Genomic DNA, 144179 nt, shown 5'->3' with positions numbered 1-144179 from the left:
ATTCGCAAACGAAGTTGAAGATAGGAAAATCAGAACAAGATTTAATCAAGTAGCCAACTGTTCTATATTGAGTTCGCTAAAAAGGCAAATGGAGAGGAGATCTTTTCAACACGGAGGAGAGGAGGTATTCATCATATTCTATTGTTAAAGGACAAGAGTCCTCCTTTCATTTGTGGTAGTGTTCGAGTAGGAAGAACAAATTGAAATACGTGCGTGTGTGTGTGTGTGTGTTTGTGTGGTTGCATAAAACAGACACGAGAGACTCTGGCGGTGGAAATTTGAATGTATGTCTCACATCAGGGACAGTCAGTCACGTGTGACGACTTTGATTTGATGCCACTGACAAGAAAAGCCACAAAAACACAGAGGGTATCTATGGCCACGGTACCTGAGTGGGTGTTTTAAGAGAATCACTTCTCAGCAAACAGAAGAAGAAGTGATTTCACACGCGGCAATCATTGCAAACAGCATCACATGCCTAAGTAACAATATATGGTACAATGAATGCGCCACGGTGATAATGAGTTTTTTTTTTGTGGCGCTTGATGTAAATGTGTACTCAGACTCTGTTGTAATTCTTCCTTCAGCCTGTGTCAGCTAGACTGCATGGTTTTTGAGGACACGTGTCACACAGTGTCAGCAGCTGATGCCATTCTTACAGTATGTGATATAAACAACATCTTGTGACGCTTACTTGCTATCAGACAATGGTAAATGCTGAGAATATCACCTCAGTTGGGCATCTCTCCCCATCATCTCATCTCAGTGTTTAATTAAAAATCTGTAAATATTATTCTGCCCCTCCCCCAGGTTAATATGACAGACCTGAAGAAAATGACAGTTTTTTTTTAATTATTATTATCTTATTTTTAACAAAAATAGAGCTAGTGTGAATGAAAACACAAAGGGAGCAATTAACATATGTTTATTACATTCACCCATTCAGGAAACTTGGGAATTTGACTGTATGCACCCGGCACCTCTTTCACATTCAGGCCCCTCCCTCCCAGTCACCTCCAAGAGAAGCAGTGTGTTAAGTGTTCAAGTGTTTCTCACCCCAAGCAGAATAGAAAGCAGCAAAATAATGGTTCCAGACAGCCTCTGTGAAAGGGCCAGCTACCATCAGTGAGGGAAAATGCTAGATGAAAAGGTCAATAAGCAACACGGGAAACTTAATATGAAGTAGACATATGAATTCCATCACATGGATTAGTGCCCCTGGCAAAGTGCAGGACTGACTGACACTGCTGAATCAATTCATAAATATCCAATGTCTGGCGTGTAAGACACTGAAGAGCTAAGAGGACCTTTCATTAAATGTCACTTGGACTTTTAACCAGTTTTATTCACCTATTTTGTCTCCTGTTAATTGTAAAATTGTTCACTTTTGGTGTTTCTGGTCAAATTGGATACAGTCTCTGAGGTTCTTGAAATGTAGTGCTTTGTCAGGGTTTCTTCCTTAGATGTACCAGGGGGATGATAGCAGTCACATATAACGCATATGTTAGTAAAAAAAATGCATATGTTGATTAAATATTAAAGCAAAGACCACGTTGAACGTCGATATTATTGCTTTTAATTTGTAAATTTGTGGGTGTGATGGAAATATATTTATTTATTTAGTGTTAACAAGTATAAAATGCTTGGATCAGTCAATTTTGAGAGGCAGTACTCAAGTGATTTCATTGTTAGACTTTGTTAAGCTGCCACTGAGGCCATCACAGAGAGGATGTACTGGATGAAAGAGAAGACAGATGCCTAAATGGCTGTGCGATAACAACAGGATGTGATTTGGACAGAATGTCAGAGGGGAACAGGAAGGTCAATATTCCAGTAACAGAATATGACCTTGGGGACAAACGTCTTACTATTGAAGCTGCTCTCCTTTGGCAGAGCTGCACCATTGATCCCTTGCTCTAATATCAATTAGCTATGCCGTCATTAACTGAGTTTTACCACAATGTCATTTTGACAGTGTTCTTTGGGATATTTCCTGAGCTACTGCAGTTTTGTATAATTTTTATTTATACATAATTTGAAAAGTGCAATATTTGTGAAATCAAGGCTAAACGCAGAGTTAGAAATCTTTGCATAATATAATCTCCTATTAAAATTCTTCTAGGGGAAGAGTCATTATCCAGTGTAAGGTCGGTGCAACCCAATAAACAGAACATGTACAGTGTGGAGTTCCATTTCACATATATGAGTACGCATGAAGAAATGTGAAAACACACACACACACACACACAGACAGACTTGCACCCCCCTCACCCCTTCACCAATTACTTTTTGCTGCATGATAAATCTCATGATAGGGAAAATAAATTAGTGTGGCAGATAATTAAATTTACCTTAATAGCTTGCGCACTTTATCTGCCATATTGACTCTCTTTGTTAAAATAAGAACATAAATGACATTTCCAAGCAATTATGTGATTCAGTGCCGGGAGTTCTGTCTGTTTGATGTTTCTCATCATCAGCACTCAGACTGTCCTCAGTCCTTAGAGTGGTTGTGTCCAACATGGTGGAAAAATACATATCACAAACATAAGCAGAGATCCCTAGATTATCTAACAAATTATCTACTTTGCTACTTTGAAAAACAACAAGCATATGCTGTACAGTCTCAGTAAACTATAATATTTTTGTCACTGTCCAAATATAAAACCCATGTATTTTCAAATTTGGTTAATTTAGAATCTTTCAGAAAAACTTTACCACTGGGCATTTCTTCTATTCTCCGAGATCTTATGCTACATAAACCTTTTAAAACTTAGCTCACAGAAGCTCTAGGTATTGAAGAGGAGGTTTCAACAGGACAGAACCATCGTGTTTAAGGTGAAAGTTGACATTTTCTGTTGTTGTTATTGTTGTTGTTAACTGTGGTGAAGTTATGCCGGCTCACCAGCGTGTTTTTGCATGGAGATGCTTCCACCAGGATAATACTTCACTTTGATGGCTGAAGACGTAGACTTTGACCTTGAGAGTCAATTGGGCACAGCGAAAATCTGTGAGACATTTGTCTGCTGGCATCTTTTCAAAGACTCAGTCTTGGCCGAACTACAGGCTTTTGTATGGTATACTATGTACAACAACGGAAGCTGGCAACTTTTAGTCGGATCAAAGCCTTGTGCCTCTGCCTTCCTCCCTTTGTTTTCAAAGTTTATGTATCTCCAGTATGAACACAGGGACGTCGGCCCCTCTCTGAACTCAGAGGCACGGCTGGCAAAGGCAATTAAAGCCTCTGACAGCATGCCTGCATATGATTAGACCATCCTTTAGAGCTTTGAACCCCCACCCCCACCCCTAACTATTCCCCAAACTTATACATCGAAACAGTAGCGAAAAATGAATGCGCGGTCCGCATCAATGAGGAGTGAGGAATGGAACGATCAAATAGGAATCAGCAAGGGAAAAACAAACAAAGAGTTGCTAAATAAGCTGAGCGACAGACAGAGGCCTTTTCCTCGGCTAATGGCTAGTGCAAATAGAATGGGCCTTGAGGGATTTAAAGGCTGCGGCTGACAGTTAAAGCAGTCTAAAGCTGATCCACAACAAAGTGAGAATGTGATGCATCCGCACAGCACCAACCTAGACAGGATAAGAGGGTGTAAATAACAGGCAGTCCCCAGAGATGTGTGCCACATAACACAAAGACTCCCTGGTTTGGGTGTTTGATTTGTTTGAATGCTATCTGACATTTACTTAACCAGCTGCAGGGAAATTATCTTTAAGGATTCTCATTTTGGCTCAACAATGCCTCTGTCGGTCTTTCTCCATTTGGGGGGCCAGCACACAAATCTGTACTACATATATTAAATTAGAATGAGCAGCACATATATTTTGCTTGTGTTGTGTATGGGATAGTAATGCAACTTTATAGAAGGAGGTGGCGTTACACTGATGCGCTGCTACAAGATGAGCATTTGGATTCAGAGTGAAATCATGCTAGCCTGAGGTTATCCAGGAAAAAACAGCGTTCCATTTCCATTTATGTCTCTTTCTGTTCTTATCTGATCCAACATCCCTGCCATCACATCTCCGTTACCTTAATGGAAAACATAAGAGATGCCTTTCTAATGTTTCCCCGTCAGTTATACTGCTCTTTTTCTGCCTCCCTTTGTCTCCCTCTTCCTCCAGACCACCCAGAGTATCACAGCGAGTGACGTGAGTGTGTGTGTGTGTGTGTGTGTGTGTGTGTGTGTGTGTGTGTGTGTGTGTGTGTGTGTGTGTGTGTGTGTGTGTGTGTGTGTGAGTGAGTGAGTGAGTGAGTGTGTGCGTGTTGTGCATCTGGGCTAGTGTTACAGCTCAGATCACAGCCCAGTGAACATCTGAACACACTGTTTTCAAGTGTCAGTTGAGTGGCAGAAGGACAGTGACAGTGCTGCCTCAGATCTGCTGTTCATGTGACACAATGTGCCTGACACTAGATTATAATAAAGTGTCACGCTACGCATCAAAGGACATGAACTCGCCAAATGAGTCAAGTCAAATGACTTATTTTGTTTCTGAAAATCATGTGTAGGTGTTAATTGATTTATTTATCCATTTATTGATTAACTGGCTCCTCAACAGATCAAGCTATTGATAAAATAATTGATAAGCACTGGGAATATGACTTCTCTTTGTAGTAGAAGAGATGAAAGAGAGTAGCATAAAATTGCTACTCTGCTGCAAAGTTCTAAGGGAGAAGCTTTGGTTGGATGGTTAGGATGAACCAGTGTGTGGGTGTGTTCTTATACTTTCTCCTAACAATAGTTAGTGTTGGTTTCTCTAATGACATGATCTGTTCCACATGCCAATTATCCTTCCATAACCAAGTAGCTTTACATCTTAGCCATAGATGTGGCAGATCAAAGAAGATATTCATCTGAGTCATTTTATAACAGTCACATTGGTTATTTTTGGAAGGCACTGACAAACGACTGCTAATTTGATGTTAAGGTGTGAGGATTTGAAACCTCAGTATCATGCTTTAGTTGCTTAAAAAGATATGAAAGAAACACATTATGTTAAAATACATGATCAGGACAAGACTGGTGGAACAACAGCTAACCTAAAGCAGAGACAGATGACATTAGGTCATCCCTTTTGTGAGAGAAACTCACAATCTTAAAACTGTTTAGCCTATGGTAAATAATGGACAATGTGACATACTACTAAATATCCATAGACAAGTTTTGCGGTGCAACAAACCAATGATCAAATGTCATAAGATAGAGGTGAAGAAATAAAATGAAATAAGAATGCATAATGCATGTTTTGCACTGTTTTGTCCATTTCATCACCTGCAAAGTCATTTTTACATGCAAAAAGTCTTTGCAGGGCCAGATGGTTCAGCTCCTGACGTACATGAACCGTTAAATTTCAAAAGGTTGAGATGGTGCCACGGGTGGCAAAGCTGCATCTGGCATGGTACTGTGAGGCCTGTGTGGTATCTAGACCACATCCACTCCTGATGGCATCGTCCAGGATCACTGTGGCACAAGCCGATGCCCGATGATGACTGGCAGGGTCATAAGAGGAGCCCAGAGTCTACAAAATGTCGAGCAGAGAATAAAGTGACTCCTTATTCATAAATGCAAAATATGCCAAGAAATGTATTTAATAAATTCAATTTGGCTCAGTTTTACGTTTAAATGTTCAAGCACTTGGTAAAATAAAAGTGTTTATGTCATATGTGTTAATGAATTTCCATTTATGAAAAATATGTACATATGAAGCAAAACACATATGTAGATGAAAGTAAAAAACATATATATGAACCCACATTTAGAACTATTAGAACATTTTCATATATTGACATAAATGTCTAGCCTATACCAATATGTATGTTTATGTATGTATGCTTATATTGTAGACATATGTGACATACATATAAAGCCATCCCAAAGCCTGTCCATATACAGTATGTTGATGTTATATATGTAAATATATATAGACAAGTAATATAATCGATATGCATGTTTAAAATTAATTTAAAAAAGATATATAAGCACACAGAATTTTATATGTATATAGGTTTAATAAACCTATACAGTATATAATACATATAATACCATATAAGAATTCATTGTATAAATATTTGTAATACATGACCATATACAAATTTTATTATGGGTATTTCATATATGTTATAAATGTAATATTCAGAGGATGTGCATATGTGATGATAATATATTACCTTATAATTAATATATATTGCGAAATCATTCTTGATATAGAGGCATACATGTCATTTAGTACATTAAATTACAATTGTGTTTGTACAGCTCTTTGGACTGACTTCAATGAAATCCTGCCATACATTACTTATCGAAATAGTCAGCATCAACTGATTGCTATATGTTTACATTCATGTCAAAATGTATGCAAATCACCACTGGATAACTCACTGCAAAATGATGAAAAAAAAATCTTCATAAAATATATGGAAAAGAAGAAGTCATTTTAAAGGGTGCAAGGAAAAAAAGATCAACTTGACATATTTGGTCTCTCCAGTATTCAACTAATCTAAATGTGTTGACCTAAATTCAGTATGAAGTGTGCGTTGGATCAAGAGGCCTGTGATGTCATTACTCCCTCTGTTATAGCCCAGATCACAATCACATGTTCCATGGCAGTTGGTCATGAGATAAGAAAATAGATTCTTTTTTTTTTGGCCTAGAAATATTGTAATCACTAAATTCATTTAGTGATAAGCTTTTAAGAGTAAGAATAATCTAGAAGACGTTTAACGTGATATTATTGTGGTTAAAACACTCACAAAGCAATGACAAATTACATTTGAAAAATTCCAAAGAAATGTCAGACACAATCTCTGTGGCTTGCACTGCTTGGAAAAGGATGCAGTTGTTTAATTTTCATAATTTGACTCTCAATGGTTTGAGCACAGCAGAATTCCATTCACCTCCATTGTATTGAGATGGCAGCATAGCTCTCACTGGCAAGAGATCGCAAAACCTTGGCAAATACAACCAAAACTATCTGCATGGCTAACTCCTGGAAAAAAAGTGGGAAAATATGTTTATTTGTGATTTGGGTGAACTGACATGAGTTGCTTTTACTGTGCACCTGTAGTCCAATGAATCAATTGTTTAGCGCATTAAACTGAGTGTAGCGTTCTGCCAATGTGTGTGGAAAACAAGACTTCCCCTTAGAGAGCCGACAGCACTCAACAGACGACTGCTTGTTGTCACACATAGGTTATGTAGGCCAGGATATGTAGACTGGCGAGTACAAAGGAGAGCACTCAGCACCACCCCTCTAAAACTTGTTCATAAATACTGCAGGGTGACGCTTTGTCTTTCTGCTGCACTGAACCTACCCTCGCTTACAAGACAGCTGTGCTTTGGCAATGTGCTTCACAGCCATACACAGCATACACCCTGACAGGCCCCATATATTCTGATGTATTGTAGTTAATGTTTAAATGCTTTTACTGCCATGCCAATAAAAAAAACCCTAGTAATGTACTTCCTCACAAGCAGGAGATGGAGAAATGGAAAAAATAGGGAGCGTGAAGCTTATTTGTAGATATAAGTTGGAAAATATTTTGACCAGACTGCACAGACCTGCAAATCTGACGTCTCTCTGACGTGGAACTGCAGCATTTACTAACATCATTTATCTAGTTTGCACACCTGACAGCGTGAAGCTTTGCATGTACAGTAAGGCTCTGCTGTCGAGGCGATGATGTTGTGCTAAGCTCTTTAAGGTCACAGTAGTTTCAAATAGCAGAGCAGGTGAATCACACACCTGATTAAAAACTTAAACCTCTCCGCAGGAGATGTTGCTTCGTTAGAAAAGGTGTAATTTGGAAAAAAAAGTCTGCTTTTGACAGGTGAATGTTGGGGAGGTTTGCATTTCAGCATGAAGTCTGACACTTGTTTACACAGTAAGTTCAAAGCTGTCCAGCTTACAACCTGATATAGCTGCTTATTTGGATGAAAAGTAAGACCCTGTAAAAACCTTTATTTGCATAAAACCTTTGATTTAACACAGATGAGTGCGCAGGAGAAAGCAACGGCCGCTTTGTCGAGATTAGAAGAGTTTATTTGTCACATTAGTCAGATTTACTTGGTGTTGGTGTCGGCTGTGTGGAACAGGAGCAGAGAGGGGGGCATGGGGAGAGGAAAGGTCGTAGCGAATCACAGCAAGGGAGAAACACTATAGCGTAGGTACAAGGAAAAAGAAGAGAGAAGAAAGAGAAGCATTCACTCTGTACCTCCTTGCCTCATAAGGCATCCCTCACCTCCTCCCACTGATAATAACTAGCTTTGCACATTGTGAGCCACGGGAGAGAGGAAAAGCTCCCTTTGCTCCTGCTTCCTTCATCCTAGGGGGGCTTGATGTGTTGTAGAGGAACCGAGCAACTCCGCCGGACTGAACCTCTTCTCCCCTCAGTGTGGTGGCTGGAAGGATGTCTGCTATGACAGCTGGAGGTCTGTTTTGATGAAGGAGGGCTGTGGAGTTAGATAAACTGCCAACTGATGTCTGCTTTATAGGGGACTGGGATCTGTGATACAAACAAAAAGACCGACCTAGACAGAGAGAGAGAGAGAGAGAGAGAGAGAGGGGCAAAGAAAGAGATGAAAGGGGAGAAATGTATGGCAGGGATCATGATGACCATATGTCTCCTTGCCTTCTGGTGTAACCTCTGCTTGTCCCCTTTGATTAGCTGGCTTATATCTCACTGGTCCAAAATCATAGAGGTCACGTCGTCATAAATCCACCATGTAAACAAAACAGAGAGGGGAGGTGGACAAAGAGGGCAGATAATCAACCAGTCTTCCTCACAAGTCCTAATGTTTGTTTCTCTCTTTGGCATTTTGTTCATGAACAGATGCTAGAGCAGATGAATAACATGACATTGAAAAGGCCATGGCTAACTACCATTTTAGTGATTATACTGTAAATTATGTTCCTATCTGTGGACTGGATGTTTTTTTTTGTTGTTGTTGTCTTTTTGTGTCTCTGAGAAGAAGGAAAAACAGAAAAAAAAATCTACTTGAATGTGTACTTGCACCAAATCAGGCTCCCCTTTGTGCTGCTAAAGTCCAATTTTCCCTACCTGGTACTTACTGCTATGCCAGTTATCATTTCTCAGTTCTTACAGACAAAACCTTTTCCCTCACCTGGTTTTGTTTACGCCTCCTTTTTCATCAGGGTCAGTTAGGTAGCCGATGCTCTGCGGGGATACCATGAGAGTTTCATGAGTGTTCTGTGCTCCTGTTTTTGCTGGACATATTTTTGTTTGCCTCCGTCTAGATCTCTGCCTGCTGTTGCATAAAATGAGGCTTGTACTACAATAGCTAATAAAGTTATGCACCATGCTGCTGATGCTCCAAGCTCCATGCTATATTTCCTTCTCCCTATTTTAGCTTGGCTTTTGATTTTTTTTTTTTTTTGTCTCCCTCTCCTCTAGACTTCACAGTCTTTTGCTAACTTCTCACTCTCCTTTCTCGTTTCCTTTCCCCTCCCTCTCCCTTTACATCTCTTCTCTTCTCTTCACACGACTCTATAACCATGTCTCGCCACGCTTTGTGGATTGTGCTGTTTTCCTGAAATTAGAGTCACATTCTGCCTCTTATCCAAATATAAGTATGTGGGGGGCCTTCGCGTTTAGTTGTCAGTCACAACTACAAGCCGCCACTCATCACAGTGTCATAGGTGTTGATGAGAAAAAGACTGTAACCTCTATTCTCATGCGCGCATTCGGGAGCAGCTCAACGGCCCCATCAATCCTGCCTCCATCAGCTTGACAGAGTCGTAATAACACAAATTGCTGTGACTTTCAAATGCAAAATGAAGGTAAATCAGTAGTCAGCTCACATCTTCTGCTGTTCTCACAATGATACAAAAAAAAAAATGAGGCGAGGTGATGTTATGAATAATAAAATTTACTTTCATGGTTACAGTAAATTTTTTCCGAGACAGATTTCCAAGAAGAGCTCAGTTTTGTATCTTGTTTTTTTTTTTGTTTTTTTTAATACAACTGATTTTCTAATGTTGACTTAACAAGATGAGTTGATGTAAAAGATATTTTTACTTACATCAACAGCTACAGCAGGCACTTGAAAGCTGGAGAGTTTGACACCCACTCGGGGTGTTACACTCACACTTGCCCAGCGCTATTATGTTTTTGTTTTTTTTTTCTCTGCTGGCAACTGTGCAGCTCCCCTGGATCAACTGATGGTTCAGTGCCTTGCTCAACTGTACATTGATGGTAGTGGTTGAGGATAAGAGTGGTACCCAGTCAGTTGTTTGTAGTGAGTCCAGAACTGGAAAAATATCAGTAAGAATGCTGTTTCTCTAACCTCCAGGCTACTACTGGAGCCAAGTGTGCGTGATCCTAGAAAAGTATCGACGCTTGTTGTGTAAATGTTTCACTAAGATAAGAGTGATGCCAGATTAGGTTACCCACAAGGCTGGTGCTACATACCCCTGACAATATAAACCTGATAGTTTGCATTGTGTTGTTGTTTTATTGGATCTAATCAGACTCTCTTTTCTTTTTGATCTTTTTTTTGCTTTTATTCCTGTCTCATTTTTTCCACCACTGCAACATCCTTTCAGTTTTGATGAAGGGCTATTTAAATCCCTGAACTTGAACAAGCTTCACCCATCAGTAATTTTCGAAATGGTTTCCTCATCATTCTAGTGCGGTGACAGAAGAACCGAATGTCCCCTCCCCCACAATCCACCACCTCAATGTGCCATTCAGCTGTTTACTGACACCACTGGGGGAGAAATGGACCAGACTAATGTATACCGTTTCATGACAATAGTTGTCACAAATCTTTCTTAAATTCAGGGCCTGTCCTGTCAACTTACAACTCCTGTGATTTTGTGCTTGCCTGTCTTTCCATGTGCTGAAAGTCTCTCTCCTGCATCTTGCTGCACTGTGCCTGGCTGAAGAAGTATTAGGATTATTCCTTTGAACTGACAGTAAACATATCCCATGTGCAGTGTAGAGGAAAAATATCTAAAAATCACTTCAGTAGTAATGTTCAAAATATTTACCATTAACTGACAATGACACTCTCCAGTGACAATGCAGAATCCTTTATTTTCCTGCCCCAACTCCTCATTATCCCACATGCTGACCAAGGTGATTAGTGGGACACCTCACTGATTTGAGATGATAAATCACAGTGTAAGTGGCTCGTTTCCTTGCTGCTGTTACCTCTTAACACTGAGGAAGAAAACTGATGAAATCATTTTCTAATGTGCAAGTTTAGTTTCCACACATGCATGTGTAAAATTATCCGTGCAATGTCATAAAACTGAGGACAACTTGGCCATAGCCAGTCACCTGTCAAACATCCCAGAATTATCCACAATGCCCATGCGCAAATGGGCAAAAAATTATGGTCCCCCCTCTGCTTGATAAGCCCCACCCTTTGACAACGGGATATGGACACAACCACGAAAATGACAGAAATTATAGCCATTGATAGTTAAGCTAGCTTCCAGAGACAATAGCCTACTGAAACCACAAGAAGGCATTGGATTACAATATGAATGCCAACAGGCAATATCAGATTCCTTATGGGACAGAATGCTGTTCTGAAATGTAAGGAGAGTGTCATGATCTGCTCTTATTTTTCTGAGTTTGGACAGTTTCTTTGGACTTTGACTTTTGAATTTTTATTTAGTTCCTGTTTTACCTTGAAATTATCTACCTTGTACATCTTACTTCCTGTCTTTGTTCCATTTCCCTCGTTAGTGATTGTCTGCCCCACCCTAATGTGTTTCACCTGTGTTCCATTACCCTTGCTTCCCTTGTGTGTTTAAGTCCCTGTCTTCCACTCTGTCATTGTCAGTCTGTCTGTTGTAATCCACTTTGCTCTTGTGAAGTTTTGAATTTAATTTCTCAGATGTCCTTGTGTGTCAGTTTGGTTTCCTAGTGCTTTTTGTTCTCTTACTCCCCGTGTCACCCTACTGGACTTTGTTGAGTTGAGATTTTTGTTCGTGGACTTTGTTTTGCTTCGCCATCTTGGATTTCTTTCACCTGTTCCGTAAGTCTCTCAGGTTGTATTTAACTAAATGACTAGTTGTCTGCATTTGGGTTCCAGTGAACTTCATATCCTGACAGAGAGAAAACGGTATTGCTTCCACTTTGGTATCATATTGGTATCATTTTTAATCAATGTCTATTTTTAGCTTTAACTGGTCAAGCACTGCTCGCTTTGTTTGCCCTGACGGCACGCCACTGTTCTAGATATAGACTATGAGCATATGCTGGACAGATCCTGCACAGGGGCTGTCCTTGGGTTATTTTATCAGCAGCGGCTTTCATAAGACCACTCTGTCACTGTGCTAGAAGCAGCAACAGGCCCTTTGTGGTTTGTAATGTTTCACCAGCACTGCCCATTACTAATGCTGTGCTGCAGTGTCTCTAAGCACTTGTGACCTTGTTAATATTGACCACATATAATATGATCTATTGGAAGTGCTAAATTCTATGAAATGCTAGCAGTCATCAGACAGAGGGATGTCCACAGAAATCAGCGTAAATTATCTTTTTAATGGTTTGCCAGTTTGCTTTTTTTTTTTTTTTTTTTCTCTACCATGATTTCATATTCCTACTTGAGATCTTGTTTCACAATAACCACAGCATGCACAACATGGGGTCCTCACAAGGCGAGGACAGCTTACTATACTTTATGTAATAGACAGTTAAAATATAAGGGAAAGAGGTGCTTTGGGCTTCAGGTAAAATGCTTGTTTTTGTTTTTTTAATTGATTCATTTATTTTGAATAAACTTGATGTTAAATTATTTCCCTGTTTATTTTATTCAAAGTGGGTATAATAAATCCTGACTTATTTTAAAATATATATATATATATATATATTCTTTCTCTGTATTTGCTCATTTGTTTTTGTAGAGGAAAAAGGTGGGGTTCCCTAATAGTAAGCCATTGTTTACGAGTTAACAATGGGACATGACACTCTAAAGTGACTGCGTGGATATGGAGAGTCCACTGCAATCACTGTCAGGCTGGTGCATTCCTTAACTGCAGTAATGAATCTCATTTTTTATATATATTTTTTTTTAATAGCATGATGATGTCATATCCAAAAGGCTACAGCTTGTCTGGAATGGTCCCCACAAACATAACAAATTCGCCATACCGCTGCCTTCCCTGCCAGCTGATCACATTAAATAAGCAGCAGGCGAGTTTAAGCAGGGACAGCACCCTTCAACTTGAAGGCCTAGTATCAGGATCCTGTGACTGCAAGCATCCAACTTGTTTAAAGGTCTTTGAGCAAGATAGCACACCAGTAGTCCATGCTGACTCCAGAGGAGCTGCTCAATAACTGGACCTCTCTGACCTCCCTGTGAAGTCAGGATAACTGGAGGGGGGATTCTTCTTTTGAGATGTGTAAAATATCACAAAAACTGAGATGCGACTAGAGATGGGGGGGGTTCACAACATTTAACTCTGATATAACATGAACAAAAGCATAGGAGTGACCAAAACCTTGCATGACTGTAATATTTTCATCACCTTTTACCATCTACACAGCAGTTAACCAAGCCTGTGTCGAGGGCAAAACAAGGTTGAAGTCAGTATTTATTGAAAAATAAATAAATAAAAAATCCTCTATTTTTGTACCTTGTGAATACATTACACATGTTGCATCATAAAACATCTGCCGGTAGTGCTAAGATAATCACTGATGCTAAATATAGATAGACCTGTGCTGCCATTATCTACCAGCAGAGAGCTATCGGGTCGGTGGGGGTGGGGGGAGAGGTGTTTAAGGGAAGCTTGCCAAATGCGATTTCAGACAGAAATTCCCCAGGCCAACGGTTTGGGTTTAAAGTGCACAAAAGGCAGCTGCAGATGAATCAAGCTGGAATGGCTAAATGGAAACACTGAACTGCCCTCCGTTTTGCAATATTTTCCTTCATTTGACATCTTGTGTTTTTAAATCTATTATTAATACACTGTACCTCCTGTGTGCCACAGTGTCTTTGTTTGGAGAGGAAGTACAAAAATAACAGGACTGTTTCCCCCTTTCTCCATGCATGAAATGAGGAACGCAAAACAAATTAGCCATGTCAACAAGGGCAGTTGTATAGAAATTATACAAAGGAGGATACACATTTTGGAGGTTTCTCATTTGGGGATGAAATAGTGTGACCTTCTTTTCCTATTTTTTTGTTAAAAAGCAGTTTGTGGATTTATGGCCCAGTGACATAAAATTTACAGCATAGTTTAGAAGGGTTACTTTATGGTAAACATGTGAAACGTCTAAATCTTTACCATTTCAGCAACCTTGGTTTATTTTTCTATTGTGGCGAATTGAATTTGCTTTGCTTTTCTTACAACCAACCTATCCTCTGCAAATCTGTATTTTTTTTCCCCTTTGTTGTTGACTTATTCCCAGTGTTCCCATGTTCTACTTTCAGAATGAATGTACAAAGTTGTACTAACAGTTTTTTTTTGTTTGTTTGTTTTTTTTTTTAAAACAATAAGGACAATGTTGCACATCACTGTGGGAAAAACACTGCAAGTGGCATAGTTATGCAGAGTAAAACCAAATTGTGCTGAAATATGTGAAAACCTTGGTATGATGATGGGAAACGACTTGTTTTCTCAATCCAAACGCTCGTCTTTAAAATGTTATGACAAGTAGCTGAGACAAGTGTTCAATAGTTCACTGTTTTCAATCTAAATACATGTGTTATTAAGACTGTAAGAGTTGAGTTACAAATTAAATTTTTGTTCTTAAGTTAGTAACTTTGATAGATTTGTTGCATGGATTTAGTTTCCAGATCTGAAATTATTGCTGGCAGTTGATTCCAGGCTGATGAACAGAAATGTTCCTAGCCCATACGCAATATAATATATGTACATATATTGGTACCACTTTACAATAAGACTACCTTTTTATAAGGGTTTATAGTTAGGTTATTAATTTGGTTGTTAAGTATGTCTAGTTCACACAAATATGTATGTTTATATATGTATGCTTATATCATGGACAGTACATACATTTATATCCATCCCAAAAGTCTATCAATAGGCTATATGTTGACATTATATACAGTAGAGTCCAAACCTCTGAACCCACTTTCCCAGAATGGGAAGATAGACATGTTTCAAATCAATGAGAAATGAATAAGAAACATATATAAGCATGTTTTGTATGTTGTTTATAAACTTGAATATATAAATTAGATATATATCATGAACATTATATGGTCGCAACAGTTTATACCAAATAAAAATTAATCGTATTGATATTTTTTGATATATGTACACATACAAATGTTATTATCAGTATTTCGTATATGTTAAACTTGTATTTTCATATATCCAGAGGATGTGTGGGACCTATATGTATAATAATAATTCCCCTTAAGGTGACGTATATCACAATATCATGATATAGGGACATATGTTTCATATATTACATTTGTGTATGAGCTCAACAGTGACTGCAAATCAAATTTTTTTTTTGTGGTTTGAAGATTTTGCATGTACAACGATGATGATAGTTCACTTTGTGAAGGTTGCAGGTCTTTCAGATAAAGAAATCTTCCTTTATTCTGTTGGCAAAGCAGATAAGCAGCTGATAGAAACATTGCCCAATTTTGGGAAGTCATTCTTTGGCTTCGCTATCACCCCTCTGGCTTTAGACAGTGTGTTGATGTTGACAGGGTGCATTTGCCAAACTGCTTACAGCAAGAACCGCTGTAAGCAGTTTCAAAGTAATAGTTTTTTGGCTATAGATGGACACAGGAGCATATGGTGCAGGTGTTGCATGTTTTAAAGTGAATTCCTCTCATATTTGCAGACAAATGCTACAACAAGACGATGCCAAATTATGGGTGTTAAAATCCCAAACCAGATTTAGACTGTAGTTTATGAAAAAGATAATCCACAGCGCAGTTGTGAATATTAACTTAATAAGCATAAAAAAACTATTCATTTTTGTTCTTTAAAATAAATCTTCATACTACCATTGGGTATTTGCTTCCCACTTTTATCCACTTTGAATGCATTTCACTTCTTCTGCACTTTATGTATGGTATGGTAACTGAAGCAGAGCTAAACTATCATCAGGAGCATAATCGCACCCATGTATATTAAATAACTAGTTTTTATTGTGCAGAAAATTAAACTCCTGTAAATTAACTGTATCCGAGACATTTATAGTTTTAGCTCTAGAATCAGTGAATCCATGTGACCACTATAGCAGCTGGAATCCCACAATAAAGAGGCAGGAGACAAAGGTAATATGCTGTCTACCACTTGTGGCTTTTGTTTTTTTAATAATCGCATACCACCCCAGTGTAAACGCCAACACCTTCCTCAACTGAGAGCATCCAGCAGCTGTTCAAAGATCCCTGATGCACATAATTGGCTGGAAAATATCTACCCCTGGCTCTTTTAACATAAAGGGGGAAAAAAATGGAAAACAATGTTTACATAAATTCAACATGAAGAATAAATGTAATACAAGATAATAATTACATTAATTTAAAAAAAAAACAACAAAAAAAAAACATGTACATAATTTGACTACATCCCCTGCCTTCCTTTTAATATAGAGATGATCTGCAAATACTATTCATGCGAAGTATTTATTTGTACCTGTGGTGCTTCTTCCATACCATGCAATCAATACTGAGTGCAGAGTAACGTGCAGTATATGGATCAGTGGCTGATGAAGGAGCCTTTGCTTTCTGTTACACTATAAACATTCAATTTGCCGACGCATTACAAAATGTGAGCACAGTAAGTGGGTAGACAACAAGCATTCAGAAATACACGGCAGAGAATCCTCCCTATTTGAAAAAGGCAACATATGTCAGGTTTAACCTCACCCCACCCTCGCCTAACTGTAGCCAAACACGTCACACTCATGCTTCATCCGTCCAAACCATCTTATTCTGGTCCAGCTCAGTTTTCTAATGTACCAGCATGTTCTAATATAAGCATCAAGCCAATTCCCATGGTCACCTGAGGAGATCATTACTTCGGTATAAATTTTAAGTGTGAAATATTTAGTAATAATCGCTGCATCTGTTTTCTATAAACAGTTTAGGCATTGCAGCACTTGACAAGCTCCCCCCCCCCCACATCAACCATCCTCTATATGCCAACAGGCTGCATTCACTGTACAGTAGAGGGCTTAAAATCAACAGGCCATCTGTGAATAGATGGAAGTAAGGGGCGGCAATAATTCTCCATTCCAGATGTGACCCTGCGCCAAGCTTGGCAGGACGAGGCCAGAGATCGGGGGGGTGTGTGGGGGTGTGGATGGAGGGAAGGAGGGAAGGTTATGGGGGTTAGGAGGGCGACTGGGTTTGTGTTGAGTGGAGATTGGCAGATTTGTTATGTGCACATGACAATGAGGAGGAGGAGGACATGCAATGATACAACGGCTGGTTTTTGGGGGCGATGTGGCAACACAATAAGGACTCGGTGGCGGCCAATCGCTGGTTGAAAAAACAAACTTTGGGGACTGAGGTGGGAAGGCAGATGGGGCAGGAGCCAGGGCCAGGCGAGGACAGCCATATGTGAGAGGCAGCTGATGTGTGAAGTATTATGCCCAGCAGTCACCCTCTCTACACACTGCTGTGTGTGAGGGCACCTTGGCCCCCTCAGAGCCGCATAGATAAACACTATCCAAGCCTCCTCATTTATAGCTTCTCATTAGTTAGAGTGGGGAGGAGGAGGGGAAGGATTGTGAGCCTGCCCGTAACCCTGGCACTCCCACTGGAATGAATTAGAAAGTTTCATATTGTGTTGTGTTTTAAAGGTAATGTTATACTTTAGAGCTTCCTTGACCTCTAGACTTTCATGGACAGATGCAGAGGTTTTCAGACTGCCTTTTTAATGTCCATCAATCAGCCTTATTGTAATTCATACTGAACATTATTGAGGAACATTCAGTGTTTTTGTCCTTTTGTAAAACGTCCTTGGGACTCCTCTCTTTTGAAAACTGCATCTTTGAGGCAAGGTGGGCAAACTTTCATTTTGTTGCTCTCCATTTTAGTTCTATATTTAATAGCCTTTAAAAGAACACTTAAGAAAATTGTTTAGTTCTGCTTTGTGGGACCATATGTCAGGAATGGGCACTCATCATTTTAAGGAAGTCCTCTTATGACTTGTTAAAGATTATCCCTAAAAACAAAACATCAACCTGTGATTTTTACACAATCAGAGGGAACATGGCTCCAGAGAGATCTGATTCTTGTTCTTATGTTGGAACAGATTTTATGGTTTTATTCTTGGGGTTTATAAACTCACTCTTTGTCAGAAACACACCTTCAAAGAAATGTATAGCCTGCAAGAGTAATAGAATTAGCAAGCTGTTGTTGTTTTGTAATCAGTAGCCTAGTAACTTAATTTAATGATATGTTGGAGAGTAATATCCCAGATTTAAGTTAGTTAAGAACAATTATGTATTGTCAAGACAGAGAGCTGATGTCATTTTCAACCTTAGTGAAAAAAACAGTAGGTAGTAGGATTGTTGATCATTTTGTTAAGGTAATCTGTTCCTGTTATAAGAGGTGTATTCAGCTTATCCTTGAATTATGAACCTAACACCAGTACATTTATTGTTTTTATTATTCCAGCAGTATAAGCATCTCATTTTAATTCTGCCCTCGCTCTCTGTTTGAATTTGCCTTCAGAATACTGATGTACAATTTAGTTTGGAATGTTTCTTTATTGCTTTTCATTCATAACCAAAATCCCCAGTAGATAAAACAGAAATCATTTGGCTTGTTTGGCATCAAGGATGTTGCTGATATGCTTACGGAGAGACTGAATAAAAATAAGACAATACTAATATCCACGGCAATTCTCAGGATTTTGAAGTGTGTGTGTGTGTGTGTGTGTGTGTGTGTGTGTGTGTGTGTGTGTGTGTGTGTGTGTGTGTGTGTGTGTGTGTGTGTGTGTGTGAGAAGTGCATTATTTTTATTTTTTTTTGCTATGAATTAGCCCAATCATCTTTTAGGATGAGACCAATTATAATCATGACTATAGTCACAATTATTCACTCAACATGATGCATTTTACATGATATATCTGAGAGCCCTCCAGGAAGATAGTGTTCCTTTTAATTTATTAATAATGTGAGGTGTTACATGAGAGCCATTATGGTCACAGCCTTTTAAATTTTATTTATTTATTTTTGTTTTATATATTTGTTTTTTTTTTTTTTATCTCTTTGAGAGATTGATACAGAAGTCTTGAATCTAATCCTAACCTCACTGACTGAATCATGTTCTGTTCCTGTGATCAACATGTCTCACCAGACACTGTTAACCACTGACAGTTTAATATTTATGGTTTATAAAAAAAAAAAAAATCTTATGTTTTATTGTCAGAAAAGTGAATTCTTTATGATGTCCCATTGCACATAGACCATCATTAAAATATTGTGTGGTGCACCTATGGCGGTTTGGCGTTTTTCGGTACCTTACCATGAATTTGACTGTGGTTTAGTGTACGTAGCACCGAGTGTGTGCAGGGTCTGTGTGTCAGGGTATGTCTACATGTGTTAAGAAAAACGTCTGTAAAGGAGCCGCTTCGCTGAATGCACTGCTTTTTATTGGCAAGGAAAACGGGTAAATTAATAGGTCAAGCCTGATGTCAGCTCGTCCCACGCCCACTGATTATATATTCCTCCTAATCTCACCCAGTGTCACACTTTGCCTCTGGATGTGGAACTAGCACAAACACAGTCTGTGTGCTTGTGCCTGCACAATTTTATTCAGAGCAACAGAGCCCTGAGATATTGGGTTGCCAGGTCGGATGCACATTCAAACCAGCCTATCCCTTATTTCACTTGCTAACCCTGAGTTCAGCTCTGAAATATCTCAGGTCCGCTGAAGGATGTTCTGTTGCAACCTGTACTGAAATTAATGAGTGCCCATTACCTCATTATGGGTGTGTGGGTGATGATGTCTCTTTTCGATGATGTCTTTTTGTTCTGGGAGTTCAGCCTTTCAGACCTGGATCTATTTTAAAATTAGAAGAGTTCTCTCTCTGCAAATAAAGGCTCACTTGGCCATGTCAAGAGATTTGGGGTAATTTCACGAGCAGATCCACGGGCAGAGCAGAACAGAGGTGCAACAGCACAGTTTTAAAAGGGGTTGGATTTAGAGACATAAATTGTCTTTGGGTGTGGTAGGGGCTGTCATCAATCAAGGCCAATTAAATCAGCTCCTATCCTTCCATTTTAATGAAGAGGAGAGTCCGGACAGGCTTCTCCTTGAGAGAAACTTAGGAAAGAAACTAAAAGTATTAAGTGTACAACTGCAATCTGTAATACTGTGGCAACCCAAATTCACTAGCAACGATGAATTAATGTCTGTGTCACTGTGTTTTTATGTAGAATAATGTGCAGTCACAGTGTGGAAGATGCTAATTCTTATGCATGTGAAAATGCATGTGCACTTTCAAATCACCATAAAGGTTCACTGATATTCAGAACATTTAAGAGTGGAGTTACTCCAAGAAAAGACAAAGGCACATCTTCTGTGTCAAGCGTGCAGTTTTACTTTAATCTCATTGCTACATCCAATGAATATCAGGTGTGCTTGCTGATCACTTAGATGATGCTATGAGATAGAACATCGGTACACTTCAAAATTCAATGAGCGCAACATTTTGGAAAATATGATCAATCTCTAAACCTTTTAACAGTAAGAGCTGTGGCGCCTAAAATATGGTTTTATCTACCACTCAGTGGAAAAGCTGGAGAACAAATCTGAAAGAGATCTTCATCTAGGAGAATCCAGCTCACCTGGACTGACTGGTTGATGACCCTGTATAAGTTTAGGGTCTTCCCTCTCGCTTGCATTTGGATAGCTGTAATTCATATTTGTTTAGTTATGTTAGATAAACCTATTCTAACTTGTATTTTTTCAAGTAACTACTTGTAGCTCCTTAAGTTACAGCTATCTAATCAGTATTCTTTATTTTGCTGAATGCCTGTAATTATTACATTCAATATTTCAGTTTGGATGGGCAGAGAAATTATTATTTTTCTATTATAGGCATACAAAAATGACTTTTTTTTAAACTGAGAAAACTGCAATCAGGATTTCAAAATGCTTTTTAAAATGATTCATCTTTACAAGTGTTCACATAGACGCACACAAAACATGGTGTGCACTAGTAAAATATTTAAGTCCAAAGCAATTACTGAGCAGTTGTTGAAGTTGTTGTAGAGTAATTTTAGCACTGCTATATTTTTCCCTCATATTTTTTACCTTATCTATTAAATTACTGAAAAACAACAGGAAACACAGGAAGAGGAAAAGCATGCAATAGAATTATATTTGCACCTAGGAAGTTGTGATTACATTTTATTTGGCTTTGACACTCTATCTGAAATGCTGACTTTGGCAGCTTTCTGCTATTAATTATAACTATACACAAATCTGGAATGCAAGGAATGACTGTATAGGAATATTTTATAATACTCTCAAGGTAAAAGTGATTTAACTTTCAAATTGCATAAAGTTTATCACGTAGTCAGTCAATTCCATGTTACCATTGAGAATAAAAAGTAGGCCAGTAGTATCTGTGGTGAAACGTGAAATGGATTCATATATCACTGTTGCAACGTTGCACGATATACCTCAGCTATATACACTGGATCATCTCTCGTCGTCCCCACCATCACCATCACAGCAGCACACTGGATATGGCCTCCATGTTGTTCCCTGCTTCAGTTTTGTATCCATCATTTTTAAGTATATTGCTCATTCATGCAGCTCATGTACTGTATGAATTGCTGGCGACCCCGAATGAAACGTCTGATTGGTTCAACTTTATAATTCCGCTTTTATCAATTGATTTTGTGTCAGGTGCATATGACATAAACAGCTTCGTGGGAGGTCACTTCATTGATTAGCTCAAGACTCATGCAGTGTGCTTTTACCACAACGACAGGCTACCGGCAGAAAAACCATGCCTTCCTGTTGGTAATTAAATGTGTGGCTTGTGAAAATGGACCTTGTCATAATCATAAAATTACAAGAATTTAAATGCAGCACAATAAAACAGCTTGTGCAGTACTTGTGGCAAATCACGTTATTCCCGCGAGTCTCGACTGATGCATCTATTGCTGAAGCGATCTACATATTTACCCCCTGACACTTATGGACAATATGTCCACAAATGATGAATAATCTCTGCATCACATTAAATGCCAGATGTTGCTTTAAATGTCACCACAGGATTTTGAAGAGTATCATGGGAAATGCTACATGTTCAAATGATGGTTGCATACCATATCTACATGAGTGGATTGTGTTCATGTGTACCTGCTTGTGTCCTTACATAAACAGTCCACATAGACCTCCACCTTTGACAACACACTCACACTAACATGCATGATTGTATTTCTATACTTGTAAGTACACCCACTGAAATGCATTATTTAACTTCTAACCTTAATACAAAGCCGTGTAATTCTAACTTTAGCATTAAAACTAAGTCTGCTTTCACACCAACTGTAGCCTGTTTGGTTCAATCCAGTTGAACTCTGGTGCGTTTGCTCACTTGGCTGGAGTCATTTAGGGTGCTGTGAGAGCAAATCAGGGGAAAACTGTACAACTGGCCTGAGACCACCTGAGAATGTACAGTAGGTCTCTATCAGCCTTCAAGTGAACTCCAGTGGCCTGAAAGTAAAATGGACCAACTACAGGATTTTGTTTCTTGGTCAGGTTTTTGTGACACGAGAGAACATAAATAATCACATTAGTTCAGTAAAAGCTGCATGACTTGCTGTAACTTTCTGGAACTTGATTTCAGTGCATGGGTCAGTGATGCGTTGATGAATGGCAGAATGGCAATCGCCAAAAGTGTCCAATGAACAGTCCATAGCAATGGATATTTACTCCTCATGGTCCATTTGTAACAACAGGTCCTCCAACCTGAACAACCATATAGGTTGTTTTTTTTTTTTCAATCCTCTGATACGACCCATAGGAGTGTCTCCTGAAATAGCCTCCCTATGGCAGCAGGTGTACTGGACCTCAGTTGTCATGGTTACAATAATAAACACGCAGGCTGCACAGATAGAGGTGTACCTACGATCACTGCCATGGTTACTTTAATAACAGTCATGGCTTGGTAAGGTTTAGGCACTAAAGTTACTTGGTTTGGCTTAAAATAAGTACTTCCTCATGATTAGACGATATTTGTTGTCATAGTTACAATATAAACTGTTCGTTTCACATGGGAATCAAACACAACTTTCCTGCGTCATATTCCTGTTGACCCATTCATCCACCCAACCTCCTCCTGACGTGGACTTTGTAATTAAATGCTAGATGTTGCCTAACGACAAAACATAACTATGAGTCCTAATAACTTGCTGCTCAAACGATTAATGGGCTTGTTTCTTTTACAGGACAGTCTCATTTGCATAAAATGGACAGGAACAATGGACAAGAACATAAAGGAAACAACTTTTATTTTGTCTTTTCTTTTTCTGTGGTCCAGTCCAGATGAAACTGCAGGTGTGAATGTGTCGATTTTTACAGAGCTCATCTAAGTATGTACAAATGTATGTATGTACTTAGTCTGTGATTTCAGTCCTCTCAAAGACATAAATGCAAAAACGCACACACACACACACACACACACACACACACACACACACACACACACACGGACTGTATGTATGTATGTATGTATGTATGTATGTATGTATTCATTCACATGCAGACTGCAATGTCAGAGTCGTCCTTCTGGAACTGTACCCACATATTCTCCTTGTTACAACAGTATTCCCAGAACTATACGCTGCTGATTGCAGCACGCAGACAGCTGGATCTAGATGTACGTGCAGATGCATTTTAAACAGAGCCAATAAATCTATATCTATATCACCTGCTGCCTGGAGCTCTCAAGTGTGTCTTAAAAACATATATGCATCTTCTCTTGTCAGAGCCTTGAGTAATCTGCTTTGGTCCAGTCGGGAAATGGAGTGCAACATGTCCGTCATGTCACTGATAGTGCACTGCTTGGTTAATTTTCCTGTGAATGGACCTGGGACTTTTTTTTTTTTTCATGCTCATACATCTGTTTGTAGACTTAAGCTAATTCCCAAAACATGTCTTTAGCTCAGTGTAAGAATAATTTTACATTCATGTAAAGTAAACAATTATTTGCATGCAGCAGGTCTGTTCAATATAAAAGGGTGCAGATCTTTTTGGATTATATAAAGGCTGGTGGGCTGAAATTTTTAAGAAAAATTCTGAAAATTATCGCATCGAATTGTGCTTCTTAAGTAAGTCATTCATTTGCATTTGCAAGGGATCTTAACTTAAATACTGCTGCCTGGTTTGTACCACAGACACAATGTCATTTCTTTTTCTTCTTCAACAATACTGATGAGATGACCACAGGAGATCACTTGTTATTATTTGAGGTTTCTGACCAATTATCAGTACTATTATGAAGTAAGGACAGACAATTAGGTATTTTACTGTTGACAGTGAGCAAATTTCCCGATGTTCTTCCGCATTTGTTCTGACACACAATGGAAAGCGGACGGCTGCATCATTTACTCTTACTTCGTCTTGTTGTTTCACCTCGGTAGAGATTTTGTGGAGCTCATGAACGTTTCCACCGGTTTGATTTGCTATTTCTCACCTCCTGTCAGTCAAGCTTTGCTCCTAAATGATTAATCTTAGATCATTCACACCTGCAAATAATCACGGCCAAAATCATTAACCTGGTTGACCCCCTGTTCCCAGTCCAGCTCATTTTTCTCTGCTGCTGAGCCTGTTCTTCTGCCATTCATCACTCCATCCTGACACCATCTCCAAACACCACGAGAGGAGAACAGGATGTTTTATTGATCTCCTGTCAATTCCTGATATTGAACAAGAAGAAAGTGATATAATGCTCTCAGTTTGGTATTTTAAGTGTAAAAAGGAACAGGCAGACAGATCTGTTACTGGATGTTTGTTTATCTTTACCTTGAGAAAGCATTTAGATCATCTTTGTTGCTTGAAATACCTAATGGCCCATTTAGTCAGTGCAGGGAGTCTATGTCTATGGAGTATATGAAAGCATATGCCTCTTCATCTTCTTCCACCATTTGCAGCAGTGTCATTCTGCAGCAACATTTTAATTGCAAAAAAAGCAATGCAAACATGCTATTTTACTTTATTTTAGTTGTTGCCTCACTGCACATACATCACTGACACCTAAAAATTGAACATAGAAATTCTGCTACCAGCTAGGGAGTGAGTGTGTTTCCTGTTGAATTCAGTTTGAAAGAGGACCTCACCTGTACTGGCAGAATGAGCAGAGTTTTAACTTTGTGTCACATTTGCTTAGTTTTCTTTCAAACCACGCCGCCCAAGACTCGTCTTCCTGTCCACTGGAAAACTGTCTGCTGCTTTTAAAGTGAAGAAAAGACCAGCTGCTGTGATGGGTCATTACTGAACTTATCAAACTCTGTGTGCTGATAATGTATTTCTAATCTTATAGTGTGTTCTTTCTGGTTCAGCCTTTTTCTCCACTCGTACCACTCTGTACCCAGTTGCAGTTCAGTTGCACCCAAATGACAAAATCTGACCAAACCCGCAGACACTTGTAAATGACCAACTAGGCTGTGTTCGGGGTGCTCCAACCTAAACGACCTCAGTGATTCACTATTGCCTCTTGAAGTACAAAGAGGTATTATGAGACAGGACGAGCAGGGGCCAGCTGGTTGGCATGCTAAATTAAGTATGTCTGCAACTCAGAAAACAATAATCTTCACATTCTGTTGACAATCTTAGTTAGTTTGAATATTTCAAACTAAAATACTTTCATATTGCCACCACAAAAAGACAACAAGGAATGTATTTGTTTAACTGTCAACTTAATCTACCTCCTTTTATTAAAGCAGAAAGTGTGCATTTAGCCCATTAGCTATTTTTTCTTTTTTTTTCACATCTAAGATATGAGTATAGAGCTTAAATTTATCACTGTATAAATGTTTATTTCTCTTTTACTCACAAGAGCTTGTCTCAAAACTCCAGACAGAACTTGCGTGGGAGCGTCTGTTTCATACTGGGGACTGAAGATCTTGTCATGAAGACATCAGACTGGGTAGCGAGCACTGCTGCCAGACATCAGTATCTTGGGCTTAAACTGAATGGAGCCATGGATTTGGTGGTGGAGCCATTGCGTGGCACTGTTATATCAATTACTTACTCCTTACAGCCATCTGCACTCATGGCACCCTTTTGTAATCCTGCTCTGAATACCGCATGTCGGTATGAGATTCTATACCACATTAGGGTTTCTTCTTTAGTTGCAGGCACTGAATGTCCTTAGACGATCTAGGGATGACATCCAGTGCATACACCTTTGTTAATGTTCTTTCACACACATAATGTAGTATCCCAAACCTTGGTGGAAAATGAGGAGGATCGCATGCACTGACAGGAATACGAGAGCATATATGAATTTCTTCGTAAGTAAGTAAGTGAAGTCTGTTTCTAAGGCGCATATGCTCTACAAAGGATATTATAAATACAAAATAAAAACACAAAAAGAAACACGCCAAGGACAATAATAAACAACCAGGTACAAATACAGATTTTTTTTTATGTCATTACAACAAATAAAAGATTAGTGGGCCAAAAAGGCCATTGAATGAAAATGTGTCTGTAGCCTAGATGTAAAAACAGAGATGGTAGGGGCACATCTAATTTTTAACGGTAACTGGTTCCACAATCATGTTTCAGCCGTGACCGTTGGACATTCCTATTTCCATATTTATGTTCCTAGAGTTTGTCTGGATGTCTTAGAGATTACCCTTTGTCTGAGGTGATGAATGCATAATTCACTTGCCTCTCTCTCTCTCTCTCTCTCTCTCTCTCTCTCTCTCTGTCTCTCTGTCTCTCTCTCCCTCTCTGTTTCTCAGTCTGTTTGCATTTTGACTTTCTTTGAGCTGACCACCTTCTGGGTCTTTCATGTGCCAGATGTCAGCCAGATGAGCTGTTCTGGTATTCGCACACATTTTCACAGAAAATTACAAAATAGAATAGGCACAAAACAAATCATGACCCAAACCACAGGGTCCAAATGTTATGTGCATGTAGACAAGGCTTGGCTTAAAATAAGAATTAGAACATATGCACATACAGAACATGCAAGAGCAGTTAAAAAGTGTAAAGGCATGTGAGTGTGAAAGAGTTAGGAGGGGTCTGTATATTTCTACATGACAGAAGAGATAGGGAATGTTGTCCCACAAATGAAGAAAAAAAAGAGCACACACACATGCATGGCCAATTTATCAACATGTAGGTCAGACAGCCTTCATCACGAGTGTTAGCCCAGCCCAGGTGCGAGGTAATTTCACTAATGGAGTGTTGTTGCCTTACATGATCAATTAGATTATCTGTAATTACCATTTAGAACTTTTTTTCTGAATTCATTATAATGAGGATTTTAATAGACTAAGAGACTGAAGTGGTGGAACGGAATGGAAAAAAAAAAATATATATATATATATATATATATATGTTTTTAAAAAAAAAGCAAGATATTGAATTTTTTCGCCTTGCTGAACAAGCAAGCAGGGACCACATGCTCAGTGGTTAAAGTCTTTAGACAGAATATCTTAAGAATGTTTCTGTGGCAATTTTCTGCAATTTTGGAAAGCATGTGCTTCATTGTCAGGCACTGGTCAAGGAAATTTGTTATTTTCCTGCCTTTTGGTTAAAGTAAAACATTTTTTTTTTTTTTAAGTAACAGAAAGATGTGAATGTCCTCCTCCTCTCATGAGATGATACTAGAAGGTTTCATAATTCATCTGTTATTTAAGGCGGAAAGTTTCTCTGTGCTCACTTTCAATCTAAGTTGAAGACAAGTATGTTTGAGCATGATTTTGTGACATCACAATAAGCCAATCAGGATCAATCATGATTAATTGATTAATTAATCAGTTATATTCATATATTCCAGATTTTTCAATGAGGAGCATTGAAAAATCGTACACTAAATAGGAACAAGGTACTGCATTTTGTAACTGGTGTTTCCTCTGCTCAAGCTTTTTTACTATAAGATTTGCTAATGACAAAACAGAAATTAAATATTTTGTTTTTTTTATTCAGAAAAAGACAAAAGAAAGAGCACAGATGTTCAGAGAGAAACAGAAGAATAAAAGTTAAGTCATCACTTTTAGTTCAATCAGTGTTTTTCCTGTGTCATTTATCCAGCTAAATGAAACTTTGCTGGACCTGACTCCCTTCATGGGTCCATACTGAGGTCAAAAGCTTTAATCTCTGCAAGGTTCCCATATGGATTACCACCAGTCTCTACGGAAACGGTTACAATTACTTTGAGTTTTATTACGAGCCTCAGCCACATTGTCCTGGCCTGCATCTGAGCACAGTGTCTCCCCTGGCACACTTAAAATAATTACATCAATTCTGGTAGTGGAATTGTAACCATCCAACCCAGCAGATGTAACACATTGTCCCCCACTAAAGCAAAATAAGTTGATGAGGGTCCTTTATACTCAAGGGCATCCAACAAAATTAATTCAAATACATAAATAAATACACACAAAGGTATAAGAAGAAACTGTTAGTTCCCTCCTGTTAATCAATAGACCAACACTTTCCAGATGAGTATTTAGGAGAATGTGTTTAATCTGAAGCCTTTACTTTCCAAAACATTAACCCTACCAATATGTGGTTGTAGTGGATTAACTGAATTATACCACAGAGGCTGTAACTAAAGTAGCTTAAACGATATTTGTGGATTTTTCGATTTCAAACTAAACAGTGATCCATTACACATGGAAATCCAAATGGCCAGACCTTTAATATCTCCTCAACCTTAAATTCAGCTTCAAAAGGCACACCGAATGACTTTGGCTGCATTGCTGTTGTATTGTATATATTTGAGTTTTGTAATATTAGCCACAGGAGTGGTATGACTCTAAGAATGGTAATGTCTGACTGTTGGCCTGTGGATTCAGATTGCAATATATCAACTATTGGATGAATTGCAATGAAGTTTTGAAAGAATTGTAATAACTTTGGTGATCCCTTAGCTATCTGTATGTCACTATGTCCACTATTGTGGTAATCATATCATAACTTGCACTATTGTTTTTCATTCTTATTGCCGAATGTTAGCATGCTAGCTCGCTAAACTGAGATGGTGGCAGTGATAAATATTCTAGCATGCTAAAGATCAGGGTGTTACCATTGTCTTAATACAGCCTCACAGAGCTGCTTAGCTGCAAATGTTCACACTTGTCATCATGCATCTCATGTTAAAGCTGAGTAATGTGAATAGCTATGAGGACAACAACTGAAACACTGCATCTTGTTTCGCTAAAGGTACCAGATGCATTTGGATACAACCTTCATAAAGTGCATGAAATCACATAATTTTATTGAAAGGAAGGATTTTGTGGCAGAATGTATGGAACTTCCTTTTTCTGGGTCATTGAAAGAGACTAGTTGTTGTGGATTTCTTCCTTCTTCTGATGGAGTGGGTGGTAAGAATAAAGTTGTTATTGCTGTTGTGATTGCACGATGACTGTGCTTTGCCTTGCGTGTCTCAGAAGTCAGAGGGTTGAGGGATTACAGCCATGAGGAATTGAGTTCACCGTTCAAAAGGTCCCAGTGTTTATTGAATCAAAGTACAAGTCTCCAATTTAGATTATGCATGACTGTTATAAATTTTAACATGGGAAATCAATTGTGGTCAGTGTTTTGAACCGGATTCACATCTGCATCACGAAAGGAAAGGTAGCGGAGGGAGAGGGAGTTAAGAAAGAGCCTGTGAGTCCATTCTGTTTGCCCAGCTCCATGCATAAAATGTCCATTATCCTGAGAGCAGCTCAGATCTTTGTCATGCTGGCAGAGGTCACTCTTGGCTGCCTTTGGTGTGTCCAGGAGTGACGGAAGCACACACAGGCTGCGTAAACAGGCCTACACGGTTCACAAACAGTTCACCAGGGCTTTCGGTCAGCGACCCCTATTATTCAACAAACACGCCTGGTTGTCTGCACATTGCGATACAGGGATATGAAATCGTATTACATGTAATACATGAGACAATATTTTCTGGGCCTCTTGTGCCTGAATGCCTGTAAGTGAGGGATTTTACTAAGATTTTCACTCTCCTACCCCTAAAGTAACCGAAATCACTGATATAAAACTGAACACAGCCGTTAAGGATTATAAAATGTATCTGTTAATTTGATGTTATAGTAAAGTTACTGTGATTAGGAAATCAAGTTTCTGTGTAATTCTAACTTACTATACTATTAACATTACTTTAGAATTGTCTAATGTTGTTATAGTTGCAAACTGAACTGTGCGAATCTGTTCTTTCAGGATCTAATGTCCCCAACAAACAACTCAGTGTTTACCAGTGCTGGCTGGCAACAAACCACTGCCAAGCACGCAGCATACTGTGAAAAATTAGTGTGAACATTTTGCATCATTAACAATAATATGTTGAATAACTGTGATCCGGTGACTGTATTTTTATAAAGCCAAGAGTAACATTTTTTTTTATTTGGGCTGTTTTAGGACTGTAGTTGCCAACTCACTAAATTGGAGGTAGATGTTGAGTCAATATCCCAAACTGCAGGTCTTTTACTATGTGAGTTTTCATATCAGATAACAGGAAGATGTACATAAAATACTGTGTATTGTCACTGATTTGATGTAAACCTGAAAAATGTGATATCATTTCACGTAACTTATCCCCACCACTGCCACACATCGCATTAGTTATAGCTGTACAATTAATTCTTATAGCGCTTGTTACGCTGTGCCAGCACTTCCTCCAAAGGATTTGTTTTTTTGAAAGTTTGATTCCCTGACAGTTTGATGAATGCTACCCTACATTTTCGCTGAACTACTTCTTGCATCTGCAGATTAAAATAAGTCAAATCGGCTGGTGATGCGCCATGATGTTTGGTAGCTTTTAATCTAACATACAATCATGCAGATCGCTGTCTGAGGATCATATCAGCATAACTCTTTTGGCACCAGATTGTCTGCACATTCAGACAAAATGACTTTTCTTCCACAATAGTAAGCATTCCATCCGGGGGAATAATTCTCATGCTTGTGATGGTTCCTACAGCGGAACAATTTCCCAGCATGCTATTATTAATCATGCTAATTCACTGGTGGGCTTCATGTTGAGTCTGTTTTCTTATTTTGAAGCAACAGGATATGTGCATTCAGTAAGAATAAAAATTTTGTTAGAATTAATTTAATGTTAATTGACACGAATCCGTGGGAATGTGTTCGTCAGATTTCACAACCCATATTCTATACACATGCCACTTAATGTTTAGTGATTTAATAAGATGTCCATCTCTATGTCTATGTCTATGTAGTAATTCTAATTAGGATGTAGGGAAAGCACTTTTAAATCTATTATTGAAACTAGTGATATTGAGTGCACAGGGGTCAGGCTAAAATGATAATTGGATGACAAAATTGATTCCCACTTCTGTTTTATTTGCTTCAGGCCTAGCTTGTCCTATTTCTATTTCTTTTTCTATCCATCCAATTTCCTTCCATCTGTATTAGAAGCTGGCCACCATGAGAGTGTGGAGGAGGTTATTCGACAATGGTGCACCATCTCAGACGTGAGGGAATAAGCGGGGCGGAACTCAGAGCTATTTTGGTTGAACTCCTCAGTATCTAGGTCTAAGTGATTAAGATGGTATCCCATGCCCATATTATTCTCAATGAAGGTGTATTTATATTGTTGTTTGATATTCTCTGCCTCCTACCAAAATGAGACTGAGAATTTTCACTTTTTGATTTTTTCGACATGTTGTCTTTCTTTCTTTATCACTTTGTTTAACCCTCAATGAAGCTTTTATAAGCAGTTTATAAACACTTCATAAAAAGTTTTTTAACACATTTTAACAAGCAGAAAATTATTAGGTGTTTATGTCTACTCTATTTTTGAATACTTTTAACAACCTCAACAAGACATCCATAACTGGACAGTTAACAAAAGAATGAACAAGTCCAGTTTTCAGCAGTTTCTAAATGTATTTAAAACTTATTGAGACATATACTTATCTATATATCTACTCGCTGTAACACTGAGAAATTACTGTTTGTGCTACAGTTTGCCGTCTTCTCTTTTATCAGCAGGTACCCAGTGCATGGTGCAAATGCCACATTGACTCTCATGGGCCTCCACATCTAACCCAAATCCTTCTTTTAACTTGAAAAATGGCTCGCCGTGCTAACCACAAGGGACTGAGAAGAGGAATGCCTCCTCTACCCACCACTGCTGTATTAGGTTACTTATTGACTGTAGCATCTCTCTTCATTGTGCCTTACTTCATTTTCCCTGTCTCACTCCCTTAGCCCTCACTCCTCACCCACCCTTTCCATTTCAACCACCTTACAGCCCCTGAGGCCAGAGCGCCATACAGACTGGCCGGCCTCAGCTCCATGCCCCTTTTGCTTTCCACAGTCAACACAGTGAAGAGGTTTGTTATAGAGGCCCAGTTAAGGCAACAAGCAGTGGAGCAAAGCCTAGTGGGGCTGGGCTGAATGGATGAGCTGTCAGGCAGCCAGTTTTGTGATGAGAGACCCAGACTTCATGCAGGCTCAGATGGGGATGATATCGGTTCCTGTCAACCCCACAACAAAAGAGGCTCCTATGTCAGAAGTACCCCAAGGATGGGTGTGAAAGTAGTAGGGACAAGAGCCTGGGGAAGCAGCGAGGGGTTGTTTGGGGAATATGGACTTCATCTTTGATTTATCAACTCTATCTGTGGAACACATATTTTAAATACACAGAGATGCACACAGAGACACACACAAGCATATACAATACACACATTCTCCATTACGCTAAGTTTTAATTATAAGAATATTGGAGGCACATCCCCTCTACATGCTGCTGAAGCGCTTCATTGTCAATGCAATATTCTAGATCCTCCAGTGTCTACATTCGTTTTAACTCGGCCCATGTTACGTCGCTTTCTCTGGGTTGTTTGTTCCGAGAGTACCACTGGGAGTGCAGGAAGTGACAGGAGACTCCTGGGGAAGAAAGAGAAAGAAGGAGGGGAGGGGAGGAGAGGAGAGGAGGATGTAGAGGGAATAAGGAGACAAACAGGGTTCCCAAGAGAGTACGAACAGATGAGACAAGGATAGCAGGACGTGGAGTGACAACACAGAGAAGAATTAGTAGAAAGAGAAATGGGGAAGAGGACAGAAGTTAAAAATAAGGAGAGAAACTGATGGTTAGGACTAAAGAGAGCCTGCAATTTCTGTCCCTCTCTGTGAAGGTGAAGGTTCATCACTGCACATGTGATGAATATAATTTATGGATTCATTATGTTCTGCTGCTTTTAGCTTCATAATGACTGTAAGTCTGCTTCAAATATTTTGCTGATTTAAAGCATAATCCATCATTTGAAACCAATCCTTTCTCAAGAGAAACAATTTTTCTTCATCTTCTCTTTTGTTGATAATACAATTTTTTTCACTTGAAGCTGGCGATAGTTTGGATGTGGCTGTAAGAACTGTGGATTTTTTAAAGAATAACGAGAGCTGAATCCTTGCGGAAAAATGCGTCAAGCGTTTTAAATATTCAAGATTTACCTTTCCCATGCAGCACCTGCTGCAAGGTCTAAGCATTACATTATTGGTTACTTCATTTATCAGTACAGCAAGTGAGATTGTTAACTAGCTGTATTAAAGGATGGAACATGGATGACCAGAAAGCTGTGGTACATCTTGTGCTAAATTCTATGGAGTTTATACACAAGAGCCCATTAATAAATCAAATAAAAGATCCAGAATCTATAGGGAAAATTAATCCTTCAAGGATGACAAGTTGGGGAGGGTAGTGACAATGTATAGCAATGAGTACTGTATAATAAATAGTAAATAGCCAGATGTTACTGGGCAGATCCGAGGGTGACACTGACAACTTATTAGGTGTAAAGTGGTTAAATTAGTAAGAGTTTGGTCATAGCAATAGTAAGATAAGCTGCAGGATAGTAAGAAAAGATACACACACACACAGACATATGCACACACGCACAAGTAGAGAACGTCTAAAAAGAGTGCACATAAATTCAGCGAGAGGATAGGAAAAAGAAGTACAAAAGCACTAGACATATTGAGAAAGCGACTACGCCGTGGTTGAAGACAGGCGGGAGAGAAAAGTAGAACTGGCAGAGTTGAGAGGAGCGAGAGCAGGAAAACATCAGTGGAGAACTCATCACAATGCAGTGCAGCACAGCAGCTCCCGGCCTGCACCACAGGAATCCCATCTTCAGGGCTCAGAGCAGGTAATAGGAATGCTCCAGCCATTAATGCTGGGAGAAGAAGAACAGGAAAAACCCTGTGTTCTCTGTCGAAGCCTTAACCTTTCTATTGCCCACCTGATTCAGCGTCAATCCACACCAGCACACCTAAAAGAAATGGATTAAAAGCAGTTCACAACTTGTATTGTAACCAACTTACATACATAGCTCTGTGAAAAAGAGCCTGAACAGAAGAAAGCAAAGCTGTGAAAATGGGAGGCATTGTTCCTTGTTTCCTTCAATTACAAAGCCGCACATGGGAGCTCTGTTTACTTAGAGTTCTGCAAAATCCATTCGTTTTTAATGCAAATTGTTTAAGTTGGAACTACAGATAGAGAAGGATATTTTACATTAACTCTCATTATAATACATACAGGTTGCTTTCATAATAGTGTTTTAAGAAAGTAACACACATCATTATACTCTCTCTGCTTTTCAGCAGTCTATTCCTCAACGGCATTGCCACCAAACAATATCATAAAGCTACATTTCCAGATCAGTTACATTTAAGAAGCTGTGGAAACAGAATCTCCTCTCAGTACTCTGTAGCACAGGAAACTAAGCAATTTTCTTTTTCAGAAAGTCACTCGTGGGTGAACTGTAGCAGGTGTGTGAAGCATTTTATGATGAAAAATACATTTAATGGGTTTGCTTGTTGTCTTAATCTAGTGCCAATCTGTAATGTAAGTGATGAGGAGATAAGGAAAGCTGAAAATATTCTCTGTAGCAGATTTAGTTTCTCCTCAAAGGAAGGTCTGCTTACAATGGTGAGTACCATCCAGCACTGCCCAAAAGATATTTCTTTATGTATGTATTACTAAATTGAGCTCTTTCATACTTGATTTTTTTCTTTAATGTCTTCTTGTATGACAAAGGCTCCTGAATTTATAATTCATAATTACACCTATTCATAACACAAAAAAATGCTTATGTTTTCACCCGAGAAATGACCCAGTATTTCTCTGCACATTGAAGTGAGTTACACTAAGACAAAAAACTGTTCATGGCAGCCCAGTGGACCCAGTTTAATCCTGAAATGGATATCCTAGGTCTTTAGGGACCCAGCACCATATTAAAACTTGTCTAATTCCCTCATTTTATTCAGTTAAGCCTCAAGTTTTGTCTTCTACACTATAAGGGTAATAGCAGGTGATGCATTTTCCTGTTTGACCTCTTCTCGTGTCAGTGATTCCTCAAATTAATACACATACAAGGATGAAGAAGTTTCATTAGGTCAGAACTTTCTGTAATATTATTTTGAATGACAGTAAACTCAAGAATATAAGCATAAAGCAGCTGATGATACATTCAAAAAAGTTTACAAGCACTGTTATTTTAATTTGTAGCTCAGTGTGGGTTATACAAGTACAGTAAGTGACAAATTGAGATTCAGTTACATTTTGACTTGTTATTTCAGAATAAAACCCCCACTAAACCCCCAGGCACGTAAGCCAAACCATTAAAATAAGCAGCTTATGTCAACATAATAGCTCTATCTACTTGCATGTCCAGCAAATAAGTCAGTTGTTCATTAAAAGGCAGGGCCTCTTCCTCCATTGCTATTAGTGCTGCTTGTCTCTCTTCCTGCAAACACAATCAGCAGCATAATCAGCTCAATCTGTTTCATGCTCTCTTCCTACCGGTAGTTGTGAAGCCAGGCTTGCAAGCTTTTCTAGATGGCACTCGCTATCACATTGTATCCAGATCAATTGGTATTCACCCAGCATCTCTCATTGCCGTCCTGCATTTGTCATACCCTGGCGTGGATTCAGGTTACACATGTGTGGCAGCAGGGGCCCAGCAACCAATGGCCAGGCAGCACCTTAAAAAAAACAGATTTGAGAAATTTCAACTAAAACCCGACACCAGGAAAAACAGGATCTTTAAAATCAGGGAAGCAAAGTAAAAAACCAGACGGAAATCTAAAACTCACATCAAACCAGATTTATTACAGTTCAGTGATAAAAACGGATGGTACCGCCCAAACAAAACAGGGTTAAAAGTCTTAAATAACATTACTAATAAAACTAAAAATGAATTAAACTAGGGCATAAGCACTGCTAAAAACACTGAAAGAGTAAAAAGCTACAGCAAGGGTAAAAGTTTGTCCAAACTGAAACACACACCTCCATTCAATATTAAAAGCAACCCAAGTGATTAAGAATAAAAAGATAAATATGATAAAACACGACAACCCAAGGTAAAAACACATCACACAAGCATACAAAGTAAATCAGAAACATGCATAAAGGAATTTCTAACCCTGTCACACATGCCTCTGCATTTGTTCACCATCTAAGTCCAAGATCTAAAATCAGAGTTTTAATATCTGTCTGATTCGTTAAAAAAAGGCCCAGTGAAAAGGTTAATATTTCCTTCTATCTCCAAAACATTTCTGTCCTCTTGTTTTTGTTAACTTTAACTATAAATGTGCAGCCCCGATCCTGACACCATCTGTTCGTCTCCCCTCTCTGCTTTGCTTCCTCTACTCACAGCAGCAATATTCAACAACCGTGTCCCTCCCAATGAAGGGCAATCATAGCATGACTAAACAAGATTTCACAGAGACAATAGTTATTTGGCCACAACACCAGCTAAAAAATCAACAGCAACTACCAGCTTCTTCTCTCCGGCAAATGCTGCAATCTGCTGCACTGTCCATAACAACCTTTGAGTCATGGATAGATATTCATCTGGAGCTTCCCAAAGATTAGGAAGCCAAGTGCTTTGCTATGTCTTATGGTAATGAAGGGTTGTTTTTAATAAGCTGCCTGTTCTCTCTCACAGGAATGAGAGACTAATATCTCAGCCTAAGTAGGAGGGTCACTCGGGTCAAATCCAGATGAAATTGCTGCTCACTTTTAATTCTGAAATCTTCAGTATCTATTGAAACATAAAAGAAAAAAAAAAGATTTAAATATTAAGATCTAGTCTGTGGTATTACAGTGCCAGGATAATGGCTATATTATGAAACACACTCTTTGTTAAGCTTATACTTACATTTTGTTTGAATATTTGCTTTTACCACTATGTAAAGAAATGTTGATCTTTTTAAAAGCGATTAAGCAGCAGACCATGCAAACATGAAAAGTGGCAGAGGAAACACAATCACAGACTGTGGGTCAAATGTTACTTGAATAATAGCACTATCAGATTAGATGTGGGATCAGTCCACCCTCTACCTGAGAAATGAGAGCTCATCAAACACTACTTTAATTATCAGATGTGACTTATCAAATATGGCTTTGAGATTATTAAAACATATCTTGATGAGAAGTTTTATTTCACACATGGTTAGTTTGAGGTGAACATTGAGAGATGTTCTCAGCATAGAGGAGAGCAGTCACATCTGCCCCAGAGTTTCCCTCCTCACCCTTCAGAGGACCATCCCCTCCATTTCCAGAATTAAGCAAGTATGCGAGAGGGACCCCAGATCGATGAACACTCATCAGCCTCGCCATCTGGCCCCAGTTTGTTTTCTTAGCAAATGAAGCTGATTATTGAGCAGGGTGGCTAATGGCACTGTAATCTACTGGGCTGCTCCTGGTTTGCTTGGCCATCTGAATTTTTGGTGAGAAATTTGTATAATATCAGGTTATATCAGTATAGCCTCATATGCAACACATTCAATGTACTAGTGTGCTAACATAACAGCCGATAATGTATGCAGGTGTTCTCACTCAGCTTTTAATGGCTTTGACATCACTGATTGGGGAGTGGCCAGAAGTACAAGATGCTTGAAAACATCAGCCCACAGAGAGCAGTGCAGCTGCAGTTCTCTGCTGTTTTCTGGTTCTAAATGATCATCTCTTATCACTGGGAGCAGGATAGTGACTTCCATGCATGCTGCTAAAATCAGGACTGGCCTTTCCTACTTATCCTATCCCTGTGTATCCTATCCAAAATGGCAATTCATAGCTTCAAAATACAGAACAACCAAATGTTTATACTGATCTATTAGTGTGTTAACAAGAAAAGAAAAAAAACTTAAGTTTACCGTGAATACATCCTTCATTGAATGAGACAGAATGCTCATAGTGTGTGTATCTGCTGTAATTTTTAATGTGTGTTTTTAAGGAATGCGTATGTAACTCAAACCACATTTAAAACAGCCAAATTCTGTTTATCAGATTGCTAGCCAACTTGCTTGGTAGTGTGAGAAAATCCTACATGACACAAATAACTTAAAAATATATCTTGTGCGTAGGTAACCCTGACTAGAACCATGACAGGAAAAGAATGAATGAATCAAAATACATGTTTGGTATACAATACTAATATAGCAAATGTCACTGACACTGTAAGAGAAAAGCCCCCCAGAATAGTAGTCAGACTCACTTGAGCTCAAATTTATTCATTGTTATCTTTTGTTCTTCCTACCCGTATGGTGTAAATTAGGCCATGGACCTTTCTCCTCTCCATGGCTTTGTTAGAAAACAGGCTTTACATATCGTAACTATAATTCAGTTATTTGCAAAGATTTAATTGGCAATATGCCCTTGAGTCATTAGGGGGATGTATAAAAATATCTTTGATGAGTGAACTTATTCCACATTTTTAAATACCTTTTGCAACAGACTGTTACAAAATATCATATGACTCAGTATGTTACACAGTTTCCATATTTGGGTCGGTCAATAGCACACAGTGAACACCATTTACACAATTCACTTATCAAATTTTTTGCAGAATCTACTTTTTTTCTTTTATTCTAAAATATCCAATTCATCTGTACCACATCAGTATATTGTGCCATTTCTTCTCTGCTGCCAACTGCTTCTTCTCCTGCCAGCAAGAACTTTCACCTTGAGGGCATAACACACTCAGATGTTCACCGTATCTCCCCCTGAACCCTGAATCCCCCCTCAGTGCAGGCACACCCAAAGCAACCAGTCACTAGAGCAGCAACAAGGATATGATCCCACAAAAGCCTCTAGCTGTGTTTGATGAAGCCAGGATGAAGCCAGGAAGTAAACTCTATTCACTATTTTGGTGGACTAGGATTTTGCCCTGGTGTTACCCCTGCACCCCTCCTCCAGACATTTTAAATGACCCTTTCCTTTCTACAACAACAAAGGCCTTCAGACAGGGTTGCTCCTAGTCATTCAGCCCCTCTTCAGAACTTCTGCCTTCAGGACTGCACATTCCTACATAATCATGTCTATATCTTCTTCCAAAAAGACTGTTAGTGGGTGCAATCAACTATGCATGGACCAGAATTATGGCTATAATAAAAACAATCCAAACTTATACCACCAATGACTCAGTTTATGTCGACTGCAGATATTAAGCTCCTAGCAGATTATGGCTTGCTGGGTCAGTTATATACTGTAATGTTGGCTAGCAATAGGGCCAGCCAATTAAAACAGTGGCAGGTTCTCTGTGTTGCATTAACAAGGCTGAATGATCCGACTGTCCCATGAAGAAAAGTGTTCTCTCCATCAAGATTCAGAAACTGTAGCTCATGTGCAGCAATTTCAGTAGCTCCAATTGGAGCAGGAAGAAAAAAAGGCTCTTTTCTGGCTATTTTCTGTTTCCCAAGGAAAGATGTTCTGCGCACCTTTGCCTACCGAACATTGTGTCTTTTTGACTCAAACTAAAAGAGCTACTGCAGCTACAGCCGTCAGCTGACTGGCTTACACTTTCAGTAATTTGATGATTCAGTGGCTCCCAGACAGAGGGGATAATAGGCGTCTTGCATGACTCTCAGAGTCCCTGAGAAACATACAGACACGCCGGGGCTTCGTTGTTTGTCTGCTTGTAGTATTGTGTGAGGTTAGTCAGGCTCAGTTGACTTGGCCCTGCCTAATGCACCTCCTGTGAAATGGTGCTAGAATGAGAGTGTGAGCACCGACAGAGTAATGTCAGACTTTACATGCAAATGATGTAATGAAAACAAAAGTTACTTTTCTGGGAATGTTTTATAAATACAAAACCTCAATGGATTAAAAATAATAATAGACTGAGTAAAAAAAGAATCTTGTTTTCAGTCAGAGGTGTCCTGTCAACAGTTTTACAAAAGTCTCTTCTATAATGGAGTTCTGTGGGGAAAAATGCTTTTTAGGCTGCAGGGGATTTTTTTGTTGCAAAAAGGTGATGTCACTTCTGAGCACCAATCAGCATTTAGCATTATTTGAATGTAAATGTGATGGCAGTTGGTTGGTTTTTTAGTGTTGATAGGTCACTGAAAATCAAACTGGAAAAAAACCCCTCCCAAAACAATGGCAATATCCTAGGTCCACTTTCTCAACCCACATCTGTCATTCCCCAATGACAGAACTTTCCCTTCGACCAACGGAAATAAATTCCATCCCATTAAATGACCTCTCAACAACTCACTCCTTCAAAAAAGGGCCAAGTACGAACCCTTAGGAAAATAATTACTTTCAACGGCAGAAACTGCCCATCCCCCATTAAGTCTATTGACACCACCCTGTGGCCTGTCCCCAAAAGTTGTGTGCGTGTGTGCGTGTGTGTATGCGTGCGTGCATGCGTGCGTGCGTGAGGCACACTTACAGATGGTCAACAATAGAATAGCAATAGCAGCCCAGCCCCTCTCATTCATAGGGATTTCCTTCATCAACTTCCTCAGCACCCAAGCTGTTTTCATTGCTCTTTAACTCAGCTGCCTGTCTATTGAAACCTTCCATACATTTTCAATTGAGGAATTCAAATGTAACAGCCTTGACTATCGCCAAGCACAACTGAAAGAGAGGAGGATGTATTTATGATGAAAATTAGATTTTCAAATGCAAACAGACAGTCTCGGTTAAATTACAAATGTTCTGTTAAAGATTTTCAGTGCCACACCATTGAATAAAAACTGCTTCAAATTAATCTTAAGTAACGTGAATATATTATTTTTAATGAAGCAACAATTTTTTTGCTCCATATTCTTTTTTTCACAGATAGCATTCCTCAGATATACACTGGACTCTATAAGAGTCCGTGGCTACTATCCAGTTAAGCAGTTACACTAAGTGTTGACCAATGTGTTGTTTACAAATATTGTTAATTATGAAAATCAAAAAAATCACACAAATCAAAAATAAAGGTTACAATAAAAATAAAACTTTTTAAATATGATTTTGTAGAAGTTTAAAGCCTCTGACAATTATTTTCCAGTAATGTACTTTTCAATTAGTTTTTTACCTTTTGTTAAAGAATTGAATTTGATAAAATCTTACTCAAATTACCAGGCACTCCATTTGTTTTCATCTTTCAGTGAAAAAACACCTTCTTTATCATCACATCATCCCCCCTTACATCCAATTTAAAGTAGAAGTATTAATTTCTAGGCAATTAATGACAGAAAGGGTTATATGTCAGGGAAAAAAAGGACAAAAAAACTTGAATTGATACACATCTGTTTGATTGGTTAAAACAGCTAAACACCACTGAATGTCATGATGTGATTGGTGGAAATGCAAGCATCACTTTCCTGTTCCTGTTTGAATGATGCACCTGGCAGACGCCAGTGTCGCTGGGGCCCCTCACACAACAGAGGATTGCCAAGGAAACCTCTTCATCCGTTAAAATACCATGAGGCCCTGTTACTCAAGATCAATAGCTCTGAGACAGGATGTGATGTACTTTTCTGGTCAGCTGATGCACACTGTGTGAGTTAACAATAGCGACGATACCAAGCGCACGTGCTCCATTGTCTCAGTGAAACTGAGACATAAGGCCTTTTCCCTGGGGGTTTCCTTCCATCTCCCATCTGTCTTTGTTGTCTTTGATTTGTAGACAGCATGTGGCTCCAACGGTGTCTGAAACCATGTCAACAGTTTGACAATGTTACGGTTTAAAAAACCCAGTCACCAGAATATATTTACACATCTAGCTATGTGGCCATTATTACTGACAAGGTTGATTAAATTACAAAATAGGTGCTGCTAAGATACACTGTGATACCACAGAGTATCTCAGCATTAAATTTGTCAAGTGAAATATGCTTATTTTTGTGAGTTGAAAAAAAAGTGAAAAATAGTAGTAACAGCTGTGGATTAGAAAAAGAAAGCTGGGTAAACAATGTTAACAGATGTGTCTGACATCTGACCAATAGAGGGTATCATTACCATTTTAGGATCAATTCATTTTTTTGAGAATCAAAACGTAAACTGAGATTAATAAAATGTGTTAAACTGTGTTAAAATATCTTGTACTTCAAATTCATTGGTTCCCTGCTACATATTTTAAATTACTCATTTGTTTCTTATCCTTTTTTTAGCAATTAAAAAAGTGGTTTAGATTACGGTTTTACTATTAGCCAGATTTTATGCATCCAAATGTAGTTTCACAAATTTAACTTACCAGTGAAGCCAGTGAGGTTTACTTAACCTTGACCTGAGTTTCAATGGAAATATATCTTAACAACTTACACAGGTCCTGTTTGGGCTAACTTTCACACTCAATAAAATAGTGTAAAATATGACAGTACTGTGTGTGTGAAGTGAATATTGTAAGTCAGTGTGTACCTCAAACATCATTTTCATTCAAAGGGGATTGGAAGTATTGTTTCTACAAGTCTTCACCTATCCCCTTTACGAGAGTCCAAATGTGTTGTGGATCATGTACTATTACTAGAGTCTGTACATTTGTTAAATGTAGCTATTTGGCAGATATTATGATAAATGGTCTAAAACGTACTGATAGTCCACTGAACCTTAGTCTGCTCTAACTTATGTAAAGGGTCACATACTTGTTCTCTTATCAGGAACCCTATTTGTCCATCTAAATTGTTTCAGTCTGATTTGGTAAGGGTTGAAGATGTCTGCAGTAGATGTCTGCCATCACCCCAATGAACCACAATGACAAAATAATTTCTCCAACCTGGAATAAACCTGAACCACCTATATGGTTGTTCAGGTTTATTCCAGCCCTCTGATATGACCCATAGGAGTGTCTCCTGAAATAGTTCCTCTACAGCAGCAATCTTACCGGACCTTGTGTTCAGGCAATCCAGTGATCTAAACTTGCCTTAAGGCTCAAGGTCTGATGAGATCCGAAGGGATTTATAAAATAAAAAATATTTATTTTGAAAATAAAGTGTGTCCTATCACGAAAGGCCTTAACCCTAACCCTTTCTATACTATTACATTTTTTTTTACTTATAATGCCTTACTATACTATGTTATTTTTGTGACTTTTTATGCCCTGATATACTAATAAGTTTTTTTTTAATACTTTTTATGCCGAACTGTACTATGATGCTTTTATGACAGTTTATGCCTTACTATACTGTTAAATTTTTGTTTGTTTTTTTACTTATAATGCCTAACTATACTATGATGTTTTTATGACATTTTATGCCTTACTATACTATGACATTTTAATGCCTTACTCTGCTATGTCATTTTTATGGCTTTTTACGCCTTACTGCATTATTACTTTTTATTTTTACTATTTATGCCTCACTATACTGTGATGTTTTTATGACTTTTTATGACTTAATATACTGTGACGTTTATATGATATTTTTATTCCTTACTATTCTATGACATATTAATGCCTTATTATACTATGTCGTCTTTATAACTTCTTATGCCTTATTATACTATGTCTTTTTTATGGCTTTTTATGCCTTACTATTCTATGATGTTAACTACTACTACTCTCCTCCTCCTGTCAAAAGACATCCATGTTGGGTTAAGAGGCAGCTCTTATGCCTTACAATACTAGAACTTTTTATGACTTACTATTTTATGATGTTTTGAGTTTTTATGCCTTACTATACTATGTCATCTTTATGACTTTTTATGCCTTCCTATACTATGCCGTTTTTATGACTATTTTTGCTTTACTTTATTATGAGGTTTTTATGACTTTTTGTGCCTGACTATACTATGATGCTGTTATGTGTGACTATACTGTGAGCTGTAAGTGAGGAAGAGCAGTGGTGCAATGGTTAGAACGGCTACATCCCAGTAAGAAGGTCATGGGGTCCAGCCAGGTCTGGCACCATAGTTTAAAGAAATCCATGTAGTTAAAGAGGCAAATCTAATGCCTTACCATACTATGACATTTTTGTGACTTTTTATGCCTTAATGTAGTATGACTTTTTTTTGCCTTACTACACTTTGAAATTTCTATTACTTTTTATGCCTTACTATACTAGGACTTTTCTATTCCTTAGTCTACTATGAAATTTTTATGACTTTTTATGCCGTACTATACTATGTCTTCCTTATGACTTTTTAAGCCTTACTATACTATGACTTTTCATGCTTTACTATAGTATTCTTTTTTTTTTTTTTGCTTTTTGTGCCTTACTATACTTTGCTGTGTGTATGGCTTTTTTGCCTCCGTATACTATGACTTTTTATGTCTTACTATACTATGACGAATTTTGACATTTTTTGCCTTACTATACGATGGCGTTTTTATGCCTTACTATACCATGACAAATTTTGATATTTTTATGTCGTACTATACTATGACGAATTTTGACATTTTTTTGCCTTACTAAACTAAAAACTTTTACCTGCCTTGATACACTATAACGATTTTTGATATTTTATACCTTACTATACATAGTATAACGTTTTTATGCCTTATTACACTATGATATTTTCATGCCTTACTATACTATGACGTTTTTTTGATATTTTTTTGCCTTAGTATACTATGACGTTTTTATGCTTTATCATAGTATGATATTTTAATGCCTTACTATACTATGACGATTTTCGACATGTTTTATGCCTTACTATACTTTGACGATTTTTGACATTTTTATGCCTTACTATAATATGACGTTTTTATGCCTTACTATACCATGACGAATTTCGACATTTTTATACCTTACTATGAGGTTTTTTGACTTTTTTTGCCTTACTATATTATGACGTTTTTATGCCTTACTATATATGACGAATTTTGACATTTTATTGCCTTACTATACTATGAAGTTTTTTGACATTTTTTTGCCTTACTATACTATAACATTTTTATGCCTTACTAAACTAAGGCCTTTTTCATGCCTTACTATACTACGACGATTTTTGACATTTTTATGCCTTACTATAGCATGAGGTTTTTTTGACATTTTTTTGCCTTACTATACTATGATGTCCTAAACCTAACTATACTATGATCATTTTTAACATTTTATGCCTTACAACAATCTTTTGTTGAAAGGTTCATTTGGTGGTTCAGTGGTTAAAGCTCTTGCCTTTCAGGCTGAAGGTTGTGGGTTCAAGTCCATTGCTTGGCTTACATCCTATAATATGAAGTTTTTTTATATTTTGACGTTTTTGTCCTTACTATAGTATGACGTATTAAGCCTAACTATACTATGACGGTCTTTGACATTTTTATGACTTGTTATACAATGATGTTTAGATGCCTTACTATACTATGGTCTTTTTATGCATTACTAAAATCACATGTTTTAAAGATAATCTTTGTGGTTCAGTTGTTAAAGCTCTTGCTTAGCAATCTATAGGTTTTGAGTTCGAGTCCAGGCTGAGGCCTATCTTACTATTCTAAGACGTTTTTAACATTTTTTGCCTTACTATACTATGACGTTTATATGTCTTATTATAGTATGATATTTTAATGCCTTAGTATACTATGACGCTTTTCGACATGTTTTATGCCTTACTATACTAAGGCCTTTTTCATGCTTTACTATACTATGACGATTTTTGATATTTTATGTCTTACTATACTATAATGATTTCTGACATTTTTATTCCTTACTATACTTTGACATTTTTATGCCTTACTATACTAAGGCCTTTTTCATGTCTTACTATACTTTGACATTTTTGATATTTTATGTCTTACTATACTATGATGATCTCTGACATCTTTATTCCTTACTATACTATGACATTTTTTACCTTACTATACTATGATGTTTTAAGCCTAACTACGCTATGATGATTTTTGACATTTTATGCGTTACAACAATCAGTTCTTAAAAGGTTGCTTTGGTGGTTCAGTGGTTAAAGCTCTTGCCTTGCAATCTGAGGGTTGTGGGTTCAAGTCCATTGCTTGGCCTACATGCTATTATATGAAGTTTTTTTTATATTTTTATGCCTTATCATACTTTGATGTTTTACGCCTTACTATAGTATGATGTATTAAGCTTAACTGTAATATGATGGTTTTTTACATTTTTATGACTTGTTATACAATGATGTTTAAATGCCTTACTATACTATGGCCTTTTTAGACATTACTGCAATCACATATCTAAAGGTAATGTTTGTGGTTCAGTGGTTAAAGCTCTTGCTTAGCAACCTATATGTTGTGAGTTCGAGTCCAGGCCTACGCCTATCTTACTATTCTAAGACATTTTTAACATTTTTTGCCTTACTATACTATGACGTTTTTATGCCTTATTATAGTTTGATATTTTAATGACTTAGTATACTATGACATTTTTCGACATGTTTTATGCCTTCCTGTACTTTGACGATTTTTGACATTTTTATGCCTTACTATACTAAGGCCTTTTTCATGCCTTACTATACTATGACGATTTCTGACATTTTTATGCCTTGCTTTACTATGATGTTTTTTGGAAATATTTTTGCCATACTATACTGTGACGTTGTAAGCCTTACTATATACTATGACTTATTAAGCCTAATTATATTACGACGGTTTTTGACATTTTCATGCCTTATTATAATAACATCTTTAATGAGTATGTTGGTGTTTAATGGTTAACACTCTCGCTTTACAGTGTAAAAGTTGTCGGCTCAAGTCAAGGGCTTTGCGTAACTTACTATAATATGAATTGATATTTTTATGCCTGATCATACTATGATGTTTTTATGCCTTATTACACTATGATATTTTAATGCCTTAGTATACTATGACGCTTTTCGACATGTTTTATGCCTTACTATACTATGACGATTTTTGACACTTTTATGCCTTACTATACTATGACATTTTTTGACATTTTTATTCCTTACTATACTATGACATTTTTATGCCTTACCATATTATGATGATTTTTGACACTTTTATGCCTTTCTATGCTAAGACCTTTTTCATACCTGACTATACTATGACGATTTTTAATATTTTATAACTTACTAAACTATGACGTTTTTTGACATTTTTTTGCCTTACTATACTATGACATTTTTTGACATTTTTATTCCTTACTATTCTATGGCGTTTTTATTGCCTTACTATACTATGAAGTTTTTTGACATTTTTTTGCCTTACTATACTAGGACGTTTTTTGGGGTTTTTTTGCCTTATTATATTATGACGTTTTTATGCCTTACTATACTATGACGAATTTTGACATTTTTATGTCTTATGATGACGTTTTTTGACTTTTTTTTTCCTTACTATATTATGACGATTTTTGACATTTTTATGCCTTACTATACTAAGGCCTTTTTCATGCCTTACTATAATATGATGATTTGTTATTTTATGCCTTACTATATTATGACGAATTTTGACATTTTTATGCCTTACTATACCATGAAGTTTTTTACATTTTTTTGCCTTTCTGTACTATGGCGTTTTTATGCCTTACTATACTATGAAGTTTTTTACATTTTTTTGCCTTACTATACTATGGCGTTTTTATGCCTTACTATACTATGACAAATTTGGATATTTTTATGCCTTACTATACTATGACGAATTTTGACTGTTTTTAGCCTTACTATTCTATGACGTTTTTTTCCTTACTATACTATGACAAATTGTGACATTTTTATGCCTTACTATACCATGAAGTTTTTTAAATTTTTTTGCCTTTCTGTACTATGGCGTTTTTATGCTTTACTATACTATGAAGTTTTTTACATTTTTTTGCCTTACTATACTATGGCGTTTTTATGCCTTACTATACTATGACAAATTTTGATATTTTTATGCCTTACTAAAATATGACGTTTTTATGCCTTATTATAGTATGATATTTTAATGCTTTAGTATACTCTGACGTTTTTTGACATTTTTTTGCCTTACTCTACTATGACGTTTTTTTTACTTTTTTTTGCCTTACTATACTATGACAAATTTTGACATTTTTATGCCTTACTATACCATGAAGTTTTTTACATTTTTTTGCCTTTCTGTACTATGGCATTTTTATGCCTTACTATACTATGAAGTTTTTTACATTTTTTTGTCTTACTATACTATGGCATTTTTATGCCTTACTATACTATGACGTTTTTTGACATTTTTATGCCTTACTAAAATATGACGTTTTTATGCCTTATTATAGTATGATATTTTAATGCCTTAGTATACTATGACGTTTTTTGACTTTTTTATGCCTTACTATACTATAAATTTTTTTCATATTTTTTTGCCTTACTATACTATGGCATTTTTATGCCTTACTATACTATGACGTTTTCTAACATTTTTATGCCTTACTAAAATATGACGTTTTTATGCCTTATTATAGTATAATATTTTAATGCCTTAATATACTATGACGTTTTTCGACATGTTTCATGCCTTACTATACTTTGATGATTTTTGACATTTTATGCCTTACTATACTATGACGTTTTTTGACATTTTTTTGCCTTGCTATACTATGGCGTTTTTATGCCTTACTATACTATGACAAATTTTGATATTTTTATGCCTTACTAAAATATGACGTTTTTATGCCTTATTATAGTATGATATTTTAATGCCTTAGTATACTATGACGTTTTTTGACATTTTTTTGCCTTACTCTACTATGACGTTTTTTTGCCTTTTTTTTGCCTTACTATACTATGACTTTTTTATGCCTTACTATACTATGACGAATTTCGACATTTTTATGCCTTACTATACTATGAATTTTTTTTACATTTTTTTCCCTTACTATACTATGGCATTTTTATGCCTTACTAAAATATGACGTTTTTATGCCTTATTATAGTATAATATTTTAATGCCTTAATATACTAGTACGTTTTTCGACATGTTTCATGCCTTACTATACTTTGATGATTTTTGACATTTTATGCCTTACTATACTATGACGTTTTTTGACATTTTTTTGCCTTACTATACTATGAAGTTTGTTTTACATTTTTTTGCATTGCTATACTATGGCGTTTTTATGCTTTACTATACTATGACAAATTTTGATATTTTTATGCCTTACTAAAATATGTCGTTTTTATGCCTTATTATAGTATGATATTTTAATGCCTTAGTATACTATGACGTTTTTTGACATTTTTTTGCCTTACTCTACTATGACATTTTTTTACTTTTTTTTGCCTTACTATACTATGACTTTTTTATGCCTTACTATACTATGACGAATTTCGACATTTTTTTGCCTTACTATACTATGGCATTTTTATGCCTTACTATACTATGACGTTTTTTGACATTTTTATGCCTTACTAAAATATGACGTTTCTTTGCCTTATTATGGTATGATATTTTAATGCCTTAGTATACTGTGACGTTTTTCGACATGTTTTATGCCTTACTATACTTTGACGTTTTTTGACATTTTTAAGCCTTACTATACTATGACGTTTTTATGCCTTACTATACTATGACAAATTTTGACATTTTTATGCCTTACTATACTATGAAGTTTTTTACATTTTTTTGCCTTACTATACTATGGCGTTTTTATGCCTTACCATACTATGACAAATTTGGATATTTTTATGCATTACTATACTATGACGAATTTTGAGTTTTTTTAGCCTTACTATTCTATGACGTTTTTTTCCTTACTATACTATGACAAATTGTGACATTTTTATGCCTTACTATACCATGAAGTTTTTTAAATTTTTTTGCCTTTCTGTACTATGGCGTTTTTATGCCTTACTATACTATGAAGTTTTTTACATTTTTTTGCCTTACTATACTATGGCGTTTTTATGCCTTACTATACTATGACAAATTTTGATATTTTTATGCCTTACTAAAATATGACGTTTTTATGCCTTATTATAGTATGATATTTTAATGCCTTAGTATACTATGACGTTTTTTGACATTTTTTTGCCTTACTATACTATGACATTTTTTGACATTTTTATTCCTTACTATACTATGGCGTTTTTATTGCCTTACTATACTATGAAGTTTTTTGACATTTTTTTGCCTTACTATACTATAACATTTTTATGCCTTACTAAACTAAGGCCTTTTTCATGCCTTACTATACTACGATGATTTTTGACACTTTTATGCCTTACTATACTATGACGTTTTTTGACATTTTTTTGCCTTACTATACTAGGACGTTTTTTGGGGTTTTTTTGCCTTATTATATTATGACGTTTTTATGCCTTACTATACTATGACGAATTTTGACATTTTTATGTCTTATGATGACGTTTTTTGACTTTTTTTTTCCTTACTATATTATGACGATTTTTGACATTTTTATGCCTTACTATACTAAGGCCTTTTTCATGCCTTACTATAATATGATGATTTGTTATTTTATGCCTTACTATATTATGACGAATTTTGACATTTTTATGCCTTACTATACCATGAAGTTTTTTACATTTTTTTGCCTTTCTGTACTATGGCGTTTTTATGCCTTACTATACTATGAAGTTTTTTACATTTTTTTGCCTTACTATACTATGGCGTTTTTATGCCTTACTATACTATGACAAATTTGGATATTTTTATGCCTTACTATACTATGACGAATTTTGACTTTTTTTAGCCTTACTATTCTATGACGTTTTTTTCCTTACTATACTATGACAAATTGTGACATTTTTATGCCTTACTATACCATGAAGTTTTTTAGATTTTTTTGCCTTTCCGTACTATGCCATTTTTATGCCTTACTATACTATGACAAATTAGGATATTTTTATGCCTTACTATACTATGACAAATTAGGATATTTTTATGCCTTACTATACTATGACAAATTAGGATATTTTTATGCCTTACTATACTATGACAAATTAGGATATTTTTATGCCTTACTATACTATGACAAATTAGGATATTTTTATGCCTTACTATACTATGACAAATTAGGATATTTTTATGCCTTACTATACTATGACAAATTAGGATATTTTTATGCCTTACTATACTATGACAAATTAGGATATTTTTATGCCTTACTATACTATGACGAATTTCGACATTTTTATGCCTCACTATACTATGAATTTTTTTTACATTTTTTTGCCTTACTATACTATGGCATTTTTATGCCTTACTATACTATGACGTTTTTATGCCTTATTATAGTATAATATTTTAATGTATGATATTTTAATGCCTTGGTATTATAGTATGATATTTTAATGCCTTGGTATTATAGTATGATATTTTAATGCCTTGGTATTATAGTATGATATTTTAATGCCTTGGTATTATAGTATGATATTTTAATGCCTTGGTATTATAGTATGATATTTTAATGCCTTGGTATTATAGTATGATATTTTAATGCCTTGGTATTATAGTATGATATTTTAATGCCTTGGTATTATAGTATGATATTTTAATGCCTTGGTATTATAGTATGATATTTTAATGCCTTGGTATTATAGTATGATATTTTAATGCCTTGGTATTATAGTATGATATTTTAATGCCTTGGTATTATAGTATGATATTTTAATGCCTTGGTATTATAGTATGATATTTTAATGCCTTGGTATTATAGTATGATATTTTAATGCCTTGGTATTATAGTATGATATTTTAATGCCTTGGTATTATAGTATGATATTTTAATGCCTTGGTATTATAGTATGATATTTTAATGCCTTGGTATTATAGTATGATATTTTAATGCCTTGGTATTATAGTATGATATTTTAATGCCTTGGTATTATAGTATGATATTTTAATGCCTTGGTATTATAGTATGATATTTTAATGCCTTGGTATTATAGTATGATATTTTAATGCCTTGGTATTATAGTATGATATTTTAATGCCTTGGTATTATAGTATGATATTTTAATGCCTTGGTATTATAGTATGATATTTTAATGCCTTGGTATTATAGTATGATATTTTAATGCCTTGGTATTATAGTATGATATTTTAATGCCTTGGTATTATAGTATGATATTTTAATGCCTTGGTATTATAGTATGATATTTTAATGCCTTGGTATTATAGTATGATATTTTAATGCCTTGGTATTATAGTATGATATTTTAATGCCTTGGTATTATAGTATGATATTTTAATGCCTTGGTATTATAGTATGATATTTTAATGCCTTGGTATTATAGTATGATATTTTAATGCCTTGGTATTATAGTATGATATTTTAATGCCTTGGTATTATAGTATGATATTTTAATGCCTTGGTATTATAGTATGATATTTTAATGCCTTGGTATTATAGTATGATATTTTAATGCCTTGGTATTATAGTATGATATTTTAATGCCTTGGTATTATAGTATGATATTTTAATGCCTTGGTATTATAGTATGATATTTTAATGCCTTGGTATTATAGTATGATATTTTAATGCCTTGGTATTATAGTATGATATTTTAATGCCTTGGTATTATAGTATGATATTTTAATGCCTTGGTATTATAGTATGATATTTTAATGCCTTGGTATTATAGTATGATATTTTAATGCCTTGGTATTATAGTATGATATTTTAATGCCTTGGTATTATAGTATGATATTTTAATGCCTTGGTATTATAGTATGATATTTTAATGCCTTGGTATTATAGTATGATATTTTAATGCCTTGGTATTATAGTATGATATTTTAATGCCTTGGTATTATAGTATGATATTTTAATGCCTTGGTATTATAGTATGATATTTTAATGCCTTGGTATTATAGTATGATATTTTAATGCCTTGGTATTATAGTATGATATTTTAATGCCTTGGTATTATAGTATGATATTTTAATGCCTTGGTATTATAGTATGATATTTTAATGCCTTGGTATTATAGTATGATATTTTAATGCCTTGGTATTATAGTATGATATTTTAATGCCTTGGTATTATAGTATGATATTTTAATGCCTTGGTATTATAGTATGATATTTTAATGCCTTGGTATTATAGTATGATATTTTAATGCCTTGGTATTATAGTATGATATTTTAATGCCTTGGTATTATAGTATGATATTTTAATGCCTTGGTATTATAGTATGATATTTTAATGCCTTGGTATTATAGTATGATATTTTAATGCCTTGGTATTATAGTATGATATTTTAATGCCTTGGTATTATAGTATGATATTTTAATGCCTTGGTATTATAGTATGATATTTTAATGCCTTGGTATTATAGTATGATATTTTAATGCCTTGGTATTATAGTATGATATTTTAATGCCTTGGTATTATAGTATGATATTTTAATGCCTTGGTATTATAGTATGATATTTTAATGCCTTGGTATTATAGTATGATATTTTAATGCCTTGGTATTATAGTATGATATTTTAATGCCTTGGTATTATAGTATGATATTTTAATGCCTTGGTATTATAGTATGATATTTTAATGCCTTGGTATTATAGTATGATATTTTAATGCCTTGGTATTATAGTATGATATTTTAATGCCTTGGTATTATAGTATGATATTTTAATGCCTTGGTATTATAGTATGATATTTTAATGCCTTGGTATTATAGTATGATATTTTAATGCCTTGGTATTATAGTATGATATTTTAATGCCTTGGTATTATAGTATGATATTTTAATGCCTTGGTATTATAGTATGATATTTTAATGCCTTGGTATTATAGTATGATATTTTAATGCCTTGGTATTATAGTATGATATTTTAATGCCTTGGTATTATAGTATGATATTTTAATGCCTTGGTATTATAGTATGATATTTTAATGCCTTGGTATTATAGTATGATATTTTAATGCCTTGGTATTATAGTATGATATTTTAATGCCTTGGTATTATAGTATGATATTTTAATGCCTTGGTATTATAGTATGATATTTTAATGCCTTGGTATTATAGTATGATATTTTAATGCCTTGGTATTATAGTATGATATTTTAATGCCTTGGTATTATAGTATGATATTTTAATGCCTTGGTATTATAGTATGATATTTTAATGCCTTGGTATTATAGTATGATATTTTAATGCCTTGGTATTATAGTATGATATTTTAATGCCTTGGTATTATAGTATGATATTTTAATGCCTTGGTATTATAGTATGATATTTTAATGCCTTGGTATTATAGTATGATATTTTAATGCCTTGGTATTATAGTATGATATTTTAATGCCTTGGTATTATAGTATGATATTTTAATGCCTTGGTATTATAGTATGATATTTTAATGCCTTGGTATTATAGTATGATATTTTAATGCCTTGGTATTATAGTATGATATTTTAATGCCTTGGTATTATAGTATGATATTTTAATGCCTTGGTATTATAGTATGATATTTTAATGCCTTGGTATTATAGTATGATATTTTAATGCCTTACTATCCTATCACGATTTTTGACATTTTTAATGACTTGCTATGCTATGATGTATTAAGCCTAACTATATTATGATGATTTTTAACATTTTATGTCTTACAGCAATGATCTGTTGCAATGTTAATTTGGTGGCTTAGTGGTTAAAGCTCTTACCTTGAATTTTGAAGGTTGTAGGTTCAAGTCCATTGCTTTGCTTACATTCTATAATGTGAAGTTTTTTTTATATTTTTATGCCTTCTCATACTATGACGTTTTATGCCTTACTATAGTATGACATATTAAGCCTAACTATACTATGACGGTTTTTGACATTTTTATGACTTGCTATACAATGATGTTTAAAAGCCTCACTATACTATGGCCTTTTGAGGAATTACTACAATCAAGTATAAAAGGTAATGTCTTTAGTTCAGTGGTTAAAGCTCTTGCTTAGCAATCTATAGATTGTGAGTTCGAGTCCAGGCTGTGGCCTATCTTACTATTCTAAGACGTTTTTAATAATTTTTGCCTTACTATAATATGACGCTTTTATGCCTCATCATAGTATGATATTTTAATTCCTCACTATACTATGATTGTTTTTGACATTTTTATGCCTTACTAAACTAACGCCTTTTTCATGCCTTACTATACTATAACGATTTTATATATTTTATGCCTTACTATACTATGACGTTTTTTGACATTTTTTTGCCTTACTCTACTATGACGTTTTTTGATTTTTTTTTGCCTTACTATACTATGACTTTTTTATGCCTTACTATACTATGACAAATTTCGACATTTTTATGCCTTACTATACTATGAATTTTTTTAAAATTTTTTTGCCTTACTATACTATGGCATTTTTATGCCTTACTATACTATGATGTTTTTTGACATTTTTATGCCTTACTAAAATATGACGTTTTTATGCCTCATTATAGTATGATATTTTAATGCCTTAGTATACTATGACGTTTTTTGACATTTTTTTGCCTTACTATACTATGACGTTTTTTTACTTTTTTTTACCTTACTATAATATGACTTTTTTATGCCTTACTATACTTTGATGTTTTTTGACATTTTTAAGCCTTACTATACTATGACGTTTTTATGCCTTACTATACTATGACAAATTTTGACATTTTTATGCCTTACTATACCATTAAGTTTTTTAGATTTTTTTGCCTTTCTGTACTATGGCGTTTTTATGCCTTACTATACTATGAAGTTTTTTACATTTTTTTGCCTTACTATACTATGGCGTTTTTATGCCTTACTATACTATGACAAATTTTGATATTTTTATGCCTTACTAAAATATGACGTTTTTATGCCTTATTATAGTATGATATTTTAATGCCTTAGTATACTATGACGTTTTTTGACTCTTTTATGCCTTACTATACTATGAATCTTTTTTTTACATTTTTTTGCCTTACTATACTATGGCATTTTTATGCCTTACTATACTATGACGTTTTCTGACATTTTTATGCCTTACTAAAATATGACGTTTTTATGCCTTATTATAGTATAATATTTTAATGCCTTAATATACTATGACGTTTTTCGACATGTTTCATGCCTTACTATACTTTGATAATTTTTGACATTTTATGCCTTACTATACTATGACGTTTTTTGACATTTTTTTGCCTTACTATACTATGACGTTTTTTTACTTCTTTTTACCTTACTATAATATGACTTTTTTATGCCTTACTATACTTTGACGTTTTTTGACATTTTTAAGCCTTACTATACTATGACTTTTTTATGCCTTACTATACTATGACAAATTTTCACATTTTTATGCTTTACTAAAATATGACGTTTTTATCCCTTATTATATTATGATATTTTAATGCCTTACTATACTATGACGTTTTTATACATTTTTTTGCCTTACTATACTATGAAGTTTTTTTTACATTTTTTTGCCTTGCTATACTATGGCGATTTTATGCCTTACTATACTATGGCGAATTTTGACATTTTTATGCTTTACTAAAATATGACGTTTTTATACCTTATTATAGTGATATTTTAATGCCTTAGTATACTATGACATTTTATGATATTTTTTTGCCTCACTATACTATGACGTTTTTTGACTTTTTTTTGCCTTACTATACTATGACTTTTTTATGCCTTACTATACTATGACAAATTTTCACATTTTTATGCTTTACTAAAATATGACGTTTTTATCCCTTATTATATTATGATATTTTAATGCCTTAGTATACTATGACGTTTTTCGACATGTTTTATGGATTATTATACTTTGACGATTTTTGACATTTTATGCCTTACTATACTATGATGTTTTTATACATTTTTTTGCCTTACTATACTATGACGTTTTTCGACATGTTTTATGCCTTACTATAATATGAAGTTTTTTTTACATTCTTTTGCCTTGCTATATTATGGCGATTTTATGCCTTACTATACTATGACGAATTTTGACATTTTTATGCTTTACTAAAATATGACCTTTTTATACCTTATTATAGTATGATATTTTAATGCCTTTGTATACTGTGACGTTTTTCGACATGTTTTATGGATTACTATACTAGGACGTTTTTTGACATTTTTTTGCCTTACTATACTATGGCATTTTTATGCCTTACTATACTATGACGTTTTCTGACATTTTTATGCCTTACTAAAATATGACGTTTTTATGCCTTATTATAGTATAATATTTTAATGCCTTAATATACTATGACGTTTTTCGACATGTTTCATGCCTTACTATACTTTGATGATTTTTGACATTTTATGCCTTACTATAGTATGACGTTTTTTGACATTTTTTTGCCTTACTATACTATGAAGTTTGTTTTACATTTTTTTGCCTTGCTATACTATGGCGATTTTATGCCTTAATATACTATGACGAATTTTGACATTTTTATGCTTTACTAAAATATGACGTTTTTATACCTTATTATTGTGATATTTTAATGCCTTAGTATACTATGACGTTTTTTGACATTTTTTTGCCTTACTATACTATGACGTTTTTTGACTTTTTTTTGCCTTACTATACTATGACGTTTTTATGCCTTACTATACTATGACGTTTTTTGACCTTTTTTTAGTCTAACTATACTAACTATACAATAACGATTTTATATATTGTATGCCTTACTATACTATCACGATTTTTGACATTTTTAATGACTTGCTACGCTATGATGTATTAAGCCTAACTATATTATGATGAGTTTTAACATTTTATGTCTTACAGCAATGATCAGTTGAAATGTTAATTTGGTGGCTTAGTGGTTAAAGCTCTTACCTTGAATTTTGAAGGTTGTAGGTTCAAGTCCATTGCTTTGCTTACATTCTATAATGTGAAGTTTTTTTTATATTTTTATGCCTTATCATACTATGACGTTTTATGCCTTACTATAGTATGACATATTAAGCCTAACTATACTATGACGGTTTTTGACATTTTTTTGACTTGCTATACAATGATGTTTAAAAGCCTCACTATACTATGGCCTTTTGAGGAATTACTACAATCAGGTATGAAAGGTAATGTCTTTAGTTCAGTGGTTAAAGCTCTTGCTTAGCAATCTATAGGTTGTGAGTTCGAGTCCAGGCTGTGGCCTGTCTTACTATTCTAAGATGTTTTAATAATTTTTGCCTTACTATAATATGACGTTTTTATGCCTCATCATAGTATGATATTTTAATTCCTCACTATACTATGATTGTTTTTGACATTTTTATGCCTTACTAAACTAACACCTTTTTCATGCCTTACTATACTATAACGATTTTATATATTTTATGCCTTACTATACTATGACGTTTTTTGACTTTTTTTTGCCTTACTATACTATGACGTTTTTTGACTTTTTTTTGCCTTACTATACTATGACTTTTTTATGCCTTACTATACTATGACGTTTTTCGACATTTTTATGCCTTACTAAAATATGACGTTTTTATGCCTTATTATAGTATGATATTTTAATGCCTTAGTATACTATGACGTTTTTTGACATTTTTTTGCCTTACTATACTATGACGTTTTTTTACTTTTTTTTACCTTACTATAATATGACTTTTTTATGCCTTACTATACTTTGACGTTTTTTGACATTTTTAAGATTTACTATACTATGACGTTTTTATGCCTTACTATACTATGACAAATTTTGACATTTTTACGCCTTACTAGACGATGACGAATATTGATATTTTAATGGCTTACTATACTATGAAGTTTTTTTACATTTTATCGCCTTGATATAGTATGGTGTTTTTATGCCTTACTATACAATGACGAATTTTAACATTTTTATGCCTTACTAAAATATGATTTTTTTATGCCTCATTATATTATGATATTTTAATGCCTTAATATACTATGATATTTTTTGACATTTTTTTGCCTTACTATACTATGACTTTTTTATGCCTTACAATACTATGACGAATTTTTACATTTTTATTCCTTACTATACTATGACTTTTTTTTCACAATTTTTTGCCTTACTATACTATGGCATTTTTATACCTTACTATACTATGACGAATTTTGACATTTTTTTGCCTTACTAAAATATGACGATTTTATGCCTTATTATAGTACGATATTTTAATGCCTTTCTATACTGTGACGTTTTTTGACATTTTTTTGCCTTACGATACTATGACGTTTTTTGACTTTTTTTTGCCTTACTATACTATGACTTTTTTTTGCCTTACTATACTATAACAATTTTATATATTTTATGCCTCACTGTACTATGATGATTTTTGACATTTTTAATGACTTGCTATGCTATGATGTTTTAAGCCTGAATATACTATGATGATTTTTGACATTTTATGCCTTACAACAATCATCTGTTGAAAGGTTAATTTGGTGGTTCAGTGGTTAAAGCTCCTACCTTGAAAGTTGAAGGTTGTGGGTTCAAGTCCATTGCTTTGCTTACATTCTAGTTTTTAAAGTTTTTAAAATATTTTTATGCCTTATCCTACTATGATGTTTTATGCCTTACTATAGTATGACGTATTAAGCCTAACTATACTATGACGGTTTTTGACATTTGTATGACTTACTATACAATGATGTTTATATGCCTCACTATACAATGGCCTCTTTATGCATTACTACAGTCATATATGTGAAGGTTATGTCTTTAGTTCAGTGGTTAAAGCTCTTGCTTAGCAATCAATAGATTGTGAGTTCGAGTCCAGGTCTAGGCCTATCTTACTATTCTAAGACTTTTTTAAAAATTTTTGCCTTACTATACTATGACGTTTTTTGACTTTTTTTGGCCTTACTATTCTATGACGTTTTAATGCCTTACTATACTATGACGAATTTTGACTTTTTGTTGCCTTGATAAAATATAACGTTTTTTTGCCTTATTATAGTATGATATTTTAATGCTTTAGTATACTGTGACGTTTTTCGACATGTTCTATGCCTTACTATACTTTGACAATTTTTGACATTTTATGCCTTACTATACTATGACGTTTTTTGAAATTTTTTTGGCTTACAGCAATCATCTGTGGAAATGTTAATTTGGTGGTTCAGTGGTTAAAGCTCTTACCTTGAATGTTGAAGGTTGTAGGTTCAAGTCCATTGCTTTGCTTACATTCTATAATGTGAAGTTTTTTTTATATTTTTATGCCTTATCATACTATGACGTTTTATGCCTTACTATAGTATGACATATTAAGCCTAACTATACTATGACGGTTTTTGACATTTTTATGACTTGCTATACAATGATGTTTAAATGCCTCACTATACTATGGCCTTTTTAGGAATTACTTCAATCAAGTATAAAAGGTTATGTCTTTAGTTCTGTGGTTAAAGCTCTTGCTTAGCAATCAATAGGTTGTGAGTTCGAGTCCAGGTCTGGGCCTGTCTTACTATTCTAAGATGTTTTTAAAAATTTTTGCCTTACTATACTATGACATTTTTATGCCTCATCATAGTATGACGTTTTTATGCCTTACTATACTTTGACAAATTTTGACATTTTTATGCCTCACTATACTATGAAGTTTATTGCCGTTTTTTTGCCTAACTACTGTATGACATTTTTATGCCTTACTAAACTAAGACCTTTTTCATGCCTTACTATACTATCTATACTGTGACGTTTTCTGACTTTTTTTGGCCTTACTATTCTATGACGTTTTAATGCCTTACTATACTATGACGAATTTTGACTTTTTTTTGCCTTGATAAAATATCACGTTTTTTTGCCTTATTATAGTATGATATTTTAATGCTTTAGTATACTGTTACGTTTTTCGACATGTTCTATGCCTTACTATACTTTGACAGTTTTTGACATTTTATGCCTTACTATAATATGACGTTTTTGGAAATTTTTTTCCCTTACTATACTATGACTTTTTTATGCCTTACTATACTATGACGAATTTGGACATTTTTTTGCCTTACTATACTATGACTTTTTTATGCCTTACTATACTATGACGTTTTTTGCCTTTTTTTTGCCTTACTATACTATGATGTTTTTTGACTTTTTTTTGCCTGACTATACTATGACTTTTTTATGCCTTATTATACAATGACTAATTTTGACATTTTCATGCCTTACTATACTAAGACGTTTTTTGACTTTTTTTTGCCTTACTATACTATGAAGTTTTTTTACATTTTTTTGCCTTACTATTCTATGACGTTTTTTGACTTTTTTTTGCCTTGATAAAATAGGACGTTTTTATGCCTTATTATAGTATGATATTTTAATGCTTTAGTATACTGTTACGTTTTTCGACATGTTCTATGCCTTACTATACTTTGACAATTTTTGACATTTTATGCCTTACTATACTATGACGATTTTATGCCTTACTAAACTATGACGAATTTTGTCACCTTTTATGCCTTACTGAAATATGATGTTTTGATGCCTCTTTATATTATGATTTTTTAATGCCTCAGTTTACTATGACGTTATTTGACATTTTTTTGCCTTACTATACTATGACTTTTTATGCCTTACTATACTATGACTTTTTATGCCTTACTATACTATGACTTTTTATGCCTTACTATACTATGACTTTTTATGCCTTACTATACTATGACTTTTTATGCCTTACTATACTATGACTTTTTATGCCTTACTATACTATGACTTTTTATGCCTTACTATACTATGACTTTTTATGCCTTACTATACTATGACTTTTTATGCCTTACTATACTATGACTTTTTATGCCTTACTATACTATGACTTTTTATGCCTTACTATACTATGACTTTTTATGCCTTACTATACTATGACTTTTTATGCCTTACTATACTATGACTTTTTATGCCTTACTATACTATGACTTTTTATGCCTTACTATACTATGACTTTTTATGCCTTACTATACTATGACTTTTTATGCCTTACTATACTATGACTTTTTATGCCTTACTATACTATGACTTTTTATGCCTTACTATACTATGACTTTTTATGCCTTACTATACTATGACTTTTTATGCCTTACTATACTATGACTTTTTATGCCTTACTATACTATGACTTTTTATGCCTTACTATACTATGACTTTTTATGCCTTACTATACTATGACTTTTTATGCCTTACTATACTATGACTTTTTATGCCTTACTATACTATGACTTTTTATGCCTTACTATACTATGACTTTTTATGCCTTACTATACTATGACTTTTTATGCCTTACTATACTATGACTTTTTATGCCTTACTATACTATGACTTTTTATGCCTTACTATACTATGACTTTTTATGCCTTACTATACTATGACTTTTTATGCCTTACTATACTATGACTTTTTATGCCTTACTATACTATGACTTTTTATGCCTTACTATACTATGACTTTTTATGCCTTACTATACTATGACTTTTTATGCCTTACTATACTATGACTTTTTATGCCTTACTATACTATGACTTTTTATGCCTTACTATACTATGACTTTTTATGCCTTACTATACTATGACTTTTTATGCCTTACTATACTATGACTTTTTATGCCTTACTATACTATGACTTTTTATGCCTTACTATACTATGACTTTTTATGCCTTACTATACTATGACTTTTTATGCCTTACTATACTATGACTTTTTATGCCTTACTATACTATGACTTTTTATGCCTTACTATACTATGACTTTTTATGCCTTACTATACTATGACTTTTTATGCCTTACTATACTATGACTTTTTATGCCTTACTATACTATGACTTTTTATGCCTTACTATACTATGACTTTTTATGCCTTACTATACTATGACTTTTTATGCCTTACTATACTATGACTTTTTATGCCTTACTATACTATGACTTTTTATGCCTTACTATACTATGACTTTTTATGCCTTACTATACTATGACTTTTTATGCCTTACTATACTATGACTTTTTATGCCTTACTATACTATGACTTTTTATGCCTTACTATACTATGACTTTTTATGCCTTACTATACTATGACTTTTTATGCCTTACTATACTATGACTTTTTATGCCTTACTATACTATGACTTTTTATGCCTTACTATACTATGACTTTTTATGCCTTACTATACTATGACTTTTTATGCCTTACTATACTATGACTTTTTATGCCTTACTATACTATGACTTTTTATGCCTTACTATACTATGACTTTTTATGCCTTACTATACTATGACTTTTTATGCCTTACTATACTATGACTTTTTATGCCTTACTATACTATGACTTTTTATGCCTTACTATACTATGACTTTTTATGCCTTACTATACTATGACTTTTTATGCCTTACTATACTATGAAGTTTTTTTTACATTTTTTTGCCTTACTATACTATGACGAATTTTGACTTTTTCTTGCCTTGATAAAATTTGACGTTTTTATGCCTTATTATAGTATGATATTTTAATGCTTTAGTATACTGTTACGTTTTTCGACATGTTCTATGCCTTACTATACTTTGACAATTTTTGACATTTTATGCCTTACTATACTATGACGTTTTTTGACATTTTTTTGCCTTACTATACTATGAAGTTTTTTTTACATTCTTTTGCCTTGCTATATTAGGGCGATTTTATGCCTTACTATACTATGACGAATTTTGTCACTTTTTATGCCTTACTAAAATATGATGTTTTGATGCCTCATTATATTATGATATTTTAATGCCTCAGTTTACTATGACGTTATTTGACATTTTTTTGCCTTACTATACAATGACGTTTTTTGACATTTTTTTGCCTTACTATACTATGACGTTTTTTGACATTTCTTTGCCTTACTATACTATGAAGATTTTTTATATTTTTTTGCCTCACTATACTATGGCGTTTTTTGCCTTACTATACTATGACGAATTTTGGCATTTTTATTCCTTACTAAAATATGACTTTTATGTCTCACTATACTATGATGAATTTTGACATTTTAATGCCTTACTATACTATGAAGTGTATTTTCATTTTTTTGCCTTACTATACTTTAACATTTTTATGCCTTACTAAACTAAGTCCTTTTTCATGCCTTACTATACTATAACGATTTTATATATTTTATGCCTTACTATACTATGACGATTTTTGACATTTTTAATGACTTGCTATGCTATGATGTTTAAATGCCTCACTATACTATGGCCTTTTTAGGCATTACTACAATCAAGTATGTAAAGGTTATGTCTTTAGTTCAGTGGTTAAAGCTCTTGCTCAGCAATCTATAGGTTGTGATTTCGAGTCCAGTTTTAGGCCCATCTTACTATTCTAAGACGTTTTTAACAATTTTTGCCTTACTATACTATGACGTTTTTATGCCTCATCATAGTATGATATTTTAATTCCTTACTATACTATGATGGTTTTTGACATTTTTATGCCTTACTATATTAAGACGATTTTTGAAATTTTATGCCTTACTATACTATGACGTTTTTTGACTTTTTTTTGCCTTACTATACTATGACTTTTTTATGCCTTACTATACTATGACAAATTTTGACATTTTTATGCCTTACTATACTATGACGAATTTTGACATTTTCTTGCCTCACTATACTATGATGTTTTTTGACTTTTTTTTGCCTTACTATACTGTGACTTTTTTATGCCTTACTATACTATGACGAATTTTGAAATTTTTATGCCTTACTGTAATACGACGTTTTTATGCCTTACTATACTAAGACGAATTTTGACATTTTTTGCCTTACTATATTATGATGTTTCTATGTCTTATTATAGTATGATATGTTAATGCCTTAGTATACTATGACATTTTTCAACATGTTTTATGTCTTACTATACTATGACTTTTACTATGACGATTTTTTACATTTTTATGCCTCACTATAATGTGACATTTTTATGCCTTACTACGAAGTTTTTTGACTTTTTTTTGCCTTACTATACTATGACTTTTTTATGCCTTACTATATTATGACGAATTTTGACATGTTTTATGCCTAACTAAAATATGACGTTTTTATGCCATATTATATTATGATATTTTAATGCCTTAGTATACTATGACGTTTTTATGACCTTTTATGCCTTAATATACCATGATGAATTTCGAAATTTTTATGCCTTACTATGAAGTTTTTTGACTTTTTTTTGCCTTACTATACTATGACAAATTTTGACATTTTTATGCCTTACTATAATATGACGTTTTTTTACATTTTTTTGCCTTATTATTCTATGACGTTTTTTGATTTTTTTTTGCCTGACTATGCTGTGTCTTTTTTATGCCTTATTATACTATGACGAATTTTGACATTTTTATGCCTTACTAAACTATGACGAATTTTGACATTTTTATGCCTAACTGTAATATGACGTTTTTATGCCTTACTATACTATGACGAATTTTGACATTTTTATGCCTTACAAAAATATTACCTTTTTATGCCTTATCATAGTATTATATTTTAATGCCTTAGTATACTATGACAGTATTCGACATGTTTTATGCCTTACTACACTATGACATTTTTTGACATTTTTTTGCCTTACTATACTATGACTTTTTTATGCCTTACTATACTCTGACGAATTTTGAAATTTTTATGCCTTACTGTAATACAACGTTTTTATGCCTTACTATACTATGACGAATTTTGACATTTTTTTGCCTTACTATATTATGACGTTTCTATGTCTTATTATAGTATGATATGTCAATGCCTTAGTATACTATGACATTTTTCGACATGTTTTATGTCTTACTATACTATGACTTTTACTATCACGATTTTTCACATTTTTATGCCTCACTATAATGTGACATTTTTATGCCTTACTATATTCTGACGAATTTTGACATTTTCATGCCTTACTATACTATGAAGTTTTTTTTACATTTTTTTTCCTTACTATACTATGATGAATTTTGACATTTTTATGCCTTACTATAAAATGACATTGTTATGCCTTAATATACCATGACGAATTTCGACATTTTTATGCCTTACTATGAAGTTTTTTGACTTTTTTTGCCTTACTATACTATGACGTTTTTTGACTCTTTTTTCCTTACTGTACTGTGACGTTTTTTTACTTTTTTGGCCTCACTATACTATGACATTTTAATGCCTTACTATACTATGACGAATTTTAACATTTTTATGCCTTACTAAAATATGATGTTTTTATGCCTTATTATAGTACGATATTTTAATGCCTTAGTAATCTGTGACATTTTTCGACATGTTTAATGCCTTACTATACTTTGACGTTTTTTGAATTTTTTTTGCCTTAAATACCATGACAATTTTTGACATTTTCATGCCTTATTATACGATGATGTTTTTATGCCAAACAATACTATGACCTTTTTTTTTACATTTTTATATCTTACTATACAATTACATTTTTTGACATTTTTTATCTTATCATACTATGACGTTTTCGTGCCTTACTATACTATCGCTTTTTTATGCCTCACTATACTTTTGCTTTTTTATGCCCTTCTATACTATCACATTTATATACATTATTATACTATGACGTTTTAATGACCTAATATACTATGATGTTTTTATGCCTCACTATACTATTTCTTCCCTGGCCCGGGGCCTTTCTTTGTGGCATTTTTGCCTCACTATACTATGACGATTACAGCCTCCCTATTAGTAAAAGTACAGGCTAAAACTGGAGGCCTTAATCTATAGAAGGACGCCAGACAGATATGCCAATCAAGAATAAGTTTATTTCAGACATAACCAAAACTGTAATGTACTCAACAAAACTAAAGCAAACAAAAGAGGGGTGGAGATCCCAGCCAAAAAGAACAAGAGAAGTGCTACTGAGCCAGGATCAGGTTGGGAGGCAATTCCACTCCTAAGCACTTCACAGGTAGGTGGCAACTGTGACAACAGGGGCCCTCTCTGCACAACAGTCCCTCCTTTTATGTCAGGGCATAATTGACAGCGGGTGTCAACAGGTGCTGGAGTCCTTTTGGAGAGACAGGTAAAGAGAGAGAGAGAAAGAGAGAAAGAGCAAGGGAGAGAACAAAAAAACAACAACTAGCAAACGGTATGCAACAGCGATCTGGTGCCATGCATAACAATGACAGTTTTATGCTTTACTATCCTGTGACTGTTTTTATGACTTACTATACGAAGAGTTGTTATGACTTACTATACTATGACATTTATATGCCTTACAATACTATGACTTTTTTTTGTTGCTTTACTAGACTATGACTTTTTATGCCTTTCTATACTATGACTTTTTTGTGCCTTACTATACTATTACTTTTTTATGACTTACTATACTATGACGTTTTTATGATTTACTATACTATCACTTTTTTGGGGCGACATGGCAGTGCGGTTGTTAGAACTGTCACCTCGCAGTGAGAAAGTCCTGGGTTCGAGCCTGGGGCCTTTCTGTGTTGAGTTTGCGTGTTCTTCCTGTACCTGCATAGGTTTTTAAGTACTCCAGCTTCTCCAGTTTATTGGCGAATCTAATGCTTTTTACGATACTATGATGTCTTTATGCCTTACTATGCTATGACTTTTTATGCCTTACTTTTATTCCTTAGTATACAATGACACTTCTATGCCTTACTATGCTATGACCTTTTTATGCTTCACTATACTATGACTTTTTTTATGCCTTACTATACTAGGACATTTTTATGCCTTATTATACTATGGCTCTTTTATGCCTTAAGATAGCATGATGTTTATATGCCATACTATACTATGACTTTTACATGCCTTACTATGACTAATGACATATATGACATATATGTCCCTCTATCAAGAGTGATGTTACCATTTTTTTCACCCATAAGAGGAAATACTATAATGACATATATACATCCTCTGGATATATGAAGATATAAATTTATAAAATACATGAAATACTCATAGTACAATGCAACTTTATTAAACAACATGCTTATTAAAATCTATATATTTCTTATCAAATTTAAATATACATGTCTATTTTTTATATTTACAAATATAATATGAACATATACTGATTGGCTTTGGATATACATTTCTGCCACATATGTCTATAATATAAACAGACATACTCAAACACATCTTTCTATTAGCTAGAAGTATATGTCAATATATATTTTTCCAAATTCTAACAGGTTTCATATGTAATTTTTACATATATAGATTATACTTTAAATACATATATGATTTTATTTCATATTTATATATATTGAAATTGAACACATGCACATATTTTACATTTGCGTATGGACAAATGTAATATATGTACATGTTTTGAATGGGCATTCCTGAATGTAAATTCAGATCTTATATGTTAAACCATTTGGTTGACAGCATTACAAAGCTTCTCTTTGCAATCTCTTTGTTTTGGAGGGGTGACAGGGTTTTTGTCTCCTTACCAATGTTGAGACCAAATTTATGCCCTTGGTGTAGACTCAGGTAAGACTTAATTTTCTAATAATTCTTTCTAATAATAAACACAGAGAATACCAACAGCATGGTTACAGTAAAAGTTATGGCTTGGTTAGGTTTTGTCAAGGTACAACAATAACGTGGTTGATTTCTCTTTTTTTTAATTTTTTTTGGAAAGGTCTTGTCTGGGACGTGTCCTCCGCCTCTGTGAAACACATCCTATTGTTCAGTGTAACAGACACAGACTTCAAAACACAGCTCTTTTAAAGTGGTGCTGTAAAATATGGCCTAATTCGAGGCCACAGAGCATGGACAACATCAAGTGGATAACTTGGTCATAACACTCCTGAGAGCCATATATATTAGGCTACTACAATGTGTGTGTGTGTGTGTGTGTGTGTGTGTGTGTGTGTGTGTGTGTGTGTGTGTGTGTGTGTGTGTGTGTGTATACTGAAAGTTGACTTTAAAGGATTTGTGAGTATTTTTTCTCAGTGATTCTCGCTGAAGACAAAAGTTATATTATCCACCTGTGTGCTATTTTATGTTATATGTTTTTCACTTTCATGTGGTTATTCATTTTCAGTTTATTGTGGTATCCTTTCATTTATATCAGTTCAAGTCAACTGACACTAAGTCCCTAGTAATATCAATCACAGGGCTTTGCGATTCATATTTTTTTCCAGGCTAATATTACCTTTCTCATCCCAAAATGCAAAAGCAATAATGAGCAGAAGCATCAATCCTACTTTCTGACACTTTACGCTTGAAGAAGAATTTTCATGTCAGGCAATAACCGCTAGTGAGCCTCAGCGGCACAAGCTCTGGGCTTGCGCCTACACCAAAACCTAATGGGATAGATCAGTTCTTGCATAACTGGGGGCAATCACTCACCCCATCTCCTCTCTGACAGGACTCAGTTATGGCTTCTGGGTAATATCATTTTCTGTTATCTTAAGATATCAAATTTCTGTCTTTATTGGCAAAGACCTTAGGAAATGGGGGATAGTTTGCTCTCCTTGGCAAGACAGAGGATGAAAAATGAAAGCATATTTATCCACCTCACAAGCATCATTTAGAATGGAAATCTCAGGACTTTGGTGACATTTTGGGGCATCAAAAAGTTTAACAAACTTTGATGTCATGGAGCTTTTGTTAGAGCATATTCTGCACTCTCTACCTGATGCAGAACTTTGCTTGAGACCTTTAGATAGTTGCCCCAGGGGTGCTTCACAATGCGTCATGCTCTTCTGATTTTCTGTGTACACCTCCAATACTAATTTGCCGTTTATTTTATTAACTCACAGTAAAAGTATTTATAAAACAAGTTTATAGTTTTGTCACTCTCAGCAGTACTGTACTGTATATTCCATCATGAATAAAACAATGCTATCTGCCATTTGATTTTTAGTTTTTCTAAATCAGCCATCATGCCTTGCAAGTTTGCATTCTACCGGGCTCTCCGTGAGTGCTGCACATATTTAAGAGAAAAAAAATATTTTTTTACTTTTAGATTACATGTGAACAATAATAATAATAATAATAATAATGCTTCACACAATGCAGTGATACATACAACAGGGAGTGAGAGTAGTGGAGGTTACATGTCAGTAGTGCTGGTTACATGAAATATATTCAGCCTTTATCTCCACAAAGTGAAGTGACACAAACTTGGAGTATGAATTGGTCCTGATTATGTGGCATTTTGTGTGTGTGTGTCACCTCTTGGAAAACATATGTTGTTCTTTATGAACACAAGATTTCTCAAGCTGTGGTGATACTGCCTCATCTTTCTGCTCTCAGTGAATACATCACCATCTGTCACTATAAAGTTGTGTGAACTCTGCTCAAACAAGTTTGTGTGAACTCGACTGTTGACTGTTTTCTTATCATTTAAACAACTTGCTTCTTGCCCTACCTGAATTGTGTTATTTGTTGTATTTACTTTTATTGCCACAGGTTGCATGCCAGAGTAAAAAAACAAAAAACAAACCTTAAAAGTACTTAAAAGTTACCGCATGAAAAAATTAATGCCACAAGAACTAACATTGTGATGAAGCCCATCATTGATCAGAGGACATTTGGCTCAACTAAAAGATTCACTGATGTCAGATCTACTGCTGTGTATGAAATCTAGCTGTGCTAACTGTGGAAATACTCTCTCCACACTTCTGTTGGCAGGAAAGGGTGATGTTTCAGTGTCAGGCAGGGAGAACATAACAGAGAGACTGACAAAGTGTTGAAGCAGCACTGGAAATTAACTCACCCACCTCATCAAAATAAAATTGGTAGCAATCACTGTCCAGGAAAATCCCGTTGATTGGTAACACTCCAGGATTATTGACAGAACAGAGAAGAACTTCGAAAAGCGGTGAGCTCACTACCTGAGCCAACCATACACTGAAGTTCTGTCGTTAGGAAAAGACTAATGAAAGCAATCTAATGTTGGGATTGTGGAGTCTGATAGAGGCTTTCCTTTGCAAGGACATCAATACTGTCAAGTTGATGAGGCTGGCTGGTTGAAGAAGTGAAAATAATAAGTGTCTGTTTTTGTATTTGTATCTGAATCTCAATTCTGGCCCCGTTTCAGAAAGCGGGTTTAGTGAAAACTCAGTTGACTCAGAGTTTAAGGAAACGCTGGGCTTTCACTTTCACAAAGCCAGTTCAGCCTAACACTGATTCAGTTACTATGGCAACATATTCCATGAAGCGATCATTGGCGAGTTTTCTTAACCCTGAGTTTCTCCTGCTCTCCTCCTTCAGCTTGCAGACTGAAGGGAGTGTCTGACATGGTTTGTCCATTTCTTAAAAAGCCAGTTGACATTGAAGCACAAATACTCTATATACACAGATACTATAAACACACAAATACTATAAATCTCTGTCAGGGAGAGGGTGATCAGAACCCATTTGGATGTTTTATTTTTCCTCGTTGATTATCTGTTTGAGTCTTTCTGTTTCTCTGCACAATTGGTCACTTATCTGAACAATATTCTCAGCTCTCGCATCGTTCATATGACACATTGTGGACATGCTCTCAGTTCGGAACAAATTCTTCGTGTTTGACTTCATTTTTATAGTCACGAGCAAGGGTAGAGATGACCACTGGGATGCTCAAAGCCTGGCCCCAGTGCCTTTATAGGATATGTGACATTATTGTGGCATGTTTGATTCTCAATAATACTGACACAATTAGAGGAAAACAATGTCCAGTAAACAATCCTGATAATGATCCTGACCACTCCGCTGAACACGGTAAATGGTAAAATGGTAAATGGTAAATGGTAAATGGACTGCACTTACATTGTGCTTTTCTAGTCTTATCAACTACTCAAAGCACCCTTCAATACATGCCAGATTCATTCAAACACACTCTCACACACACTGATGGAAGAGCAGTCAAAGTCACAATATGCTACTATCATTACTGACTGACCCTGGACCTCCCCAGTCAAAAAAAGAAAATATGCCTTTCTTTTTATGAAGTGTTCTTTATTCCCTGCAAGTACATATGCAGTACAATAGTTAGGCTAATATTTTTTTATGTTGTTGAAGCAAGTAAAACTATCCACCTGTGAGCACCTCGGCCACTATTAACTGATGTTCCAGCTGTTGTATTTCTATTTTTATCTTTTGCATCTGCAGCCTTACGTGGTCCATTTCTGAATTATATTTTTCAATTTGTTTCTCTAAGTACACCTTGTACAGCTATTTCACAGGGCGCAATAGCAGCCCAAAAAAAAAGACACTGAATTTAACAGTGCTTAGTTTCATTGTAAGTCATGGGCGAATGCTGAACAACATCATTCTGAGGTAAATTGTGCTGCGGATAACTCTGAGTCACCTATTGTGATGTCTGAAGGACAACTAAGAATCTGAGAAAGTAACAGCAATCACTTACAAAGAATTGTACCACTACAAGAAAATCGGTGTGCTTAGTTGTATGCTAGATGGATGGGTGGGCATCACTGAGCTAACACTGGCAAAATGATGTATGTTCATGTGTCATTAACTTGAACCTCTTATTGTATGTAGGCCCTTGTGTCCTGGAGGGTGGTTAGGTCAGATGAGCTTCCTCCAGAGATGCCTTCAGCAATAGGTCGTCGACTGTTTTGACTGAGGGCCATCTTTTCTGCCTTTGTGAGTGGCGGTGGTGGTGGTGGTGGACCCCTACCTCTTTTTCCAGCCTAGCCTTTTTTCTGTTGGCTATAATGGGGATCAAATTTGAACATATCCAGTAAGCACAAATATGGAGACTTGCAGGCAAAAAAGGCATTTAAGTGTTGCTTTGAAATAGACAATAATAAATATTTTCAGTGTTTGGAATAGCTGAAATCTCCCTCACTACTTAAATATATCACATGATGGACGTAGCCACTTAATGCTGTGTAATTAGGCTAAACCACATCACAGTTTGTTTATTTTATCTTCAGTTGCTGCCAAGTAGGTTTTGTACCTGTTTGGTTGCACCTGCATAAATAAATAAATGAATAGTCACATATTGATTCAGTTAGCAATTTTCTGCCATGCCAGCTCGTGCTCTTTTGCTACTGCTACTGTATTGCTGTATCTTTTCCTTAAATATATACTCATATTCTGCATATGCCTTAATGAATATTCCTAACTGCACTGGCGCGAAGGAGGAGGATTGAGCCCTTTTTTCTCCTGTTGCCATGACGAGTCATGTTATCTGCGTGCTATTGATGGTTTTTTAATTTCCTCGTGCACATACTTTACTCAGGCTTAACTCGACTGAGTTGACTGAACTAATTGTTATCAGCTGTTCTGAAAACTCAGGTTTAAACTCAGAGTTTGTTAAAACCGCTTTCTGAAACAGGCCCCTTATCTTTCCAGCTAAAAACAACAACAACAACAACAAACATAACATAGCAACAAACTCAACAACTACAGGCGACAAGACAGACCTTTGTTTGACACTTAAGTGCTGACCCTCCCCACTGAGCCTTAAAGTGATGTCTGTGTAAAATATTAGAGCTGGAGCTTCCGCCATTTTATGCCTCAGGTTGACCTTCAGTTGAGTATCACATAGAGAATTACTTTTATTTAACAGCCATCCACTCGGCTCTTTCCCTCTTGTTGCTGCACTAGTGGGAACCAGTGAGTCTCCTGTTAAGAGAATCAGTGGCTTCGGCCACCAGACTTCATTGGCTTCACTGTGGGGTCCAATCAGCTTTGGCTTGAAAGCACCATCCTCCTATCCTGACACCCGTGAGGTGTCCTGTTCGCCCACAGGCCCTCAGCGATGAAATGACTCATCCACAATCTGCTGCACAACAACCCAAACCACATCTACCAGTTGCATTTCACTTTTTTCTTAGGAGGAAAAAATAAATTATTGCCTGGTGGCAAAGCTAGGGTCAGAGGAATACAGTGTCTCCGAAATCATTAGAATACATCCTCTGGGGATCATGAATATCTACAGCACACATCAGTTTGGAATTTGGTCTTTAGTTTTTCAGATACACTGTTATGAACCAGTGTTGATAACAAAAAAAAAAAGAAGTCACAAAAATGTTCTAACACTTTTCAGAGCTGTTTTCACAAACTTGTGTTTGAGGCTGCAGTCCTCATCAGTGCAGTCTTCAGCCTAGGAGGTATCCAGTGAACATCCTCTCAGTTACTGTATATCAGTTCAACCACATTTTTATAGAATAACTGAAACCCAGTGTAGGTGTTTTTGATTCTTTAATACTCTTCTAATACTGTTCTACTATTCTGGATAAGTCAGGATCAATATAATTCACCATATGTTGAATATTTTCAATGCAGGAACTCCACAAGGCCAATCCAGGCTCTGTATTTCCTATGCTTTTCATTCTGTAGCCTTTGGATGTGATGTTAACTCATGTAGCCTGATATTACTACAATTGAGATAAGGATATGGAAATTTACGCAAGGGACTCAAGAGGTAGGACCAAATTAAATATCAAATAAATAAAAAAAGCAGTTATCATAATTACATCTATGTCATAATCACAATTGCCGGTATGTGGAAAAACTGTATATTCTGTGCTACAAGTCTATATTACATCATGCCGGGGCATGAACAGAACACACTCCTCTGAGACTAATTTGCCCACCTACTATGGCTAATTACATGCTGACAAAAACACAGCTGGCAGAAATGTGTAAAGGGACGTTAATGCTCTACTGTAAGAGCCAGGCAACTGCTGTGTAGATAAAAATGGCATAAAGTGTAAATGAGACTATACGCCTTGAAACTGTGATAAAAGGATAAAAGTTTGTTCGCATCCTTCGACACACAACCATGTTTTCATAGTATCGTATCAGTATGACTTCTTGGCTTTTTGCTCCTAAAGTGGAAAACCATAAGTACCGGGATCCTGGGCTGTATCACATATAAATATTTAAACACATATTACGTATGTACTCCTGAATGTATATTTCATTATGTATGAATTTTTGATATCTCAGCATTCTGTATAGTTGGAAGTGATTAGTAAGCATAAACCTGAACATCAATACTTGCAGAAATGACTAGTAAAATAATTTAATCTATTTCCATAATACAGAAAAAGTATATATAGGATGAGTGATGTCACCGCTTAATAGATCTGTTTACCGATCTTGCAGCTATCATGGTATTCAGCGAGGTAGGAGCTCTTTCTGTGGCCTGACACCCTTTGATGTGTCCCTGCTTGTTATTTAGGCCTAAATACCTTGAACTCCTCCAGGGATAAATAAGTTTTTCAATCCTCCCCTCTCACGCTGCCACAGAGGATAAATTATATACAGATCTAGTTCTACTTCCTCTCATCATAATAATATGCTTTGCATGGCTTTTCCACTTCATCTAGAATCATGGTAATCCCTGTGCTTCTGTGTAATTATCTCTCCTCTAGGCTGATCTCAGTGCTCCTCACCTGCTCAGCCTAGTCACATTACCCCCTCACTTTTATCTATGACTCTTAAAGCTGCTGCCAAGGGTCCTCTTAACTCACCCCACAACTTTTCCCTTTGCAACCCCTCCCCAACACACACACCCTCTCTCTCTGTATCTTGCTCTCCTACACACACCCCCCCTCCCTGTTTCTCATTCTATCCTTCAAGAGGAATGTGATTAGTAGAGGGAGAGAAAAAAAACAGTGCTTCACGGCAAATTTGAATTGCGTGTATATCCCTCATTAATTTCGCAACCATTCTAATAAGTGAAATGAAAAGAAAATAATGGAAATATAATTTGCTAAATTGACAAGGAGTCATTGGTTACCTGGGGGAACAGAGCTTGTTCTTTTCTGTTATGCACATTATCATACCATTCTGGCCTATTCCTGTGGCTGACACTAAGTATTACTCAAAGAGAAGATTTCCTTTATTTTAAAGCTCTCAGATTCTCTCTGCTTTTATCCATTGGCAAAGAAAGTATTTCATAAATTGTACACATTCTACATATTTTTCATTGGGTAAAAGAAAATCCTGTCAACATTTTAAATGGCAGTAACACCATCTAAAATATTGAAATCTATGAATCCCACAAGTGTTATGTAGAAATAATTAGATAATTACGATTAAATAATTAAATAATAATTAAATAATTATGTAGAATTATTTATAAGCAATTTTAAGAGGGTCCAGTTGCCGTGCGGTGACTGATTTAGGCAAGAAACTTTTCAATTATCCAACATCTTGTTCAAGTATAGCTTTTATGCCTTCAAACAGTCAAGCTTAATTTAATGGTCTTGAAAGTGTTTTTCATTACTTAGTCGTTGAATCCTACGTCATACTGAGAGGTGACTAACAGTGCCTGGGGAATGGAGTCAGCACTGACTGGCTGGACTGGAGGCAGAAAGTCTCCAGACAGAGATGGAGTCTGAACTTGGACCCCTCTCAAGCATTTGCCATATTAGGTGTGAGGTACACACCTATTTTTGACCAATTTTAGTTGAATTACTCAGGAGCTAAGAAAGTATTTCTTACTGTTATCTGCACAGGAGCAGACAGGAAAAAAAACTGATGGACAGATGGCAAATGTACTTTTTTAAATTTTCAATAAAAACAACTAAAATAGGACACAAGTCAAAAAACATTAATCACTAAATGCTACAAGAGGAGTTAGACATAAATGAACCAATTAACAAAGCAAATAAAACACAAATAATATGATTTTAAATGGACAAAGCAACAGTTTTTACTCCAGTCTCCATAGTGTGTCGATGTCTAAGTTCCACATCTCGCCACATGTTACTTACAAGCAACAAATCTGTAAGACTTCAGCGTCTTGGGTGACTCTAGCGTGTCTGTTGTTGAACGTTTACAACAAACTTGCGGCTCTGTGTGTGTTTATTACAGAGGTGTAAAAGTTTCCAGCAGACTTATGCACCGCTGTGGTGAAAAGGTCTCTCCTCAGGGACGACACAAAGGGCAGAGGTGGTAATTATTCTACAGATCAGCGATGTCAGCAGAACTCTCTCATTGCTTCTAATTGTCCCTTTGGGGGCGCTCAGGTCCTCATTATGGGAACACTTTGTGAGCAAGTGTTGATGTTATTTTGTTGAAGTGATTTATACATTTTCAGATCTTTTAATGTCTATTGCATTTATTTGGGGATTCTCATTTTATTGGTTCTGTTTGATGATGTATAGAATATGTGTTAAATTTCACTTAAGTGAAGGAATTGTAAGAGAGAAAGATTTCCCATGAAAACAATATCCTAGTGAATCCAGTGGAGACCGTGCAGAATTATTCTTGACATTATTTTCTATTTTCTTTCTTTTCATGTGAAGAAAGGAAGATATTCGATGGTGCTTCTCTGCTTCCCTGTACCGTGGCTCAACGAGCAAGGCGAGGGAAGCTCAACACTTTGCCCTGGGACTGAGAGACACACTGTTTAGATCTTTGCTCCTTACACCCTAGAGTCAAATCTTATTTTCACAAACAGGATGCTCCACCTCCCCAAGGCACCAAACACTCAACTTCACTATGCCACACTTTAGACTTCAGACAATCACCGATATTACTGCCAGCATTTGGAAAAAACAAAAAAACAACTCTTGTCATTAAGGCAAGTCATCAGCTGGACTGGTTGGACCACAGACAGAAACAGAAATCTTCGCTATCTGGAAAACTTCTGAGAAAATATTGAGAGAAATATTATAGAGCTCACTCAGTGTGTGACACTTATTGCAGATATGGTCTGTGTTAGGTGTGTGACAATAGTCGTCACTGTCCAGTAGTTCCACAGCATACTCCATTGCTCTTGCTTAAAGCCATGACAGTGACATTCATATTATCAACCATTCCTATTTAAAACAGGGACATCTTTTTTTTTATCAAAATGCCATGTGTGCAGATCTCTAAATTTGACAAAGACATATGAATTATACTGTAAATGACAGATTGCATCCATTCAAATGTCAATTTTTATGTTACAAGTGTTCTGTTCATATAAAAGGAAACAGTAATACACAAAAGTGGCTGACAGAAACAGGATTTTGTTATTGCAATTTGTCAACAGCCCAACACTCTATCAATCGACTTGTCAAAAATAATTATTCTGCTGCCATCGTTTTCGGATTCTAACAAACTGCTCACACTCTAAATTACTGACAGGATATTTTTCCTGTTTCAGCAACACTGAGTTAGCCTGCTTGCTTAGTCATATTTTCCTTTGATGCATATCTACAGTTTCAAAGGCATTCTTCTCAAACCATGCATTTGACAGAATCGTTTATTAAAATGTATGATTGCTCGGCTCGTCCTGCATTTAAATTGCTCTCATTGCTCATCCAGATATAGTAAACATCATGATAATGTGAAAAGCAAACGTCAACAGCCTCTTGTCTATTAAAGCAAAATACTATTTTACATTAATTTTAAATACTGCCAACATACCCCTGGTAAGGTCAATAGGCAGGCAGCCTCCTCTGAGCTAGTGAAAGCATGAATAGATCATAGAAGCCACAGGCACAAAAGCAACATGTTTGAAATATGCAGCCAGGTCTGTTTGAAACTGAGTATATACTGTAATTATCTATCTTTCCCGAGGAGGTTGATCAGTCATAATGGAGCTAAACTGATTGTTTAGCTCCATTAAACTGTAGCCATTGATCGCGACAATCTGTCCTTGAATCTAGATGACTAGTTAAGATGAAACATTTTCCAGCAACAGTGAATGAGAAATTATTTTTAAGATTACCATTTACTGTAGGGTAAACAAAGTGAAGCCATAGGAAAATTGCACTGCAAAAATCTGTAATAATTAACAATCAATGATATTAATATTGTTGCTGAAGCAAAATAAGAAGTCTGTGATGAAGATAAAAGTGTGCTTTATAGGTAATACAGCCCACATACTGTGTTCTTCTGTTTTAATATGAGATAGAGATGCTTTTTTTTCCTCTTCAACTATCTGTAAATTTTAACCCATATATTGTGTGTGTTCTTGACTTCTCCTAAAATGGTGCTATTAAACATATCCTAAGGTAATAAGTGGATGTGGCAAAAAATAAAAGGGTATTAAGTATTTATGGCAATTATCTGCCAGTGGGTTATTTTTACCCCAATAGACACAGGCCCTTTGCATCGCTGCAGGACGTACAGGACCCACTTATACATACATCTTTACCAAATTATATTACTATATGCGTAATCAAGCAGATAATTAAACTAGGCTATAAAACAATCCATCTCTTCTGAGTTTAGAAGGAGCTTTGTGACTCTGCCCTCCAGAGCAGACTCAAAAATACGATACAAATGCACACATTCAAATACAAACAAGATGATTGCAAAATGAAAACCTCAGCATATGTGAGCTGCGTCTCAGTTCAGGGGCTGCATCCTTCGACGGATGTATTTGAAGACTGATTATGTTACAGTGGCATGACAAGGCTCCTTCAAATGCTTCCTTTGTTTCCTGGGCAACAAAGGATCCATCAGGTGGTGAGTCACTATGGAATCACTTTTTAAAAAGAAAATTTGGTGGATTCCAGATATAAAACAGTAGCTGAGGAAATAAATAGGAAATCCCCTATAGACTAGACCATCTCATTTCTGTTTGACCCTGTGGTCAACAATGGCCAGTAAGGCCATGCCTTCATTGAAGGATGTGCCCCCAGAATTGAGATGCAGCTATGGTCACGCAGCCCTATGACTTATGTTCATGTCGGACACATCTGCCACCCATGATTAATGTCAGTGGCATTGATGTAGATGCAGGAGATCTGGAGAGGAGAGCCGAAATTACTGTCTACGTTTCATTAGCTATAACAATGATCTCTCCCTAACTGACCAGTTTCTTTTTTTAGTTGCCTCACCCTAACCTTAACATTCACCTTAGGTAACTATAGTTAACTTTGCTTAACCTTTCCATTCCATAATTGGCATGCACAGATACTGTAGAAAGACACAACAGGAAAACATTGGCAGTGGACATTTAAAAACACAGTCATTGAACATAATCTGTGATTGTGCATAATCATCCAGTATCACATTCTTCTCTTCTCAGTACAGTGAGTGGTCTTGTTATGCCATACCTTTTTATTGTAGGAAAAATATGATTACAGGGGGAAAAATGACCCATTGTACTATGGGTAAATCTGGTGCTCGTGTCGTCATATTCGTGCTGACAGGTTGTATTTCATATTTAGAGATAAAAAGGGAAAAATCGGGGAAGCAAGTAGATAAATCTGCGTTGAGCTTGGTACTAAAAGTCTACTATTATACCAACACCTGCTACAACACTTACTCACTGTAAATACAAGCTATGATTAAAGAAAATAGTCAATTGAGAAGCCTATCATCAGAGAAGCACAGTACAAAAAAACCCACATGATAGACCCTACACAAACACAGTAAGTGTTTGTGTAGGGTGCCTCATGTGACAAATGACACATTCACATGACACCCACAACAGTCACATCACATCTACTCCCATCTTTCTGTTCACATACAATAAAAATTCACAGGTACATTGGTCTCCTTCATAACCACTGCCACAAGATTAGCACCACATTTTACTTTTACCCTTAAACTGCATCACCAAACTTTTGCACTTTACTACTACTACTACTACTACTACTACTACTACTACTACTAATAATAATAATAATAATAATAATAATAATAATAATAATAATAATAATTAATAATAATAATAATAATAATAATAATAATAAAACATGATTATTATTTTATTTAAGGGTTAGGGTTAATTATTCTCTAAGTTCCTCTAGATCAAATACTGGTTAGTTGCTGACTTGGTTTGTTTTTCCCTCTTATGCAATGCTTTAACGCACTATAAATAGAATAAAGTAGCCTACTCATGGATGAACAGAGAGCTGTGACCACTTCACTTTCTTCACTTTCACTTCTACACAGATATACTGGCTTGACTTCAAAATCCTTCTGCTCACCTTTAAAGCTCTGCCACAGCATCCAGCTGCACTTGTACGCAAGCCCTGAAACTCCTCCTCTTTTCTTCAGACACTATAAGAACATTAAAAATTATCCCTCACAGCACATAAGTTTAAGCTGGTCTATATTGACTGTAATTAAATTCTTTCTGTCTCGTCTGTCCTCTGCAAGGATTTGGTGCGGTTACCTGCCCTTTACTGTGGCAGAAATCTTGTTGTCTTTAGCATTTATCCATTGTGTTTTAACAATTTGTCAGATGGCTAGATGCTTTTTAGTTGTTAGTTTTCTGTTGTGTGGTGACATTGAGTGTTTTGAAAGATAGCCAACAAATGAATAAATCCACTATCTGTGAGGATGAGATATATTATTAAGAGTGCCGGACATTGTTTCAAGGCTACTAGGTTCATATATCAAGGTCTAGTGTAGTAATGTAAAACTCTATATTCTTTGTATGTCCTTTAAAACATCATCTGATTTGAAAAATAGTTGCAAAGGAATATTTTATCATTGCTGGTTGTGTGCTACTGAGGGATGTAAAATAGCTCTCTACTATAGTCCTATATAGTTCTAATACTATATAATGTACTTGATACTGCATGCAGCTAAAAGAAATTTGAATGAGATCTTTAGTCTAAAAGAAATAGTGGCAAACTGGAGAGGATCCTGTGATGTACCTTTGCAGTCCCATTCTGATTTTTTTGCCTAACCTCTTTTCGAAACACTTTCTCCTCTGAAAATTTCTTTCAATCAGAAAACCTCTCTCCATCACTTAACATACCCTCTACCCCCAACTCAATCCTCTCTGCAAAAAAAGGCTACTCCTATCCTCATAGCATCTGGAAAAAAAAAAAGAGAAAGCCACTCTCTTCCTGTCACACCCACTGACACATCGCTCATCTGTCTGCCCAGAAAATAAACTGTCAGGATGAAGAAAGCCACTTGTCCAAGGATCATATTTATGTAAGAGTTGTGTCTGCTTCCAATTTCACGTAGGCGCAACATCTTTCACCTTCACACTCCACTCCAGGAAATTCATATATATTCTCTATGTGATTGCGAATTGCTCCTGCACTCCGCATCCCTCCCTCTAATTTCTGCTGCAGCTGATGGATCAGGTCTGCGTTACCGGCAACTGCATTGTCCATATGGATCAATGGCGGCGTGTGCAGTGCTGATCACAGATGATGAATATTTGATGCTGCCATATTGTTTTGTTTGGAATGCCTAAACCTTGAGTAATCTACACTCAACATTTTGCACCTCAGCCATTTCATTTACAAAGACAGTCTTGTGTTCACAGGACGGCTATAGGAAGAGGTTTGGATGACAGGTTCTTGTAAGATATATTACAAGGCTCCTTGTTTGATTAAATAACCTCTGTTTTGACTCTCACAGCCTGTTGAAGGAAGACTTCAGTCAAGTGCGTTGGGACATCACTGCAAGAGGTCAGGTCAGGCATTGTTGAACTGCACAGGCTCATAGTAAATTTAATTCCTTGAAGAGCCTCTGCAGTGGCATTCTCTACTTTCCTAATATACTTTCCTAATAATAAGTCAACAGGAACTACTATACTGGACTCTATGATATTTGTATTGGTTAGGAACACATATCCAGTCCAGGGTTGCTCTTGAGGATCACTTATTAATTTTACTAGTTTGACAAGTTCTTATACACACAGCCTTAGTTATGTTTCACCCACCATATTGTTGAGTTTAGCTCCATGATGACAGGTGTGTGTTGCAGAGTGCTTGTACAGGATGCATCTTGGTTTGTCACCTTCATGCCCAATTAGCTCCTGTGTCATGGGTGGAACATCTGACAAGTGGAGATTGCAAGAGAGAGCCAGACAGGTGGTACATCCCTAGCGGGAAGCATTTGCAGAGGGATACGAATGTATGCCGGTATTGTTGGCTTTTAAATGAAAGATAATTACTCCTTATGTTGTATGAGCATTACTTTTTTGCTCATCAACTATTTACATCTCACAATGTTTTTAATCAATACAATAATTATATTATCTTCCTTTTGGGTAGGCAGATCCCTCAGGTGAAAAATCTATGTGTTTTAAAACCTGACACATGAACATCCCTGTGTCTCATCAGTATTGGCCAGTATTGTATTAAATACAAATGAACTGATCATTCTTTTATCTTTATTAAAATGAGAAAGTTAAAATTCTATTAGCTATAACACAAACTACCCTTTTATCAATTCTCCTGGTGAACCACTTGCAAAAAAAAAAAAAAAAAAAAAGCAACTCTAAGGGACTGTAATGAGGAATCATATCATTTTTGAATATTCATAACAAAATGTGCAACAGGAAACCCTACATGTGAACCATGCATGTGAAAAGTGTACTGCACCTTTGCTTGCTTCTGAGAGAGCACAACTGCTGGGTCACATGAGAGTATCTGTTCTGCTACCACACTTTGATGCAGTGTTTTGTCAGTTTTTTTTCTCCCTCCCTGCCCAGCTCCTCCGTCAAAGCCCGTAACCCCGCACCCCCAACCACATCTCGCTTGCTTGTAAGCTGTCTCTATCAAAGTAGCTCAGCATGACACTGTTCAGTGTGTCCGCCGGGACCCTAAAAGCCTTAGCTGGTGTGAATAGTGCAGCCAGAGCGGGCAGTGCTGGTGTGTTATGGTGCTGGTTGAAATGCTCGTCAGTGTGGTGGTGTGAGCCTTGCACCGCAGGAAGTTAAACGACCATAATAATGAAGAGAACAAGCTTTGCAGACAGTGATGCAGATCACATTGAAACCATATTACAATGTCTATACATTTATATATTGAATGTATATGTAATTTGTTTTCAACCTAATTTTACATTTAGTTATGAGACCAATGATTTAAATATTGTTTTTAACTGCATGCATGAGCCAATGTTATTTTTATTCATATTTTTTTTAAGTTGTCACCTTGTCACCAGTCTTCTTAATGATAACCCTTTTGCTGGTGACTGCACTGATAACAGTAATCCATCCAGTATTCCAGTTTGGCTGTCTTCTGACACCAAATAAAGCTGTGCACTGTATAGTTTTGCCTTTTTGCATAAATGTGCAACAGAGTTTTTGAAATGTGACACCAAGGCACAGTAACAGGGACAATCATTAGAGATCAACAGAGCCCAAATGTATCCAAAATCTGATTAAGGGAATGGAAAGGGATGTTTTTTTTATAAGAATATTTAAGTCAGATTAAAGAGCTCTCAGGCGCTGTTCATTTCCATTCTATGTTTAGCGGAGAAAGATCACTGAATTTTCAGTAGAGCAGTGTGATTCACAGGCAGCAAACAGATAACACGTGTCTGATCAGAGAGTCGTGGGGATTATAATGGGACCTGTTTAAATGCTGTAAAAGTCCAATGATAGTCTCTTTCTTACAAAAGCAAGAAACTTTGATCATGTAGTATATTTCAAAATAATAATTACAAAGTCTTATCATTAACTTGTGGGAGAGAATTGAGATGGAATATGCAGTATAAGGATTGTGTAAGCTTATTCAAAACCATTTTCTTTTGCTCTCTTTCATATCATCTGATGCAAAGTTGAAATTATTTTACCTTCTTAAATGTTAAAATATCAGTATCAAATGGACACAATTACCCAACATGGTTTTATACTGCTGCAAGATGTGCTTTTACAGCACAGCATCTTACTGACAAAATCCCTCAATACTGTGAAGGGCTGCACAGTAAATAGTGGTCTTAAGAACTTGGGCTACTGCCTACTTTGTCTAGACTTAACACCACTGTGACATGGACATGAGCACTGTGGTATAGAGACAAGCTGAAGCGGGAAGACAGACAGAGGCCAGGAGACAGAGATTAGAAACAGGACAGCAAAGACAGATGCAGTTGGGGGGGTTAATCCTGTCTGTGAGTGAGTGATCATGTCCATCCACCCAGCTGTGGCGCCATCAGGGGCCACAGGGCTTGCTGGAAGTCTGATGAGGCGTCACCGCCGTCTGCTGCAGGAGAGATCTCTCACTCGACAGTTCCTGTCAGCAAGTGGGACGGCCAACCAGGTAGGAGGGGAGAGAGAGAAAAAAGAGACAGGCAGCAGGATAGAGTCAGAAAGAATATATATATATATATATATATATATATTTTTTTTTTGTCAATTTTTTGTCATATCTTTTGGGATTATTGTGAATACTTTCTTCACCTTTCATTTTGCTTTTAATATGGGTTTAGCTTCTTTTCCTTTTTTCATTCTTTTTCTGTGAAGAGCAGCATGAGGGATGAATTATTTTTCATAATGAGATAATTACGGCTGGTGTGATTAATTTCAGTGTGAGGTTATCTACATGGTTCCAACATAGTCATTAATGAGAGACTGTCACAGCAGGATATCACAAACATCACCTTTCACCTGCCCAGTAGTGGAGTACATATTGCTTTATGCTTTAACATCAGTAGGTACAGAATGTGTAATGTTAATCATATGTTCATTTTCACTTTATTTCACACTTGAATTGATTGATTCCCTGCAGCTTTACTTGCACTTGCGACCACCCTGGACAGTTCATTCAATTAATCTTCCTCACAATGAACTCGTTAAGAGAGGTCAAGTTAAGTCAAGTCAATTTTTATTTGTATAGCGCCAATTCACAACATAAGCTATCTCAAGGCACTTTCCAAATAGACCAGGTCTAGACCTTCTCTTTATAATATTTTTTACAGAGACCCAATAATTCCCACCAAGAGCAAGCGCTAGGCGACAGTGGCAAGGAAAAACTTCCTTTTAAGAGGCAGAAACCTGGAGCAGAACCGGACTCAGGGTGGGCAGCCATCAACCTCTACCGGTTGGGTCAGAGAGAGAGAGAGAGAGAGAGAGAGAGAGAGAGAAACTTATCAACTAGAGGGACATATCTATCAAATAGTCATAAATAAACTGTAAATAGCATCTACAGTATATCAGGAGCAAAATGAGACCATAAAGAGTACAATAATTATTGTAGCATTATAATGATGCAGAATCTATGATTCAGGCCATTATTGCCTAGAGTGCCCAAAGGAAAAACTTGCAGCTCGCAATTGGCTTTTCTCCTGAGAAAATATTATTTTGAATTCTGAGTTGTTTGTCTTAAACCACCCCAAACCCCCTCAGGAGAAATGAAGACCAAAAGCAAAGATCAATCTAAGACAAACGATCCAGCCATAAAGAGAAGGAGAAAAGAAACAGGAGATAAAAAAAAAGAAAACAGTCTCTGACAGTTTAAACTTGGAGGCAGGGGAATTGGATAGGATGGAATTTATGTCCATACAGTATATAACAGATATCTGTTATAAATCAGCAGTCAGGCCACCAAACTGAAGCTCCACAAGATCCAAAAGAAGAAAACGCAGCTCTAATGGAAAATTCAGTTTTTTTGCAACCTGGTTCTCTTATCTCTGATGATAACACTTTACTGAACATGCTAATTGCTGATCTGAGTATATGCAGTGCCCGACAGGGCAAGGTACATGAGCAGTCAGGTGATCACATAGAACAGCCCCATTTTAGCTATATTATCTAACTTATTTGGAAGTGAACCTGAGCACACATGAAATATCAAAAATAAAAACGTATTGGCTAAAGCGGTGGATTCATTCATTGTTGCGTTGTCAACATTGTTAATTATCTCTACAGTAAACGTACATGGCCACTTCAATATGGTTAAGGTAAGCATAATCAATTAATGGTTGATGCGACGAATCACAATGTTACTTTTTCACACTACCTAGAAAGATAACACATTTCCTACACATCCACTGAACAAAGGCATTGAATAAGAATCGTGTTCAAAAGAATTATCCACTCTAAACATAATTCCTAAAGAGACTGGGCTTTGTTTATATCTCTGAATGCTTGCATTTCTTGTCCTGCTGATCTCTGTTCTAGCTTATACTTTCTATACTGTTTGCTTGTGACTTTTCTTCTTGCACCACAATGTCTGATCAGTAAGAAACTAAGAGAGGTTACATAGTAATGTCACCACAGCTCCCTCATTCTCTCCCTCCTGTCCAATCATTTATCCATCTCTCCTGAAGCCTCAAGAAAGCTCCATTTCTGTCTCCCCCAGAACATCTTTCTGCAAGGTTTCCCTAACGCATCCTGAAAATGTACACATAAATGCCATCAGTGCCCACATGCAGCCAGATTGCCGCTGTCAAGCAAACACACTCAGCCCAGACATTCTCGCTTACCAGATGTGGAGACAACTTGAAAAGTGAAACGATTCAGAGATATTGCAACCCATAGGAGACATAACTTCATGAAATCTTAAAAGGATGATGTGTTATAACAGCATTTCAGTTAGCACAGCAGCTTGCTGAAAACTTTTGTATTTTTTAGTGTGTATACACTATTAGGCTCACAGGAATGTATCAGGATCAAGGCTTTTCAATGGAAGGTTTGAAAGGGAAGCATTTACCAGTAATGGATTTGAAAGTCACTTGACAGGGTGGTATTGCACTATGGAACTAATACTTAATTTTATTTAGTTTCAATGTCATAAAAGGTTTATGTTGCCTAATAAGCCAAAGCACATTTCTGTAAGGAGTCCCTGTTGTTAAATGGGTCACATTTATATAAAAGTGTCTATAGTTATAATAGCTTTCTGTGCCCTCCCTCTACAGGTCAATGGTCACATCTTCACGTGCTCACGTACTTACACATTAAATTGCTATAATATATTCCCATGCTTATTCAACATAGTATATAAATGCATAAACAGATCATTAGTTTTCCTCTGTTTCGTGTTGAGCCACAATGTTCTCCCCTCATGTCTTTCTTTCCAGGTCAGTGAAAGAGGGCCACCCCACATAACCGTCTCTCTCGCTCATTAATTAGGTGTGATGGCACCTTCCTCCACAGGATCAATGAGTGTGTCTAATACAGTCATTGACCTAAGACCCTCTCCAACTGCAGCCCCCCCCCACCCCTTTGTGCTCCCACCAACCCCCATCCAGCAGGGAGGATGTCAGCTTGTCAGAAACACTGCACCTACCTTTCCACTGGGAGATGAGATCATATTGGCATGGACCTATATGTAGCAATAAAAAAGGGTGGATTGCAGATGGCCGGCCATCTTGTCTCCAGTGATAGAAATAGACATCTACATCATTATTTTAGCTCTTCATTATATATCTGTTCTCTTCCTGTGGATGTAACTTCTTTTCACATTTTCTGCACACTTTCATTCCCCTTGTCTCTCACTGCACTCGCTCTCTTCCGTTTATCTTGCCAAATCAAGGTGAACCCAACCAACATGCTGACCAAGACTGTCTTTAATGATCACTTCTTGTTCTGTCTTTCCTCAAGGCAGAATCCAATTTAAGACTTTATATCATCTCTCCACCTTGGCGCCATCCTAGTTCAAGAAACATTTTGACGTGTCACTTTACTGCCCATTTTCGTTGACATTCATTTATCCATCCATTTCTGACTCCTCAAACACAGAGAACAGTTGAAAATATGTCATGAGAAATTTTACTGTAGCTTAGTCTTGAGTTAGAATACTTTAGACTAGTAACTTACAATCAAACACATTCTATAATATAAGATTGCTTTTATAGTCATAAAATGTTTCTCTTTCTTTCTTTCTTTTTTCACCTCCTTCTAATCTCCTCTTTCTCTTTCCCTCTATGTATCCCTCATCTCTGTTCTCTCTCTTCATGCAGAGCTGACATAGCCAAGTGGACATGTTGAGTTATTGTGCTGGAGGCGATGGTACTCTGCTGTGCTTCACAGATGATCATTTCCCAATTCCACAGCCGAGGAGCGCAGGCCTGCAGTAATTGCTGCAATGCATCCAGCAGCCAGTCCTTATCTGATGCTGTGACAAGAATAGGCCCCATTTTATTGGTCTCACACCCTATGTAATTCGGTAGAGCTTGCATCATTTCCTGCAGAAGAGATGACCATGATGGTGTCACCCTAGGGTGCTTGATGCTGATTGGACGCACAATGTGGCCCTGAGCAAATAAATCACTTCTACTCTGTTCAGAGTAGAAACATAAGCCCTATGGGTGACCAACCACTCTCATCACTGAGACACACACACATACACGCAGTTGCTTAGCACAAACAATTACAGCCTTGATTCCCTAAGCACTAATCAGAGCCAACACAAGGCACATGCAGCATACTGGTGAGATCATAATTAAAACCTCTCTCTTGGCATATTATGTGGCATATCCCAGAAGGAAGACTCTGTGACTGTAAATATATATCACACTAAACCACCACAACACCAAGGAGCTATGGTGCTAATTCATACTAGTATGCAGTGTTTTTGATTATCAGAAGCCACACACATTGGTTTGACCTTATTCCAGCATTATAAAGCAAGAGGGAAATAGTCTGTGTCTTTCCGTCCGTGTTGTCTAAGCCAGTGACATTGTCCTTGACTTACAATATACAATGCATACACATACTCTATGTGGAGTTTGTCTTGTGTATGTGTATGTGAAGTCACACAGAATGATCTCAGAACAAATCAACATGCATTGTTTCACTTCCTCTCTCCAGACTCTCTCCTTTTGAATTGTCACTATACAGTATACCTTATTGTGCCATCTACAAGAATCCACATCTGTTTAACTTCTGGCTATGACATCTCTCATCACTCTAACATCTGGAGAGAGCATGAAGTACAGCAGTGATTGTTAATTGTAGCAAAAGGGTGATGAAGTTGATCAGCTTCAAACTATCCATGCACATATCTAGCAGGCGCTCAATCTAAAAAACTGCAACTTTGACATTTGCAGTATCACCCAAAGGACTCACAAGGCTGTAATATAGTCTTTCTGATTTCCTCATTATTACATTTAGAAAAAAGCTTTGTACCCAATAAAGGGTTAAAAATAAAGGAATCATGTGTTAATCATTGTAGAAACATTCTTTGTCACACCCATAGGTTTGGCTAAAGCCACAACCCCAGGTGTGCACACTTCCAAGCCCAGCTTATGATAAAATCAGTTAAATGATGGGAAAATGAAATCACCATTTTCTCCTTCAACACGTTAGGTTAAAATTTAATACCTGTAGTCAACAGTGACATTTCTACTTAACCATAACCACGATCTTTCCATCACCTTTTGAGCTAGGGTTGTGTTGCACCGTGCACCACTTCATTAGAAACCCCATCAGACAACACAACTGAAAAAACTTACTTTGTTCTAAAAACAGTGCTATGGGGCATTTTAACAAGGCCGTAATTGCTTTGGAAGTAAAGCTCTAACAGCATTTTACAGCCTAAGAAGCAAAGTATTCAACCCCCCCAATTATAATATAGATTAAAGTTTTTGAAAGCATTACAGAATCAGTTCTCTTATATGGCCGCAAAAATGTGGAGCACATTAATTAAAGAAGAAAAATGGGACTCTCAACTCTATAGGAAAAATGCATTTAGGATTCAGTAAAACCATATTAAAAGTTCACAGAAACTGATAAAATTATGGATGCAGCGCTGAATTCGGGCAGTATCCCATTATAATACAAATAAAAAAAGAATAGTTACATTCTGTAAGAACAAAACTTAAATTCTCAGCTTTCATGCTGAAATAAAGGAAAACATCTCTTAACCAAATTCAATTCAAATAAAAAAAAAAAAAAACTTATTATTTACCATCATTTCAAGGCCAGTTTAAGAGACGCCACATTTAATCAAAATTTAAATCCTAAACATAGAGTTTGTGATTACACTGGTTACTAAAACTGGGTGCCAGAAAAAAGTAATGAAAATTATTCTGTCACCAGTGAAACAGGGAAGGGGAGGACAGGTGTCCATTTTTGTGAAGGATGCTGAAAATTTGTTTTTCAAAATCTGTTTTAAAAAATAACACTTGCTGTATCTATCATTGTTCAAGCGAATGCAAGCAGTGTTTAATGGCTTGACCAAGGCAGCAGGTCCTGAATTTAAATACAACCACACTGGTGTTACTTATTACAAATTAATTGTTGCTTTTATGTGCAAACCACTGAATAAAGCAAGAAATTATATAATTACTTTCTTGCTTGTCAAGAACATATAGTTATGTATCTCTTCATCTGTGACATTGCTGAGTGCTCACAATGTCCAGCAGGTAGGCTGATGTGTTTGCAAACATCACAGTTAACAAGCCCAATGTTGTCATTGTTAATTAGCGTGTTAATTTGAAGTGTCTGATTTAGAACAGGCCCTTACATTTGACTCATGCAGAAAAATTAATTTCTTACATACAGTCTAACAAGAGAGGGAGAGGAAACTTTTATATGCATATATATGATGGATTTATACATATAGAAAAGGACAATGAATCATAAATGACAGTAGATTTTTTTTAACAAATGTCCACCAGTGGGCTATGTAAATCTAAATTACACCTAACATACTCCTTTTTCAATACACTGTTCAAGTCAGGTTGTCATGCTTAGTGTCCTAGGAAATGGTCTCTTTACTTTTTTAATCTGATGCAGTTTCTGTTGACACAGGTTGAGGGGGTTAGACATCAGACAGTAAGGGTTCCCATTAAGTTTAAACCAATGGACTATCGGTTATCGTGATTACAATCCAGAGTGCAGCATTAAGTTACCACAACATGTATGTAATTCAAAGTTTTACTAATTGTTTGCAAGAGTGACAACTTAGAAAATTTGCTTTGGACATCACCAAACAGTCCAGGTGTCTGTGAGGTCCAGTGTTGGCCAGGAGGATACAAGTAAAGGAAAGAAAGAAACCATATTTAATTAGTACAGGACTCAGCCTTGGGAGATAATGATATGATAAAGAGGGACATGAATGGTAAATAATGGAGGACACCACAAGCCGCTGTTTCTCTATTAGGATCTGCCAGTTTACAGTGCTTGATGAAAAGCCTTCCTGTCGCCTACCACGTCAACATGATCAGAGAGGACAGCTTTCTGTATGTGCTATCAATTCATATAAATATATTCATATGCACACACGCACACACACACATACACACAATGAGTATGTGTGTGGCAGAGCGAGAGAGAGAGAGAGAAAGGAAAGAGCAATAGAAAGCGAACATAGTTGAACAGCTGCCCAAAATGCCTAAAGGATTAGACTGCTCTCTTTTGATCCCTCTCACACAAAATGTACTAATGTTAAAATATCAGTCTGTTGGATTGGTTCAGGTTTTATCTGTGAGTTCTTCTTGTTAGCGCTGATTGAAAAAGATTATCCCTGTATCTGAAAGGCTTATCGTGGCTTGAAAGTGGCTAAAAACAAAAAAGGCCAAATCAAAATAAATCATATAACAAGATATGAACATGCAATTACCATTTGTACTCATAAAACTGAAATAGATAGTGAGATTAAATAGAGGATTTTTTTTATCTACAGTGTTGCACAGCACAGTGTTTTGAAGAGATATGTTGCTTTCAAATCAGGAACATAGTTTGAGATCACATTTAAACTACAGGGGAAAATAATGTATAAGCCAAATGCATTAAAAAAGAAAAAAAATCAGAGAATATTATAGTTTCTTCTGACACACGCATTGCTTTCTCAAGGTCTGCAAGCTTGTCCACTTCAGCCCTGCGTAGCAGTGCAGCACTGAAACTTACAAGGACCTACAGGGTACATACAGTACATGGCAGTGCAAATGCCATCCATCCATCCTTCCACCCATCCATCATCTGCTGCTTGTCCAGGTCCATGTGGGTTGCAGTGGCAGCAGGCTAATCATGGTGGCCCAGACATCCATCTCCCAACATGTCCTCTTCCTGGGGGATCCCATGAAATTCCCAGGTCAGATGGGATATATAAACCCTCCAGTGTATTCTCTGCCTACCATGGGGTCTCCTTCCAGTTGGAGTTGTGCCCAGAATATTCCCACAGGGAAGCATCCAGGAGGCATCCTAATCAGATGACTGAACTACCTTAACTGGATCCTTTCAACTTGAAGGAGCTGCAGTTTTACTTTGAACTCCCATTAGATGACTGAGCTCCTCATCTTTCTATGGGTTAGCAAAGCCACTGTGTGAAAGAAACAAACTTCCATTAGTGCATTCTTTTGGTCACTAGCCAACACTTATGGCATAGATGACGGTTGGCACATGGATCAAACTACACCAAGATAACCACATACAGACACATAAGCTTCATCTTCTTCTTCCTTTTTTTTTCATTGATAAATATCATGATTGCTCCCTAAAAATGGAGCCATAACATTTCTATTGCCCCCTGGTGGTTGGCTGTTGTGTAGGTCATAAACCCCACCTCCTCCATGTAAGTGGATGGGGCATTGGCAAAACAAAAAAATCTTGTACTTGTTCATGTCCGATAACTTTTTCCCAAAAATGGTTTATATCATCTTACGTAGTTTTTATCATGCTGATGTATGATCAAGTGTTGATTTTTCTGATAAGTTTGGTTTTCATTTGTTATTTGATACTATACAAAACTGTTGTGATTTCAGAATTGTCAGCTGTGACTCATGTGACTGGCGGGTGTATGGGTTGGACCTCGATAGTGTGGCTCTGCCACCAGATCACTGCTGCGCAGACTCTCTACAGTCTAGTTTTAAAATAAGGCTTGTGACCACTCCTCCCAGGATATGGTTACCTGCATAATACTGAAAGAATATGGTATGAGGGTTGTTGCTAGTTGTTGAGGGTTGACTCATGCAGTGTTGTGCATGAACATGTTCAATATGTTCATGTTTTTTGCGAAAGCTGAACTGAACTAATCAGTTTACAAAAGATGAACGTGACAAGAGTGAACACCACTCAGGTTTTACGACAGTTTTACAGCACGCCGCATGACATCTCCATAGACACGGCCCAGCATGGCTGGTGCTAGCAGTACAGATGCATCTACTACTGCTGTAGCCAGTTTGTTTGAGCATTTGAAGCAGTTTTATGAACAAACAAGTGAAGAGTCAAACGGATTATATTTATATACAGATTTTAAATGTAACTCATGTCTGTGATTCTTCAGTGGTATACAATAATTCATTTAGTTTGGGAGTGACAGTGATTTGGGGTTGGTGAACAAATGAACATGATCTAGTTCATTTTTGGAACCGTGAACTTAGTTCAAAATTTTGAAAAATTTACTATGAATGTTCATTTTCATCTGTGTGAACTGAACTTTGAACTAGTTCTTTTTAAGTGTGAACTAGCACAACACTGGACTCGTGCCAGTTTTTGGTTTTAAGTCAAGAGTACAAAGAATTATTTAAGAGAGGAGATCAGTCTCAAACAAGGAATCATATTTTCCCTCTTCTTGTTTGTGGTATTCATGGGCAGGATATGAAGTTGCAGCTGAGTTTTGGTGAGTTCGTGTGAGTAATGTTAAAATGGCAATTCTGCAGATGATGTCAGTTTGGTTTCATGAGCTTTGGTGCAAGAGTGAGTGAGTTTTTTCTCCTTTTATGAGACTTCCAAGATAGACAGAAAGACAGTAATTATTTGCAGAATTTTTAAAAAACAGGAAAAGGTGAGAAATGCTGTGAGGGAAAGACAGAGGAAGGAGACTGGGAGGGAAAATGCCTGCAAGAATACATGAAAAAAAGAGAGGATCGAACATCTCAGTCATCAGTGGAGAGAAGAAATCACTCTGACATCACCGAGCTAATGTCCTAAAGTCTCTTCCATCAGTGGCACCCAAGATGTGCCTCTCCTGTCTACTCTATAAACCTTTTATGAAGAGGGAGGGAAAGAACGTGGTGAAGAGAAAATGGAGAGAGGGGAACTGCCAAAAAAAGCCAGATAAATCAAATGTGGAGCAGAACTCAGGGAAACACAGAGAAGACTTTGAAACTATAGATAAAGGAAATATGTAAGGCAATAAACGAAAAGGTGGGAGGTTAAAGCAAGGAATTTTTTTTCTGTGCTGTGCTCAGGAAGGCGAAGCTCAAAGTTTGAAACTTGCCAGTGAGCCCCGAACTGGGACCTGCGGCATGCTCTCATGCCCACCCTGAATGACAGGCACACACAGGGGGTCGGTGAAGAGACTGACAGGACCAATAAAAATCTTATGGATTTTTTTAAAACCGATATTAGTCCCAATGGCCAGTACAACTAGGACATAACAGATAAAAGGTAAAGTTCACTGTGTTATACAATGCTATAATCATAGCCTAGCAAGCTGTAGACTACATGCAGACAGATGATGGCTGTGGTGCACATCACAACCCATTTCAGAAAAACAAGAACACCAAATTTAATTGTTTGTAAATGTGAATCATCACATTAACCTGAAAGGTCCAAATGGTGGAAAAATGCATTATCTGCTCACTCTTCCTCAGTCTGGTAATTGTATCCAAGTCCAAGCACAAATTTCAAAGTCATAAAGTATATACAATATGCTTTCCTTTCGAACTTCTTAATGCTTGTTCCTGCACTTGCTCTTCTACTCTTCCTACTCATCTAAAATGATTGTCAAAGTAGTCCAAAAGATTGCGACCATGACATGAAAACAAATCGAATTAACCATTCACTGGAGTGCTTCTCCAAAGTAGTGTTGTCACATGCTGTACTCAGCTGAGCCACAGTGGAAACAGATATTTTTGTCAGTAAAGTAGGTCTATGTTGATATGCACATATGTGATTGACACAACAAGAGAAATGCAATGTAATGTACAGTCTGGGTAATGTAATCCAATATAGTCACTTTGGAATAAAAAATACTCTTGCAGCTATTGTTTTAATTTTTTTTTTTTTTTTTTGAGAATGTAGAATTTACTCTTTGATAAATTTAGACACTGTAAGTGTTGATGTATAAAACTGCAAACCTCCCAAATCAAACAGCCAAAATCACCAGTATTTACTGCAGTGTGCTGGATTGAATTAGATTGTTCCAAAACTTGCTCATGTTACTCTTTATGTAAATGAGACTGCTGTGTAAAAACACGACAAAGGGGTAAAAAGGCTGTAGATGACTTCACATTACACTTATAAATATGCATAACAGTTCTATTTGTATCCAGCTTGCTCTCTGATGTAGGCCTATGTGAAGAGTTAGTCTTAAATGTATCATGAAGTGGCTTAGTCACAGTTTTATCCAGTTCAAATAAAGTGTGATCTCACCAGCCACATACTTTTTTAGCGTTTGCCCTGTTTCCACTGTGCTTGGCCACTATATTTGCCCCATCTTTATCACTCTTTCCAGGGTGTGAGGAGAGAGACCACACTTTTGCCATAGTTCATTATGTTTACTTCAGCAGGCCTGGTGTAGCAGAGGCAACTACATTGGCAGTACTGCACAGAAAATAATAGCTTTGATAGAGGGAGTTATGTAAAGATATTAATCTGACTGTGGATGGGTGTTTTTGTAGGTCTAGTTTCCTGTGAAAGTCGTGTGAGCAGTTATTTCCACGGAAAATGTGACAGTTGGGCACTTTCAAAGGGAATTCATAATGGAAGTGTTTTTATGACAGTTGGTCCCATGCTGGTTTACAAATGACATATGCTCACATTTTCAAGCTCTGCCTCTGAAATTATTATTTCTTGTATACTCTATGGTTAAAACTTTACCGGAAATTGTGCATCATCAAATGGTTATATCCTGAACAAACATGTGAAAGTCAGGTAGAAGCTGAAACAAACAAATACATTGCTTCATTTTTTATCTTAATTTTCACTTACATAACATCAGACAAGATACGCATAATTATATAATCACAGATGGATAAACTTTGAACTCAACTGTTAATCTACATCAAATGAAATGTAGGTGTTTAAGTTTATGATGTTTTTTCTAATGAGATAGAAAGTTGCAGACCTCTCTTTTTATTTTAAAGGGAATTTTGTGGATATATATATATATACATATATATATATATATATATATATATATATATATGAGAGAAAGAGAGAGAGAGAGGGAGAGAGAGCGAACATGACTCCATAACCTTGTTGCATAATAGAGTTTCTTTTTTATTTTGCACCGAAAAGAAGAAAAAGGGGATTTTGTTCAACAAACGGCATTCGACTTCAACCATTAATTTTAATGGTAATCATGAACTGCGTCAGTGTAACTGACTTAAAGGTCTGTTTAATTTAAAATCAGTTTTAATTGGAAAGGTCATTCAAGCAGGTAAAACTATACAGAAATGAACTATGAGTGACATTATTTTTAAATTCTGAAAAAACATTCATGCTCTTTTTTATGAACTGCTTTTGGCAAATTGATCAGATTAGATAGCTGAGTGCTGGACAATTGAAACCACTGTTTCTTTAATACAGTAAAGAAATACCAAGTCCATGCTGCACAGACTATAAATAAGAAGCATATCTCATCTATTTCAATATAGTACAAAGCTCCAGGGCTCATGCCTCCCCAATACGTTCCAGAGAGGCAGCAAATAGATAAAAATGACACACCTTTTAAGTTCCCTATGGATAAATGCTTGGTTAAGTGTCCTCTCAACCAGTGTATTGTTGGCTGGTAAAGAAGATTTGTTTGATATAGAAAACAATTTATACTCTAAGTTCTGTTGCAAGAAAGACAGTTTTGCCCCCCAACTATTATCAATTTATTTTGATCATGTTACAGCTCCTGCCTATTTTTAGGACAGTGGGGGAAAAAAGAGCACGACACACTTTCTTGTGTTGCCCTCTATTGAGCTCCGCCTGCAGCATTTTCTGTCACATCTGATAACATGATTTAGACGAAGCAGTCGCCAAATGCGAATTTGTTCCTTTTCTTAGAATTTCTGGCCACATAACTATTTGTTTTATCCATGGGCTATTTCCCATTCCACTGACTTCATGTTATATTTTTGGCCATGGTATCTCAATATACAGTCCATCGTGCTGGTAATATATTCAGTAAGTAAACAATAGAGCTTACAAAACACAGGAAATGTCATGTAGTCAAAATGTCTCACTTAAAGCAGCACTAAATTTGTTAAAAAGACTATCAGCCTGACAAATTTCAGTCTGGAAATTTTTTACTGGGGTAAAATCACAAATAATACAACATCCTACTTTTTTTCTTTACTATACTCAATACAGTAATGAATAACAATATGTAAATGTAATATAAGCTCTAACAGCTGTGTCTATAAATACAAGCTAAAGCTTTTAGCATTGTGTAATTGACAAAGGTGTGTAAGTTATTGTGATCATCCTTGTCAATACAGAACCAGACAATGAAAAAGAAAAAGAAAATAATGAAATTAATCAATGCATTTTTGCCCCATTCCTTCAGCAGTGACAAAACAGATTTGTCACTAGGTAAAGTGCAGCAAATGTGATGAAAACAAAAATGTAAAATGGTTTAATATCAGTTATGGTGCCCTAAAGCAGTCAATATGCCTCTTCTAGATCTTCTATGCAGTCTTGCTCACTTTGACTGACATGCTGTTGCACATCAACCTTGGAACATATAAAAATATGAAAACTGTGTGAAGATTGGATTTTTTATGAATTTTTGTTATATTTTTAAAGTAAGAGTAAGTGTAATTAAGTTTGAACTGTAAGTACATTAGTTAAAGTTGAAAAATTTGAAATGTACATGCAGGTACAATAACCAAAATACTGGCCCCAGACAGACTGAATATTAGTTAAACTGATAGACATGCCAGTTCCTTAGCTGCAGACTTCCCCGAGTGGAAGGAACTCTGTATTTATTTTATTGAGTGGAGCCAACAATATCAAGGCCAAGTTCATTGTAATGCATTTTTATGAGAGCACCATGTTAAAAAGGATTGATTTTTGAAAATGCAATAACTTTACATTTAACCACTCCAGGAAAATCAAATTCCAAAAGCAAATAAATTAAGCATTTGATCATATATGTGTATAAACTGAGAAAAGTCTGAATTCCTATGGCATGGGACAAACAACAAAGCTGCCACTGAATGAAGCACTGTAAATAATAAGTATAACATGGCACTATATGATGTGGTCTGAATATTCTGCCTCCGTTTTGCAGCAGATTGCAGATCACAGATGTATTATAGTATACAAGAAATGCATAAATTTCATGTTCCTCAAAATTGTATTCCAAAACTGATCTAAGGACAGATTACCCCCACATTAAGTTGGCTTATCTGAGCCTGGTGAAGAGCACCGCTCAACAAATAAGCAACAAAGGCCTGGAAACCACACATACACAAATTACCACATTAGTGCACAGTGGTGTTCTGATGATTTTTTCCAGTAACTAAGGCTCAGTTTGACAGAGACCTGGTGTTTGACTGTATACGAGCACAAATTGTCACCGGATCACTTTTCTCTATTTTTAGACAGTTTTATCCTCTGAAACCAAGAGAAGGATTACACTCTAATACAGCAACAACTTGCAACACACACGCAGGCACACACACACAGACACACACATTTAACATCCTCAGTGGGTTGATGCGTGATGAAATATTGATAATGACTAATGGTTCGATCTTACATTTCCTTGTGTGCCTGATAGGTGCAGCAACATCGAGGACACGTACTAGTCAGTATATGTAGTGAATCATTAATATTCACCATGAATACTGGATGGATTCTTCATCCACTGAAGTGCTACTAATACCCCAGACAGAGACTTTTGGTGCTTTGATCAGTATGTCTTTCTATCCTAAAATGCTGTAAAACCACACAGATATGCTGTAGCACCACTGTCATTTTCTTCACCACGGCAACATATTATAAATCTTTCAATAATATATTAGTGCAGTTGAATTCTTCAGTAGGTGGTCAGCTCTGATCCTCATATTCTTTAAAATGGAAACATTTTTTGTTTCATAGTGTGACGATGATTAGACCTTATATATATATATATATATGTATCACATATTTTGCATTTAGAAAGATTTTTCTCCTTGACAAGCTGTTCCTCAGTCACACTGTCCTTAACAACTCTTTACTCCAAAGTCTTGGACTAACAGCTATCTTAACAATAGCAGCCAGAGGATGTTCATTTGAAAAATCAACAAATTAATCAGCTCAGGGGGGATGCACAGGTGGAGGGTGAGCGCTATTGTCTATCGGCAAGGGCTTTGCTGTACATTTGGCTGGACAAGAAAAATCCCCATGGCAACACACTGGAGAAGGGCATGATGGAGCAGATGGCTACTCCCTTACTCTATTCACTCGTGCTTGCCAGACAGACGATGCTACAGGTGTGACAAGATGTCCAAGCTGGATCGAGGCCCAGTCCCAGGTGTTCCCTTCTTCCCTTGCTCCTTGGTTTTTCTCTGCAGTTCTCTCCCCATTCAACCACTTTTCTCTTTCCCCATCCTTCCTCCTTTTGCTTTCGCTTCCTTCCTTTCAATTTACCCCACCACCACCCCCACACACACACACCCCATCCAACCCCCCTCCTTGCTTACCTCAAGCCAAAGATCAGTTGGCTACACTCACAGGCCAGGTGAGGGGATGTCAACTGCAGCCAAGGAGAAAGCTGACATATCTGTTAGCCTGGGGGGCCTGTCCAGGTGGCTGCTCCAGTAGGTAACAGCCAGATGCTGACAGGAAGCCTGGCAAATAAAGGAGAGATGATGTGGCTGTGATGCTTTTCCAAGCCAGCATGAAAAGCTGCCTGAAAACAAGGGTGTTGTCACAGTAAAACACTGGAACCAAAAATTAAACACTTTTTTTAACGATTAAATGATTTTTCTTCCCACTCTTACCATTTCCTATTGAACCATGATGCCATGTGACATTAAGGTGGAAAAAACAAGATTTTGTCTCAGTTTCCATTGTATGAATTATTACCCAGGTTCAAGGTGATAACTATTCACAGGTCATCACCACCTACAGCAACTCACATTATGTTTACACATTGAATAGCTGGTAACACAATTCCATGCTGCTGAGTCTGGCTGTACTTATTCACAGTTGTATTTGGCCTAATAATGGAACCAGTTAAAAACTAATCCTACTATACACTAGAAGACTTTGAGAAGACTGGATATCTTGCAAGGTCACTATTTGCAAGACTAGATTCCTTTGAGATCATTTGCCATCAGGCTCCTGGTGGAAGAAACAGGAAGAAAAACTATGCTTCTACAGACTTTTTTGCTCTTTGAAATTCAACATCATTATTGTTATTATTATGTAAAGTTAGTAACTCAACACTATAATTGTCATGATCTGTACTTAAAATGACATAAATACAAAGTCCAACTTTGTATTTATGATTTCCCTTTTTTATTTTGAAATTATTTTCCTTGTGTCCAATTACCCTTGCCTCCCTGATGTATTTAATGTCAGTCTTACACCAAATGATTCACAATCACTCACGTCATTGGAGTTGCCTCTGTGCTCACTATCAACCCAGTTTGCTGCTTCTTGTTTGTTGCTGGAGAAATGAGCCATGACTAAAAACTTCTGATAATATGAAACATGTTTAATTTTAAGAGTTAAGACAGTTCGGACGATCACCAAACACCAAACGATCAAGATGACATGGCCATGATGATAGGAGCTGCTACACTAGCAAAGTCGTTTGGTGTAAGGCCGGCATAAGGTTAATGTGAGTGCAAACAAACACAAACTCACAGTGTAAGCACACACGGGTGTGACCAGCATTTTCTCAAGTTTATGCTTTGTATATTATAGTTCAGCACAATGGAGCTTTCAGATTTAAGATGAAAGTAAATGTAATTCAATTGCAGTGAGGTCTTGAAGCCTTTCAGGCTATATTGTGTGCAGAACACTGTCCCATAAAATATCTTGAGGCCCATTTTCATGCTGGTGCAAATCAACTGCAGTGACCTTGCACTGGGGAAGTAGCAATTTCATTGACTGAAAGCAGATTCTTCTTGAGCCCGCACTCGCGTGGTGATTTTATGATACTGCCTGCACCAACACGAGCAAAGGATAGAAGAACATTGCTTCTTAGGGGAATGAATGCAGCTGATTTGATATCCATGATTGATGTCAGCCCACGCCTTCTCATAGTTCATTTTATCCAAACAATTCTAACCACACATGAGGTGCTCACACTTCAATAAGCTTGCACTGTGACCCTTTGGCATTGCCAGCACTTCACTGTCAAAAATAAGACCCCTTAGCTGAAGAGGTTTTACAATCATAATAGATAAAATGTTGGAATGTTACATTTAATCCTGACAACTTTTAATGTCAGTCGAGTCACATATCTCAAAGGAAGGAAGATGCTCCAGATGACCAGAGTGAGTGAGTCAGTGAGTGAGCGAGCGAGCGAGTGAGTGAGCGAGTGAATGAGTGAGTGAGTGAGGTGAGGTGACTAAGCAGAACAGATAAAAAGGGGTCAAGAAAAGCTGGCAGGAAGGATTAAAAAATGTTGCAAATCCACTCTTCACTTGGGATCCTCAGGGAAATTGAAATAACTGATGAAAATTGTTTTCATTTATGATATTAACACTACAGAGGTAATGGTCGTTGATGCCGAACAGCTCTCTTCATACTCTTTCATTCAATGAAAACTATGGAACACACTCTCTTTTCACAGTAGGAGGTCTCTCAGAGGTGTTTTGTTAGCCTTAATACAATGAACAAATACCAGAGAATTCGTACAGAAAATACAAAATCTGTTTTGTTTTTTTTTGTTTTGTTTTTTTTTTACATTGCCCCTTCAACAAACACACATAAATTTGAATATTAAGCCACATAGCCACAAGTCACCTTTTTTGTCTGCAGCCAGATAAGTCTGAAATATCACCATGGCCACTCTTAAACACAGCAGGTGTTGAATGCCTGCTAGCCCTTGAGAAGAAAACGACTTATATAGGCATATGAAACCCCAGGGCACTGAGTGGCACTTCAAATGGCAACTATGACTAACAAGGCTGAACAACATAACAGTAGTTGGTCCTTAATGGAGCCCAGAGCCTAAGCAATGATTTATGTTGAAGTGTAAGCAGCTACACTCTCTGTCATTATTTTTGCTTTCAGCCTCAGCAAAAGAACACTTTTGAAGAACTGATGCCTGCAGAAGGAGATCAAGCTTTAATTCTGCATATTTATGTGGCTTAAATGCTGCAGACACACAGACCTCAAAAAACATTATAAAGCCTATAGCACATGCTTGCCTTAAACAATGTTCAGCCATTGGATGCTTTAAAACAATAATTATTACAGCTGATTATTATAATTATTACAGCTGCTCTGTCATACCTCCTCTAAATCATGTGCATCACTTTTGAGAACGGTCTTACAGAGAATGGCATTTTCTTTTCTGCTGCTTGCCCATTGAAAGTTATGTAGTAATTGTGGAATTTCTAACTCAATCTACATACTGTGGAGAGAGCAGCTTCCAACAGTCCATTGTCTGTTTGTACTATTTGCTGACTGAGCATAAAGTTGCTTTATGTGTAATTCCCTGTTGGACTGTCTCTGCTCCCAAGTTGGGAAACTCAACATCTAGCTGTCGATGTATGTTAGGACTATCATGCCTCTTAGTCGTTACAAGTCTGCTGCCGCCCACCTTGTTAATAATTGAAAGGCTAGGTAAATTCCAAACAGCACCTAACACATAAATGCAAAGGGGAGAGGTGCAGGGCAATGTGTGAAAGAGAAGAAGCATCCAGGTCCACAAACATAAACCATTTCCCTTTACACCTTGGCAATACCAGCTACACAGCAAAAGGGACATCACAGCAGCTTAGCAGAGGCAAATGTGTTCTTAACATATTTCAGAGGAAACAGATTTCAAACTCAACAATGTGCCTCAGGAAACAGGTAGTACAGGTAGTGAAGCTCAAACCATTATGTTGCTGGCGTAGATGGCTTGTATTGATTAAAATTGAACTGTATCTGTTCCAGGAGAGGGACAGCTGAAGGACACAGCTGAAATGCATCCTGTGTAGACAGGAACAGACAGCCTGAAGAACATCTTTTATCCATTGCATCCAGAGGGGCAAGAAGTTTCGGAAAAAATGTGAAGCCCTATACAGTATACAGTGTGTTTCATTTTATTGCTATTCGCCAACAGTCTTTTTGTCTCTCTGACAGCATTGTAACAGATGGCAGGAACCCAATGTTGACTGAAGACACACTCACAAACAAAAAGACTGAGTGAAGTAACTATACATCCCATGAACTACTGCACATTTTTATCAACAAGAGTTGAAACAAAAGTCCAGAGGCCATGTTGTTTAGTAATTCACTTGGGTTTGTGAGGAAGTAAATAAAGAAATAAATCACTACAAATCTACACAATGCCTTTGCCATTATATTTCTAATGCAGACAGTGGCAGGCCTACAATAACTGTAAATAAATGCAGACTTTCAGTCAATTTTTTGACGTTTTTTAGATTGTGTATTTGAAAAAAATGCAGCAAAATATTGTAGCAAAAACATTATTTATTATGATTATTAAATATTATTATTATTATTATGGTGCTGTCTCATTTTGGTGTTGTCCTTGTAAATTAAAGCCACTTTAATTCAGAAGGAATTTGTTTGCTGAAAATAGTTTTGGCAACCTGTCATCCCACAAGCATAGATCTTTTGGCATTTAGGGAGTGGGCCAAATAAAAATAAAAGGGATTCAAGTTTAAACAAGATAGGGCTTTTGGTTTTTGTCAGTCTACCATCGCTTGTCTTCATATCAGGTAGGCTACGAACAAACATATGAAGAAGCATTCCCACTTCCTGCACAGGGAAGAAACATTACATGTACTGGATAACTGGATACAACAATATGCAAATACTGTACTGGCTAGGGCCCAATCTTGGAGCCACACCTGAGAGAGAAGTTCGCTGGCAAGCGTCTCGACCTGCACCACCTGCAGGAATCAGGTTCGGGTGTGATGCAAGCCAGGTGGCAGATGAGGGTAAGAACCTATAGACAGTCATAGACCGGTCCTAAGGGCGTGGAATGTCATCTGGGGGTTGGAGTGGTACCAACTTGGACTCAACCATGCTGGGCAGGTGTAGTGATACTCACAAGCCCCTGGTTGTGTGCCACTGTTTTAGACTACTCAGAGAATAAGAGGATCACCTCTAGGCAAGTGCAAGTTGCTGGGAGGAAGGCTCTGACTGTGTTTATGGACTAAACTGCAGTTTGGTCATGTGGGCAACAATGGAGAAACCTGGTGAAGGGTGATGTGGAGGAACGGCCTGCCTGAGCCGAACCAATGTGGTATTTTGTCTTTAGACTCCTGTGCTTGCTATGGATTGGCCATAACAAATACCATCTCCAAGCATAAGGTGGTTCAGAAGTGTACTTGAGCATGTCTAATTGAAGAACTGGTTGGTCCTGGACCCATGCAGAACTGAGAAATGTCAGACCCAATTGACGCCAACCTCCTAGCCAAGAAAGTTGGTAAACTACTCACCTGGGTATTACACATGATGTTAAACAGACCTGGAAAACATGGCAATAGAACAGGACATGACCTGGACCCATTTGACTATATGAAACGTGGATCTGAACCCATACGGGTCCCAGGTTGCCTGGCTATTGACTGTAAGCTCAGAGCAGTGATAGTGTACAGATCTGAGGGTCTGACTTTAAATCAGAGGTTACATTTCTTAATGAGGAGTACAAAGCTCTGTTAGAGAGAACTGCACCTCAGACCCAGAATTCACTGTGACACAGTATGGTTAAAAGGTTGAGGCAAGCATGGGTAGTCTGGGAGTTAAGTGCTGCAATACTCTAACTACATCTGAGACCTTTATCTCATTACCTGCCTTTATATTGCCCCTGTTGAGTATCAAATGCACTACCTAACTACATCTAAGCTTACATGTGGAGTCCCTAATCAAAAACAATACTACAATGTGATGTCTACTCTACATTTTATTAAGTGATAGAATTATGGATGATTGGCTTTGTTCAGGCGTGGTATATACAGTATATTCATTCCAACTCTTCAGTCATTTCAATCAAATGCACTCAACACAACCTAAAACACGAGACAACCATTTGCATCCTGCAGTCTAATGACAAAATCCCTCAATACATGTAGACCAAGAGGGAGAAGATCTGCAAACATATTAGAAAGGATTGGGATGTTTTATGCTACATTAAAGTGTGCTTACAAAAGTGTTTCAGTTAAAGATAATAATAATAATATATTAATAATAATGAATTGTAACAATAAATCTATGGTTTTATGAATGCCATTCACACAATGCATCTTCATAATAAATCAAGAAAATGTTTGAATACTTAAAATAATGTAAATACTGAAATGACGCATCTTTGTGAGACATAAAGAGACGTAGTTCCAGTACTCTAAGGTTTTGACCATTCATTATATCAACAATGCAATGATTAATTTGGATGTTTTTACATTGTGTTATGACAAGCCTGTACAGCAAGGTGTGGGAAGAGTAATACCAAAGGTTAATTTCTCTTCATAATTTTCATTTCAGAAAAATAATTACAGGGATTTTACATTAATGCATAAATGCCCAAAGGGTCTGAAATAAAGGTAAAAAAGTACAGTAAATACTAAACAGAGAAAAACATGGACTTAATTAAATTATATTATTCATACTTCTTTTGGAGGGAGAATATAAACTCAGCAGCAACTCTTGCATGTCTAATTATCTGTCTGAATATCTGAATAATCATGCCCTTGCATCAAAATACAGGGAAGAAAAAGAAGACAAAAAAACAAAAAATAAAGAAAAAGTCAGCACCTTCATGTAAAAGCTTTTTGATTGACATTGCCTAATGTAAAATGGCTACATCAATGGAAAGCCTGTAAGCCTTCTACCTAAAGGGCAGACCTTTATGGTTTGATCCCTCGTCCTACATACACCTCCTCAAACACACTGGCCCTGATAACAGCAGACACAGATATTACCTTAGATTCATCAGGAGCTGCTGGAAAAAAGGAACAATCGCAGCTTGCCCTAATGGGATATTCATAGACCTGACATCAGTGTGTGTGTGTGTGTGTGTGTGTGTGTGTGTCCTTGGGCAAGGCGTCCTGTGCTGGTCATATGGACATATGTGTAATAACACAGTTATTATACACACACACACACACACACACACACACACATATATATATATATATATATATATATATATATATATATATATATATAAATGGATAACATGGACAGAAAATTGCAGCAGAAGATGACAAACAAAGAATTTTTTTGCAAATGGGCAAAATATGTTGCAGTCAATTACGGAAGCCGAAGAACATGAAGAAATCTACCAGTGTTTTGTCTTGTCTGTTTTTTAGTAACTTCACACAGTGTGATTTCAGGATTTATTTCTCACAGCTCTTCACTTCTATTTGGGCAGATTGGATGCAATGGTTCCGCTGAGCAAACAGCAGATAGTATTTGACATTTATTCAGGGGCATTGCAGTGTGAAGGTTATCGGCGAAAATTTTTTAGGCTTGTGCCATATCTGATGACTTTCTCTCTAGTAAGCCTTACATTTGAGTTCAAAGGCATGTTCCTTCTTGTAGTCAGATATCAGCTTCTTTCTGTTTCACTTGACTAGCAAATGGCTGCAAGGCTGCACACAATATTGTCGCCAAGTGACATTACAGTTATGGTTTAAATTTGCATGGTTCAGCTCGGTTAGATGAAGATTGAGACTTTATTTCTATATACCTGACTCTATTCATTTGTTGTCAGTAGTATGTAATATTTAAATTTGCAATTATTGATGTCTTTGGCCACTTGAAGGCAGCTGAAATCAGTTGTTTTTCACACATCCAGCAGTTATAGAGCTACATTATCATGCATTTGGAGTCATGTTTGCGTTCACCTGATGAATGTCCAATATTCATGGTCTTCTACCTCTGTTTTTGCTCTCTACCAAAGACTCCTGAAGAAAATTTCTGGCTCATTTAGTTGCTAGTTGCTAAATTTGTCTATCTAAGGTTTCGTGCTGAGCAGGGAGCTAAAAATTATGCTATGAGAGGGGCGAGAGTGAATCAGTGAAGTTGCTGGCTGGACAGCTGAAAGTCATGACAAAGCTCCATATAACCTTCCACATTGTCACATGGTTTTGTCATTTGATACATTATTATGGCAAAAAATATCAGTTCTAGCCTTCTAAGTATACAACTATAATCTTGCTTCAGTATTTTATGTAAGATGATCATCCATTGCTTCAAATTATATCTACAATTATAAGCACTCATTTTTTTTAATCCGCAGATGAGAGTACCAACCATCAAGAAAGAAGTCCTTTTCAGAGCCATCATCATGTGAAACCCTCATTTTATTGTCTCTACTGCTTTGTCTAAATGTTGTAGTTGGGGCAGTACAACAGGATTATCGTTTGTAGAAAAGGATGTCTTCACAACGAACATCCGTCACTGGCGGCACAATAATTAGGCCTGGGTTATTTTGGGACAGGCTGTGATGAATATATATGCAGCAGTAATAATAGGAGCTTAATTTGTGAAAACACTAACAGGATGTTTGGATGATTCAAGTGTGTCTTTAAATCAATATCTAGGTGTATTAATTCTCTAGACCTTATGCTAAGCATGAATAAGTGAAGTGATGGGAACACTGGTTCACAAAATAACATGATAGTGAATAACAATCCAAGGTAACATGATACAATCAGTATATTATTATGCTTTTATTGGAAAAGTGTCACAGGCAAACGGCCTGCCCACCTGTGGTTTTGTTAGACATTGGATTCCCCATCATAAGCCACCTTAAATTGTAAATGATGTGTTAAATCATTTAAATATATGTGAAAGGAGGAGTAGCACACATAATAATATGTCAATTATCAAAGAAAGGCTTGAAGCTGTGGTGAAAACAAAAGCAAGAAAATCAAATCAGCATGTAGTTATCAGCCTCGCTGTTTGTGCTCTTCTCCTTTCTTTTTTGCTTCGTTCTGTCTTGACCCTGAAATTTGTACCCCACATTCATATGTACATGTAGTCACATAAATATAAGCATTATAGAGGAAACCCTGTGTCAGGTTTTCTTGAAGGTGTTTGATGAGCACAGCTGCACATCAGCTGTGAACAACAGCCTCCATCAGTAATGAATGTAACACAGCAGTAGATCCAGGTCTCCCGCCACTCCCTCACATCTTTAGACTGTCTTTTGTCCCTCTTCGCCACACCAGCGACTCCTACTTTCAAACCTACAACTGAACAAGAAAATAATGAGGATTATCAGGCTGATCTTCCTTTTTTTCTTGGGCTTCTGCTTGGTTATCTTTATTTTCAGTTATCTTTGTGTTCATGCTTGGTGACGACCTCTGGCCACAATCAGCTCCTGACTTAATGGCATTGAGTGCTTGAGCTTTTTAAACTGTCTGCGGGGAATTTTTTAAACCCTTTCTGATTAAGAGATGAATATTATACGGACAGAATAGCACTATATGAAAGCTCTAACTCATGTGTGTTGTATAGAATCTTCTCTATGGTGTCTTTGCACTCTGTAGGTGTAGCCTGAACTGCCTTGTGAAACAGATATAAAGTCTGACCGCATATGAGCGCTCTTACGTGGTCTAAGCTTCAGCTGTAATGCTACTGGACATGCTTTGACAAGTCAGCAGCAAATTTTGTTAAAGTTCAAATAATGTGACCTCTGAGCACTCATGGGTAAAATCTGTAACCAAAACAACTAAAACCAGGAAGCTCAATGGGAGAAATAATAATCATCTCGTGTCTCTACTTGAATATGGCTCAACAAAGACTGCTGTGCAATTAGACCAGGAAGTTGTAAAAAAAAATACACAAATGAAGCTCATATAGATGGTATCACTGTCAGTCTGACAGCCATTAGTTTAACTTGATATCTAACCACAGAGCAGTGGTACACTATTAGCAATACACTATTAATGGAAGTGCTAAAAATCTACCTAGTGTAATGCCATGTTCATTAACCCATGATACAGCAAACCACCATTCCCAACATGAGCATGGCAATTAACTCACTCATTAGTTTAACTCATGAGTAGCGGTTAGACCAAAAAGACTATCATGTCAAACAAAACACACACAGAGTAGAAATTAAGGTTAAATAGAGGAATGGTTAAGCATTTGCAGGTGTGTGCATTAAAAGAAGTAATTAAAAACTTTAGAATCCAGCAATCCAGGTCTGATTTGTCACCTGTCAGCTCTTGAATGTTTACGAAACACCAGAGACATCTGTTATTTCTTAAGAACACATTGTTCTAAGGCCCTCTGTGCCTCAGAACAATGAACTGTTGCAGAGAAATAAGGAAGTGAAGGAAAAGACTCATTACAGTGTGGTCTGTAACAGGGATGAGCTTTATGTTAGCAGCAGTACAAAAAGACTCCTCGAGCAGACAGGCATCACTGCAGCAGTTTTGAAAAGATGAAAAACATGTTTCCTTAATAGTATGTCCATTATTTACAAAGACAGAACCATCCAATCATATTGGAAGAAAGGGATTACTGTGATGTTCCTTTCAAAACTGATGCAAGTATGACAAAAATGTTGTTTTTTTTATCTCATATTACAGGACAGGTATCATGGTTGCCTCAGGGAGGAGGTCAATTTTCATTCGATGTTTGGATTTGACTTGGGGCCATGTTTCTTCTAGGTTTAAGTCAAAGGACAGAAAATGTAAAACTGTGGGATACATGAAATATCTCCTTTGATTTACAAGTACAATACTGCAATCTATCTTTGCACCATAAAATATTTTTTGGTTAGGGATAGTCAGTCTGATGAAACTCTGATGAAATGTATATTTTCCAAGAAAAAAAGATAAGTGCCTTTTTCTCAGATTTTTTTTTTTATCTGACTGATGTTGTAGCAGAAGTTGGTATGAAAAGAAAAAAGCATGCTTAAGAAAAGTCATTACTTATGCACACATCACTGCAAAGACTGAGCCAATTTTTAAATGAGGTACTGTACTGTATCTATGGAAAATATACAAATCTCCTGCGAGGTTGGTACTTTTAAGCCAAGATACAGGAGCAACATGGGATTTTGTAAGAGTTTAAGGGTGGAGGGTGACAGGAATTAGATTTATAAACAACTAAACTGCAACAGCAAATATGTTTTGTAAGAAACCAGATTATATTCCCTATTAACATAATGAGGATTAGCATGAGAATGAGCATGTCTTTAATTTATGCATTTGGCAAGTTGCAAATATATTGATACTGAACATATCAGTGAAATATTCACAGACAACATATTGGTTTTCCACAAAAATATCTGATCTTGCAGAACAATATCCATTGATTGTGACTAGAGCATTAGTACATTTTTATGGTTATGTTTAGGCACTGGTAGCACTTTGTTAAGGTTTGGTTAATACAGGAAAAAAGTTAAGAGTAACATCAAACACAACATGGTTATTAATACATAACCAAAACCATCCATTTCCCTTGGCCAAAGTTACTTTTCGTGCTTAAAACTTACAGTCAGGACTCTAAATGTGAACCCCACTGTGACAGTCATGCGCAAGACAGTCGTGCATGTATGCCCACCACCCACCATAACCACTCCCTGGTGACTCCACTGCCATTAATAGATGTGGCTGTCGCTTCATTCAACACCAAAAAAAAGACTCTGAACACACAAAACCTATTCACTGTTGCAATTTAGTTGTATGTAAACATCATTTCTTGCAGGGTGAACATTTTGGAGCAAAGAGCAGTTTGTAGGAGTTAGTTCTCAGAGTCTATATATAAATGTCTTTAGGTAAAGTTCTTACATTGTTCAGACAACAACATTAAAAATTATAGTTTTCTGTTTTCTTTTTAAGAAAATAACATTTAACTTAGGTGTTTCATTTATTGTAAAGTTCTGCATATTTCCACAAATTGAATGCTCACTCCTACAATTAGCCAGAAATGGGTATAACAATTGGTATAACAATGGGTATAACAAATGTAACCAATTTTTGAAAGCAGCTAGAGGCGCCGTTACAGTACATCATTATGCACTCCGATATGCACCTGTATACTCTATATCTTAGACTATAACGGTTTATTGACAAATCTTCCAAGTAGGACTAATTTTTGACCCTATGTGCATTGTTATGAATCATATATTGTACGATTTGGGTGACAGTAAGTAAATCCCTTTGTTTGTGCTGAAATAAAATCATCCCTGTAGGAAATAAGAGGATTTTATGGCCAATATCTTTATATTTTATTTATGAATCTGTCTTGTGGTTTCATCACACAGAAGGCTCTAGCATTGTAATACTAAGTAGGCTTGACATGTTTGAATATCCCTTACCAAACATGTTGGGCAGTGGAAAAAAAAACACACACACAAAATATACAGTATTTTTTTAGGTTTTTAGTGCACATCCATTAATTTCTTTACACTTTCATATGCGTATAAGGTTTAGACTTAATTACTGTGTTAATCAACACACAGTTCAAACTGAACCTTAAGGGTCAAACATATTCTATTGATTAAAATGTCAGTATAATTACATGTTTTAGTTGAATAAATAGAGGCCAGTTATCACACTAACAAGCACTAACAAGTGTTCTCTTGCAGCTGCAGAGTTGCCAAATGATGAGCACAAGGCAACATGTGTGTATTACTTAACTTGTTCATCCTATGAAACATTAATATGGAATTTGTTACATTTAGCCTAATACTTTAACAAGCATTTGTGTATTTGATGGCATTTACCTATTGATATTTCAGTTGTTTTGGTTTTAAAACTATAGTACAGAGTGATCATGACATGAAATATGGACTCATCTCTAGAGAAGAAAGGGAAAAGTGGCAAATACAGACATTGAGATGAGTCAAAAATTCCTATCATCAGTTGCCATGGTGAGAGGAGAACACAGCTTTCTGTGCCTCAAAAGCAGCCCATTAGTATGGCAGAAGAGTGTGCCCCATTGCTTTAGCCCACACTCCATCTTCAACCCTTTACACTGACATGACATTCCATTGTGTCTTGCATTGTCTGTTTGCCTGTAGGTCACATTAAAACGCAGAGCTACACAGATTCAGAATCTGTGCAGGATTGAACTAAGAGTGCATTTTTATCATGTACCCTGTAGCACCATGTTGAAAGCAGATTTTTTTTTTTAATCAAAAAACCATACCATTTAAATTGCAGTGGGGTGACGTTTTGGAATGAAATGCACAGCATTCAGGAAAATTTTACCTCAGCTATGTTTAGAAATACATGTATGGAGGTGTGAATGTGGCAAATCGAAAAAACAGCCATTTATATCTTGGTTTTATGGTTTAGAAAAGCAAACTCTGCTCAAAAAGGTCAATCAAGTTTATGTATATTAAGGACTACCTCAACTGAGACCTTGATGACAAGGTGTTACATATGTGACACTTGAAAAGGAAAGGCTGCTAGTCAAGGATCTGCAGGCACCGTGAGTAATGATTACGACAGTGGATACATTTCTTGGCCATTAAATTGTGCTATTATGTTGCAAAGCCCACAAGAAGCAGCGTGTCCTTTCACAAACACTATGGTACATTGCACTGTAGGGAGTTCTATGAAAACGAGTCTTTCTTTGCCTACTGCACAGCCTATAGAATCCTGATGTTTCTGAGCTCTGCTGGGAGAAATGCATAATGTAAAATTCTTGGTCCTGAAAAGCTATTTAAAATGTTAGGAATTTGAAAGGCCATTATCAATGAAATTCCCTCAAAAGAGGGGGTATTCATCCACTAAGTGTGCTCTTCAGTATTGGGATATATATAAGTGGTTTTCAGGTGTACACTTTATACAGCAGTTATGAAATTAAATTTGACAAGCAAACAAAGAATCTTTTCAATGGAACTATCTGGAAGAGGGATCATACAGATTTTCTTTTTATCTTAAGACTCAAACAACAGAATGCTCACTTGTTCAAACACTTAAAACAACCCATGTTAACCTTTTGACAAACTCTCTTGGCTTAAAAAAGTAACATGACGTACCCAAGAGGAGAATGTGGTCGATGGATGGATGTCCAATTTGTCTGGCTTTTGGCAGTCAACTTTGGTTTCTGTTAACTAAGACCACAATCTTTTGCTAACCTCAACCAAGTACTCCTTTATTTAACCGTGACCCATTCCCTATGTTGTGAGTTTAAGGGACCTCTGTCCACTACTCAACACTGCTAGAGGCTAGCGGCTCATGGCCACATTAACCTCTACTACTATAACCAGCAAAACATATACCCAAATCCCAGTCCAAACCTTTGATGGACAAGTTGTTTTGTGGGTAATATAGGCACCAGGTTTTGACATGCATCCTTCCTTCCTCTCATGCATCACCAAACTAGTTAAGGCAAATAAAAGTTTTGTTTACCACCTCACAGAAAAATTGTTCCTCCTCCTTCAAATACCAGTCAGTGACGCACTTTTTGTGCTTGTAGAGTAAAAAAATGCACTCAAAACTTTAGTGGTCAAAAGTTTACAAAGCACATTTGATCACCTATTTGTGAAATGGTAAGAAGTGCTGAATATTTTGTAAAAGTTGTTTTAGTTCATAATATGGAGGAAAAAAACTAATTGGTTAATTAAACATGGAGTTAATAATTTCTTCAAAAAGCTCCCTGCTCCCTCCCAGCTTCAGCTTAGAGCCAAATATCAACTAGTTTTTCTCCATTTCTTCCTCATCTCCTTGTTTTGCCTTAAGAATGGATAATTTTGTCTTTTCTGCTGCTTGTATCAAGTACCATTCTGTTGTTTTCTAAAAGAGGCTGCATTTTTCTTGTGTCTTGTTCCATCGTGATGATGCACTTTGGGATTCTCATCTTCAACCGGTAAAACTTGCAGTTACCTATTCTTTTGTCATTTCCAAGAATGGATCTCTTCTTAACTCTTCTCTCACTCTCTCAATTGTGATGATATTTTCTGCCATGTCTACCTCATTTTCTACTTCTTATTTTGCATCAAGATATCCAGGAAGCTATTGTCTCTCCTCTCATCTTTCAAATCTATGTACCCCTTGTGGTTCCTTGCTTCTTATCTTTGACTACTTTTCTGTTTCTCTGACACTTTTTAGCTTTTTATCTTCTCCTTTTGTTTTCTTGCCACTCTTCTTTTCCAAGTTTATTCTGTTCCTGTCTCATCTTAAATAACCTTTGAGCTGAATAGTTGTGCTCTTGCTCTCTCTCACAATGTTCTGTATGTGTGTAGTTTGCCCCAGCTTTGCCCCTTTTGTGTCCTTGTGCGTGTATGACTCACTCCACCATCTTTTGCCAGTTGTTCCTATTGAGACCTAAAATTCATATTACTCCCAAACCAATTCTTTCCACTGCAACGGTTTGTTTTGAAAGTGCTCCACAAAATGCAGCCTGCATTATTATTTTTAACCTATAACTCACTTTCTCTGTTTTAAAAGATGCATTAAGAGATTTTTTATTGCTAGGGGGAGAGCGAAGGAAAACTTCAAAACAAACTTACTGGCTCTTAAATATAAGAGTACAAAATACAGCAGTACAGAAAATACAGCTTTAACTGATCCAATTCAAAACATTAAGTCCAAACAGCATTCTAAATTCAATATGACTCTGTGAGCATATCAGTGGAACACCGCAGCGTGGAGCATGTGTGGAGCCAAGACTTCGGTTTCATAATGGTGGCCATTAGCATTATTAGCACAGCTGTACGTCTTGCTTGAAGGCTAAGTGAAGGCTAAGTCATTTGCTGACTAATTAGCTAGTTAACAGTCTAAGCTAACAAGCCAGGTATGGTGAGTCTAGACACAGATACCTGCTAATTAGGTAAAAAATATAAATAAAAAAAATACTAAAATCCGACTCAAAATACAGATTTCCTCACATTCTGTTGGTCAATTAATCGTATTATATTATTTATCTGATATCTGCATGAAAAATCCTCCAAAAGCACCAACACCAAAAACACGGCCAGGAGGTCACAGTCAGTGACATGAATTATATGAGATGATGCAGAGCAGACATCTAGTGGACTGTGACAGCACCCACCTGTCACTCAAAGTGGCCACACCCACAATTATGCATAACTTTAAGCCTAAATAAAATTGGTGAGAATGAGTTATATAAAAATTCACAAGATAGCACTTGTAGCCTGATAAAATAGCACACACACACACACACACACACACACACACACACACACACACACACACACACAAAGTGTATAACCAATATCAATAATTAAGAATAAAACTGCTAGTTTCAGTAGTACCTTGTCCAGGTTATCCATGCCTCCTTTGTTGTAGTTGTTGTCCAGAATGATGGCCGACCTCCTGTCCTCACGATCATTGATGTCTGCCATTATGTGCAGTGTGCTCAGGAGGACAACATTCTTGTTCCTCTTTGAAAAGTAAGAAACTTCAATGGTTGTAGGAGGCAAACTTTGATGAAAAAACCTTTCTCCCCCTTGCTGCAAAGAGTACAGCGGGGAGCTCAGGCCTTTTCCTTCGAACTGTGACAACCATAGTGATCTTTCTGTTCAGGAGCTGCTGACTGAGTTCATAGGTGGTGAAGAAATCGTCACACATGACATTGTAAAATGTTGAGGTGATGTCCTAGGCATCGGTAACTACATGTCTTGTGGGCCCTGGGGTCATCCTTATGACATTCTGTGCTGCCTCCTCCCCTGCTTGTCCTACAGTGTCAAGGTCCATGTTATTTTCCAGTTCTTTGACAAAATGTCTCTTTTTCGGCTTGGAGGATTTCCACTTCATCTGAAGATGATACAATGCCATACCTCCTCCTCTTCTAAATCATTGGTCTCTTGAGGTTTATGATGTTAAGCCTACACTGAGTATTTTAATGGCAAAACAATGTAAGCAAATGAGAATATTCTAGAAGCATGAAAACCATTAAAAAAACGAAGGGAAAATACACACCTATCCTGATGAGGCGCTGACTTGCAGGTAGACATCAAAAAAAGAATAGAAAAGCAATTTCATACATATTTTTAATCTATTTCACTATCTATTTGGCTTTTGAAGGTGCTATACAGTATGTAAGTACTTGGTATTGCTACAAAGCTGACATTAACATTAACAGCTGTTTATTTACCATTCCAGATGAAATGTTCATCATCAAATCTCATTCCTTTATACACCAAGAGCTGTCTCCAGCAGTGGAAAGCAACACCAACATTAACTTGTTTTACCATTTCTATCGCTTCCTTTCCTTGATGCTGAACATGGTCTCTCGCCCTGAGGGCGATGCTACTTCACTTCACTAATCCACTATCGCCTCTTGAGGAACAAAGTTATATTATATGAGACAGGACGGACCAGGCCTAGGTGGTTAGCATGCTAACTTCACATGCATCTGCTCTACTAAAATATTTATATGTAAAACTTTTAATATTGATTTGTAGTTGTTTTTGCATTGTTATTAATTTTCATTGCTGATTACTTTTCTTACAATGTATGTAAGATGTTTTCTATTATCTCTCTGTATTGTGTGTGTGTGTGTGTGTGTGCGTGCGTGCGTGCGTGCGTGCGTGCGTGCGTGTGTGTGTGTGCTACTTTATCAGGCTAGAAACTTTAGGGGACCTGGGCCCACTGGTAGGTCAGTGAAGTTTACATAAGAATTATGAAGGACACAGTTAGGGTTAGGGTTGTGGGAAAAGTTAGCTTTGAGCCTTGTAAACAAGAGATAAGCAGACTAACATGACAACTTGTGGAATCAGTGGACAATATTTCCAGACATCACCTTATATTTGCTCAGCTCTGCTGTGCTGTCTGGGCGGGTTTAAGATAAGGTAATAGCCCTGAGCAGTATGTCTTTGTCTCCAATTCATGCCAGGGAAGAACATAATGTAATTTCAGTATTTGTGGGTTGTTTCCCTCGCTATGACTTTCCAAACCTTCCATTCATTCATTTTCTAAACCGCTTTTTCTGTTCAAGGTCATGCGAGGTTGAAGACTTTCCCAGCATACAATCAGTGAGAGACAGGTTACACAATGGACAGGTCAGTAGTCTATCACAGTGCTAATGTATACATAGAGACAAACACTTTCACATTCACACCTACAGACAATTTAGGTTTTCAATTCAACTAACCTGCATGTCGCTAGACTGCAGGAGGAAACCCATCCAGACACTAAACTACAATGTGTAAACTCTATAGAGACGCCCCAGCCAGGTTTGAACACCTATACAACAAATGAAATTTCTAACTACAGATCACGTCTCAAACCATGGGATACCATTGACTTTTACTAGGGTTAGGGCTACTTGTGATATGGGTATGGGTATATGGATATGTTTCTTTACAATAATTTCCATGTGTACTTGCATATTAGAACACACAGTCTTTGGTGAAAAAATTAGGATAATTTGCTAGGGTAGATAATTTGCTACAGTTAAATAACCTTTATTGATCACATTTGTGGTCTATACTTGTGGTCTAAACAATGAATTCACTAAATAAGGTGTTATTTAATTTGGTTTAATTTCTGCTTAACAGTTCACCAGCCTCTGAACTGATGTTATACTTTATATCCAATCAAAAATCTGATAATGCTTTTTTTATTGCAATAGACATGGGTCCATCAGTTTGCCTGTAGGCCCTGAACAGTGAAGCTAGTTAATGAGGCTAATAACTTCAGCTGGATACAGCTGTGTTAACCATGTGGTGGCTCTTTCTCTTGCTCTTTTTGAGAGCCTCCACTAAACCAGCCAGAGTTGTCCTTGACAGCAAAGAAGAGGCATAGCCTTAAGATCAGCTTTAAAAATATGGCTGTTTAAAATAAATATCAAAGCAACATGATGGATAAAGTGGCTGTGAAGCACAGCATTTAACCATAGGAAATAATGCCTTTGTTCAGCTTTTTGCATTTTCTTGCCAATTGATATACAATTATCTTTCACAAGTCAGTGTTCAAAGTTTGATTTTTTCTTTTTTCAGCTAAACACCTCTGTGAGTTCCACAGGTACCATATAAAGAGATAACAGCTATTGTGAGTGACGTTCAAGCAGAGCAAAAACACTTAAAACAATTTCTATCTGGAACTCAAGACACCCTCACACAGTTGCTTTCTTCAATAACTGTTATACAAACAGCTTATCAGCTTTAAATATAGCAGCACTGTGAAGGTATTTGCCGTTGTGTGAAAGTTGTTGTCGGCTTGTGGCCTTGAAGGCGTTGGTCTCATGTATGGTGTTGTAATACTTAAAAAATGACATAGAAAATGACACCAATATGGTACTTATTTCAGTGTTTAAGATCATCAACAAAGTCCTCAACTGTTAAAAAAAAAAAAAAAAGGTTTATATTGTTACAAGTTGACGTCATTGACTAGCAACCTTGAGTGAAATTGCAGATTTCTCTAGGTGTGAAAATTGCTTGTAACATTTGGAATAATGTAAAAACAGAACTCAAAAAATATACATAACATTGGTTAAGGTGTACATAACACAAGCGCAATGTCCACAGTTTGACCCCCAGCCGGGCGATGTTTGTTGCATGTCATGGATGACATGGATTTGTGGAACAACAACTCTGTCACCTAATAGAATAAGGAAGAGTTGATATCGAATATATCTCTTAACGGCCATGTAAAGTGTTTATACTGAATCTGCTAATCTGCTGTTTTTACGGGTACGTTAAGGCAACAATGGTGGCGTGTGTGTGTGTGTGTGTCTGTGTCCCTAGTATCTGTGTAAGCATTGCTCTTTTGTTGATGAAAGAATTGAAATTGAAATTGGTGTGGAAACTTGGCATCTCCTACAGTTCTACAAAGATGACTAGGGTCATTATTACATTTGATTGCATTCATGGAGTGGAGGTGTAATTAGGAAAATAAAAGGCATATTATGAATTGGACTCATAACCCATTACAGCTGGAGCAAGAAATTACAGAAATCCCTCTAATTCACACAGTCCTTAGGAAATTCCAATTAATATATTCAGCTAATTAAAAAAATCTAATTAGACTACAAGTATATTGGTGGTGTGAGAATAAATGCACTAATCTGGAATAGAAAGAAAAATTATTAGTTCAAAAACAGCTCTACCTGACTACATATTGAATGGTGCACAATGTTATGAATTGATGTTCATTTATGATTTGTTATTTGTATTTTACCCATTTTTAAAGAGCACCAAAAACAAAACATTTGGAAGGAAGGAATATGGAAACTTTCACCTATTTCACCTGTATGTGGTATTTTTCTAAATTAGCCTATATTTTCCATGCGCAAATACAGACTCGGTGTGCATTAGAATGTAAGAAACTTGTGTATGCAGTTTTGGGAACCTGAGGTGCGAGCACAATCCTGACGCAGCACAGCACAGTCTGGAAGTGATTGAACAGGTTGCATACATTGAGTAAGAAATGTATAGTAACAGGTGAAGTTTGGACAGGCTTCAAAAAAATGGTGATCATCTCCTCTCAACCTTTTTTAAAGCAGTCAACTGTTTCATAATTCAGGGACTAATGAGGTGGGAGGAGAGTGCAGACTGGCATCTTTGAGAAGAGTGGTCCAGTTTATAGGTCTAGAGACACAAAGCACAACTATACTGCACCAGAATCCAGCATTTCATGTAAGAGCACATTACTTTTATGGCAATGCTGTCAGTCACACCAGCTAACTGTAATAAATGTGCAGCTTTAGTGATATACTGAAATTCTTTCTTGCACCATCATCAGGTCAATCATCAAGGCGGCTGTAGCTCACAAGGGTAGAGCGGGTCATCCACTATTCGGACAGTCAGTGGTGCGATCCTCGGGTCCTCCAGTCAGCATGTCTTAGTTGCCCTCGGGCAAGATACCGAACCCTAAATTGCCCCAAAATGCGTGTGCCTGTGTTTGATTGAAAAAACTCTGGATGAATGTGAGAGAATGTGGCTTGTAGTGTAGAGCACTTTGTGTGGTATATAAGACTAGAAAAGCGCTATATAAGTGCAGCCCATTTACCATTTACAGTGTGTGTTCTGTAATGATGTGCACAGAGCTGATTTAGGAGGCAAATATCTCACTTTAGCATAACTGGAGCTGTTTTTGTTTTAGATATAGTGATTGGGTCAGAAAGTACTTCAGCACTGTGATCTTTTGATCTATGTCATGGCCTGTGTGGGGACTGAGCTTTAGTACAGCCCTGTAAGCATCTTCACAGCCTTCACCCTGATTCCAACAGACAATTTTGAGAGTGGCGTTTTCATTGTTTTAACGACTGTGGTCAGTAATTGAATCGTTTCCATGAGTTTTTCCAACAACTGCACATTTGTAAAGGCAAGGGATGAACGGGGATGTAAAGATAAACGGGACTGATGGTGGACAAGAAAATAGACAGAGGGATCGAAGAAAATGTCATTTAACATGAAGAACTCAACAAATACACTATTTGCTGCTGGAAAGCAGTGAAGCACTGGAGTAATCAAACCCAGTCTGCGGTCATTTTCATCCCAAGCTGGATGACCTTAAAACATCCATTTTTAGAGATGTGTAGTGAAATAATGAGACACGCACTTGAGTGCATAGAGTGAAGGCACAACAGACAACTCAGTGAAGCAGTTACAAGTGGGAAGAAGAAGAGCAGGGCAGAGAAGGAAAAATCTAAATGACCACTGGCACATGACTGGGCAACCAAACAACAAAATGCATCATTTGCGCTTCACGAGGAGCATAAAAAAACACAATTCCACAAAGAATAATATTTCTGACTCGGTGTAGATGTAGAAAGTTGAACTGCCGTGGCCGGAAGGCTGTTTTATGTGACAGCTTGTATTGAGTCTGGACTGTACAATAGCCAGTTAGTGATAACCAAGGTATACAGACAGGGAGACTGTCACAGATGATTTTACATGACAGTAATTGGAAAAATAATCAGAGACAGCGCGAGTTGATGAATGGGTAAAATAAAGGTTGACACCATTTTCATTTTAGTGTTGTGAAATCAACCAACCAACATCAATTATTTTTCATGTCAAACAAACATCAACTACTTTTGGTGTTGAGATTATTTTTTTTTTCTAAATGTCACTTTGATTCATTTTTAACTAATTATTTACTCTCAAGTGAGCAAAAGGAGCGAATAAGAATGCGTTAACAAGAAGCTAAGGACTGCCTAATGTCCCCAGTGAATGCTTTACATCATCTCGAACTGCGACAGTGTTAGAAATCGCTGTCAGTTTTGCCCGAACTCCAGATCTCTTTTCTCTGATTGGAGGGAAGGCTCTACCACCTATTCCTCTCTTATGGCAGCCATCTTTTAACACCCTGTCCAGAAAACGCCATGTTTACAGATTGAGGGCAATCCACAGTCGGGGCACGTTCAATGAGTCATTACAGCGAGAAGGAAAGAGGAGGAAGAAGTAGACAGATGTGAAGAAATAGACAGATGAGGAACAGTGTGATTGAAAGGTAAGAGACAGAAATAAAAGGATGGAACGGAGTAATGTGAGTCACAGAGGTTCTGAAAAGACAAAGGAAGAATGAAGTGTGCTCTCTCAGGCAGATATTTGCACACAAGGATAGAACAATCAGAGAGTTTCTTAGATTGTAAGGAATATTTAGTTTCCTTCCAGCAGCCTGAGGTTACTGCAGAGTCTATCAGTCCAAATTAATGAGCTCCTTGAAAAAAGTTGTCATCATTCTCAGTCTTTCTCTCTGTTTCTCCGCCCTTTCATTTGTCAATATCTTTCCATTAATCCTTTAAGACTTAAATACGCTGTATTTTTATGCACTACTTAGATTGGAGGTACATGTCATTAGGAATAAATTAGATTTAAAATTTTTAAAAATTTATGAACGCTATATTCAGAAAGTACTGTACGTACTGTAGGGAAAATCATTTTATACTGTATACATGATGTGAAGTTTGCTGCTTTACAAACTCTAAATTGGACTCCCAGAGCATCTTTTTGGACAAGTGTTTTAGTTTCTGCCTTTCAGTGTTTAAACCATTTCCACCTAAAAGGAAATATCTTCTAATGAAAATCTAACTCCTGAGTCCCTGTGCGTCTTGCTTGCTTTGAAATATTTTTAATTTGTGAGGAAATACCTTCTTTGGTTCATTGAGCCCCAAAGTTGTCATCCATCCTCATAATTTTTCTGACTCAAATTGGAATGAGTGAGGTGTAAATACCGTAGGCTGTGCGTAGATTCATTTATGCCCTGATTAGGGAAGATCGTGCAGCTTCTTTTATATGAAGACTTTTCAGGTATGCATGTTAAAGCGGCACGGTATATGCGGTATTCAGCTCTATTCAAAGTGAGAGCAAAAGATATTCTGAACAGAAAATTATCAGATTTGTGAGACCGTCCTCACAAAGAAAAATGAGACCATCAGTCGTTTCAGCACATGCCCAAAAAATACATTTATTTACATTTACGTGACAAAGCCCTGAAGCTGCCATAGGAATTATGACCCTTGTCTGTTTGGAGCAATGAAGGAATATGGGCGACGTTATTATGGAGCCACAAAGTCTGCAGTAGATCGTGGTTGGTGGACTGTTAAGACAGTGGGCTCCATTTTTAACTGACAGTCAACACAGGTTTTCTTTTAACACTGACCACGATGTGGAATGACAATGACTTTATCCAAATGGTTATCATTGTAATCATGGCGACGAATGTCCCCTGACCCAAACACTCCATCACACAACTAAACTATATAATATTTCAATGAAGGAACAGTGCCTGAAATATTTCTTGCCCTTGCGCTGTATGTTCTTATCCTCAGTCGTGTCAGGCACCACCCCCGTCACCCCTTCAGCCTCACCTCACCCTCCATAAACAATGTTAAAATTTTACAACTCATCCACTGAATATATTGGAGCGTCATTTATCACAGATGATGGAAACATCTGTAGCAGATATGGCTTCAATCCTCTATGGAAATCTAGTGGCATCATGTTTTCCTAATCCACTTGCCAAAAACATCATTCCCTATGCAGATTTATGCACCACTCACCCACATTTTTTCAGATCTCTTAAGAACAGCAGAGACAGAACTCAGATTAACTCTTTTTAAATGCTGATGAAGTTTAGCATCTTAGTCTAAGGGCAGTAAACTCAAAAAGGCAGGTCTCACCATGAACATGAGCAAAAGTACATTTTGGGACATGTGGTGTCTATCGCTCTCACTGCACACAGGCACACAGAAGGAACCAGTAAAGTGACAGACAGGGCCAGTAAAATCATTATGGTTTTTTTTTTTTGACATTTCATCGCTGGGTTTTTTTTTTTCAGATGGCAAGTCCGACCATGACAGACAGTCCGTTGCCATTATGTTTGTGTGTGTGTGTGTGTGTGAGAGAGAGAGAAAGCCGGGCAAGGATGGGCTGAGTCCGTCATTGGCAGTAAACCGCCAAACCGTGGGGATATGTTGCTTTTTCACCGCGGTGAGAAAAAATCCATACCGTCTCAGCTTTAATTACGTCTCACAGTGGGTGGAACTCTGTCCCCTACAGATAGCATCTGAGGAGGCGTCACAGACTCTTACACACAGTTCTGTCTTGGTGGGGTGAACCGCAGGTTTCCAATGTCTTTCTTAAACTTTCAAAGAAACCTGTCAAAATGACAGTTCAGCTTACTACACTAGCAACAAAAAAAAGGGATCCTACTTCTACTTCATCTTGTAGCACAAGTTGTCTTAGACTTTTAATGTTGTTTGTATTTGTTGTTGTAACAATATTTCAGTCTTGCCCTTTTTTTTACCTTTACTTAATGATAAATGGATCAGAAACTGCTGCTTTCATTCATTTCAAAGGGAAATTCTGGTGTTTTTTCAACCTCTCTTCATTGACCATTGACCACGTGGATCATACTAACTTTGCAACTCACCACCTCTGTTGTAAATAATAAATAAATATTTGGGCAACGCAACTCAGCCAAACAGCGTATATTATATTACATTTTTCAAATAAACCTAAATTTCAAACAACTCATTTCAAACACTAATTATATATTAGACAGATGTAGCATTAGATCGCTCAGTTCTGTTTGACCTTATCAATGAAACACTAAAAAACCAATTTGTTGTTCACGTTAAGAGGACAGTGTTTAAGCTTGTACAACAGATTGGCAGCATTCTTGTTTAGTGAGATTATCTCCCCTTCAGCTTTGCATGCCCGACTGCTTAGAACATCCCTTCCTTGATTATATTAGCATGTAAATTTGTTTATTACTCTACGTATGTTTTAGGGAGAGGGGGAGGAGTGAGAGGTGGGAATCATGTTTCTAGGGCAATAGTGTGTTGGATTTATGAGTGTTATCAGAGAAATGAGTCACTGAACCTGTGTGTGCTTCTGCAAGGAGGGGGAGGTGAGAGGATGTAGGACATGAATGAAAGTGGAAGGTAAATTTTCGATAAAGGCTGAAATCAATATGCAAATCACCACAAAAATATTTGTCTAGAAAATAGTCCTCTCTCAACTGCAATAGCGTAATTAAAACTGCTGAGCTTGAATATTATGAAGGGTACAATTGGAAAAAAAAAAAATTCAAAAAGACGTTTTTCTTTATGGAGTTGGTGAATTTCTATTCATATTTCTATTAATATATTCTTCATGTTTAAGGCACAATATTAACTTTTAAATCTAATTAAATAGGCAATCGGACTCCCATGTCAAAGTGTGTACTTACACAAGCAGCATTAACACAATCATGTGTGCATAATGCTGTAACATGATCTGGTATATCATTTTAAATTCCAACCTTTTCTCCAACACCACAGTTAATCAGCGCTTCTGTTTCTTATAGCCATCTGCTTTCTTCGACCATAAATGTCAGGGGGTGTGAATAAGAGAATCATTAACAATATTGTGGCATACAGTGTTGCCAAACTGCGAACAGTGTTAAACTGGTATGTCTCGGAATGACCTCTCTTTTCTTTCTTTTTGCTTTTGTGTGTGTATGCGTGTGTGTGTGTGTGTGTGTGTGTGTGTGTGTGAGGGAGAGAGAGAGAGTTGGGGGTGCTGAAACCATGGTAAAGATTGTTCCAGTCAGCTAATTGATGCTGTGACAGGGAACAAGTCAGAATACAGTGTCATCTGTCGGAGACAGCTAATTAGATCACAGTGTAGGGCTTTTTCTCTCTCTTTTTCCTCCTCCTCTCGCCCCGCCGTCCTCTCTCTCTCCCTCTCTCTCCCTCTCTCTCTCTCATCTCTTTCTCAGTTCTCAGGGTAATTTTCCCCCTGCCTGCTTTAAAGTAACACCAGCCATGAAACAGATAAGACAGCAACACAATTATGAATATATTTGCATTCTGCTTTTAATTAGAACTTTTGTAATTGCGGCAGCTAACCTATTTTGTAGTGACAATTTCAAAAGTTAAATCAATTTGAACAAGCATGAAAGTGGAAAGGAAGAAACAGCCGTGCCTGAATAAATAAATGAAATAGATCCACTTGAGTTTTAATTATAAAAAGCATCACCATGTGTCATTGTTTGAAATGAAGGCTGTCGAGAGATTGTGGCGATAACAAGCCAGTGCCACATTCATGCAGTCTTGCGCTCCCTTGACAGATTAAGACCAGGCAGTTCTGAAGTACCATTATGTTATATGCGCATGTGTGGGTCTGTGTGCATGTGTGTAGATGTGTAGAGTACTTGTCCAAGTTTCTTTAATGTTCCTTTCTTTCTTACAATGGGTTGTCACATGTCATGAGGTGTGCAGTAACTTAAAAAGCTCTAGACTCAAAGATTACAACAGTAGCACTGCAGTCATGGACAGTGAACACAAATTTACAGAAATTCACACATCTGTGACCATATAAATGAAACGTCACATCAAGAAAGGCGTCAGAGGCACAAGGGGTTTTGTGGAGTTGTACTGTACCAGGATACCATGCATAATTCACTAACCTATCGATCGGAGGCATTTGGTTCAGCAAGCCGTTGGGCGTTGCATGCCTCTTGGCTATTTTCGCCATGGCGTATGTTCCCAAAATAACTGTATTGATTTTTGATTGGGGTAACAGGCGAACTCCAATAAAACTTTCAGGAAAGGAACCTTAGTGCATTTTGGCCCAGAAAACACAGAGGAGACTGTAAAGTATCCACTTATGAGACATGCAACTTGCAAAGGCATAAAGGACACACAGTATTCTTGTAACAATCCAGACTTAAATTCTATGTATCCACTTTAGTCAGTGCCCTTTCGTCACTGCTCAGAAAGGACTTAACCAAAACACAAAATTGTTTCTGGTTCAAGTGGCCATGCTGTATATTAATGCATTGGGGTGTTAGTAAATTGCCTTAAAAAGGATGTTGATACTTTGGAAACCCAATCAACCTCTGCATGTTCACACTGTACAATAGAAGATTTTAAATTAACATTTACATTTACTCATTTGCAGACGCTTTTATCTAAAACGACTTACTAGTGAGGGACATCACTGAAGCCTCAGTGCAGTAGGAGACCCTGGTGTAAGTACTTAGTATTTCATCTGTTCAATAAGTGCAAGGATCTATTCATGATCTTTGTTAAAACAAATGAAACCAACCAGTTTCCACAGTGTTGCAGAGAGTCCAAGAAATAAGACTAGAAGCGAGTGTTACTCAATCCTGTGGGTTGAATCAGTAAAACAGAAGGTAAAAAACAACAACTAAAGTCAGTGGCAAGTTGTAGATGGCTGAGTTCATGAGTTTTCTTTGCCACTGGATTAGCTGTACGTGTTACCACAAATGCATCATTTATGCGTGTCCGTGCTTAAATGCAGAATGGCCGTTTGTTTCAGCAGAGCGTTTTCAGCTCGTTTAGTTAATCAGGAGCAAATGTAATGTTGTGTTTGTTAGATCACGCTGTTAAGTTGCTTTCCTTTTTGTTAAGGAAACGTAAACTGAAATGTTACTGAGAGGTCTCCGGTACTAAACTGTCATTCGTTTCCGCATTTCCTGTAATTTCCTGTAATGACATGTAAAGTAGAGTAAAACCTTTATGTCACTTACTTTATTTAATCCTATGTAATTGATGTCTGTATGGCACAGTGCAATGTTGTCGCTATTGCGGGAAGGCATGTCTCCAGTTTAGTTTTTATGTTTATAGCAGACTGAAATGTATGCAGGTGTGGAAAAAGGAGCTCTCAGATTTTAGCTATATAAATAAATCTGTGTGAATGTCACAGCTTGAAAGCACATGTCAGTTATATGTTGTTCAGTGGTATTAAAAATGCAAATAGTGATTAATGCATATGAATATAACCTGTTTATTCTCTGTGGTTTTTGTATAGGTCTGCTCCCCTCAGACCACAGACAGATTCCTGTCATTAAACTGGGGAAGGAAAGTTCTGTGTACAGTGTGTTTTGATTAAGACATCAGCAACATCTGAACAGGTTAATCTCACTTACATGGACGATTGTGCGAACTCTGTGCTAAACCATCTGAATTGAAACAATTTAACATTCACAGTCTCTCCATCGATCCCATTTAAACTGTGTAAAATGTGATTTTCCACATAAATTGGTGATCTTCTTTAATCTCTTATGGATTGCTTCGGCTTCAGTGTGAGATCACTGAGGAGAGTTGTCCTGAGACATGGGAGGAGCTGTGTAGGTTACCCCAGAGAGTGACACCTGGGGGGAGACACGTGTAGACATCAATATGTGGGGGAAGGGGAATAAAAGGAAGCGATTATGTTCAGTGTCTAATGGATCTTGAAGGGATTGTAATCAAAGGCTGATCCTTATTCATCAGCTAACTCCACTCTCTTAGGAGCAATTTGGAAAAGGGTGTTTCTTCACCCTTTGATGCAAATGAGAGATTGAATTGTTCTGGCTTGTTTCTTCGGGTTTAATCATTTTAGGTTCATGTTGCTCGATTAGTGACACACATAAAGAAGTGGATGGGGCTTTCGTAAGTAGTTTAAATAGAAAGACATTTGAGTGTCTTAAGATCTTGCTGTGATCAAAAGCCACAGTGAATAGTGTGGTAACCTGCGAAAGCGTCTCAGCAGTCCTCCAGTGGGCGGCAGGTGGAGTTTAACAGGTACTGGTGATGTAATATGGGGACATTATCTGCAAAACCAATTTGACATACCAGGTACAAAATTAAATCAATATTAAATTAACATAAAAGAAATATCAATAGACTTCAGGTCGAAAAGAAAATCATAGAAAATAAAATATTAGTGAAATGCAACATCATTGAGGGTTGAGTAATAAGAGCGTTACTCCACTGTATATTGTGATTTGATGAAGATTTTTCAACCAGCAAAGATTTTGTTACTGTTTCTACTGAGGTACCTGTGTCATCAGCTGATTGCTTGCAATGTTGCATATCCATGAAGAGGACTGCCTTATGGCAATGTTGGATTTAAATCACTGTAAATGATTGTACAACCCCTTCATCCTCCGAATCACGTTTACATTGTACTGAATTGTTCTCCAATAGATGTAGTCACAGTGACAAGTTTAATCGCTGCCCGGATTAAGTGAGTGAATGAAGCGCTACATTTATGTAACATACCAGAGTCGTCAGGAGGGTGAGGGTGGACGGTGGAAACACGTTGTGTCTCATATTCTAATTCAATGCAGACTTCTTTTTCTGCATTAAACCAAGATCTTTTCAATAAGTTTAAACATAATCATAATAAAGTTTAACACTGGTCAAGTTACTGAGGGCAAATATTGTATTGCAAAATCAGATATTTCAACAAATATTACAATTTGCCAGGAGGAGTTGTATTGTGAAGTACCTTCATCTGTCAGATTATTGTAGATTGTAGATTGTTATTGTAATGTAAAATTACATATACTGTTATGGTAGATTTCATCAATATGCATATCTTAATCCTACTTCTGGCATCAGCATCAACTGAGGCAATGGCTGCACAGCTGGAACACCTGGTTTTCACTGTTCTGCAGCATCTTTTGTTGCCTTGGAGGTTTGTATTTGCACGCATAATGTGATTTAATGTCTAAATAGCATGGGTGCACACTTGCCACTGTTAGTGTTTTTTAACTCTCTTTTTCATTCTGATGTCCTCCAGGTACATAGTGGTATTTTTTTTTTTAAATGTGGGGAATCACAGCAAAGTCCTCTTCTCTCTACAGAATACTATACAATTCACACTGAACCTTTGAACTTAACCATTTAGATTTTTTGTTTCCTGCTTCACAAACTACAATTGCACTGTTGGACAATACATAGGCCTACACAATAAACCTGCATTTTGAGTGTATAGATTACTCAAACCCCAGCTGACCTTGTAAGTGTATTTTGTATGCCCAGGCAGTTAAACCATGCCATTTTACACCAGTTGCCAGCTGTCAGTGAAATTGTCCTACAGGCGTATTAAATTGAAGTTGGTTTTCAGTAGCTTTCGCTGATAGAACGCAATAACACAGGATGCAGTCATAAGGTTCATAGAAGTAAAAAATAAATAAATAAATAAAATTAACTAATTTATCATATAAAATGGTGTGTGGGAGTGTTAAAATTTCTTACCTTAACCACAGACTTTTTTGGGATGAAAATACTGTCTCTGCTATATCTTTTTCCCTTGGAATAAGAGGATGAACTCTGCTCTCCTCCTTGACAGTGAGCCAAGATGCACACTGAAATGAGAGAATAAGAAAGGTTAGAGGTTGTGTGGTGAAAGAAGAAACACCATCAGATTGTGAAGGTTGGTCCCATGGTTCTGTAATTGTTCATACATTTAACACATGTCTTATAAGTTTAAAAAAACAAATAAAACTTGGCATTACACTCATACCTGAGTTGTCTGTCTGAGCTGATAGCTGTACATAACAGCAGCATTGTGGCAATGCAGTTACAGTGCAGCCTGTTACATCAGATAACTTACTCTGTCCAATCATTAATACATTTCCAATAAAGGGTGTGTCCATCTGATAAAGGTTTCCACTTACCATGATCCTTTTCTTCGACTCAAGCCTCTGCTCTCCTTGCTCCTCCGAGCAGAATTAAGGGAATTGAGATGTCATTTGTGATGGCGGGCCCAATCAATTTCCGAGGGTCACAGGAGGGCAGGGGAGCGAAGGGACATGAAATGAAATGAGATGTACCGTCAGTAAATAGTAAAAGGGTTCAATGTCTTCAGGAGTCGCAAGCAGCATGCACACACAGGGGAATAGTTTATGTATACCCAGTGATTTTTATTAAATATAAACAACACAGCCAAGGCTTTTGCCACTCTCCTAGACAACATCTCAGGACTCGAGGCTGAGGGAACATGCTGCTGGTGTACATAATCACCAGGAGAGAGACTCCAGCCTCACTGCAGGGGAGATAAATAGACAAGATTACTAATTACCAATTTACCTGCAGCTGTGACTGCAGCGCTGTGCCTCCACCGATGTCTCCTACCCACACTGATATAAAAACCACACCCCGCTGCCACAGTATTATCTGTCAATGAGGCAAAACCATTAGTGTCAGACAGTCTGTTTTGTGTCTGTGTGTTAGGGAACACGGGAGAGACACAGAGGTGTCCAAACATAAAGGCTGGACCTACGGTGTGTACTATACTTATATGATTAAGCGGAGTATCTATAGTATGAGTATGTACAATCTTTTGAGTTGCTAAAAGAAATTTGTACAGATGGTCACACTGATATTGAGGATGCTCTCAAGTGTCGAATGAAGTGCTGACCGTGTTGTGGGGATAAATGATGAATCAATACTGAAACAAATTCTCTAACCTAACCTCTTTCACAAAAGTGTGCTTACCACAGAACAGCACCACAAACCACAGCTGCATGTTTGACTGGCTTCTGACACTAGATCACAGAATATCATCTACACCTTATGGCTCTCTTTTTATTTAGGCTCTTGCCAGTTAATGCTCTTATATTGCTTTAGAGCATCAACACATACAACCAACAACACTGCAGATGCAATATACTGAACGTACATGCACATGCACACAGTGCAGGGCAGCAGGTGGTGAAGTGATGGGGGATATCTTCCTTCAACTGGAGGGCTCGGGTTTAGGTCCAAGTGATGACAAGCATTCAGGCTGCTGAAGTGTCCTCGAGCAAAACGCTAGCCTCAGGGGCGCACTTCTCTAGCTGACCCAGCAGCCTGACTTGCTTGCAGAAATGGGTAAGCAAAAGGAGAATTTCCATAACGGGATCAATAGAGTATCACATAATTATTACGTACATAGACCTTTGCCCTGCTTCTTGTTACCACAGGGACAAGCTAAAGATCTATTCAGACAGCGTTTTCTGTTCAAACCATGGTTCTGCAGTGAAGGAAATGCCTCAGTGTATTGTGTACTGTTCATCTGGGCCCTTTACCGCACTCAGGCTAATATGCTGTTGTTGGCAGGAAGACTGATATTTTGGAAAAAAAAAAAAAAAAAATCAATAAAAACGATTACACACACCAAAAGATGGAAAAGAAGGATAATTGTTGACAGACTCCAGACTGTGACCACATTTCCAGACTGGATATTCAGCTGTTATAATACTCGTTGCCTGCAGGTGGCAGAACTGCCAGAGGTTTTTACTCTCTGTGCCGTAATGGCAGAGCTGAAGGTATGGCACAGCTGCACTATGGTTCTTCAGTTGGATAATTGTTCGGGCCAATATAAGTGCCTTACATCACTGACAAATCTTTGATTATCTATCATATTAAATTGTGACATATTTTCTGTTGTAGCTACTCAACAGTGAACCTTGAGCAATGCCGACAGGATATTTGTAACACTGATGTCAGGATTGCTACATCCAATATATTGCAAGTACTTCATGATGGTTGGTTGGATGATTTTTGGCAACTTACAATTAAGTGTAATGAACTGTAAACACAGCATTCAAATAATCATCTTTTAAGGTTGATATGACAAACTTATTAGCAAATAGTTGCCTATTCACTTATCAAGCATTTATCCACACTTATCATTTTTGAGTCCTGTTTGTGGACACCGAATTTTCACTCTGCTTTAGCTGCTAAATGTTCCACTGTATTCAACAGCTACGTGCTAATTTTGTCTGTCTGCTATTTGGTGCTAGGCAAATAATGCAGTGGATTTATCAGTGTTATGTTGTTATGTTTTCCTGTTGAAAAAGCTGTCTGCTGTGGCTCAAAATGATGAAGATGAGAGCAGTGACAGCAAAACAGTAAAGTTGCGAGCAGTAGAAAAACAAACAATGGGCGGAAATAGGTTTTAAAAAAAAAAAAAAAGCTGTGTAGAACCGAGGGAAACTGCAGACTTGGGTGATATTTCACTGTGGTTTTGTCCTTACGAGCAACACCTTTTACATTACACATATTAATTTGATCATCATTCATTTGAATCATTGTTAATATACTGTGAAAATATGGATTGCAGTGGCTTTAAATTATATGCCAAACAATTGTGTAGTAACCTAATTCAGAACATCCAGGTCAGTCTTTTTTTTCCTTTGTTGTTGTTTTTGTGTCCATTCATAACAGTAACATTAAATGGAATACATTTCAAATTGCTATAATTGGTGAATATGACACCAACCTATCCAAATTCCCCACAGTCCATGTATCTGGTTCTTGAAGAAACAGACCAGTGGCAACTGCCTCCCCCGTGTTAGGAGTTACTGATGCAAGTTAAGCTGTGACTTTGGTGGATAAAGTGAGTTTCTAATGGTGCTGCTACTGCTATATCACCTGAGGCCACGATGAAAACACCAAGGAAATGACAGGGCGTGAAAACGGGAGAGAGAAAGAGTGACACTTATTGTTATATCCTCACTGCCTTGCACCCCAAGGCTACAAGTCATAGTTCCTCATGAGAGGACAGTCAAACAGTGGGAACTGATGAGGGCAGTGCATGCATGTCTGTACATTCTTCTAATTGTCTTTCAACAGTAAAGATACATCCCTGTAGGGTTGCCTTGATTTTTAGACCTCTAGGGTTATCTCTGTCACTCAGAGCATCACTGTAGCTAAGACTACCATGGCGCTCTTGCTGGAAGAGGTAAAAAAAAAAATGTAGCACTGGAGGCATGTGGGCAATTGTTTCATTTTTACTATACCCTGACACTAACTCCTTTTTTCTGTCCTCATCATTTACCTCTCTGCTACTAAGATATCTTGATAAATATCTCTCGTTTCTTCTTCCTTCCTTCCTTCTTTCCTTCATTAGAAATGCAGGCTCCTTTCTTAAGATGACCCAAAATGTTTCTAATTATGATCCTCTCCCACAGGAATAACTGGCTGCCAGAGGCTGGTAGAGTTCACTGAACCTGCAAAGTGTACAGCTGTTATCTTTGACTGGTGGCCAAAAACAAAATTAGAGCTTTGGTAGAAGGCGGGTGTAAATTCTGCCTGCTTAAAATAGACTGGCTACTTTTTTTTCTTTTTGGTTTCTGTCCTTTAAGCCATTTAATCTAATGACAAACAGAGGCAATACCCAACATTTTTTTCATTAGAGGTTGACTGAGAAATATTCAGGTTAATACACAGAAACAAAGACACAGCAGGTGAGCTCACAGCCTCATGTAAACACCAATACACACGCATACACACTCTCCAGTGCCAACAATTAATGCCACAAATTTTTTAAAAGCCTTTCCTGCTGTGGTAAGACTAGATACAATACCACCTTTCATACTGATGCACATGTCCCAGTGTGAGGCATGTCAAAGAGCTTGGGCTATAGCAAATTAAGCTATAAGTATGCAAAATATTCAGACACATTTAACGTTCAACAGCCCATTTTGAGTTTTAGAGGCAGAAGATGTAGAAGTTAGATGAACACTAGGAACCATGCTGCGTCATATATTGGATTCCAGTATGTTTCTTTCTGATTTTTTTTTATTTTTTATCTTAGCTCTGCCCAGTCTGTTGGAAAAACACAGGAAAGGAAAAAAGAGGGATGTTGAATATTATGCGCACAGGGGTATTTAACAAGCCATGCCCATACACTGCACATGCACCGACTGTGATGTGTGACCACAGTGGAGGCTGTAGTGCCCTGGCTGCCTCTATCCCAGACATTTCATCAGCATACCGGGTGGTACAGATGCAGCTGTTTGAGGAGCAGAGCCCTGTTTCTCTTCTCTGTAAGATTTACCAGTGGTTTCATTATAAAAACCACCATTTCTCTCTACAACATCTTTCAAGAGAGACAGAGAAAGTATTTGTGTGCAAAACATGTATGTTATCCAGATCAAACTATGGAAAAAAATCTGTGCTAAACTTTTTGTAATTTTTAAACTAGTGGCCACATCACCAGCTGCAAGCTGTTGCATCATCTCCACAGCTGGCCGGCCTGCAGCATCTGCACACACAGAATACTGTATTTGGTTGCAGAAAACAAACAGCTCTGTGCTGGTCTTGTCTCATCAGGTTCTGGATTTAATTACCGGGGTTTATGGCTCAAGAGCAACAGAGCAGCAACAGTCACACTTTAGTTCCTCTTTTAGTGTACTTTGCTATTAATGTTATTTATGTATGAAACATTCATCTACCTGAATGTGTTTTTTTTTTTTTTTTCTATTTGTTGTTGTTGTTGTTGTTGTTGGAAATCACAAGTGGTCTCCCCCTGTTTTAACAGGAACCTGACCTCCTGGCACAATAAAATGGTCACTTAATGCATTCTTTTATAGGCACAGAGCATAAAAGCCAGATAAACTAAACCGCTGTGCAATCTAAGCCAAAGTACCAAAAATGCACATAAAAAGAGCCCAGTGTATCTTATTTCTGGTGGAACTAATACATAACCATGTCGCAATTATATATTCTCAAATTTTCAGGATGCAGGTGGGCTTTGACAACAGAGCAGAATGAGAAAATGATTAAAAGCTGTATTGTTGTATGGAACTTGTTCAGTTCCCACACTACATCTGCATGCATTGGACACAGAAAACTAAATAAAAAATCCCATCTTGGCTTGGTTTTAAGAAAATCCTCTGTCTGCTTTGGGGCACACATGCCTCAAACCTGGATCCAAAACATGTCTTGAGGATATTTGCCTTAAGGCAAACACATTTTTACTTCCCTAATACTGATGGCTATGCTTTTGTATGTCAGTGTATGTCAGACATCCATATTTAAGGAGTTTGTGATTCCCTTGGCTTTAACTACAGCAAAGTCCAGACCAGGACAAATCTATATCAAACCAAACATAGCCCTGTAGAGGCCAACAAAAAAAAAACTATATAAAAAAAAAGGTTAATAGATCACAATGGGGGTAAAAAAAACATACAAAGGCAACATTATTTTCAGAGGGGGGTGACATATTAATAATTTAATAAATGCTATCTATTGTTGAGACACTTATTTTCGATTCATTTGAGGAGAAAATTGGTATGAAAACCCTCTGTATTTCATTTTTCTAAGCTGCACACCTGACAGCTTTGACCTCTTCTTGAAGCTCACATTGCTCATGTTGCAATCTAACCTTTATGAGATGCCACTTTTCCATGTATCTTCACCATGACTGATGCTGACTGCCCACCCCCGCTCGCTGTCATTCATTTCATGCAACATTCAGTTCAAAACATATCCTGGACGCTGCCGGTTAAAACACTTTTCCCATGTGTTTGTGCTAACTGGGTAGTTCTGCACTCCTGTGTCACCTCAGCGACCTCCCTTTGGAAGTGTTCTAGGTATGCCTGAATGGGAGGAGACCTCAGGGTAAAGCAAGGACACATTAAAGGGACTGCATCTTCCAGCTGGCATGGAAGCACCTGAGGATCCCCTAAGTGTAGCTACAGAGAAGTTGCGGGCTGAACTGAGTTTTTGCTTTGCTCCCACCAGGAACCTGACCTGAATATGTAGCTGCAACAAGGACGGAGGGATGGATGAATGCGTCACCTAGCTTGTATAATTATTTCAGTGTTCATTTATAATAGTGCCTTATCACAATAAGTAAATGTAATAATCCAGTGTCAACAGCAAAATCAAGCTTTTAACCTTGTTGACATGTCCATATGATATGTTTTATATAATACGAAACATAGCGAAAAAAGGGGGGGGGGGGGGCACATCAACAATTAAAAGATGCTAACTATGCTAAACGTTCTGATACCTCTGCAAGTTGCCGATTATGGTCTCAACACTCAGACTCCCCATCTGAGTCTTGGTCTGACTAAGGTTCAAACATGTGTCTCTCGATGTTTCCTCTAAATACTATCTGGATACGCTCTGCTCATTACCAAAACCTCGTCAGTACAGAGAACAAGAGTTTGCATTAGCACAGACCCTAACACTGTGTCAGCCACTGCCAGTTACAAGCTAACAAAGAACATAAACTAACTACACTTAATACATTTTCGAGTCGCACAACAAACTCCTCAAAAACTTCTGAGTACTCAAGCTCAAACATGAGTCTCTCCGATTTTTCCTTTGCTAATCATCTTCCCCTAATGGAGTCAGCCCTATGTTCCCACATTTCTAAGAATGTTTTGAAAATTAGGCCCTATTTTCCCACAGTCTTATATGTTCCCATAAGCCCATGTCCACACTAACCCGGGTAATATTTATCCGGTTAGCCCTTCCGTCCACATTAGAACGGTGAATTCCGTAACTGAAAACGATGCTTTACAAAAACGATCGCTGAGGTGGATAAATGTGAAGACGCCGTGAAACGTGGATGCAAAGCGTTCTGAAAGGGTATAAAAGGGGAATATAGGGCTGTGGGAACATAGGGCTTTGGGAACATAGACACGCTCCCCCGCTAATCATGACCTGTCAGCCTATAGAGCAAGCAGCAGTGTTGGGCAGGGCACAAGGCCTGATCCAGATTTCTCATTGAGTAAGTAATAATAAATGTGCATACAGCCCCAGTTTTTTAAATTTTCTTTTCACTTTTTACTTGGGAAAACCATGTTAAACAAAATATGAATCATCCCAGAGTATTTTTACATAGTTTCAACATATCTGGAGAGGAACTTTTTACTTTTTAAAACATTTTTATGGCATTGACCGGCCACCACAATGTACTTTTGTTTTGATACGGTACAGTTAAAGGGACGTGTGTTGAGTGTGAGACAACCTGAGAATTAAGGACTGAATGCACAGGAAATAAATGCATGAAATTGAATATGAGCTGCTGCTTTCAGAAAGCAAGCGGTTGTAGTTATTCCAACACAAATGCAGGATGAGCTACACCCACGTTACAAAGAGGGTATGAAAGATAAAGGTGACTGTGTATTGAATGATTTTTGTTGTAATCACTACAGACTGTTGAACTGGTACAACTAAACCAGTCCCGGGCAAATCACATAATTGGTGCAACAATAGCAAAATATTACAAATATCTTTCTCCATTGTCATTTCAGTGACATCGCCACACTTTTCTCTAACGCTCAAGGGATCGTGCTAAAATATGCATCCCACTGAACAATCATCTTAAAAATAGATACATTATAAAGCAGACGAAGCTGTTAATCAGCTGTTCACAGGGGAATTTGAATCCTCTTTCCATTACAGGTTCATGTGACATGCGGTTTATAATAAGAATCCGCTTGAAGTGTGTATCAGAATGTAAGTGAGCATGTGTGCAATTGCCACGGGAGAACGGGGGGTCATGTCCACCCCAATGTGAAAAACAGGGAAATTTGTAACCCCCCCAAAAAATTGTTCAGGTTCAAGGTTCAAGCTCAAACTTTTCTGTGTTTAAATATTGCACTCAGTCAGGAGGAGGCAGCATTTACTGTACTAAGTGTAGGGTGTACAAAGCAAAAGAAGATACTCCTCACTCGGATATGTGTGTGTGTGTGTGTGTGTGTGTATGTGTGTGTACGTACACCTTCTGGTAAAAAGATACAACAGAGGTAAAAGAGGCAGACAGAAAGCAGACTGATAAGATGCAGGTGTGAGGTGAGCACCAAGACAGTCTATTATGCAAGCAACACACACACACACACACACACACACACACACACACACACACACACACACACACACACACACACACACACACACACACACACACACAAGCGTGGGAGGAGTATCTTCTTCTTTTGCTTCTTTTGCTGTATGTCACTACAACACACACACTCTCACTCACTCCCCACTTTGTCCCACCCAAAGTCTGTGAGAGGATTTTGTCGAAGTTAGTGAGTATATTATGACATGTAACTCTAGGCTATGATATTGCTGCAGGCAAGAGACACAAACATTATGTAATATGAAATGCTATGTAATTATGAAATCAAGTTAAATAACTCAAAATTTTACTCAGGTTTGATGCACTGAAATTTTGAGTTTTCTCAACTTTCTTTTTTAAGGCGTCGTGATGAAACATATCATGTTCCTGAGAAAAAGCACATTTTTGTCCCTAGTGTAACCAAGAGAAAACAAACCATGTACAATAATGTATCTCTGTGAGGGAGAAAAAATAAATGTATGACTCAGAGAGCTAAACATTGCTACAAATATCTGCTGTGGGGTTATACTAGTACTGCTAAGGTCAACATGCTACTTTAAAAATCCAATTCTTTTCACTGTGCCATATAATCGCTGGGTCTTGTAATGTGTTATGTTTAAAAAGAATGGATAAATGAATAACAAAGTGTGTTATGTTAAAATATAAAGATGTGACATTATTTCACCTCATCCAAGGGCAGCAACTTATTTCACAAGGTACCTTTCAACAATGTGTAGTATGAGCACACACAACCTGAGCTTTTGGTTTTCTTTTTTTTTTTCTTCCTGGGCATGGGTATGAGAGGGTCTGTGCTGACCCTCACAGCGAAAGAACAGCCTTTAATAACAGACGTCTAACTCTGCAGGGAGCTTCTGTTTGATTTCATCGCTCGAGGCAAAGCTGTCTGAATATTACCCAAGCTCCCTTTGTGCCATAGCGGGACGCTCCATCTCACTGTCTTCATTCTCCATATTTTTATTGGCAGCAGGAGGAGTGGGGGTTGTGGATGAGTATAGGTATGCACCTGTGTGCTTGAGTTGCGTGACTTGAAAGAGGTTGGGCTGAGAAGGTTGATGCACCGCTGGTAAGGGTTATCCGTGTGCGTGCGCCTGCATGTGTGTGCAAGTGGTAGGAAGTCTTTCTCACTAACCAAGCTGGCTTAGCGGTCAGAATAAAAACATTTCTCGGCCGGCCTTTGACCGCAGGGGTCAGGTGTCGGTATGAAAACACTCTCCCCTGGTAGAACAGTAGAGACATCGCACAGATCCAAGCATCACAAGCTAGCCAGCCCGCCTTTCATAACAACACTGCTGATTTGTAGCAAATTCCCTAGCCTCAATCGCCTCATCAATCAAGGCTGCAGCCCTGCTGATGGAAACACAAGCACTCAGAGATCCTATGCCCTCTCATGCGATACACATGGCATTATTGCACTCGTATTTTATTTACGCCCACTAACAGTTTTACGTCCCAGACCTTGGGGATGATAATGTCCATGTAGCTATAATTCTAACGTGATTTTGAAGGAGAAATCAAATACCATGTGTTGCCAGGGAACCATTCAGAAACTCTGGGACAATTAGATGTATATGTGAATATGTGTGTGTTTTTCTGTGTGTGTGTGTAGCTGAGTGGTTAATGGGCTCTTTATGACAGATCAATAGCACTATGATGTACAGAAATGCAGCCTTGTATGGGCATGGACATTGTGTGTGTGGTAGACTGCACAGTGGTACAGCAGTGGGATGGGCGCAAGTCTCGTCTCGTAAGCCTCATGATGACCCAGTATTTTTCAAGACAAAATAATTACAAGGATTTACCTCTTACCACATAACAGCTACACAGCATACTGTGAAGAAGAGGTACCAGAAAGACTTCAGAGGATACAAACTAGTTGTGTGAAACAGATGGGGAGTTTAATCGTCTTCATGTCTTCGTCTTGACTTAGTGCTAGTCTCATTCGTACGACAGGATGAACATGATGTTGCAGGATGTAGTTTAAAGGCTGCACACTTCCCCTGGAATGCCAACTGGCTGCACAGGTTCCCTGAAGACTCCGGGTTTGTCTGATGTACCTGTTTAATAATCCAAGCCATTATAAAACACATGAACGTGCAGGAGATAAAGCTCCTGCGTTGCTATCAATTCAGGACCAGAAATCACTTAGTAATGGGACTAGCAATGCAGCCTACATGCAGCTACATTCATCTTTGCATTGTGGTGATACCCAGACCTTATCCCTGTTGAGATGGGTGAAAAGGCTGCTTCCCTCTTTTTTCACTAAGCTCTGATCCCCAACATAACCATTCTTTTAAAAAAAAAATTTTATGTGTTAAAACATTAATTTCATTTTTAAGTGTTAAATCATTGATTTCACTCCAGTTAAATTAATAACAGAACACAAGCCAGTTTCAACGATGTCTTCAAAATAGTGGGGAATTGTAAAACTGCTCTTTTTTCCTGTGTGATTATTCCTGTGTGATAGTTTCTTACTGTTCTGTTGTTGCAGATCAGAGTAATTGGAAACAGGTGTGCGCGTGATCACACCCTGTGATTGGACTTTCCCAAGTGGTTGAAGGGTAAAAACTGTTCTGCAACTGTTCTATTAAATTTGATGTGCTCATTTACGTGCTAGAGTGTGTTCACAACTAACTTAAGATGTCGGCAATGACTAAGTAGCTTAAATTGTTTCTTAGTTTACCGAGAATTTTCGAGAATGCTTGCACCTGTTTACTTTACTCCAGCAGATGGTATAGGTTCCAGGTCAGGTAAGGCTGAGAAGATAAGATGGCAGATCAGTTGAGAAAGTGGTGATTTGCTGTGAGATTACGGGTTTTATTTGGTGGTTTTATTTCAGCTATAAGTTGTTTTGAAGAATTGGAACAGAGTTTTGTTTTTGTCTTTTTTCTTCTTTGTCAGTAAAGCTCCGCCTTTTTGCCTGCACTTGTCCTTGCGAAACAAAAAAAATCAACCTTCCATCCACATGGGTTTCTAGCATTACAATGGCAAAAGGAAGATGTGAGGTGCACTGAGATAAAAACTGTGCTAATAGTCACTGAACTGTGACTTTTACCTCTCACTGGGATGCAGAAAGAAACTCACAACAACAGAATCATAATCCTGATCTATCATCATATTAGTGAACGCATTTGCTGATGCACCTTTCCCATTAGCCCCCATTAGCAAATGAGTGTAGTTGTTTCTGGCTTCTTTATAAATTCATGTCAAATATTCTGTCATCTTTTCATAATCTTGTTTGGTCCACCAAGTCTTGAGAAAAAATAATTTGGGTCTTTTAGCTTGTCAGTTAGTTCAGTTATCTGCCATACTGCGCAGTTATAGTACATTTGCTTTGCCTTGAACTATTTCCTAAACATGGCTGCCTTTTTGTTAGAGGTGTTGGTGAGAGTGATGAGAAATATAATGAGAACCAAAACAATACACTAAAAGAAATTAAGAGCTGCAGAGCTGAGTGATAGAGTAACTATTCCTTGGGTTCTGCGCTACTGTGACTCTCTCTTTACACAGCCTCATGTAATTAAGTGTTCATTAAAAAAAAGTCACTATGTTGAGCTTTAAAAAACTGCATAAAAAATGGCTTTTAATACATGAAATATAAATGCAACACAAACTGTGTATTTAATGACCTAGTCTAAAATGATTTGCTTTGTTTTTGTTTTGTTTTTTTATCAGCCACTATAAATATATTTCATTATTCTGCTTGCTGATCATTTGTAGTGAAAGGTAATGAGTTTAACTTTTCTTTCTTGCAGTTTTCTCTTTGCTGAGGGACTTTACAAATGTACAGTTAGGTAACATTTCACAGACATATCAGGTGTATCACAGTTTTCACTGTCACCAAGATCAATGTGTGGATCAGGTCAACTGAAAGTTACGGTCCTGGTGAAGAAATTCACTGAAAGCGTGTCAAACACGTACTTGTTAAGCACTGGTCTTTTTTTTCTTTTTTTCTTGTTTGTTTTTTGAATAACTATGCTATTCTGAAAATATACCATAATATTTTTTATACCCGTTTATCATCAACCAGTTTGTGAATGGTTATTGTTCAATGTAAAATAATTTAAAAAAAAAAAGCAGTTTAAAATCACACAGCTACTGTTGATGAATAAACTATTGTTGTGAGGTTTTGATTCTGTGAGTTATGGTGAGTCAGTGTTTGTTAGGAATTTACTGACCCATGTTCCTTCTGATCACCATGAACTCATTTGCTTGTTTGTCCTTTTTTACAATAAACACTTTTATATATAAGCACATTTTTATCCAACTGGCTTAATTAGTTAGTCCTATTTAAAGCTGAAACACTTTGTTCTCTCCAGTAAATTCATTGCCTTCTTGTTACATCTATTCTGATCTCAGTTCAAGTACAGCAGGCTGGACAACACATAGTGAATTCATTTGCTTTCTTTCCCTTTCTTTTCTGAACTACCTGTCATCCGAATGTCTTTTGTCTGTCTTCGGTAGCCTGGTCTAATCTAAAGAGAGCCCAGCATCAAGCTGCACACATACATGGTTATCACAAGCCATTTTGTGCTGCAAACTGTTTAACCTAGAGTCAGCCACCAGTTTCTAGCCAGCAAAGCAAGATGGTTTCAATGCTAGTATGAAGGGGGTTAACATTGCATGCATCCATCCATTTTCTTCCACTTACCTAGGATCAGGTCGTGGTGGCAGCAGTCTACACAGCGTATTCCAGATGTCCCTCTCCCCAGCACTGTTTTCTAGCTGCTCCTCAGGGATCCTGAGGTATTCCAAGGACAGATGGGATATACAATCCATCCAGCGAGTTCTGGGTCTAACCCAGGATCTTTTCTCAGTTGGACCCCCTCAGCAACCTCATGAGGGTAAAGAGCTGGTCCAATGCTCCATGGCTAGGCCAGAATCTGCATTGTTGAACCTCAGATTCAGGGGGAGCAATCGGTTGGAGTAAACTTTATCAGGGAGGCTGAGCAGTGTGATATCCCTAAAATTGGAGCACACCCTCCCATACATCTTTGAAAATGGCAAACACCCCCCTGGTCTGCCATGCAACACTAAAAAGGTAACCAAGACAGCCCTGCAATGTCCAGAGCATGCAGCATCTCAGGGCTAATCTCATCCACACCGACACCTCGCTGCAGAGGAGCTTCTTGCCAAACCTCACCGACCTCTGCCAGGGATACCGGTGAAGTCTTCAGACTCTGTCCCTTGACAGAGGATGTGTTGGTCAGGTTCAGGAGCTACTCCAAGTGGTCTTTCCACTGCTCCACAACTTCCCAGGTCAGCAGTTCTCCCATCCCAGGTCTGGCTCCGGAGAGGGTGGGTGGGTGGGGGGCTGGTTTCCCTTTTCCAGATGAGTGGCTGGCTGCAGCTTTGTCTTCATTGTGTCATTAGGGTCTTGTGAATTGCTTCAAGTCTGGCCCTTCCTCTGGGACCAATTTGCCTTTGGAGACTCTATGAGGGGCTATTGCCTCGGAGAACACAGCTCCCACGATCACAGGGACACAAGAGACACAAAAACCCCTCAACCACATGACAGTGGGGATTCTTTGGGGTAAAAGTCTCACACTTTTTTTTCATTTCAAGGGGCTCACATTGAGAAATTAAAATGCAAGTCAGTGCAGTGGTTAAAAAAAATA

Source organism: Seriola dumerili, unplaced genomic scaffold, assembly GCF_002260705.1.
Source record: "Seriola dumerili isolate Sdu_G_001 unplaced genomic scaffold, Sdu_1.0 BDQW01001299.1, whole genome shotgun sequence".
NCBI classification, from domain to species: Eukaryota; Metazoa; Chordata; class Actinopteri; order Carangiformes; family Carangidae; genus Seriola; species Seriola dumerili.
Note: the sequence above shows the minus strand (reverse complement) of the source record.